This window comes from Lontra canadensis, unplaced genomic scaffold (genome assembly GCF_010015895.1).
Source record: "Lontra canadensis isolate GAN:19392208 unplaced genomic scaffold, GSC_riverotter_1.0 scaffold21, whole genome shotgun sequence".
Classification (NCBI taxonomy): Eukaryota; Metazoa; Chordata; class Mammalia; order Carnivora; family Mustelidae; genus Lontra; species Lontra canadensis.
The window spans coordinates 10,582,944-10,727,122 of NW_022631015.1; the positions used below are offsets into that span (position 1 = coordinate 10,582,944).

The following is a 144,179-nucleotide window of genomic DNA, read 5'->3' on the forward strand; positions in this document are numbered from 1 at the left end:
GGACCTACGAATCGATCACTTTTACTTTCTCCCATGTCTGAAAAGTCAAGGGATATTTTAGGAGACTGTAGTCTCATGAGAGTGCTTATTTCTTTGTGTGCCTTGGACTAGAACTCTTCCTTAAATATGTGAATGTAACTGATTTTGAAAAAAGCCCCCTGTAATAACAACACACTTATATAAAGAAACTAGGAAATGTATTTGGGTGAATGCTTACCATGTGCAAGCAGTTCTTTCACTTTGCAACAAATTATTTGGCCTTGCTCTAGAGACAGAAGGATTTTTTTTTTAATTTTTTTTTTTAAGATTTTATTTATTTGACAGAGATTACAAGTAGGCAGGTGGGGCGGCGGCGGAGGAAGCAGACTCCCCACTGAGCAGAGAGCCTGATGCGGGGCTAGATCCCAAGACCCTGAAATCATGACCTGGGCCTAAGGCAGAGGCTAACCCACTGAGCCCCCCAGGCGCCCCTCTTTTTAAGCATGAATTGATTCCACCGTTTAAAATGAAATCCCAGTGGGTTAGGAGGAGACTGTTCAGAATGTGCGCTCATCCCCACGCCTGAAAGCTCTGGGCCCCATTCAGAGAGCTAAATTGAAATTCTCCCTTCTGTGCCACCTCCCCTTCCCTTTCCCCCTCCTGCCCCATCCCTGTTACTATCCAGGAATGTAAGCAATTTCCTAAGTGGACTTTGAGCACATCTTTTGGACTTGGCTTGTTCTAATGTCACCGTTCAGAACCGCCCCAATCCGCGATCCTGCTGGACGACCTTGACCTCCGTCTCTGTGGGGCTTCGTTGTGGTCAAGTCTCAGCTCAGCTGCCAGTCCTGAGCTGCAGCAGCCTCCCCTCCGCCTGTCCGGGTGCTCCTGGCGGGGAGGCTGCGGCCCCAGAGCTTCCGATGTGGTTTCTGCCTTACGCGATCTGCTCAGCCAGGCCAGGGCTCCTCCTCGGGTTATTCTGTAGAGCAAATCTGTTCCTTATGACCATTATATCCTCTGCTCATCTAACTGGTCTAAAATTTTTCTCGTAATAACCGTTTACTGAAATCGTTTAACTTGGTAGATGAATACTATGTAAAGGTCATAATGTTACATAAAAGGCCATGCATTGCTTATTGAAATGAAGAACTAAACATTTAAAATTGCTAAAATATCCCTTTATTAAAAAAAAAAATTCCTGAGTAATAAGTCATTTGGAGTACCACGCAGGCACACATTTTAATGTCTTTGAACCAAAAGAACAATCTCAACATGCTTTGCTTTAGTGTAAAAATTTATTATACAATCATACAGAATGCTTATCTATCTACAAAGAAAAATGGCTTCTCCTGCCTCCCTATCCACCCCAATCATGATATTATGTTCTCAAGTATTTTCAAAGGAAAACGAAAAAGTGACATCCCCATTTTCTAAATAAGGAAGTTCCCAGAAACAGAATCAGAATGGTCTCTTACCTACAAAATGCTGTTCTGCCCATCACAGTGAGTATAATTTTTGTTTCACAAATAAAAAGGAATACTTCTCTAATGGGGTTAGGGAGGACGTTCTCTCTCAATATGCCTAAATGCTTCAATATATCATGGTGATGGGCTGAAAATGTCACTTCATTTCCATTTAACATTCTGCTTAAAAAAAATTTAGAATTTTTAACATGTGCTTATAGTATTATATATTTTCATTCTTATTAAGAGTAAAAAGAAATTCGGGAACAAAGTTTTCATTTTTCTAACAGTATATATAGGCTGTTGTTTTTTTTTAAACTACTTTAAGAAAGTCACATTAAGTGTAGACATTTTGCTTTTTAAAGTTTCAACACTTAATGACCGGTTACAATAGTCACCTGATCCAGTTTTTGTGGCTAAGATCTCAGAGCTCTGTGTATTTGTATCAGCCCTTGAATGGTTTAAGGCTAGAAGTGTTTGATTAGAACTAAAGACCTAATGGGAAGCAGGGTCCTGAAGCCTCTAGGTTGAGCTGGGAAGTGCAAACTACCCAAGTTTTTCCCTTTGAGAGGTTTCCCCCTGCCTTCTACTTAGGGCTGGTGGGCTCGGTCACTCTGCTGAAGGATGGCTTCTCTCCTTTCTCGGCCAGGACCAAGTCCAGGGAAGCCGCAAAGCGGCAGGTAAACTCAGAGCGGGGAGCCGGAAGCGCCTCCCTGACACTGGAGAACCAGCTGCAAACAACGCACGCCCGGTGAGGTCCGGCTTCTCCCTGGGTCCCACTTTCCCCCCGGATGTACTTTGAGAACAGATTTTTAGCCCTCACTTGGGACCTAAAACTGAACTAGAGTCCAGCTCCTCCGAGGGGCTTGTCCAACCCGCGTTTTGTTGCAGAGGAGGGGCCAGAGGCTGGCCCTTCTTTTGGAACGAGTTTCTGGGAGAGAACGGAACTCAGAGCAATACTGTTAGGACCGGGTGGAAGGAAGTGGGGATGAAGCGCCCTCGAAAAATCAGTTTTCAACAACTTTTTAGAAGAGTAAATACAGAGTAAGTGGGCGTCAGAAATGCGTGTTGGGTAAAAACGGACCAGGGGCCGTAGCGCACCTGCCCCGCCACCAGCCACCGCCGTCAAAGCCCGCCAGGTCCGGAGAGGGGAGCGGACAGGAGCGGGAGGGGAGAAAGCACCATCGGGGTCTGTGTCGTACCAGTGTCCGCACTCTTTTTTTAAACAGGGAAAAGAATTTTAACACCGGAAATCGAGGGCCCAAGAAGGACAGAAAGGCGCCTCCGGACAGACCGGACGGGCCCAGGCAGCGGTAAGCGCGCCTTTCTGGCGCTTGCACATCTGACCTCAACATCATGAACTACAAGTTGTTTTAAAGAGAAGGAAGGAAAAAGAAAATGTCGAACGTGGCAAGTCTTACGGGTATAAATCTTCCTCGCATCTTCAAAAACTACTGTTTCCGTTCTTGGTGCAAGTGAACAGTAAAGGTTTAATACTTAGAAAAAAAAATATTACTGCGGCTCTCCTCTGCTTTTGTGCTTGTTCTCAGGAGAAAGCATGTTACCTGGGCAGGGGAGGGATGTGCGGAGTTCGCCGAACTGGCATTTTTCACTGAGGTTCATTACCAGTCCCTGGCTCAGCGCTGGAATCTTTGCATCATCCTCCTCTTCCCGTTTTCAAAAAGTTAACCTACAAAGAGTGACAGCAGTGTTTGGGGGTATTACCCACAAGCAGGCTCACAAGAAGTAGCGGGCCAACTCAACATCTGTTTTGCCCCAACGGCTCTGATTTATAAATATTCCAGTGCCTTCTCCTTCTAGGGAAAAGGGAAGATTCCTTGATAAGAAAGGAAACAGGCAGCCAGATTTAGATCCTGCTTTCAGAGTGAGCAGGGTGTCTGTTCACAACATAACCTGGGGAAATTTAACATAGGAGGTAGACAGGAATATATGAATAGTCACGAAAACCAAAATAAAACAGAGGATTGACGCCTATCCAAAGCCCCTGAGCTAGGAGGATTTGGCAGGTTTTTTTCCTCCTCAGAAAATGGAATTGTCAAAATAAAATACAGATTTCATTACCATATCACTAAGCTGAGACGTAGAGTCTGTCAAATTCCTACACTACCTTCAAAGTTTTGCTAGGTTTTCCTGTTTTCTGTGTATAATCCATTTTAATATTTTCTAGGGTTGGGACAAATGGACTGATGACTTATTAATAAGGACTAAGCAATTATTGCTTAATATAGATGAAGACCCTGTAGTTAGAAGGTAATTGACATTTTGTTTTCAACATTTTAATCGAAAGAAAACATTTTATTTGAAGACTGGCTTCAGAAAACAAGGCTCCATGTTTCCTGGCTTTGCATGTGTGTAAGGCGTTACAGAGACAGTTTCTGGTGAGGGGTTCAGGTTGGGGGGGGACAGAGAAGCTGCACCAGGTCTGAGGTGACACGGTGTGCTGACGGAAGCATTCAGTTAACAGATTAACCTAATAGCAATATATTAATACATTCCAGGTACAAATGATTTATAAACTCAAAAGAAATTAGTTTATGCTAAAACATATATAACTTTCAATTCAGTCTTTGCTTTAAAACAAGCGAATCTGTTAGGCTATTATATATGCTTTGTCTGTCACTTGACGTTTACTGTGCTTTCTTGTTGATGACCCCATTAGTGGCGGTGAAGTAGGCTTTGGAAAAACCATTCTTCACTTCTTTCCCAGCAGGTGACTCTTCCATAATTTTCTTCACTGGCTTTTTCCGGTATGTCTGTTGGATGTGTAGATTTCAAAGAAGGAAAAGGAAAAAGGATTCTTGAATAAGACTTTGTCTCTGACATGGTGTATAATCTAAAACAGCTCATGATATTATTGTATGATAACATCATGGACAAATAATTTTTGTAATAGGACAATTTTTAAGCTAACGGTTAAAAATAAAAGGGTAAAAACCAAGACAAATCTGAATTTCCATGAAAGGTTATTTCTTTCACCTTATCCATCCATGTTGGTTAGGATTCACGTGTTATGGGATGAGTGCCCAAATTATTCTGCATTAGTTGCTTCCTTGTAGTTCCTAAAAGTGAGATACTTTCCAATTCAAGCTGAAAAAATGTTATTTTGAAAGTACTAGTACCTTGGATTCTGGCTTGATTTGAGTTTTGGCATATCCTTCCTAATTCTGACAAAATACCTGATTTCATCTTATTTTTAATTTTTTTTTTAAAGCAATGGTATCAACAAGGGTCAAGACTGAAATTATAAACTCTAAAGGAGTAAGATTCCATTTGAACAACAAGTAGGGATGATGTCGTGGGTGCCCATCACCCACCCTGCTGGGCCACAGGCGGCTCCTCGACACCAAGCACCACGTGCATTCCGTGAGCTTTCCTGGAACGGTCTGTGTCTGTTTTTGTTTGGGTGGCTTTGTTTGGTTCTGTCAGTGGTTATTTCTTTAGACATTCTCAAAGGAGACTTGTATCTCTTATAAAAGACAAAGCCTACCCTGTCCAATTTTAGAAACACAGGGGCTTAAAAACCTGTCAGAGGCTCAGGCTCCTACCGCTGGGCTCTGTTCGAAGCCTCTGTGGGTTAACTTCCATCAAACACAAACTATAAAGGAAAGAACCTGTTGTCTGAAGAAATATCCTTGATTATAATTTCGAAAGTGCTGTTTTGAGTATAAATGTATATTCTCATCTCTTTTTCATGGAGCTTACTTTCCCTGCCCTCCCCCCCCAAAACACACACAGGAGAGTAATTTAAAATCCACAGCGACCTGAGGCCGGTGCCCTGCTGCGGCTTTCATCAGTTTTTTGTCTTCACGGAGTTTCTTTGAAATTGTGTTTTGAAGCTCTGTTCATTTAAGTTGTTGATTAAAAAGAAAATGACCATGAAGAAAAAGCCAATGTGACCTTTCCATGATGGCTGGCCTCAAAAGAATTCCAAATAGTGAGTTTATAATATCACAGTGCTGATATGGAAACAAATCTCATTTAGCTTCTGTTTTTCTCCATTCAAACAGATTTCCCGCATTCACTTAGAAGACTTTGGTAGCTTGGTGCAAATACATCACCCAAACGTGTGACCTGACTGAATTCTAATAAAATGCCCACTAGGCTGGAATAGGGGTTATCCTTCAAGGGGAGGTTGCGGGGCATGGAATTAGGAATGCAGGTTTCTCTGGTTCCTTTGGGTGCCTCTGTTCCACACAAGTCTGTGCGCTGTTATTTCATTGCTCTTATGTAAGACAAAAGCCCAGTCTACTATGTTTTGCCGCTAAAGACTTACAGGTCACTTACCTGCACGTAAAAATTTAAGAAGAGGATGACTAACGTCAGCATGTAGGAAGACTGGAAGATGAGACAGCCCAGAGGGAAGCCGCAGGGCTTCACCACTGCGCTCATGGTGTGCGTGATGGTGAGCACGAACTGCACCTGGTGGGGGCAGGGGGGCGGGGTGGGGGGGGGAGAGGCGGCAGGTGAGGCGACCGGGTAAGCCATAGAAAATCCATTTTGCAATGTTACACGTTGAGAACTCGACTTCTAGTACTAAGATTTGCAAAAATAAGATGCTGAAGCAACCCCCCATCCTATCCAGACATTTCACCTGAACAACACTACTAGGCAGATACAATTGCCCCCTCGTTTTCTCATGGGAGAGGAGCGGTTGAATTCTTTAGATAAAAAGGAATCGGTTAAAATTAATGTCTGGGTTAAGGCATCTACATTTCAAAGCAAGGAATGAGCTAATTGTATCCACAGAGGACATTTTAAAACACCAGGTTTAATGCCTAAAAGGTTAATTTTAGAGAAAAATGGGCAGCCTCCTCGCCCAGAAGAGCCTCTGTCGAGGATGACCGATTCCTTTCCTCCGTCCCTGAGAATACTTAGATGCGTCCCATGGAGAAGAGCAGAAAGGAGGGGTGACATACCAGCTGAGCCTGTGTGAGGTATTTCTTCCACCAGAGATACCTGTGCATGGACGGGAACACGGAAAGGCCGTAGTAGGAGTACATGAGGATGTGGATGAAACTGTTCAGGGTGGGTCCGAAGAAGCCTGTAACAGTACAGTGGAAAAGTTACCGCTCATCTTCATCGAACGAGACTGGTTCTTCCTGTGTGTCATCAGGGAAGATGAGCAACAACTCCCGTACCATCATCTACCAGAATTTCACACTGATAAGTTCACCTTCGTTTCTGTGTTATTCGTCCAGCAGGATTTGGTAAAAGTCGCCGAGATAGGACAAAACTGGGATGGTTTTTCAGCCAGAACGTCAACCAAACAGGTAATTCCTGATCTGCAAAGGTTTTACTGTCTCTTACACCATCATTACTGTCCACAAATTGCGAAGAAAAGGAAACGTTTGCTTAAACCTGGTGGCAGAGTTCCTTTGAAAGAGAAATTCCTCCACTTTCGCTAAACCTGTGATGAACCATTCTGGTTGAGGGAAGAGGCTGCGGGTATGAGGCTGAACAAAGCGTCCAGGAGGGTATGTTGCTGTTTATGACTCAACCTGAAAGGGACCTAGGAAGCAGGCGATGCTAGGGGAAAGCGAGGGGGAAGGTCCTGCAGGAGAGAAGGATGGGACAGAAGAGGGATCAGTAAGTGAGATTTCCCAGTGTCTGGGCCATCTCATGGACTTCTAGGACAAGGAATATCTAAAATCCAGTTTTAGGATCTATGCTATGCCCTCCCTGCCCCTTCCTTCATGAAGTCCCTATAGCTGTCATCAATGGGGGGTGACTGGTGTTTCAGGAAACCAAAGGAAAAAACTAAGTTCCATGTTGGCTCAACTAGGAAGCAAAAGAATTTAGCTGCAAGAGGTCAGATGTCAGAGACGGGTTCTTTGCTGGAGAGCGGGATACTCACGTTCCTGAGGATTAAATCCATACATCCATGCACAGTGCTTACAACGTGCCCGGCCAAGTGACTACTACTTATATGCCACCTCTGGATCCAGATGGAGCTGAGTCCTGCACTTGGAGGGGCTGTGGAGCTAGAGGACGCCTAGAAGCCGGGTTCCCTTGGATGTATCTGTTTTACCTTATAAATTTTGTCATCTGGAAAAGGGGGAGGATGTGATTGACTGAATAATACTGTATAAACTGAAAAGTTCTGCACCTCTGCTGGTTAACCGGTTTAAATTCTCCAGCCTGGTTTTCCAATTCTAGATCAGAGGTCTGGTTAGATAAGCGCAAATCAATGAATAAGAAATGAAAACACTCATATCCAGTAAGTCCTTCACAAACTCTGGCTGGAATAACTTTGTACAGGGCTCAGATTTACATGAAAACAGAGTTTCAGAGAACCAGCTAACATGTCAGTGGGATTTCTTTACTCACCTGAGTTTTCATTACCATGAATGCATGGAAATGGACTACTTGTTGCTTACAATTTTATAATATTTTAGGTTCATGAGAAATGGTCACACACAGCATCTTAACAGGAATCTGATGTCTTTAAACAGATTATGTGTGACTGTCTTTCAGATGCTTAGTGAATGTAATGAGATAGCTGATAAATACAAAAAATACTTAACCTTAATAATTCTTTGACACTGATTACAGCATAAATCTAACAAAACTGAAGACATTAGATTCGGTCTAGGGGAGGTATAAAAAACTCACCTCTGATTCCCACACCACCAGCAATTTCCTTTACACTCTGGTTTCAATGTACGTCTTCATGGTCACTGATACTTTTTAAAATGTCAAGAATGTTTGTAATACATCTTTAAGACCCCAAAATCATTTTGACTTAAGTTTTTACCTGTACTGAGTTTTCATAGGACAGTTTTAGATTTGGGGATATAAGACAATCAGAAAGTATGCTATGCTGTCTCTTTTGCAGGTCACAATGGACCCATTCGTGAACCATGACCTTGCTGTGGTGAGAGTCATAAGCTTATTAAAAAGTGCAACAGAATTAACCACAACAACAGAACCCAAAAGTGCATCCCCCAGAACTAAGTGAAATAGTTTCTGAAATTCTTCTTTCATACAAAGTTTATACATGTAAAGAGGCTGGGATATAATGTGTATTGTAGTTCTCAGTTTTAAAAAAAAAAAAAATACTGAAAGCCCCAGAGAGATGTGACCTTAACTCTTCAGAGTGGGAAGAAAGCCCTGGGAGTTGAAGTGACCCCAATCTGTAGCACCGTCAGGTGGGGACTGTGGAAGGTGCCAGATTTATTTCTGCAGGTGTCCTTGAGCCCCCAGGGTTGGAATACAATTGCTCCAGCTGGGGTACATGCTCCTGGCCCTCAGACCTTTGGGCATGGGAAAAAGATGTTTTTAAAATTTAAGGTAATACTCAGATTTTGCCAGAATCAAAGACCAGATAGCTAAACGGCCACTGGCAAACAGGTGCTTCTCTGTGTAACAGTGCAGTACCCCCCACCCCCGTGGCCTCCCTTTTCTCTCTCCTGATCCATGTGCGATATTCAAGACACTTACAGAGGTCTTAGAAGACCAACTACAGAGACCTGAATAATCAGTGAAAGCACTTACTTTGCCCACAAGGTATCCAGTGAAAGCACTTACTTTGCCCACAAGGTATCCAGTTCAAAACACACCACCAGATGTTAAACATGGAGGCATGATGGTATACGTGAAGAAAAGTAATCTGGCTGGTTTTTTTCCGCAAAACAAAGAAAATTGTGTCCAGGAACTCTACTGATTTGGAGAAGTAGTACCACCATAACACCTTGGCTACCTGTAAGGATGTGGAAACAGGAAAGAGAAAAGGTGAGCAACGAAAATGCTCATCCTGCTGCCCTACCTACCTCTCGGCAACCTGGGGGACACTGGGTTTCACTAGTGTGCATTTCTCTCTCCATCACACAAGCACCTTCCCGGCCTCTCTACCTCCAGCTTCTCCTTATTCCCAGCAATCCCCCCCCACTCTAGTGAAAATGAGTCAGGCCTCCAACATGCAGATCTGATCAAGGGAGTCCTGGGCACCTGCAGAGCACAGGTTCCTTCCCTGGTTTGCCCTGGCTGCTATTTCCAGCACCCCTCTCTGGCCACACTCCCCCATTCTCGGGGCATACCCCTACTCTCTGAGCACACCACCCTATGCTGTCCAGGTGCTCTGCTTCCTCTAACTGGGTTTCCTAGCACCCTCCTCCCCCCAACCATGCTCCTTTCCTCTGGAACTCTACCTAACCCTCTGCTTGCTTTTCTCAGGCCTCATCAGCTGCACCTTCATTTGCATTCCCCACTTACATTCTGCCTCTGCCCTCAGTAAGGAGGACAGTGAGGCGAGGATTAGGCACAGCCAGCCCACCACACAGGGCAGGAACCTGCCCATCTCTGCTCCATGCCTGGCACTCAACAGATCACTACTGTTCCTCAACACTGGGCTTACATTTTCCCCCCCTCTTCCTCTAACCTATGTATGTTTTTATCTCTTAGCTGTTACAGGGGCCTGGAGCCGTCTGTACACACAAACTACATCTTTCACGTCTTCTCCTCAGATTTAAAATCAAGATGGCGTATGAAGTGTTGACCCACTGCACTGTGCACCTGAAACTAATATTACCCTGTATGTTAACTAACTGGAATTCAAATAAAAACCTAAAATCAAAACGCTCTTCCTCCTCACTGAAGTGGTGGGTCCGGATTCCCCCTTCCCTTCCCTCCTAAGCCCCTTACAAAGTCTCAGGTACAGGGCGAATACTTGAAAGGCGCTGGGGTTTTAGCGCTAACAATGAAACATATGAGGGAGTGTGTAGAACAGGGACTTTGAAGCAAGACTGCTTCCCGAGAACATAATAAGGTGTGGTGGCTTCCACCCTAATGTTTGAGGGTCTAGTTAAACTTCACAGACATCAAGCCAAATAGAAATGTAAAACAACAACCCTTAGAGAATTGTATGATAACCCAAAAGTGTAATGGTCAGTGATAGAAATAAATTAGAAATAAGATGGGTGCCAAAAAAAAAAAAAAATGGGTGCAGAGAAATCTATATACCCTATTTTGTATTCTAGCTTTGAAGATTTTTTTAAAAAAGAGTTTAAAAATGTACATCTTAAAGACTTTAAAAGACTTCTATCTAATAAGCATGGTTTTTTGTTATGGAAATTTATCAAACACCCACAAATTCAAGGACAGTTAAGTATAAAGAACCTGTGTACCTATCACTAAGCTTCAGAGTTTTCAATATGATTCCAATTTGTTGAATCGGTTCTATTAATAAACATTTTTACGGGGGTGTAGCATTACTATAAGCAAAGGCAGAGGGACAAGCAGGCTCCCCGGTGAACTGGACACGGTGCTCTATCCCAGGACCCCGAGATCAAGAACTCAGCCGAAGGCAGACGCTTAACCCAGGTGCCCCATTAAGAAGTTTCTCCATTCACTTTTCACTCAACAGTTTTATCACTTATGGACGACTGCTGAACACATCCACTGTTTCACTAAGACTTGCAAAAGGACGATTATTTTCCCTCTTCTATAGAGAAGAGTTCTTCCTCTATTTGGAAATTCACAAATGAAAAGCAAAGATAAATGTTTCTGTCCCTTTAACTTTTTTCCCCTCAAACGAGCTGGTGTTCTAGCAACCTTCAGACAGCAACAATGTGTTTTTTAGTATCATTTTAAACTCATGGTTTTTAAGTAAATGTATCTCAATCCATTCCAGTCAGTAATCTTTTTGAATTGTCCCATGGTGAGCACTGGGAGTCCCCTTCAAGGTGGCTCCTAGATCTTTTTGTAACTACCCGAGTAGTCCTGGACAGCTTGCTTGCTTTCTGTCACAAGATGTCCTGGATTCTGCTTATACACTTTTCCCACCCCAAACCGGGAATTGGCCAATTCTCTAAGAACCCTAATCCCTTCTGGTGGAAAATTATATTTAGAAAGCACAATCTGGGTATTCATGCTCATTGCACTGGGTTGTCAGAGACTAACTAGGCCTTTTCTGGAGATAAGAGCTAAAAAACACATTTGTTTTTAGAATAAAATTAATTCTGACATTTCCAATTTGAATCTGATTAATGTTAGAAAAGAGATACTAATAAAAAAGTTAAACTATGTTTCAAATAGTAATTGTAATGATATTAACATTATGTACTTATTCTACAGTGTACCTATAACAGTCTCCAAAAAGCAATACCAATATTTTCATTAATAGAAACAAACAAACAAACAAAAAAAATACGGTGTACTGTTAAGATATATCCCCCTCAGGAATTTCAGTCAAAACACTATGTTTCTAAGTCACTTGAAATAATTCTGTAGGTGGTTATGTTACCGGCTTCATATATGGTTCTATTCATTTAGTTTCCAAGTTCTGGAAGGAAGGCTGTCTTGCTTTCTTTTCAAACTTAATTTTGTTTCATATTATGTAGAACATGTAATGGTTCCCAAATCAAATATGACACAAGGTACATTCAGGGAAGTCTAGCTTCCATTCCTATCCCCCTCTGCCTAGTTCCTTCTCCCAAAAGAGCACTTTGTTGGGTTTTGGTTTCTTCTGTTTCTTTTCATAAACACACACATGCATTTGTATCACTTCTTGTACTATACTATAAACACAGTCTGCAAGTTGTCTTTGTTTTGTTGTTTAGAGAATGTCTCGGAAATTAACAGCATAGAGATCTTCCTCCTCCTGTTTTGCAAAGGGTCCATTTCTGGATGTGCCCTGGTTGATTCAGTCAGTCCCCCATAGTTAACTGGGACATTTGGAAAATATTTTTGTTATCAAGTGTTTCTATTAGGAGGACTGCTTTTCTTATGTAATCCCAGCCCCATCCTCATATCTGGAAGGAGAAAACGTCCTCTCCTTATCAAGGAGAGATGCCTGCAAATGGACAGTTAGCTTCTCAGGACTCACCCGGACATCAGCTTCCCCGGCACTGGCAAGATCTTGACACTGTAAGTTGTAGCCTCCTTCCCAACTGGAGAGAATAAGCTGCCAAAGAAACAGAGGAGGAAAAATTAATGCTAAGATTTGGAAGGGAACTGAATTTTCTATTCATGTTCCTGACTGGTGTCTATGCAAGGTCAGAGTAGGAACTCCCCAGCACTTGAGTTTCTTAATCCTGTCCTCAAACACATGTGATCAAAGGATTTCCTTCTTGCTGTTGAACAGATACCAATGGTTGTATTTCTGATTTGGTATAATTTACTTCTAACCTTTACAGTGACCCAAAGGAACAGAATTTGGCTACCATTTGAGTAACAATATCTACTCCCATATTTCTACAGGTGAAATGTAGAATTACATGTAAACCTCTGAGGAAACACTAAAAATTTTTTCAAAGATTTATTTACTTGTTTGAGAGTAAGAGAGAGAGTGGGGGAAGGGGCAGAGAAAATCTGAAGCAGGCTCTCTGCTGAGCAGAGTCTGACATGGGACTTGATCTCATGGCTGAAATTATGACCTGAGCCAAAATCAAGAATCTGACACCCAACCAATGGAGCCACCGAGTATTTTTTAATAATTATTTAATATTATTTAATACTTTGTATTGGCTTATCTTAATTGATCATCTCCATAATTTTATGAAGTACATACTTATTACCATTTTACAGATGTGAAAACCAGGGCTCAAAGATTTTTAAGTCATTTTCTTTATTGTATTTATTGTATTTATTATTATGTAATCAGTCATTTGTGTGATTATAACTGATTAATATCTATATCCCTCATCATGTTGAAAAAAACAAAAGGCTCTACGAAGGTCTGTGCCTTTTTTGCCCATCTTTGAATCCACTGTTCCTTGCCCAATGCCTACTCCATAGAAGGCACTCAGTACATATATATGAAAAAAGAACTTTTCAAATTCTTTGTGGAAAATTCTGCCAAAGAAATTGTCTTTTCTTTCCTGCTATTACTGCAAAAACTCAAAATCCTAGAATATAAAGCATGTATATAAGTTACTTTCCCCTGCATCAAATTTTATTTAGGGGAAAACTTTTTCTTAATTTATGAGAGAATGTTTAACCTTTCCAACTTCAGTAATATGGAGCAGGTAATTATCTGCAATTGCTGAATGAAAAATATCTCTGGATATGAAAAGAAACCTATACATCTGACGAGTCTGACAGGGCCTTTGAATATTCAGTAATTGTGTATACTGTGAAATGATCACAGGAAGTCCAGTTAACATGTCACATAAGGTACCCAAAGGCCTATTATTTGTGGCTTCTTATCAGAGATGTGTCAAGGTACAGCTCTGTTGAAATACATACGGAGTACGGAGGAAGGGGATGTTAAAACTGAACATTAGGAACAGCTGAACTACTAAAAAAAAAAAAATTAGATTGTCTAAAACTACCTGACAATTTAAAATTTAAATAGAATTAAGCAGTTGGGGCTCCTGGGTGGCTCAGTCAGTTAAGTGACCGACCCTTGATTTCAGCTCAGGTCATGATCTCATCAGGGTGGTGGGATGGAGGCCAGCTGTCAGGTTCCACACTGAACAGAAAATCTGCTTGAGATTCTCTCTCTCCCTCTTCCCCTCTCTGCTGGAGGCTCTATTTTAAAAAAGGAGAGAGAGAGAAAAAAATCCTCCAGTGGCTTGCCATTATATTCAGAATAAAAGGCAAACTCGGTTTCCAAGACCCTCTATGAATCTGCCATCTCTCCACATTGTGGATCGTTCCCTCCTCTGTCCAGGGTGTTCTAGCTGCATCTTTATGGTCTGTGAACACCCCGAGTTTGTTCCTGCCTCAAGGCCTTTATGTTTGCTGCTCCTTCTGCATAAACACACTCTCCCCAAATCTTCATATGCTTGATTTTCATCATTCAATGTCAAGTACCACTTGTTCAGAGACAGGTCTTCCTGCCCCGCCAGCAGCCCAGCACTCACTGCTGCACAAGGGAAAGGCCATGCTGTAGAATCTAAAATAGACTCTGACACAGTGTGGGAACTCCACACGTATTTCTTTAAAGAATATTAATAATTTTAGCAGTACAGTCCTGCCTATGCAAACCTCTGAACTGGGCCTAACAAGTTAGCAAGGTTAAATCAACCTATTACTCAACTAGTGGCTATTAAATATAACCCAAAAGTGTCCAAGACCTTACGCTTGCCCAGGAAGAGTCTACAATCAGAGGAGACTAGGGGGCAATCAACAGTAGCAATTTTGAATCACGAGGTACAGAAGTGTGCACAGAGCAACAGCGGATAAGCGATAGATAAAATTCATAGCAGGGAATGGGCTCTGGGCAGATGTCCCCGCCTAAAAAGGAACAGAAACCATTTATTTGCTTGAACACTACCGTATTGTCCTGTTCCTTTAATGGTGAATCCTATGCACTTTAATATTTATACAGCATTTTCATATTTACTAACTCCTACTGCGTACTATTCTTTGAGGTTTTCAAGTCCAGAAATAGCATGTAACCCATCTTCCTATCTCTTTGGCTTATTAGTACAAGTCACAGGAGGGAACGGGGGATCATCGAACGCTGGCCAAGCAGAACTGGTAAATCCTTAAAGCCCCGTCTTGAGTTCTGGAGGATAAGCACGGGATCTCCATCTTAAGGGTAAGTTGCCTAAGGGTCAAAGCCTAAGTAACTGCTCTCGAATTACAGGGAGTGAGTGACCCACACGTCCAGCAAGTGTTAGACTCCTGGTGTCGTCAGACTTTCAGGCTGTTCTTCTGCCACAGGGGCTGCTTCTGAAAACAATCCAGGAAAGACTATCTTTCCCTTTGGTTCTTCCCAGAGAAACACATCTTGCGAGTTCATCCCATGAAGGGAAACTTACCTACTTGAAAAGCTCGCTAAGAACTCCCCTTTCAGAGCGAGGTAAATCAGGAGAAGCGATGAGACAGGACTGGAGAGTGGCTCTCCTGACCCTGGACTCCATCGCCGGTCTCTGATCACGGGGCGCTGGCGTGGAAAGTGATGGCTACGAACCGTTCTCAGAATGGCGCAAACCCAGACAAGGCACAGATTAAACTCTGTGGAGGCTCCCGATGTCAGGCAGGGGTTTATGTTCTTTTAGAATTCGAGGACCAGGAAGGCAACTACACTCGTGCCATAATCAGGCATTTACACCTAGACACGAATGACTTTAACCTGGCTGCTCCCCCAGGTTTGCTGGTGTCCCCTGAGGCTGCTTGCTGGAGCCCGTCTATTTAGCAGTTTTTGATTCTCCTTCGCAGGGATCTGAAACAGCCTTTGGTTTACAGGCAGGACAATTGTTACTTGTTTTCTTGTAGAATTACTCGGGTTTGGCATGATGCAAAGGAACAGGCGATGCGTGATGTAATGGGGGCAGCCGGAGCCGGGCTGGAATGGCAGCCAGCCTCCACCATCAGTCCCGAGAAACAGCCCGCCACTGTTGCTGACACAGGGACCCGAAGAGGTGGGCAGTGGTCTTGGAGGGACTATGCATTTGTATTTCAAACCAACTGCATTTGATATGTAAGTTGACTTAGAAACTACTTTGTCAGTCATTCAATAGCGATCTGGTCTCAGGCAAATCATGTACCTTTTCCAAGCCTCAGTATAGATCTGTAAAAGGAGAAAATCTGAACATCTGAGCTTTAAAGACCCGTTCAGATCTAAATTGTGATTTTAAATTACAATGGAAGACTAAGGACTAAAGACAGGGGCCTAAGTTGGGATGAGAAAAATTCAAGTTAGAAACAAAGATTTCCAAAACTTCCAGAAGGAATATAAGCAACCGCTGAAACCGTTCTGGAGACCTTAAATAACGGTACTGAGAGGGAGTGTGGACAGCTTGCCGGGGCGCTGCCTCAGTGGCTGCGGCTCCACTGGGATCACTTACCTCTGCCAGCATGTATACGGAGAGAAGTGTGATTCCCAGATTGTACAAGGTGAGGATACCCTTGAGGGAAAGAGCAGGTCTGGTCTTCATGTATTTGTTACCCAGCCATATGGAAAGCAGATACAGGACAGTAAGAAAAAAGGTGGGAAGGTAAGAGTCCAACATGAACCATCCTCGGACTCGGGAATCTGAAAAGAAACAGTGAGAATTCTGAAGAGCAGTACTTCTGTTTAGTTATAAAATTTTATCACATATATTGAAGACATTTTGGGGGGGGGGGTTGGTCTTTTTTTTTTTTTTCTTTTTTTACGGGGGTATGCCTGATACACAACTTAAGAGTTTCAGAAGTACAACAGGATTCAACATCTGCAAATACACTGCAAAACGATGACCACAACAAAGTCTAGTTAACATCCATCACCTTAGTTACAAAAATGTTTTTCTTTGATGAGAACTTTAAAGATCTACCGTCACGTTTATTTGTACACACTCAATCCAACAAGGAACAGTACGACGTGGCACTAAGCTGGATTTAGGTTACAGTTCAGAAGAACCACCCCATGGGGGCGAGAGAAGTTAAGGAAGGTTTCATGGAGCAAAGAGAACACGGAGTGATAGGGACAAGTAACTAAGGTGGGAGGTAGTAGTTCTAGCAACTTCTTTGGAAGAGTTACAATGTTTATTCACTCTAACTCAATAAATAGGAAGTACTACTATGCCATATGTGGGCAAAAACCAGCTCAGAAAGCCACAGTAACTTGCCAAGACCATACAGTAGTGGGCAGCAGAGCTGGGATCTGAATTCCTGTTTGATGCCTAGCCCACGAGACCTGCTGCTGTCTCCTCTGGGGAAGTCTGGAGTAGGCAGGAGAGAAGGGATATCAATAGTATATAACACTGCATAAAACCTACGTTCCTCAGAGCTTGCCAAGGACCTCGTGAGGTAAGCCAGGCAGAGCTCAGAGTTCAGCCGAGCCAGAGCGGTGGGACTGCACAGCAAGCAGGGGAAACTCAAGAAGGCAAAGGCAAAGACTCGGAGCTGATGATGCAGATGAGTGGGCAGAGAATACAACCAAGGACCTAAACCTGACCATGGACTAGAAGTATAAACAGCCAGGAGATAAGGACAAAGACACACCAAATGTTCCTTACTCTGGAGAGTGAAAACGTAAAAATCTAAATAAAATACACAGAATAGTTCTATAATATAATTAGTAACATTTGAAAAGAACTATAGACACAAAGTGATTTTAGTTCTCTATTCTGCTTTTTTGTTGTTTACATAAAGAAAATAAACTGGCCCACAATTATAAAAAATAGCATGCTGTGGGACATCTGGGTGGCTCAGTCAGCTAAGCAGCAGCCTTTGGCTCAGGTCATGATCCCATGGTCCTGGGATCAAGTCCCACTCTGGGCTCCTTGGTCAGTGGGGAGCCTGTTTCTCCCTCTGCTTGCGCTCTCGGTCTCTCTCCCTGACAAATAAATAAATTTAAAAAAAAATAGTGTGTTATTTTTAATCTCTGCAAATGGAGGTGGAAGGAGCGGATTTTTCTAGCTGATCATGCCCTTTCTTCCTGTCTCTGCTTTTCCCCCATCTCTGCCCCTCTTTCTGCTCCATTCTACCTACCCCGCACACCCCAGCTTCCCTTACTCCACCCTACCCGACAGACAGTATTGAGGAAAATGCCTTCTCAAGCCATCACTGTCCTATCACCTGTTCTTTAAACTGCTCCAATTGTGGCAGAGATAATAAGGAAGAAAAGGGGCTCATTTCAGTGCCCATGTGACTAATAGAGATTACCTGTCATACAACTAGCTGGGGAGCACTGGTCGTAAAGGTTTGTGCTATGTGCCTGCCACTTCCTAATGCCCGCCTCCGTATCTAAATCCTACGCAGCCTCTCAAGACCAGATAAAGGTCCTGCCTTTTGAAGGGAACTGTTTCCTAGCGCTCTCTCATCACTGCAGTTCCTCATCTGCGTAACAATTCTCATTTTAGAATTAAGATATTATGGCTGTAACTGTTATTACAACTAACATTTATGAGCACTAAGCCTTTCTATATGCATTCGTGTATTTAAATCTCAAAACAATCTAATGATACAGGTGACATTTCTAACAGTCTTACTGAGGTATAGTTGATATACCTGCACATATTTAACATTTACAATTTGATGTGTTTGGATTTAAGCAAACACTCATGATGCCATCACCACAGTCAAAGTCACAGACATATCCACCATGTAGCAGATAATATTATCCCCAGTTAAAGTCTGAGAAAAATTAAAGCACAGAGAGTAAAAAGGTTAAATATTTGCCCTAAACTGCTACCCCACCTCCTGTTAACAGTATTGTGGATTGAACTATATCTCCCAATAGATAGGTTCTAGTCCTAACTCCTGAGACCTGCGTGAGTGTGACCTTATTTGGAAATAGGGTCTTTGCAGGTATGACCAAGTTAAGATGATGTCATACTAGATCAGGGGGGCTCTAGCCCAGTGACTGGTGTCCTATATAATGAGGGGAGATTAGGACACAGGGACACAGGGAGGAGAAGCCGTGTGAAGATGAAGGCAGAGACTGAGGAGATGCATCTCCAAGCCAAGCAATGCCAAAGATTACTGACACCAGAAGCTGGCAGAAAGGCAGGGAACAGACTGTTCTCTAGAGCCTCAGAGGGAGCACAGCCCTGCCAACACCTTGATTTCACACTTGTAGCCTCCAGAACTGTGACAGAATAATTACTGTTGCTTTAAGCCATGCAGCTTGTGGGGCTTTGTTACTGAGGCCCTAGAAAACCGGAATACATGGTTTATTTCCTTGTTTTCCACTTGTTTCGGATGGGGTAGTTTGACCTTCCCCCCATGGTATATGCTCTGTGAGACAGGACCCAGGCCTTCTACTCTGTCTCACCTACGCATCTACTTAGTTCCGAGTTATTAAATATAGATCAACTGGCACCATGAGTCAAGCACATATTACAAAACGAATAAAGGCACCTGAAGTTTTCTTTTGTCATTGTCTTGTAAATGTTTGTCACATTTGTCAAGGAAGACAGTAATTGTCCCAACCAAAAGACAGGAACAAATACTTATAAGATTGATTATCTTTTGGACATGAGGGTTAGCTCTGCATCTGGGTTAGGTATTTGCCCCGAACAATAGAGCCCTTGATGGGAATATGGAATAAGTAAGTACGGTAAAGATGAGGGGACACCCAGAAGTCTACAAGGTGGCCTGCCAGTCACCTTAAGCTTGTGCCATTTTTAGGAAAAGGAAAATGGATTCTTGATGGCCCAGATGCTAGCCTCCCTGTCTTCGTGGAGGTCACCTGATCCAGTTGTCAGCTGTCCATCTTACAATCCCCTCACCACAAAAGGACCTCCCATAAAAATGCTCAGAACTGAGTATACGACTGCAACCCTATCCTTCCGGGACCCTCATCCACATAACTCCCGATCACCGTGATCTTCGTAAACACAAAGCTCAGTGTGAACCCGGGTCAGAGAGACTGCTCCACTCTCTAGTGGCAGTGCCAAATATAGAAAGCCACAGTCTCCAAGAAACCCCACATGCCCAAGTGAGAGCACTGTGCCCTCTGCCTGAACCGTTCCCCTTCCCACCCACGAGAACTGCGAGGCAGAGAACACAGTCAAGCTTCTGAGATACAGATATCCTGCCCTGCCTACCCACACAGGGTTGTCACAAAGATAAAATGGGGGGAGGGGGCGTGGGAATAGTGTGAGAAGTTTTTCAACGCTCCATACAAAGGCGCCTGGGCTGCCTTGGTTAGTGGAGCAGGTGACTCTTGATCTCAGGCCCCACGCTGGATGTAGGGATTACTTAAAATCTTTTTTTTTTTTTTTAAGCTCTGAACAAATGCACAGTATCATTATAATAAAACTATACAAACAGTCATTCATTTAGGAAAGCTTCTAAAGCCTACACAGAGACTGAAGTGGCCTAAGTAATCTCTACATGGTTCTGTTTAGATTTTTGAGAGACAGGAAAACGCCATTTCCCTCCACCTCTACCCAGCAGGGCTGGGGAAATAACTTAGAGAACCAGAGAACTACAGATTTCCCACAGTGTGAACCAGCCGGGCTCATTCATCTGCAAGCTGTGTAGTGTGACTAAGATGTCCGTGGCACTGGAGAAGACGGTGCTCCGCGGTGAGGTGGAGGTGACCGGGACCTGCAAGAGCACAGGTGCGCAGGCGCGACAGCCACAGCCAGGGCGGAGTGAGCGCAAAGAGGAGACGCAAGCGCACAGACTACTGCTGACTGCGCATGTGCAGGAGGTGCGCGCGGTGAGTAGGTGACAAAGAAAAGATGGAAGTCGTGGAGGGCACAAGGACAGCCGCAACCGCACTGCAGTGTGCCCTTGCTTGCGGCTCCCAGGACTTTCACCCCAGGAAGACTGAGGAGAACTGAGGCTTTCTTGATGTCCTGGGAGAAGGATATCAAAGGTGAGGGAACTTAAATCTCTAAAAGTTGAGCACTATCCTGTTTAAGACACCAGAAGTGACGAAACGCTCCTCCACGTGAAGTTCTCGAGTAGCTTACTCACCTCGAGGTCCAAACATATTGTCCAAAAAAGCATTGATTTCATCATCAAAGGCCTTTAGATGCTCCTGAAAAGGAAAAAAAAAAAAGATTAAAGTGGGGTTTTTTTTGGGGTGGGGACTCTCAAAACAGACCACTACCAACAGAACAGCTACCAGAATCTCCCAGTCCTAGCTTCAGGGACTCTCGGATGCAAAAACTTAAGGAAAATGGACAAGTTAAACGCAGGCTCACCATTCATGAGCTTGTGTGGATTTGGAGGGAAATAATTCCTTTTTCCTTTCCTTAGGCAACAGGAGTCCTGGAAAACAGGCTTGGCACATTTAAACTCTGAAGGGTTATTGACCTTAATTTCATTTCCCTCTAAAATGCTTAGAGGCATAAGCTTTCCCATAAGCAACTTCTATTGTTACTATTAACAGAGGTTGTGTGCAAACAACATGGAGGGTCTGTACCTACAGGATATAATGTAATTGTTAAATGAAAATTCAGCTGAGTTGTATTTTACAAAGTTGAATCAAAAGCTTTAAAGGGGACTAATTTTTCAAGTAAGGAAATTAAGCAGTACAGCTATTTTTTTCATAACCTTCATATTTTGTTTTCAAAACCTTTTCTATTACATGAATATTTATTTAATACCATAGTAAACAGTGTCACTAGGGTACATCAGATTATTACTGTCACTTTAACTGGATTTAGGTTGAGACAGGAGAATTTCTGTTAAGAATCCTATGGTTGCTAAATTGGCCACAGTCTCTTGGTTTAGCTCCTGTTCATGCTGGTGTGCTATTACACTGCTCAAAATACCTGCTAAGGTGTTCCCTACCCCTGCTCAACAATCTAGAGCACCACCTCAAGCAAACGGAAGAAAAGGCAAAGCACTCCCCAGTGTTCCTAGCAAAGGGATGTTTGAAGAGAATTCTGGGGTCAGTAGATGGGTGAGTTGAGTGTGACAGCCCTCAGGACGTTCATCTAGAACACTCTGTATAATCAACAGCAGGAATGCAGTCAAAGCATCTCATTCTCAAAGAAAGTCTAAGTGCCAAAGAGGAGAATTAACTTATTGGCATCTGAGAAGATCTGTACTTTTGGTGATTGGCACCTATCATTTAGACCTATTTTTTATTTGTGACTTTGATCCTGAGAAAATTTCCAGAAAACTTAGATCTTTGGGGACTTTAGGAAGCTTGGGAGAGTGGATGAGGATTAGTGCTGACATCTGTTAGCACCTATACCTGCTGGCCATGTATTAGGACCTTTATTATTTCATTGTAGCTCTATAAAAAGTATCTGGGCTCAATCAAGCTTGTAAGTTTCTAGTGTTTTGATTTCCATGAAGGACATCTTGGGAAACCTCTAGATTTGAGAATGGTCACCAACCTCACATGTCAGTGTGACAGAGTAAAAGTTGTGTTGCCATTAGAAAAGAGCAGATCTGTCCTGAGGCCTCTCACTCTTGAGCAAAGAATGTTAACCTCACTGATGAACCCACCCTCCTAACAAACACCAATGAAATCTTCCTTTCATTGCCACATCCACCTACACATTTAAGCTTTTTCAGTCTGTTTGCTATTGTCCAAAATCCATTTTCTTACACCTGTAGGTCTAAGGAAACTCTTAACTAAAGGTTACAGAGCTTATATTAGTTCTATGAGGTTGCAGAAATTTAGTCACAGTGGAAGACCAGAAATAAAAGAGAGGGGAAGATATGGAGAGAGAGCAGAGTGGAAAAAAATGAGTAACAAAGGGCATTCCACACCATTACCCTGATAACAAAACCAGAGGACACTACAAAAACAAAACAACACAACAGCAAAACCCTTGAGGCCAGTATCTCTGATGAACATAGACCCAAAAATCCTCAGCAAAATATTAGTAACCAATTCCAGCAACACATTAAAAGGATAATTCACTATAATCAAGTGGGGTTTATTCCAGAGATACAAGGGTGGTTCAATATTTGCAAATCAACTGGTATATCACATTAACAAGAGGAAAAATTTTTAAAAATATGATAATCTCAATAGGCACCATAAAAGCATTAGACAAAATATAACACTCATTCATGAAGAAAACTCTCAACAAAGTGGGTTCAGAGGGCCATACCTTAAAATAATAAAGGCTGTATTTGAAAAACCCACAAGGAGCTAACATCATCCTTGACAGTGAAAAGCTAAAAGCTTTTCCTCTAAGATCAGGAACAAGACAAAGATGTGTACTCTCACGACATTTATTTAGCAGAGTACTATGAAGTTGTATCTGTAGGAATCAGGTGAGAAAAAGAAGCAAAAGGCATCCAGATTGGTAAAAAAGAAGTAAAACTGTCACTATTTGCAGGTGGAAAATCCTAATGACTCCACCAAAATCCATTAAAATGGATAAATTAGTAAAGTTGCAAGATACAAAATTAACAGAAAACTGTTCCATTTCTATATACTAATAATGAAGTAGCAGAAAGAAATCTAAAAAAAACATCCCATTTACAGTTGCACCAAAAAGAATAAAATATCTAGAAATAAATTTAAACAAGGAGGTGAAAGGACCTATACTCTGAAAACTAAAAGTCAACTGATGAAAGTTGGTAAGACACTGATGACACAAACAAATGGAAAGATACACCATGCTTATGGATTAGGAGAATTAATATAATTAAAATGTCTATACTACCCAGAGCAATCTATAGATTCAATGCAATCACTATCAAAACACCTATAGTATTTTTCACAGAAATAGAAAAATACTGAAATTTGTATGGAACCACAAAAGACCTCAAACAGCTGAAGAAATTTTAAGAACAAAGCTAGTGGTATCAAAATTCCAAATTTCAAGCTATACTACAAAGTAACTTTAATCAAAAACAATATGGTACTAGTATGAAAACAGACACAGAGATCAATGGAACAGAATAGAGCCCAGAAATAAACCCAAACCTATATGGCCAATTATTCTACGACAAAAGAGGCAAGAATGTACAATGGGAAAAGACAGTCTTTTCAATAAATGCTACTGGGAAATATGGACAGCTATATGCAAAAGGGTAAAAGTGGACCACATTCTTACACCATACACAAAACTAAACTCAAATGGATTAAAGACCTAAATGTGAGACCTGAAATCATAAAACGCCTAGAAGAAAACATAGGCAGTAATCTTCTGGGCACTGCTCTTAGCAATATATTTATGGATCTGTCTCCTTAGGCAAGAGAAACAAAGCAAAAATAAACTGGGACTATATAAAATAAGATTTTGCAGAGCAAAAGAAACCATCAACAAAACAAAAAGACAATTTACTGAATGGGAGAGGATATTTTCAAATGATATATCTAGTAAGAAGTTAGTATCCAAAATATATAAAGACCTAACTCCCCACCCAAAAACAAATACTCCAATTTAAAAATGGGCAGAAGATGTGAACAGACATTATTCCAAAGATATACAGATGGCCAAAAGACACATGAAAAGGTGCTTGACCTCACTAACTCAGAGGTAACCAACTGAAAACATAAGGGGATATCACCTCACACTTGTCAGACGGCTGGTATTAAAAAGACAAGAAATAACAAGTGTTGGTAAGGATGTGGAGAAAAAGGAACCCTCACACACTGCGGGAAATTAAATTGGTGCAACAACTGTGAAAAACAGTATGGAGGTTCCCCCCAAAGTTAAAACTGAAATACCATATGATCCAGTAATCCCGTTACTGGACATTTACCCAAAGAAAACCAAAACACTAATTTGAAAAGAGACATGCACCCCTATGTTTATTGCACCATTATTTACAACAGCCAAGTTATGGAAGCAGCCCAGCTGTTCATCAACACATGAGTGGATCAAGAAGATGTGGTGTATATATACAATGGATTACCATGTAGCCATAAAGAGAGATCTTGCGATCTGCGACAACATGGATGGACCTAGAGGGTATAATGCTAAGTGAAAGCAGTCTGACAGAGAAAGACAAATACCATATGATTTCACTAACATGTGGAGTCTAAAACACAAACTAAAAAAAAAAAAAAAAAAGGGGACTCTAAAATACAGAGAAAAAATTGGTGGTTGCCAGCAGGGAAACAAGTAGGGGATGGGCAAAATACACAGGATTAAGAGGTACAAACTCCCAGTTATAAAAGAAATAAGTCACAGAGATGAAAAGTACAGCATAGAGAATAGTCAATAATATTGTAATAATGTTGTATGGTGACAGATGGTGTCTACATTGATCATGATTAGCACTGAGTAATTATCAAATTGAATCAATATATTATACATTAACATAACACTGTATCTAAATTGTACTTTAAATAAATAAAATAGAAGGAATACTCCAATCTTTCAGTCATTCATGTGTGATTCATTAACCAATTACCTGACCATTACTATGTGCTAGCACAATCTTAGGAGCTGAAATACAAAGTCAAATAAGACCCGGTACTCATCTTGACACAGGATACTGATAAGCAAATCAATAATTACGATATTAATGTCTTCAGTATGAGAGAAACGTCAGGGATGTGCTGTAAGAACAGAAAGGAAAAACATATTTGGCCGTAAAAAGGAAGGAAATCTTGCCATTTGTGACAACATGGATAGACTTCGAGGACATTATGCTAAATGAAATAGGAGAGAAAGACAGGTATCTTCTGACCTCACTTAAATGTGGAATCTAAAAGTACAAAAACCAAAACCCCAAATTCATAGGTACAAAGAGTTTGGTGGTTACCAAAGGCAGTGATATGAGGGTGGGCAAGATGGGTGCAAACTTCTATGTAAAATGAATAAAAAAGTATAAGTATATATGTTAATCAGACTTATTGTGGTGATCATTTCATATATATATATACATATATATATATATACTGAATTATTATGTATATACTGAATTATTATGTTGTGCCCCTGAAATGAAGAACATAGAGGTAGCAAATTTAATATAGTTCTTTTAAAAACAGAAGCCTCCCAGGAAGGGATGTTATTGCTGCTGAGTTCTGAAAGACTCTAGGACACCTTCTAGATGGAGAAGGAAGATCATTTCAGGAAGAAGAATCAGCATGTACACGTAGATTGAGACAGGACTCACTTGGGGAATGTTTACAACCAGGGTCTCTACGGACCCACATGACAGGTGGAAATAAAGCCAATATTGGGAAAATCAGAAACTTGAATAAAAATAAACTCTTCTATTGCTGGGTTATTTAATACAGCTTAGTAAGGATACAATCTAAAAAGATGATGAAATAATGAGAGATCAGAAGATCAAATGAAAATTTATCCTGGATTAGTAAAACATTAAGTGTTAAGTAGAAATTGGGTAGTGTTGGCCAACGAAGGATGAACACTTGGCACAGCATGGGAGAGAGCAGCTCGGGTAACGAATTCATAGCCGCACCAGGTGCTCTGGTAAAAGCATGTTGGGTGATTTCCTAGGAGGAACATCATAACCCAGGAGCTAAGAAAAATCAACAAACTATACTACATGCAGCACACTTCGCTCACTCAGCCAACATTTGGAACAACCCTTATGTACTAACACTTTGCCAGACAAAGGAGGACAAAAAGGACTCAAAAGCTTACAGACAAAATGTGAAAGTGACACATACAGAGAAAGGCAAACAGCAAACACCTGAGGAGGAGGAGATACACAGAACTGCCACAATGACAGAGGATCCTGCAGGAGTCAGGATTTAAGGTGCGTTTTTTGGACAGATTAGAAGAGGGCAACAGTACTGCCCTTCCTTACACCTCAGCAAGAAGAATGCCATCTTGAACACCATACTTCAGAGGGCCCCATGCTAGCTGTCCCAGGGTCATGCCCCTCTACGCAGGAAACCCCATGAGCCAACAAAGACACCCATCCAATGGCATCGGCTTCCCCTCCAGACTATGTTCCAAGTTCCCCAGGCCAAGTAATTCTCTGCCAAACAATTCTCTAACCCCACTTCTAAAACAACTTCAGGGATTTCCTCTTGCCCACATAGTAAAGTCCACGTGCTGGGACTTTATTTTTATGGAAGTACAGGTGACACGCAATGCTATGTTGGTTTGAGGCATACAACACAGTGATCTGACAACTCTAGAGGCTATGCTATGCTCACCACAGTGTAGTTACCATCTGTGCCCGCACAGTGCGATTACAGTATCACTGACTATATTCCCTGTGTGCTATCTTTTGGGCCCATGACTTCTTCATTCCATAACTGGAAGCCTGTATTTCCTAATCCCCTTCATCTGTTTTGCCCATCCCCTCACCCACCTTCCCTCTGGCAACCATCAGTTTGTTCTCTGTGGGTCTGTTCCTGGTTTTGTACTGTTTTTTTAGATTCCACATCTAAGTGAAGCCATGTGGTATTTGTCTTTGTCCATCAGACTTCTTTCACGTAGCATAATACCCTCTAGGTCCATCCACGTTGTCACAAATGGCAAGATCTCATTTTTTATGGCTGCATAGTATTCCACTATAGGTATATTTATATTCATATATGGATGGACACTTGGGTTGCTTCCGTATCTTGGCCATTGTTAATAGTGTTGCAAGAAGCAGTGGGGTGCATATATCTTTTTGAGTAGGTGTTTTGTTTTCTTTGGGTAACTACCCAGTGGAATGTTCCATGACTTTAATTTATGGGAATGTTCCATGACTTTAAATTTAATTTATGGCTGTGTATAACAAAGGATGAAGGATGGAAAGGTTGGAAGTAAGCTTTATTTTTGTGTATCCCTACGTGCTTACCACAGCTGCTAAGAATATAAAATGGTACAACCATGTTGAAAAACAGTTCAGTAGTTTGGTAAAAACATCAACATTCACCTACCATATGATCCAGCATACTACTACTAGGTATATTTACCCAAGAAAAAATAAAGCATGTATGCTTGCAAAGACTTGTACACAAATATTCATGGCAGCTTTATTTTTAATAGCTAAAAAAATAGAAACCTCCCAAATGTCCATCAATAGGTGAATGGATAAATTGTGTGTATCTATACAACGAAAGACTACTCAACAGAGTAAAAGAACGACTGATGCACACACAACACGGATGGCTCTCAAAATTATGAAGAAGCTAGACACAGAAAGAGAGAGAACATACCATGTGTTTGCATTTACATGAAATTCTAGGAAACACAAACTTAGATATGTGACAGAAAGCAAATCAGTGGTTGCTTAGGGACTGCAAGGTATAACAGTATATCCTTCAAAAATGAAGGTGAAATAAGGACATTGTCGTATGATGCCTAAGTAAGAGAATCTGTAGCCAGCAGAACTGCACTACAATGTATGCTGAAGATGTTCTTTGTGCCAAAGGGATATGATTCCATATGGAAAGGATTTACAGGAAAGAATCAAGAGCACCAGAAACAGATCTTTCTAATGGATGAGCCAGAACCCATAGCAAGGTGGCCTCCACCCACCTCATGACAGGCGCCATACCTGCCATCCTCACCCCTCACACCTTGCTCCTCCCTACAGAGGCATAGGGCTCTAACCCTCAGGTGATGTCCTGCCCCTGCTCCTTGTTCTATGGTCACCTGGAGGCAGTGGTGACCCACTGGAGGCAAACCCACAGCCTTTATGTAAGGCTGACTCCCTACACAAAGCGGAGATGGTCTCCCGGCTCTATGCCATGTACCTCGCCATGCTGGGGACAAGCTGGCCAGGCACTCCTGCCTCAGCTACCTTTTTCTGAGAGTACCTGGAAACAGGAGAGCCATGAAAAGCATACCTACTTCTTTGCCAGCACAATGTTGAGTGGGACTCCCACCTCGTCCGAGCTGTGTCAGCTGGAGCTCAGTTTCTTCCTCCCTGTCCTTCCTCTTCCTCCTCTCTTCCCTCCCCCCTGCCTTCACTACTCCTCCTTCTTCACATCCCTTCATTTATGTTTTAGGCATTTTGTGGGCTTTAGCATTTACCAATCATGGGCATTATATTGTATACTGTGGTGATTCAAGATCTTGGTGTTTGTCCTCTTGTTGACACGGTTTTGTAGAACATTTTGAAGACACTTGTTTGATCAGAATAATTATTTCCCACCACCAAGTCCTTCCTCACTTCTTTGTAAATGAGCAAAGGTTATTAAGGTCTTGAGACAGACTGCTGAGTTTGTAAGAAGACACAGTACCTAAATCCTTGCCTGAAAAAAAAAAAAAAAAGCATTTCAGAGAAAATGAAGTTTGAAGCATTCCATAATGGCAGATTGGGAAATGGGATCCAACCAGCTCAGGAATGGATCCTTCTCAGACTAACCAGACACAATTCTGAAACCTTCCTGGAACCCTCAGGGTCAAGGCGGAGCTGTACAGAACTGAGAGACAGGGACATGACATCTCCTTCCAGAGACAAGGGACACAAGCCAGAGTACTGTTACACAGCGAGGCCTCTGTGCTGTTCCCAGGGCTCGGAATGGCTGTCTAATGTTGACACTTCATTTGGCGGCCCCTGAGGGATGGCTCCCCGCCAGTCTGTCGTGTGTCTGAAGAACAGGAACGTGTTTACATTTGTGAATGAAACTAGAAAGTTTAGAGAATGGCAAGAAGTGGACAAATGAAATTCCCTGACTTCCATGCAGCTGACTTCCCAGAATGTATATTTATCTGTATTTCACACTGATACGTGAACCCGCTCACCATCTATCTCCCAGCACGGTGCTCTGGAGGGAGCGGCCAAGGACACGAAATGGGTGAGAACTCCCTAGAATTCTTACTCACTTAGAGGAACTGAATTGTTACTGTTTCTCTTACAGAGTAATTTTCATGAGACTTAAACCATCTAAGTGAGGTACGGAAGCATATTTGAACAGTGAAATTGAACACATTTGGTTACCACATCTGAAGAGAACTATAAATGAACCATAGTGATGAGGAACGATAAGCAGGGAGGGAGACAAACCATAAGAGACTCTTAATCTCAGGAAACAAACTGAGTGTTGCTGGGGGGGTCTGGGGGAGGGACAGGGTGGCTGGCTCATGGACATTGGGGAGGGTATGTGCTATGGTGAGCACTGTGAATTGTATAAGACTGATGATTCGCAGACCTGTATCCCTGAAACAAATAATACACTATATTAATTTAAAAAACAAAACAAAACACAGCATCTGTTTACTAAACACTCATGTGCCATGCATGGGACATATATTATCTAGGATTTTCACAATAGTCCTGCAAGTTGGGTGTTTTCCCCAGTTTACAGATGTGGAAATTGAGACTGTGAGCTCAAGATTGGCACTGCTGTGTGAAATGCAAACCAAGTTCAGTAACAATCAGTGTCTTCTACACCTTCCGGGTGAGAGGTTTCAGAGCTGGGTGGCAGAGGAAGGGTTCTTCGTAGAGCTCCCACTTAGGTTTCCTGCACTGCAGGACATCTCAGAACAAGAAGCGGACCGAGAAAGGAGGGGTTGATTCTCTCTGCATCCTGGGGATCCCTGAGGCTGCAGGACAGTTTCCCTCAAGTAAGGAGATGAAAGGACCCAAAGCTCACCTCACCCTATGGATACAAGTAGATAAACACCCACCTCCATGTAAATAACCCAGAAAATGACCCAAAGACTGGCACAACAGACTCTCCACAGCTAAATGTAGAGAAGAGGCCACATCAAAAAGGGTAGGAAGGGCAGGAACGCAGTTGGGAGCAAAAGTGACCCATGAGATTGTCCTTGGGAGGGAGGGACACCGCAGGTTTGGGGAGGGGAGAGGAGTAGAACCCATACCAGTCACCCCAGTCACAGGAGACCCACACTGGGTAGACAAAACTCCCTAACATTTGGCTTTGAAAACCAGAGAGACTTAACTTCATGAGTTCTTACAATCAAAGAGGCTTAACACCTGGAAATTCTAAGTCAGCAGGCTGGCTCTGGGAGAACCAGAGGGTGAGAGGAAACTAAGTTTGCCTTTAAAAAGACAGCACAACAAACAGGCCACAGAAATACAGTGTAGAAACCGCAGTTTGAAAACCCCTGGGATATATGGGAGGGAGATTTCTATACTCGTCTCAGAGCGTGTGCTGGACAGGCAGGGATATTTAGGAGACTTCTCCAAGGAAATCTTACATTTTCACAGTTTGTTTTTCTTTTTTTTGCACCAATTTAAATGCTTGAGTAATAATGAGATAATTTCTGGGATGAATAAATAACAAGATGTTTTAAAATACAGAAAATATAAAAGCACTAAGATCGCGCAATGTACCTTAAATTTACAAAAGAGTCCACTGGACTCATGTTAAATGCAAAATAGAATGAGTTTTATTTTACTTTAAAAATACACAATTTTTTTTGTTTTTTGGAAGAAAGAATCATCTGAAAAAGAAACTTACATTCCCTACAAAGAGTCCAAGACAATATGACTTCATAGGTGAATTCTGCCAGATATTTAAATAGTTAGTACCTATTCTTTCCAAGTTATTCCAAAAACAGAAGAGGAAGGAAAGCCTCCAAGTTCATTCTATGAAGCCAGCATTACCCTTACGCTAAAACCAGATAAAAACGCTAGCAAAAAAAGAGAATTACAGGCCAATATCTCTGGTGAACACAGATGGGAAAATCTTCAACAAAACATTATCAAACCGATTCCAATAATACATTAAAAAAAAAAAATTTACCACAATCAAGTGGGATTTGTTCTTGGGTTGCCAGGGTGGTTCAATATTCATATATCAAATAGGATATATTGCATCAACAAAAGAAAGGATAAATACCATTAACAAAATAGGTTTAGAGGGAACATACCTCAACATAATAAAGGCCATATGTGAAAAACCCTCATCTAGCATCATACTCAATGGTGACAAACTGAAAACTTTTCTCCTAGATCAAGAGCAAGGCAAGGGTGTCCACTCTCACCACTTTTATTCAACATAGTACTGGAAATCCTAGCCACAGCAATCAGAGAAGAAAAGAAATAAAAGGTATTCAAATCAGTAAAGAAGTAAAACATTCACTATTTGCAGATGTCATATACTCAATATAGAAAATCCTAAAAACCCCACCAAATAACTCTTAGAACTGATAAATGAATTCAGTATAGTTGTAAGATACAAAATCAACATATGGAAGAAATCTGTTGCATTTCTACATACTAATAATAAATTAGAGAAATTTAAGAAAATAATCTCATTTACAATTTCACTAAAAATAATAAAAATATCTAGAAATAAACTTAACCAAGGAGATAAAAGACCTGTACTCTGAAAACTAGAGAACAATGATAGGAGAAACTGAAAATGATACAAATAAATGGAAAGATATTCCATGCTCATGGACTGGAAGAACAAATACTGTTAAAATATGCATACTATCCAGAGTAATCTATAGTTATAAAGAATCTCTATTAAAATACCAAAAGTACTTTTCACAGAACTAGAACAAATAATCCTAAATTTTGCATGGAACCACAGAAGACTCCAAAGAGCCAAAGCAATCTTGAAGAAGCATGGTCCTAACACAGTGAGAGGCATATAGATCAATGGGACAGAATAGAGAGTCCAGAAATAAACCTACGATTATATGGTCAGTTAATTATGAGAAAAGAGGCAAGAATATGCAATGGGAAAAAAAAGTCTCTTCAACAAATCGTGGTGGGGAAACTGGACAGCTACATGCAATAGAATGAAAGTAGGCCAGTTTCTTATACCATGGACAGCAGTAAACTCAAAATGGATTAAAAACCTAAATACGGGGGCACCGGGTGGCTCAGTGGGTTAAAGCCTCTGCCTTCGGCTCAGGTCATGATCCCAGGATCCTGGGATCAAGCCCCACATCGGGCTCTCTGCTCAGCAGGGAGCCTGCTTCCCTTCTTCTCCCTCTGCCTGCCTCTCTGCCTACTTGTGATCTCTGTCAAATAAATAAATAAAATCTAAAAAACAAAACAAAACAAAACAAAAAACCTAAATATGGGGGTGGCTCAGTGGGTTAAGCTTCTGCCTTCGGCTCAGGTCATGATCTCAGGGTCCTGGGAATGAGCCCCGCTTTGGGCTCTCTGCTCAGCGGGGAGCCTGCTTCCCCCCCTCTCGCTGCCTGCCTCTCTGCTTATTTGTGATCTGTCACATAAATAAAATCTTAAAAAACAACCTGAAACCATACAAATCATAGAAGAGAGCACTGGCAGCAATTTCTCTGATATAAGCCATAGCAACATTTTTCTAGATAGGTCTCTTAAGGCAAGGAAAACAAAGGTAAATATAAACTACTGGGAATACACAAATATAAAAAGCTTTTGCATAGTAAAGGACAATAAACAAAACAAAAAGACAATCTATTGAATGGCAGAAGATATTTGCAAATGATACATTTAACTAGAGGTTAGTATCCAAAATACATGAAGAACTTATACAACTCTACACACACACACACACACACACACACACACACACACAGAAATCTGATTGAAAAATGGGCAGAAGACATGAACACTTTCCAAAGAGGACATATAGATTACTAACAAACCCATGAAAAAATTTTCAAAATCAGTCATCGCTAGGAAAATACAAATTAAAACCACAATGAGGATCACCTGTCAGAATAGCTAAAATCAAAAGCAGTAGAAATAATAAGCATTAGTGAGGATGTCAAGAAAAAGGAACTGTTGGGCACTGCTGGTGGGAATGCAAACTGGTGCAGCCACTGTGGAGAGCAGTATGGATGTTCCTCAAAATATTAAAAATAGAATTATCATATGATCTAGTAATTCTGGTACTGGATATTTACCCAAGGAAAACAAAACACTAACTCAAAAAGATACATGCACTCCTGATGTCCATAAATAGATGAATAGATAAAGATGTAATACACACACACACACACACACACACACACACACACTCTGGAATATTATTCAGCCATAAAAAGAAATGAAATCTTGCAATTTGCAAGAACGTGGATGGATCCAGAGGGTATAATGCTAAGTGAAATAAGGCAGTCAGGGAAAGACAAATATTACATTTCACTTAAATGTGGAATTTAAGAAAGGAAACAAAGAAGAAAAGAGAAACCAAAAAATAGGCTCTTAACTATAGAGAACAAACTGATTACCAGAGTGGGGGGGTGGGCGGGTGGAATAGGTGATGGGAATGAAAGAGTACACTTAATCATGATGAGCATTGGGTGATGTATGCAATTGTTGACTCATATTGTACACTTGAAAATAATATAACACTTTACATTAATTATATTGGAATTTCAAAAAACAGTTTTCCAAATTCCTAAATACATGTATTTTTTCTTTTTAGGTTTAGTGTATCTTAAAGTTTTGGCACCTTTATTCAAAATACTAATAAAACAAAGTTGCACAAGTCTGAGTGTTATGGATCAAATGTTTACATTCCCCCCAAATTCATATATGGATCATATTTGGAGAGGAGGATTTAGGGAAGTTTATGTCCCCCCCCCCCCGCCAAAATTCATATGACCAGTGTGATCATATTTGGAAGAGGGTTTTGGGAAATAGATTTAGATGAGATCTTGAGGATGGAGCCCTTATGAGGGATTTGTGCCCTTATTTGAAGAGGCACCAGTTTGCCTTCTCTCCCAGCCATGTTAAGGCACAATGAGAATGCAGCTGTCTCCAAGCCAGGAAGAGCACCTTCACCAGAAGCTGACCATGCTGGCACCAGAACTCTGACTTTAGGCTCCAGAACTGTGAGAAAATAAATTTCTATTGTTTAGCTACCCAGTCTATGCTATTTTGTCTGGAATATTTGAACTGGCTAAAAGGGGGGAAAAAAAACAAAAAACAAAAAACAGGCTTTGAAGACTGCCTTATAGAATAACTGTAAGAAAAGAAATCATGGCTTGAACTCATCTAATGTAAAGGAAAACACAAACTTTACCTTATTGGATTTGGTTTAAATAAACAGTTTAACAAACCTCAATTTATTTGTCTATGCATGTATATGTACATACACACACGTGTGTGCACACACACATACACAGACATATATATAAGGAAAATTTTGGAAGGACCCATATTAAATTTTTAATGACAATTATCTCTGGGGGGAAAGAGATTGACATGGGGCAGGGAGTGGGTAAAGGGAAAGGGAGACACCCTTTACTCTGTATATGCCTATTAGTTTTTAATAAATCATTAACAATATATTAATTGTGTAATTAAAAATATTACAACTAAAAGGAAGTATTGTTAATGGAATGACTATCAAAGAAAGTTGTAGAATTTCCTTAAAAAACCTAATCATATTTTTGAATAGATTTGTCTCTTCCTATTCATATGAAATAAAAAATGAGATGAAATAGAGGACATCATGATGTAAAACAATTAAAAAATATAACCCTATGTAAAATTCTTGACCAAGTACATGAGAGTTTACCTAAATTTTCAAATATATATTTTATTATTTTGTATTGGTACAAAAAGACTAGTGATTACAGTAATCATCCCAAAGTTTTTTTTGTTTTGTTTTGTTTTTTTCAAAAAGATGGACAAAATTGACAAACCTTTGGCTAGACTAACTCAGGAAAAAAGGGAGAACTTAAAATCATAACTGAAAGAGAAGACATCACAACTGATACCACAGACAAACAACCATGACAGACTACTATGAACAATTACACACCAACAAACTGGTTAACCTAGAAAAAATGGATGAATTCCTAGAAATACAACCTATGAAGACTAAGCCATGAAGAAATAGATATCTGAACAAACTAACAGGAGTAAGGACACTGAATCAGTAATCAAAACCCCTCAGACACAGGAAAGCCTAGGACCAGATAGTATCACTGATGAATTCTACCAGAAATTTAGAATAATTAATGCCAATTTCTCAAACTTTTCCAAAAAATGAAGACAGGGCATTCCCAAATTCATTTTACAAGACCAGCATTATACTGATATCAAAGCCAGATAAAAAATTACAAGAAAAGATTATAGACCAATATCCCTGATAATAATATAGATGCAAATTTCTCAAAAAAAAAAAAATGTACTAGCAAACTGAATTCAACAGCACATTACAAGAATCATACACGATCAAGTGGGATTTATCCCTAGGTTGCAGGGATGGTTCGATACAGACAAATCAGTAAATGTGATACATCACATCAACAGAATGAGATAAAAATCACATCTCAATAGATGCAGAGAAAGCCTCTGACAAAAATACAACATCCATTTACAATAAAAGTGCTCAATAAATTGGATATAGAAGAAACACATCTCAACACAATAAAGGCCATTATGACAAGCCCACAGCCAACATTATATTCAATGGTGAAAGGCTGAAAGGTTTTCCTCTAAAATCAGAAACAAGACAAGGGCGCCCAATCTAACCACTCTTCCTGCACATAGTATTGGATCCTAGCCAAAGCAATCAGGCAAGAAAAAGAAAAAGCATATAAACAGAAAGGAAGAAATCTTTGTCTGTAGAGGATATAATTTTATATATAGAAAATCCTAAAGATCCTGTAAAAAAATATATAAATATTTAAAGCTAATCAATAAATTCAGTGAAGTTGCAGATTACAAAAATCAACAGAATTGCATTTCTATACACTACCAAAAAAGCATCTGAAAAAGAAATAAAGAAAATAATCCCATTCACAATGGCATCAAAAATAATACTTGGGAAAAATTTTAATCAAGAAAGTGAAATATCTGTACACTGAAAACTATAAGATTTTGATGAAAGAAACTGAAGAAGATGCAAATAGATACCCCACAGTCATGGATCAGAAGAATTAATATTGTTAAAACGTCCATACTCTCCAAAGTCATCTACAGATTCAATGTAATCCCTATCAAAATTGCTATGATATTTTTCACAGAAATAGGAAGAAAATCCTAAAATTTTTATGGAACCTCAAACACCCCAAATAGCCAAATCAATCCTGAGAAAAAGACCAAAGCTGGAGGCATCAAACATCTTGAACCATACTAGGAACTTTACTACATAACCATAGTAATCAAAGCAGTATGGTACCAGAATAGAAACAGACACATAGTCCAATGGAACAGAAACAAGAGCCTAAAAATAACCCTCACATATAGTCAATGAACATTTGACAAGGGAACAAGAATACTCAAAAGAGAAAGGATGATCTCTTCAATAAATGGTGTTCTAAAAACTGAGTCACTACATGAAGAGGAATGAAATCAGACCTCTCTAATAGTCACAAAAATTAACTCAAAATGGGCTAAAGATTTAAACCTAAGACCTGAAACCATAAAAACTCCTAAAAGAAAACACAAGCAAAAAGCTCCTTGACATTGCTCTTGGTAACATTTTTTGGATGACACCAAAGCACAAGCAAGAAAAGCAAAAATAAGTAAGTGCGACTATATCAAACTGAAAAACTTCTGCAAAATAGAAGAAACAGTAACAAAATGAAAAGCCAAAGTACAGAAAGGGGGAAAACATTTGCAAATTGCAGCTCTGGTAAAGAGTTAATACCCAAAAATATATAAATAACTCAAACAACTCAGCACAAAAGCTACCTGACTAAAAAAATGGAGAGAGGAAGTGAATATTTTTTCACAGAAGACCTACAGATGGCCAAAATGCACATGAGAATGTGCTCAGCAGGGCTAGTCATCAGAAAACTGCAGAACTCTACGGAGACCGAACCACATACCCGTTAGAATGGCTCTCCTCAAAGAGAGCTCCCAAATGTTAGCCGGGATGTGGAGAAAGGAAACCCTTGTGTGCTGTTGGTGGAAATGGAAATTGAGGCAGCCATTATGAAAAACAGCACAGAGGTCCCTCAAAAAATTAAAAATCGAACTACCAGGATCCAGCAATCTCACTTTGGGATATATACCCAATGAAATGAAAACAAGATGTCGGAAATATCTGTGCCCGATGTTCACTGCAGCACTGTTCATAATAGTCATACATGGAAACAATCTAAGTGTCAGCAGATGAATGGATAAAAACAGTGTGGTATGAATATCCAAAGGAATAATATTCAGCTATAAGAAAGACAAAAATCCTCCCCCTTACAACTCAGATGAACCTCGAGGGCATTATGCTAAGGGAAGTAAGTCAGAGAAAGACATGGAATCTATGTGGAATCTTAAAAAAGCTAAATCATAGAAACAGAGCAGTAGTCACCAGGAGCTGGGAGGTACAGAAAATGGTCAGATACTGGCCAAAGGGTACAAACTAACAAATTCTTGGCTCTAATACACAGCGCTGGGAATATAGTTAATAATACTGTATCCAATACCTGGAAGTTGTTGAGAGTAGATCTGAAATGTCACAGTAAAGATTCTGAGACAGGATAATGGTGTTAGCGAATGCTATGGTGGTAACCATTTTGCAATAGAGGAGCATCAAATCATCATATTGTACACCTTAAACTTACATAACGTCATACATCAATTACATCTCAAAGCTGGGGGAAAAAAAGTCATCAGCCCGACTCTCTACAGTAATTGGCCATGTTTGGTTAAATCTTGAATCTTGTATAAAACACGTTAAGCTGGGGCGCCTGGGTGGCTTCGGCTCAGGTCATGATCCTGGGGTCCTGGGATCGAGCCCCACATTGGGCTCCCTGCTCGGCAGGAAGCCTGCTTCTCCCTCTGCCTGCAGCTCCCCCTGCTTGTGCTTGCATGTGCCCTCTCTCTCTCTGTCTCTGACAAAGAAACAAAAATATAATCTTTAAAACAAAACAAAACAAAACACGTTAAGCTACCAAAACTCAACTATCTTCAAAAGATCAGTAACATCAGCAGCGTCACCACTAATATTTTCTCTATAGGGCTTTAGAGATGCCTAGAGAAGGGTCCAAGAGGACCCTCCAACTCTTAAGTTACTCCGCTCTGTTTTGTCCACAAACACACCATAGGAAAAGAGGTCTGGCTGAAGAATGACCTACTTCCTACTAAAAGGATTTTCCTTCAATCAAAACAAATAAGCTCACCTAGGACTTCCGTCAATGGGTTTGCAGCAGTACTCTCCTCAGAGTACTGGTCCAATTACAATTTTGTTAACAGTAAAATAGTATTTTTTTTCCCTAGTAGGTTAAAATTACATAAAAAGCAAAGCCCCAAAGCAAGCCTAGTCTAGTGACAACCTCATTATTTTTATCATTACAAGTGTTTACTGTTATTATTGATATTTTAATACAGTACACACACAGTAGAAAGCTCAGAGGAAGTTAAGTCCACCTTATCAGCAGACCACACTAAAGTAGTCGAGACATGTATACTAGGCATTTTAATCTCCATTTCTTGGCATCCAGCTAAATGTTGCATCCTTTTTGACATAAAATCTGAGAAGTTTTTATCTAAAAAATTTTTTAAAGCTACATAAGATATTGGGGTTCCAGGAAAGAAGTGCTTTGCCATCTCTCCCGCACAGAACAGAAAACAAGAGACCCGCATTCTCAACTTTTCCGCAGAATACGGCATGCAATCTGGTACCTGCAGGGCTCCTTTGCATCAGTGGTGACACCCAGCAGAGTCTGGGATACCTGCCGTAAGCACCACTGATCTCTGCCAGCCAGCACCACTGGCTGTCAGCATTCTCTCAATGTAGTGGCAGATGTCTGGTGGGTATGGTGGCACTGGCCTTCCCCCCAAAAAAGGGGATCTGAGCAAGACAAGAGAGGTATCCCCACAGATGTCCTGAAATAACGGACCAGAATTATTCATGGACATGAATTATACAGAAGTCCTGAAAAAACTGTCTGGGTATGGGTGTATGTCAAAGATAGAAGATACTACAGGAAATCTGTCAGGTGCTGGTGAAAAGACTGGTGAGACGTGAAAAGCATATATATAAATTACTCCGAGCTAGTGCTTAGATGTGTATCTCTGGCACACAGAACATTCCCTGGCTAACAAAGACAGGAGATAAATATACCTGATTTGTTAACTCTCAAAAATAGATTTGAAACACCTTAAAATGTATTCACAATGCTTAGATGATTTGTGAATTAATTCACCAGTCCCGTAAATACTTACCAAGTTTAAGGAGACTGAAATTCTACTAGACAAATATATTTTCTTAATAGTGATACAATAGTATTAGTTTATTTCCAGTTACTTTGCAAATTATGGCCTTCTCTCCAAGAGAATGGAAATAAAATCAGAGACCATACTTCTTTAATGACATTCTGGGCCCATTAAAAGATATTAAATAACTGCCAGTGTAGAGGGAATAAAAAAGAAATCTGCTGTACAGGAAACAGAGTGTGTCAATTTCACAACTACAGAATAAAGTCATTCACAGATTCAATACTGAATACGTAAGGAACGAAAAAAAGCTAATAATGATGCTAAGGTTACACTTCAAGATCCTCATAATGATTATTACAACTTCTACTTCCACAGGAAGTAGTGAGTGAATACAAAACTCCTTGGAAATTTAATCCAATGCCAGATAGTTGTATTCAGGACACCTTGGAACTGTACCAGTTTCTGAATTTGGGGACAGGGGAAGAATAAAGCTCTTTCACGATTAACAACAGCAATGAAAGGAGATTCTGTTTGTATGTGCCTTGGTTATCAAGTACTGACCAGAGGGGAAGCAGGTTGGCTATTCTGCTTGTGTAAGTGGTTTCCTTTTGAATGAAAACAAGGAAAGTTTTAAATGATTTCTTGAGAAAAAATGAGCCAGGTTATATTTCTAATTTTTTCTTTTCCTTTTTATTTATTCGAGAGAGAGATCACAAGTAGGCAGAGAGGCAGGCAGAGAGAGAGGGGGAAGCAGGCTCCCCACTGTGCAGAAAGCCCAATGTGGGGCTTGATCCCAGGACCCTGAGACCATGACCCAAGCCGAAGGGAGAGGCCCAACCTACTGAGCCACCCAGGTGCCCCTATATTTCTAACTTTTTAAGCAATAATCATACCTATCTATTTCTGTGCATTCTATTTATTTCTATATATTCTCAAAATATCTATAGTTTACAGTAGATTTATGGTAAAGTCAAAAGATGTCTTCTTTCATTGCTAATACTGAGCAAGAGACAGAATGTGAGTCATATGGACAATTCTATATCTTTCTTTCAAAGTATATAAACCCATCCAATAAGGGGACTTATTGAGCAATCTAGATTCTTTCCCTGTTGAATGAAATCCTTCATCACACACTTTGAGGTTTGGCAATATATTATCATAAAGTGACAGTCGGAGCCACACTTCATTAAGTGAAGTCTTTTCTAAGAGGGGAAGGAAAAGCACACCCTTCCCTTAGCATTTTAATCCAGATAATGGAAGATCAAATTGAGCACAGTTGGCAGGCTCTAAGAAGAAAATAAATCACTGAAAGGCAAAATGCAGCCTGAGCTGTGTGGGAGGGGGAAAAAAAAAGGCCTTTGTTGATGGCCACTTAACCTTTATTGATGGTCAGAAAATTGTACAAACTAATTTTATATATGTAAATCTCGTGTTATTTTGAGCGTCTTCTGGGATACTGCCTTCGTTCACCTTAAGTAATTCATCAACATTCAATCATCAACCCAGCTTGGTCTCCCAAAACACAGAGCTAATGGATGAAGACAGATAATTCTATGGGGAGGCGGATGGGGGGGGATGAAGAGGTGATAAGTGTTATCTATTTTATAGATAAGAGGCAGAAGACAAAATGATCATAATTATATACCACATGTGGCTCAGCCCACTGCCTTTGCCAAGGTATTGTGTCAAAATAAAATTAAGGAAATGTAAGTGTCTGGCTCCCATTTTTTTCTGTTAGCATTGCAGGACAAAATCTTCTCTCTGGGTTCTTCTTGAGCTATTGTTTGGACCCTGTTAAATGAGCACTTTTATTAAACATTACTACCCTTTTTCTTACTGATAAATCACTTGTATTCAATGGAGAAAAGAAAGCATTCTGTCATGCTTTCTCATCTTTTTTAAAGAGCAAATTAGAAGCTTCAAGTTTCCCCGCCAAGTCCCTATCCTCCATACAACCAGATGGCCATCCCATTCTGGGCCCATATAAAAACTCTGAAGAAGTCACTACTGGAAATATAAAACACATAAGGAAATAAATGATAAAGTATTTTAGCTTCATATATGTCTGAAGTATGTAGAATGGATGCATAGTTTTGGAAGTAAACTGCACAGGTGGACTGAAATCAGGTAAGACCCAATGCCACCTTCTAAATTACTAGGATCATTTCTGCCCCGTAAACTGGCTTACTTCAGTCAGCTCATTCATTACACATTTTTTTTTAGTTCAACTGCCTGTAAGCAAGCAAGGTCTTCTTTTGAATGTTTATCTTCAATGTATCTTTTACTAGGGTAGAAAAAAACATTTTAAAGTGAATAAATGCCTATTTGAAATGATTATAGATGCATCATAAAAATTAGAATTGAGTTAGAGAAGCACAACCATTTTAAGTCATATAAATAATTTAAGAGACTATTACCAGGTTTTCTTTAAAAAGTGAGCATGTCAATTTGACTTCCATAAAATAAACACACACAAAATACAGTTAACTTCATGACCTTAGAGTTTAAAAATATTTTCTTGGCAGAAGTCTTCACCTAGTTTTAGCCTTTCAGCACTCAAAGCTTGTTTTCTTGTTAAATACAGCTTTTTAGAGATATTGACTACTACAGCAATAGTGTTTTCCCTCCCAAACCTTGAAAGGATAAAGTCAGTGACACAACTGAACAGTGACCCTGGGCAGCAGAAGGGGTGAGAAACAGTCCTGAGTTTCCCTTGAGAAGACCCTGGATGCAGGCATGTTTTCAGGAAGATACAGTGGAAGTAGCAACTGAACGGTAGTTATGAGAGCCTGGCTTCCACTTCCCCTAGTGATTTGGCTGATTATTCCTTCCAGTGTTTTCTCAAATAACAGCCAGAATTAGTCACCGGAGAAGTAAAGACTTCAGGAAAGTTTTCTAGCCTGACTGTGTGAAAACAAGTATGTTGCCTTTAGACATATTAGAAAAGTTAAAGATGTTAAATTATGAAGTTTTTGTTATTTAAAAGGAGAGAGTCAAACTGACTCATTTGCATAGCTTTTTCCCCCCCCCCAAAGATTTTATTTATCTACTTGACAGATGAAGATCACAAGTAGGCAGAGAAGCAGGCAGAGAGAGAGGAGGAAGCCGGCTCTCTGCAGAGCGGAGAGCCCGATGCGGGGCTCCATCCCAGGACCCTGGGATCATGACCTGAGCCTAAGGCAGAGGCTTTAACCCACTGAGCCACCCAGGCGCCCCTTTGCATAGCTTTAAAACAGCCCTAGGACTGAAAATGCAGCCAAAGCAAAAGCAGCCAAAGGCAAGCTAGGCATAAAGGGCAGGTAATGCTGCGCTGGGCTACCCACATAGTGGGGTGGCATGTGGTAGGAAATCCTTGGTGATCCTTCCTGGCTGTAACAGGAGGAACAGCCAACTCCTATACTAATCCTTAACTTGGGAATGAAGAGTTATGATGCAGATATCTGGGACAGCCACCAAGGACCTGATTCTTAAACAGAGAGCCTCCTTTGTTTCACCAGACAAACTAGGAACTGTGGGAAATGGAAGTTGTTTATCAGTACTTTCTTCAAGTCCATTGTCTCAGTAATAGAGCAGTCTCAAGTCCAAGAGACTTAGGAAGACGCAGCCGGGAACAATCAGAGGGAAACAAAACAAAACCCATCTTACAGTGTTTCCTTCCAGCTTCAAGGAAAACCTTACAACAAGGACTTGCCATTTCCTCTAGCTCCTCCTTCTGAAGGGCTGAGTGAGCAGTCTGATCGTCACCTAACTGTTCGTTCTACCTTACTATTCCTTCGGTCTCTAGAATTCTCTAACACAGGAGTCACTTGAATGTATTCCCAGAGAAAGCTATTTAATGCCATGACAGCAATGGTTACTTTAGCTTAAATCTTTTAGAATAAAACCTATTCCTGCCAAACCTGTAAGGAGAGATTGCATGTACTTGGCAGTGTCCAGAATGCAGGATAAAAAAAAATCAGTGTTATATAGGTTAACTAAAAATCCTATTGAACAAACATGAGCTTTCCCAATTCCATAGGATCTCTTACAGGGAACTGCCCACACATTTAGCCACTTAGTAAACAAAACTGCTTCACTACAAAGCCAGTAATTGTTATGAGACAGAAAGCACTGGAATATGAATTAAGAGACCCAGGTTCTCATCTTGACTCTGGCACCAATAAATTCTGTCATCTGGGGCCTCATTTACATAATACAGGGGGGGGAACCACCCTCCCTTCTTCTGATGGCTGAATCAGCTGCTGTTGAGTGCATTTACCTTGAAACAGGGAATTTATGACAAGTATTCATGGAACACTGATATGTTTCAAGGTGTCCTACCTCATTTTAGAATCAGTCCAATAAGTATACCTCTGTCCTGTTATCCATGTGTAATTCCAACACAATCCGTAGTTAACAATATGAAATTTGACCTGTGGCCACACTCTCAACTCCTACACAAGAGCCTCTAGCTTTGTATGTATCCCCCATACAAAAATTGAAGAAATACCAGGATTTCCTGCCAGTTTATAAACTGTAGCCTGGTTTCTTCATAGGAACTTTAACAAAGCTGGATGGAGCCCTCATATTATATCCAGCAGGGTAACTATCCTTCTGACGAGTAACTGTCCTTCCTTACATGGAGATCTAACATCGTTAGGTAAAATAACTTTTTAAAATATCTGAAAATTTTATGTGATTACTTCTCCATTTCTTAAACTTACACTTGCTTTGTGAAAAATAACTTTTAAAATACTCCAGTAGTATCAGTTCCTTTCCCATCACAGAGCACTATAAAGCCATAGAATCAGCCCTACATAATCCAGACTTTTTCTGATGAATAGAAACATAGAAAGGAAAAATACAGAATGATATTTTAAACCTCAGATGAATCAACGAGCAGCTTGCTGGTTCTCACAATATCAGAGAATCACAGACATCTAACTCAACTTTGCACCCAAAGCCAGAAATAATCACTTTCTGCAATAATTCTGATAGAAATTCACCCGCCTTACTGCAAAATACTCCAGAAAGTCTTCTGTTTTTAAAATGTTATGTTTTTTGGAAAACCCTTATTTTGAGCTAAAACTCTTTTTCTATTATCCATCAATCCTACTCTCCTCTGAAATCAGACACAGCTGGTGTTTTCTCTTTCACCTGAGAGCCCTTCAGACATCGACAATAGGCTCACCATGCCTCACCTTTCCTAAGTGAGGTTACAGTCTCAGTGCGCCCAACGTCTCCCATCCTCCTTTCCTTCCCTCCGTCTCTTCCCTACTGTGTCCTCCGATCTTTCCCTCCTTCCTCCTTCCACAAACATTAGCTGAATATATTGGGTATTAGACACATGTCCATATACAGGACATGAGCTCTAGACCCTCACACTTTGGCATTCTCCTTTGGATTTATTCTCGTTTGTCAGCATCGCAGAGAAGTGAACATTTTCAGAATGTGGCAGAACTATTACCTCTCACACTCTGAAAGCCATATTTCTATCAATATAACCACTTCCTTTTGCTTGTGCCTAGAAAAAAAACTTTCCCTCTCATACCATTTCCCCTAATTTGGACTTCTTTGGAGGGATGGGGAAAATCTACAGACACATGGATTTCTTTTCTCTTCCATCCACCAAATGAGGACCATAAAGTTTCTTTATAACAATGTATAAATTGCTTTAGTTATAGAATGTCTTTTCCCTCTTTGAGGATTTGGTTTTGCTTTAGATTGAATGTAGTATTTTAACTCCATGATAGATTCAAATAGGTCCTGTCATGGCTGCCCTGATAAGCTACTGATTGAACTATTTATTGACTCTTCAGTCTGGCCACTTTTTAAATTAACATATAATGTATTATTTGCTTCGGGGTACAGGTCTGTGAATCCACAGTCTTACACAATTCACGGCTCTCACCACAGCACATACCCTCCCCCAATGTCCGTCACCCAGCTACCCCATCCCTACACCCCCATCCCCCTAGCAGCCCTCAATTTGTTTCCTGAGATAGAGAGTCTCTTATGGTTTGTCTCCCTCCCCTGTCCCATCTTGTTTCATTTTCCACCCTTCCTTCCCCTCATGACCCCAACCCGCCCTCCTCTCAAATTCCTCCTATCAGTGAGATCATATGATAATTGTCTTTCTCTGATGGACTTATTTTGCTTAACATAATACCCTCTAGTTCCATCCACACTGTTGCAAATGGCAAGATTTTTGGGTTTTGATGGCTGCATACTATTCCACATATATATATATATGTATATATATATATATACATATATATATATACATATATATATAATATATATCTCACATCATCTTCATCCATTCATCTGTTGATGGATATCTAGGTTTTTTCCTAGATATTATCATCAGCTAGAAGCAGGTGTAGACAAATGGGCTGACTGGTGACTGGATAACTTCCGTCCAAAGTATCTCCCTCAGAAGAGTAGGTTGCCCCCAATAGTAATAAGGATCATGTGGTTTTTCTTTTCCTTTCTTTTCTACTTATTAATTGGAATATGAAGAAAAGAATTAATTGACACTGCCACCTCACAGGGCTGCTGTGGGGATGAGTGACGACAGGAAATGTTCTTAGAACCTGGGACACGGTAAGAAATCAACTTAGTTGCTACTGTTGTCAGTATTCGGCTTGTCACTCTCTTTTTGCACATGGGAAAATATCCTTATTCCTTTAATGGGCACTGACAATGACACACATGCCCTTATACAGGAAGTCCTTTCATTCTCTAAAACTGCATAGATGCTAGAGTCTGACTTTGTAAGGCCTGAGGTGGATTCAGTCAGCCAAGAAGAAAGGACTAGGGTTTAAGAAAACCGAAGAAGGCCCTCCTGCCTTGTGACTCATCTGTCCCACTGTGCTGTACTCAACAGATCTCTGACCTGAGAATATGGTGCAGGTGTCAAATCCAAGCTGACTTTTAACGGGAAGAAATGTAGAGAGTAAAGAAATAAATATATCACAGGTGTTGAAATTGTGTCATATTTGTTTCACATCTTTTCAAGTTAATTCAATAAATATTTATCAAATGTACCTACTATGTACTGGGAACTAACCGATGCAGTCATCGTTCCCTTTGCAAATCTCCATCATCTTCTGGCCCTCATTCCCTCCTCAGATAGAACTATTGTAATCAATTTGATTTCAGTCCTTGTATTTCTATACATTTATGTACAGATATTCACAAACAAAAACAGTACCGTTTTACACATTTTAAAGCTATATATGTTATATCACACTTCTCTTTCTGCAGCTCAATCTCTTTGTGAGGACACATGCAGATCTAGTTCATTCATTGTAGCTGCTGTGTAATATTCCATCATGGGAATATTCTGTATTGTTATTTATCCATTTCCTTATGATGGAATCAGAGGTTGTTTCCAGTTTTTCTATTACAAACAATGCTGCTTTATACAAATCTCCTTGTTTTCACAACTGAGACTTTCTCTGAAAATAGGTGTAGTTGTGGAATTGCTATGTTGTTTGACGAATACAGGTTTTAGTAAAAACTACCATATTGCTCTTATGAACTTTCAGGACTTGCTACTGTCCATCTTTTAAATTTTTGCCAGGTTCAGGGTTGTGGCATGGTTTTAATTGGCATTTCCTTATTACTACTGCAATGGGATGTGTCTTTAAAAGTTCCCTGGCTGTGCAGGTTTCCTCTCCAGTGAGCTACCATTTAATAACTCTAATGTATGCTTCTAAGAATTGCTTGTCTTCTGTTTATTTATAAAAGTCATTTGTATATATAACAATCTATATTGTTAATATAGACTGCAAATGCCTTCTCCTAGAAGACTAGGCAAATGCCTGGTCTGCTACTTGGTTTTTTAAAAAGATTTTAATTATTTATTTATTTATTTATTTACTGCAAGCATGAGTAGGGGGAGGGGAAGGGCAGAGGAAGAGAGAATTGCAAGCAGACTCCGTGCTCAGCACAGAGCCCCACGCGCAGTTCGATCTCACCGCCCTGAGATCATGACCTGAGCTGAAATCAAGAGTCACTCAACCAAATAAGCCACCAAGATGCCCCCTATTGCTTGTTTTTTTTAAATCTCTGACTGTGGTGTCTTTTATAGTCTCAATTTTTAATTTGGATAAGGTCAAACCTGTCACTTTTTGTGGTCTGTGTTTTTGCAAGTCATACTGAAAACAGAATGAGTATCAGGAAAGGCAACTGGTATAATGAAATAAGCAACAGGGTAGAAAGCAAAAGACACAGGTATAAAAAGGGCTTGAATCCCCAATCCACCATTACTAGCTGTAGGACTCCAGATAAAACAGTTTGAGTCTCAGTTTCCTCAGACAAGGGACAGCTACTCTCCACGCTGTCCAGTGATCCGACAAGCATTCTTTGAGTGTCTGTTACCAGCAGGCACAAGCCTAGCCCTGAAAGTACAGGGGTAAACAAGACAAAGTTTGTGCCCTTACAGAGCTTATGTTGCAGTACGTGGGGTGAGGGGGGCAAATAATAAGATTATACAAAAGCAACTTACTCAGTGACATCAACTGAGAGGATGCTGTGAAATGTTCTGCAAATTGGAAAGTGTACAGGCATAGGACTTTCCGATTATCACCACTGGGGATGCTGCCCCAAGTTCCTCCGAAGGGGCTCACAAAATGAAGCTTCAATTGTTCTACTTCATTTGAAAATGAACTGATAGGGAATCAAGCCATACAAGACACAATAAGTCTACCACATAGGAACGACCTTTTATGCTGGAGGGCATCATGGACTTTGAACCAGAAACCCAAAGACTTCATTCCATTTGGTCCAAAGCAGTCCTCCAGCCTTGCTGGGACCAGTCCTCGATGCAACAGCTACATACCAGCCAGGCTGGTCTCTCGCTGCCCTCAACACATCTGATGGGTCTTCTACTTTTCCCACCTAATCTTAGTCTTTTCTAACATTGTCTCTTCCTAGGTCATGCAAAGTAAGCCCGATATTGTCCACTTATTTCATTTTTACCCATACACTTATACGTTTGTAATCAATTTTCACTACTTCCAAACCGACAGGAAGAAAGTAGGAAAACAAACTATGTACACACATGCGTTCTCTTTCCTCATTGTTTCAAATACAATATATGAATCCGTAATCTGCTCTATTTAAGGTTTTAATAATGAAATAATGATGACCCAGTGGGAAAGTCATAGAGTGGAAGATGTGTTTTTTTGTAGGGTAAATTTTTAAGGGTTAAGGCATTAGATTAAGCACTATTAAGAAGCTCAAGACACAGGCAATTTGATGTAGACAGTTGGGCAAATAGCTAAGGTTTAATCTGATTATGGGGAGCTCTAAGGATTTTCTAAAATTGTGATTCAAATCCTTGAAACAATTTTCAAAATACATTCAGTTTCCTAACATGCATGCATCTAAAGGTGAGAACTATTCAGCAGGAAAACCAGTTTTGAAACTAGCACGTAGCTTGGCTTTTCATTTTTTGCTAATTAACAGAACTTGTGCAACCTGAAGAAAGAGAACTAAATAGCAGAGAATGAAATCTTTATTACTTTTTCAGTCTTTCCAGAAAAAGTCCTGAATGTTAAACTAAAAACCACAGTCACGGGAACATGGAGATTTTAAAAATGTAAGTAAATGTACATTAATCAAGTTAAACAAACAAAAAAATCTCTCTTCCAGACATAGAAAAACTATTAGGGTTATAAAGATGAATAGAATTAAGTTTCTCTGGGTGACAGCAACCAGTTTTGAGTGTTCAAATAGACCAAATAGATGGTCTATTATGAGGAACTTATATACAGGTTATCTTATGTGACCCAATCTTCACCATGGGTTACTATCTTAAAGCAAGAAGTTACCCATCTTCGAGGGGAGATAAATGGAGCAGAGAATTGAACCCAGGAGTGTGTAGTTCAAGAAATCACTTTTTCAAATGTTGACAACGTGACGATGAGGGAGTACTGACTCTTTAGTTCAACCCCTTTATAACCTTCTCACCCAAGTTCTCTCAATCTAGGTATTATGGAAACCAGGTTAATCTTCCTAAATGACCCTTTCATCATTTGACTTTCCATTTCAAAAACCTGGTTTACAAAATCCAGAAGGAACTTCTTGGCCTCAAATTCAAGACTCTTCAAAAATCTGCCCTGACCCATCCATTCCATACTCCTGTTGCTGCACAACATTCACAGTTCAAAAAACCCTTCCTGAGCACCTAACTGTAAGCTGGGCTCTGCAAGGACATGTGGCCTTGTCCGTAAGTTGCTCACAGTATAGTGTTTCTCAAATACGTGTTATTGCTTTCTGGGTCCTTCCTTACCCAGTTATTTCCCCTGAATGGAATCTTCTGTTTGATTCTACATTCCTCCTTTTTCCTATATATCAAAATCCAACCTAGTCAAGATCTAGTGTCAATCCCAACCCCTTCAAGATGCATATACTAAATATTTTTGTTAGTTCTTTCCTCTTAACCCCTAGAATGCTGGATTTCAGAGTTCTGTGGACTTGATTCCTGGCACGTGAGCTCTAAAGCCCCTCACACAGAGGTTCTGATTCGGAGGGTCCGGCTTCATCTAGTCTGGGAATGTGCATTTAAACATGTCTGGCCAATTTCCAAGTTCTTACTCCTCCTACTCACACTACCTCTCAGACAACGGGTTTGATTTTTTTTCTCTCCTCTCATTGAATTAACTGGTCTTCTGAGTACTACGGTGTCACAGACACAACCTTGATCTCAGCCTTATCAATCCTGAGGATTCTGGTTCTTCAATTACCAACCACCTCCTGGTCCTGACCACATTTTTGGCTCAATAAAGAAGTAAAAGTTACCCATGCTGTAGGTCTGGACTTTTTTTTTTTTTTTTTTTTTTTAACTGGTATGGTTGCTTTGTACTAGTGAGTTTGAAACAGACTTCAGGCAGTTAAATCTCAAAGTTGTGATACATGCCATTTCTTTTTAGGAGTCTGAGTATAGAAAAGACCAAGGGAAAGGGCGTAATGCTTACCCTGAAGAATACCAAGGAGTAACAATTCTCTAACCTATGGAGAAAGGGATGTGAAATAGCATCTAAGGGCAATCAGGTTATCAGAACTGAGTATCGTTCTGATAAGCCAGAGCACCCTGCTTAAGCATAACGGCATCACTGACATTAACACACTCCCACAGATGCAATTTCCAAAAACCAAGGAAGCTGCTGGCCCAAGAGGATGAATCTTCCCCGTAACAATTTAAGGAAAGCCTCTGCAATGAGAGCAGAAAATGTAAAGTGTAAGCTCCCTCTTTCTTCCTACCGTGTCCGAGAACACTGCACAGACCTCTCAGAGGCAAAGAAAATAAGGTAATCAGAACTAATTTTTCTGGAAAATTGAAAATGTCCTAATTTTATTCTTGAAAATGTCCTAATTTTATTTTTGCATTATGGACACCTTCTGTTTTCTTCTTAAAGGCTTGAGTTAATTTTTAATCTGACTCTAACTAATTAACTCTAACTAATCTAACCTTAGTGTAACAGTTGATAAACTTTTGACCCTGCCAAAACAAGGGTCCCCAAATAGTCATAATGTCTGTTAAACTCAAAGATTCTATTAACCAAATTCTGTTTAGCAATATGAAAAAATCAGTAACTTAAATCTTTAAGTATTACAAGTAAACACAAATGACAAACTGTCAATATGAAACTAAAGTTTATGTGCAAATCTACCACTGGTCTCTCTCATCAATGTGTTTTTTTAAAAGATTTATTTATTCATTCATGTATTTGAGTGGGGGAGGGCAGAAGGAAAGGGAGAGAATCTCAGACTACTCATAAGCACAGAGCCCCAAGCAAGGCTCAGTCTCACAACCCTGAGGTCATGACCTGAGCCAAAACTAATAATCAGATGCTTAACTAAGGTGCTCCTCTGATCAATGTCTTAATACTACAATTGAAAAACAGCGACTGCTTTACTTAATTGCATATTTGCATATTTATTATTTAATTGTCTAGGGGCCTGTTTTAGATTCTCCCTCTCAAAAAAAACCAAAAACCCACACATTAAAAAAAAAAAACCATATTTTTCCTTGCTTGCTCCATTTTCCATATATTTGAAATGCATCTTTAGATTCTATGTATTGGTTTATATATGTGAATACATACATACAATCTATAGAGTATGTAAATACAGATATTATGTATATAAATATATATTTACCTATCTATTCAACTACCTATTCTTATAATTTGCAGGGAAGAAACTACATGGGGAAGTCATTCTGATTGTCCATTCTCATGCAGGATAATGGAGAAGAGTACTATGGCTTTCATCACATTTATATGAGAAGAGTGCATTTACACTGATTCATGGATAAACTCACATGTTTTTGGATCAGAAGATTTATACCTGGTTTTGCTACCTCTAGTATGTGACCTTAGATAAATCATTTATTCTTTGAAACTCTATTTTCTCACCTGTACAGTAGGTACACTGGTGTAGGACTTGCCTCTCTCAAGTTTTTGTAAGGCTTCAAAAAAGGTAAGTGTTTTCCAGTGCACTTTTACACACATTAACAGATTAATAAATATAAAATAACATGACTACACTTGTAGTGTATTTAAGTGATAACAAAAAGGCAAAAAAGACAATGCATATGTAAGAATCAAAGTAATCACTCAGTAAATTCACAAATGATAGCTTTGTTTATATTACTATTAAGATATTCATTTTTGGGACGCCTGGGTAGCTCAGTTGGTTAAGCGGCTGCCTTTGGCTCAGGTCAGGATCCCAGCATCCTGGGATCAAGTCCCACATCCGGCTCCTTGCTCAGCGGGGAGCCTGCTTCTCCCTCTGCCTGCCACTCTGTCTGCCTGTGCTCACTCTCTCTGACAAATAAATAAAATCTTTAAAAAAATTTTTTTTTAAATAAAAAAAGATATTAGTTTTTAATCTCAGTGAGAATTTAATATTATTAGTTATAGATTTCACTATGTAAAAATAAGAACATAATCTGGTCCCATCTACAAATTATATTATGAAAAGCAAATATAATTATGGAAATGTATATGCACTCACTAATTTCAATAACATAATAAAATTATAGGTTTCACTACCTAGAAATGAAATAACCTGACCCCTTCCACAAATATGACTGTGAAATATAAACATAATTTTTAAGAATACATATACATCATCATTTACTGAAAGGTTATACAAGCACATGTGCATGGATGAAACAGCTACGTTACTGAAACATGCCAAAGTCAATTGTGATAAATAATTATAAATGTCTTAAGAGATACTGGTCTTTAAAAGAATGGTGCTGTGGATATGTTTGCAAAGCAGATGTGCATTTCCAAATTAATCCTTTATGGTTGGTAAATGGGATTGATGAGAAAAGAACACTGCACTGGGAAACAGCAAAACTGGCCTTTGTATTATCAACAAATAACTGCTTAGAATTTGCTATAGGTTAGGCATTAGCCTAGATGCTTGAGATCCTTTCCTGAGCAAGGCAAACAAAAATCTGTCCTTGTGAAGCTTGCAAACAAAAGGGGACATGAAAGGACATGTCATGAAAGGACAAACAAAAATCAAATAATTAAAAGGTACCAAGTTCTACATAAATGAGTAAATCCAAGTGCTATGAAAAATATAGCAGTTTAAGGGGACCAGGCATATGTGAATATGGCAGGGCAGGTCTCAGTTTTAAATAGAGTTGTTAAGCTAGGTGTAGTTAAGAAAGTACAAAGCAATAACTGAAAGGAAAAATACACTAGCAGGAATCAACAATAGATTAGAAGATGCAGAAGAACAGATCAGCAGTCTGGAAGAGGGCATAACGGAAAGCACCCAAGCTGAACAGCAAAAAGCAAAAAGAATAAGAGAAAGAAGGACAGGTTAAGGGATCTCTTGGACAACAACAAGGGAAGGAACATTGTATTATATGGGCCCCAGAGGGAGAAGAAAGGGGCAGAAGTTATATTTGAAGAAATAATAGCTGAACACTTCCCTAACCTAAAGAAGGAAACAGACTCCTAGGTTAAGAAGCACAGAAAGCTCCAAACAAGATGAACCAAGGAAGTCTACATCGTGATACATAATAACTAAAATGTTAAAGATCACAGATAAGCAAAGAATCTTAAAAGCAGCAAGAGAGGAGCAACTAATTACAAAGGAAGAAGGGAAAAGGCCTTGTACTAATTCTTTAGCAGAAGCTTTGCAGGCCAGAAGGGAGTGGCATAATATATTCAAAGTCCTGAAAGGGAAAAACAACAACAACAACAACATATCTACCCAGCAGCAAGATTACCATTCAGAATAGAAGGAGAGAGTTCCCCCCAAACAAAAGTTAAAGGAGTTCATCACGCTAAACTGGCCCTATAGGAAATGTTAAAGGGAATTCATTAAGTGAAAAAGAGAAAGTCATAATTGGAAGGAAAATTATGAAATTTTCAAAATTAGAAAATTATGAGAGAACAAAACTTCATGAGTAAAAGCAAACACACAGTAAAGACAGCAGAACAATCACAGAGCTACTACGCATGTTACAGAATGGAAGCAGCAAAACCAATTATATCGTAAAGATTAGTTAAAGGGAACTCAGAATAAAAACACATAAATTATAGTAACAAATATACAAAATGGGATGGGGGAGTAAAAATAGTTTTTTTAAGAATGTGTGTGAACGTAAGTGACCATCAACTTAATACAGACTGTTATATATTTAAGATGTTTTATGTGAACCTCATGGAAACCACAAGCAAAAAACCTATAATAATAAGTACGTTAAGAAAGCCAAACATAAAAGAAAGTCATCAACCACAAGGAAAGGGAACAAGAAAAAAAAAGGAACAGAGAAGAACTACAAAGGGGGAAAAAAAAAAAAAAGAAACCAAACCTAGAAAACAATTAACAAAATGGCAGTGAGTACATACCTATCAATAATTAATTTAAATGTAAATTGTCTAAATGCTCAATCACACTGGGAAGGTTATGTGTTATGGTGAAAGCTGTCAATTGTGTAAGAGTGATGAATCACAGACCTGTACCCCCGAAACAAATAATGCATTATATGTTAAATAAATAAATAAATACTAAATGATCAAAATATACAGGATGACTGAATTAAAAATAAAAGTCACATAGCACATACGCCGCCTACAAGAGACCCACTTCAGATCTAAAGACACATAGAGATTGAAAGTGAAGGGACAGAAAAAAATATTTCATGCAAAGGGAGACAAAAATAAAATAAAAGCCAAACTAGCAATACGTGTATCAGACAAAACAGACTTTAAAACAAAGGCTGTGGGGCTCCTGGGTGGCTCGGTTAGTTAAGCCTCTGCCTTTAGCTCAGGTCATGATCTCAGGGTCCTGGGATTGAGCCCTGCGTCGGGGCTCCCTGTTCAGTGTGGAGTCCACTTCTCCCTCTTCCCCTCCCTGTGTGTGTGCATGTGTGTGCTCTCTCATATCAATAAATTCTTTAAAAAAATAAAATAAAACAAAGACTGTAACCAAAAAATGGCATTACATAATGATAAAGGGATCAATATAACAAGAGGATATAATGATTATGAATATCTACACACCCAACAATGGAGCTCTTAAATACATAAATACTGAAAAATATGAGGGAGAAATTGACAGTAATATAATAACAGCAGGCAACTTTAACACCCATTTACAACAATGGGTAGGTCATCCAAGCAGAAAAATCAACAGAAAGAAGGAAATAATAAAGATTGGAGCAGAAATCTATGAAATAGAGATTTAAAAAAAAAATGAAACCAAGAACGTTTCTTCAAAAAGATAACAAAATTGATAAAGCTTTAGCCAAACTCATTAAGAAAAAAAAAAAGAGGATCCAAATAAGTAACATCAGAAACGAAAGAAGTGACAACAACACCACAGAAATACAAAAGAATATAAAAATTACTAAGAAAAATTATATGTCAACAAACTGGACAACCTAGAAATGGATAAATTCTTAGGAATATACCATCTTCCAAAAGCAGTCAAGAAGAAATAGAAAATCTAACCAGACGAAACTAACAAAATGCAATCAGTAATCAAAAAACGTTCCAACAAACAAAAGCCCAGGACCAGGTGGATTCACAGGTGAATTCCATGACACATTTCAAGAATTAACATCAATTCTCAAACTATTTCAAAAAACATCAGAGGAAGGAAATGTCCAGATACATTCTATGAGGTCAACAATACCCTGACACCAAAACTACACATTACAAAAAAAAAGGAAACTATAGGCCAATATACCTGATGAACACAGATGCAAAAATCCTCAATAAAATATTAGCAAACAATTCCAAAAACACATTAAAAGAGTCACCACGATCAAGTGGGATTTATTCTGGGGAGCAAGAATGGTCACTATGTACAAATCAGTCAATGTGATACACCACATTAACAAAACAAAGGATAACAATCATATGATCACACCAATAGATGGAAAAAAGCATCTGACAAAATTTAATATCCACTTGTGACAAAAAATGCTCAACAAAGTATGCTTAGAGGGACCATACCTCAACATAATAAAGGCCATACATGACAAACCAGAACGAACATCATGGTGAAAAACTGAAAGCTTTTCCTCTGAGATTGGAAGAAGATAAGGATGTCCACCTCACCACTTTAATTTAACACGGTACTGTAAGTCCTAGCCATAGCAATCACACTATAAAGAAATAAACAGTATCCAAATGGGGAGGGAAAAAAGAAAACTCACTATTTGCAGATGACAGGATACTATAGATAACCCTAAAGACTTCACCAAAACACTGTTCAAATAAAAGCATTCAGTATGGTTGCAAGATATAAAATTAATACACAGAAATCTGGGGCATTTCTATATACTAATAACAAAGCAGAAACAGAAATTAAGAAAACAATGCCAGTTGTAACTACACCAAAAAGAATAAGATACCTAGGAATAAACTTTACCAAGGAGGTGAAAGACCTAGACTCTGAAAACTATACAACACGGATAAAAGAAATTAAAGACACCATAAACAAATGAAAAGATGCATCATACTCATGGATTGGAGGAATAATATTGTTAAAAATGTCCATACTACCCAAAGCAATATACAGATTCAGTACAATCATGATCAACATACAATAGCACTTTTCACACATCTCAGAATAAACAATCCTAACATTGGTCTGGAACCACAGAAGACCCTGCACAGCCAAAGCAATCTTGAGAAAGAAGAACAAAGTTGGAGGCATCACAGTCTGATTTCAAAATATACTACAAAGCTACAGAAATCGAAACAGCATGGTACTGGCATAAAAACAGACACATAGATCAAAGGAACAGGATAGAGAGCCCAGAAATGAACTGATGCTTATGTGGGTTATTCAATCTATGACAAAGGAGGCAATAATATACAATGAAGAAAAGACAGTCTTTCCAGTTAATGGTGCTGGGAAAATGGGACAGCTACATGCAGAAGAAGGACGGTGCCCAACTTTTCTCACACCATCACAAAAAAAGAAACTCGAGATGGATTAAAGGCCTAAATGTGAGACCCCAAACCATAAAAATCCTAGAAGAAAACACAAGCAGAAATTTCTTGGACATCAGTCTTACTAATAGTTTCCTAGATCTGTCTCGTCAGGCAAGGGAAACAAAGGCAAAAATACACTACAGGGACTACATCAAAATAAAAAGCTTCTGGACAGTGAAGGAAACAACAAAACAAAAAGGCAATCTGCTGAGTGGAAGAATGTATCTGCACATGATATCGCTGATGAAGGGATTAATTTCTGAAATATGTAAGTAACTTACACAATTCAACACCAAAACCCCCAAATAATATCCAATTACAAAATGGATAAAGGACCTGAAAAGAAATGTTTCCGACTAAGACATCCAGATGGCCAACAGACACACGAAAATCTGCTCAACTTTGCTCGGCATCAGGGAAATACAAACCAAAGCCCCACTGAGATTCCACCTCACACCTGCCAGAATGGCTAGTCTCCAAAAGAAGAAAAATAACAGGTGTCGGCGAGGATGTGGAGAAGAGGGAACCCTCGTGCACCATTGGTGGGAACGTAAAATGGTGCAGCCACTGTAGAAAACAGTAAGGAGGTGCCTCAAAAAATTAAAAATAGAGCCACCATATGATCCACCAACTCCACTACCGGGTATTTACTCAAAAGAAAGGAAAACACGAATTCCAAAAAATATAAGCACCCCTATGTTTATTGCAGCATTATTTCCAATAGCCAAGATATGAAAGTAAACCAGGTGTCCATCGATAGATGGATAAATAAGATGTGTGATATATTTGTATATATATCTCACAATAGAATATTAGTCAAAAAAAAAACACAAAAAAACCCAAAACAGAAAAGGGACACCAGGGTGGCTCAGCCGGTTAAGCGGCTGCCTTCGGCTCAGGTCATGATCCCAGCATCTGGGGATCGAGTCCCGCATCGGGCTCCTTGCTCAGGGGGGAGACTGCTTCTCTCTCTGCCTCTACCTGCCACTTTGTCTGCTTGTCCTCTCTCTCCGTGACAAATAAATAAAATATTTAAAAAAAAAAAGAATGTCATTTATGACAACATGGAAAGACCTAGAGAGTATGATGCTAAATGAAGTAAGTCTGACAGAGAAAGACAAACACTATAGGATTTTATGTATACGTGGAACCTAAAAAAAAGAAAGGAAAAAAAAAGCAGATGAAGAAAGAAAAGCAGCAACAGATTCATAAATACAGAGAACAGGTGACTGCCAGGGGGAGGAGGGATTGGAGGACAAACAAAATGAGTGAAGAGGAGTAGGAGATTTGGGACTCCAGTTCAGGAATGAAGAAGTCACAGGGATGAAAGGTACAGCCTGGGGAATACAGTCCGTTTTGTATTGTATTGTAATAGCACTGTCTGGGGACCGATGATAGCTACACTTCTAGTGAGCATTGCATAAGGTATAGATTTTGTTGGATCACTGTGTTGTACTCCTGAAACATTAAAAAAAAGAAAGAAAGAAAGAAAGAGAAAAGAAAAAAAGAAACCTGTCTTGACTACTGCTTCCCCCAATTTTTTTGATCCTAAGATCGTTTTCTCTCAACACTCACGAAAGAAGAAAAAAAAAAAAAAAAAGTATTAAGAAGACAGCCATACAGCTTTCTGGCAGAAAGATCCAGCCAGGCAGCCAGAGAGAAGAGCCAGTGTAAAGGCTCCACTGATTCTGCCAAAATAACCCTGTGAAAGGAGAATACCCCATTTTGCAGATGAGTAAATAGTGTCTCAGTGTGATGGGATTAAGGCAATAGAGCTAGTCAGTAAAAAAAAAGCTAGGACTAGAAAGAAACTAGGTTTCTTGACTCTTGTTTCAACACCTTGCTGTTGTTTCCTGCCTCTATTTACCAAGCTAGAGGAAAGCTGTTCTGTTTCCTATAAAGCCCTGAGTAAGGTGTTACCACAGTTGTGGTGGTTGTTGCTATCATTATTAATCAGGTCCATTGATACTTCTTGAAAGATAGTTAAAGCTCAAAGAATAATTTCATTTTTCCTTCTCATGGTTTATTTTTCCCCTTCCTTTATCTGCGCTTCTTTCCTTGGGTGGGTCATTGCAATATCAAATTTTCAGTTAAAGGAATTCTATTTCTTTGGATATTTGATAAAGGTGTGAAACACAAGAATAAGGTATAAAATAGAAAGCATACGTAAATTAACATACGAAAGAGCTATGAGAGAACGGTGAGAATGCGGATCCCAAAGACAGGGAGGTTAGAGAGACCTCTCTTCAGAGGCAGGAAGGGAAGTGCAACACAGGGAGGAGGCAAGAAGGAGACCTTGGAAACATGTGAGGACCAGAGCGCCCTTAGCTTTAAGCTACTATAGGACAATGAGGACTCTGGCCTTGAAAAAATAATGAGCTTCAAGTACAAAGGTTAAAAACTAAGACGCCACAAAGGAGGAAATCTGTAAGAAAGACAATAATGGAGAGGGGGCTGGAGAAGAGAGAAAATATAAAGAGAGTCTCAAAATGTGAGAAGATATACAATGAACACTATAAAAGAAAAAGGCAAGTAAGAATCCGATTTCAGACACAGTAGACTTGAGAGCTGGTGGAATTACTAGCAGCCAAAGGGAACAGAGAGGACAGTCTGAAAGCTGAGTAGCTAGCTGACTTTTGGTAACACTAAGTTTAAGGCGGCAGTGAGGTTCTCACAAGGAGAGGGAATTGCCCAGCACACAGGAGGTAAATTTGGAAGATGTGTGTCATCTGGGCCTGTTTTGTCCCACAGGTGGTTACTCCTAAAATTGTGGCTCACCTGAACCGAATGTGCTGTCAGTATAAAACACATAACAAGATGTTGATTTCATATGGGGGAAAAATGTGTACTAATTTTTTTTTTTTTACAATGCTTACATGTTGGAATAATACTTGCATGAATTGGGTTAACTAAAATCTGTTATTGAAATTAATTTCACTTGTCTTTTTACTTCTTAATGCCACGATTAGAAAATGTTAAATTACGTATACAGTTTGCATATTCCTACTGGATGGTGTTGATACAGAGCAATACTAGATACATTTCAGGATCACATAAGGGGATGAGATCCATGAGTAAATCACAGACATTATTCTGAGATTTTTTTCAACTGAAAACAGCCAGATATGGGAGAAAGAACACACGTCATTATAAAAGATAATATTCACTGAATGCTCGAAGAACTATACTGGCCAGAGTTAGTGCATTATCTTCTTTGTTCCTTCCAACAGCTTTATGAAATGGTATCATTGTCTTCTTTTATAGAAAAAAAAAAAACAAAAAACAAAACTAAGTCCTAAACAAGTTAACCTGCCCAAGGTCACAAAGTTATATCTTGGTGTTGGGATTCAAATCCATGACTCACTCCAGATCTCAAGGTCTAAACTGCCACATCATCAATTCCAGAACAATTTATACTCTGCAACTCTTCAACTGTTAGATTTTAAATGGCTATATTTAAGCTAACAATTTATTAGAATGGTTCACGGTCAAGAGCCAGAGACATACCAGAGATGTCCTAATTCGATTACGATACAAATGTATAAATTTGTAACTTCAGAATTTTGCTGAGCTACTCATGTTGGCATATTTTTACCACGTTGAGCTTAAATAAGAGCTTACTGGTGTAACCTCTTGTCCCTTAACAACATCTACTCCTAAATATCCAAAACGGTCAGGTTAGACAGCAGACTGTCCAAGGGAGAGGATTCTGGGCACAACCCTCAATAATAGGACCCTGTTTTCTGTATATAACAAATTTACGATATGGAGCTACTTAAATTTTAAAAACCCTCTTTCAGACTATGAAAGTGCCTGAATCTCCCAAACTGTGATTAAAATGTTTTGAAGGGATCAATTATACGCCAATTTTTTTAAAAAAGTGTTTTTAAGGGAGCTGGATGAAATTGTAACTTTTTGTTGAAAGAACAAGAATTAAGCTTACCCAACTGGATAGCTTTGAAAGAGGATTTATATTCCTTAAAAAATATATTCCTTGAGGAATAGACAGGGGGGAAATGGCTTGATATTTTGACTGGAATAACATAAAATCTCCTACAAATATAAATTGGGACCAAAAGAATGAAGTGTTTTTCATTTATGTTTGGTGGTTGGATTTAATTTTAAAGACAAATGTATCATTCCTTCCTTTCCATCTTTCATCTTTACTACCTATCTGGCCATGACAGCAGTTATCACAGAACTGCTAAACATGAAGAGAAACAGCTAAATTACCTCATTTTCAGGAACTTGCCCATGTAAATTTTACTAGGCAGTTCGGCTCAGATTATAAAAACACATGTCCCCAGGCGTAAAACAAAGGATTGCTAAACATTTACACTATAGAAAGGGGAAAGCAAAAGGGAATTTGAAGGAAAAAATATAAGCTTTGGAATAAGACTAATTGGCAGACATCGAGAAAAACTACATTCACGTTGGACATGGATTCAAAGCAGTATCTCTCTGTACGGACCCAGTAGCTTATTTTGGAATTTAACCCTTAGAAACCTTCCCACTGCCAGCATCACTTTTTAAAGCAACAGGACTTTTATGTGGACATAGGCACAAAAATACCTCCTCGGAAAACCCAAAGTTTCTGAAAAATGCTTTTCTGAAAAGGCAGTATCACAACAGTACAGGGTAGGGTTAACAAGAGCAAGCCCTTTATTTTGGCTGAGATTAATTCCCATGACTCTTCCAATTACGGTGAAATCCTAGGACTTTTCTTACTCATTACAATTCATAATAATCTGTAATAAAGGTTCAGGCCCCCGAGGAGCCAGTTAGCTCTAAAACTGCTTTATCCATCCAAGTGCAAAGGTGTCAAGGACATGAAGTGATAGACCCAGGCATTAAGAGATGGCTAGCTCTATTCTTCTCATTGAGAGTCACCACACTGAGTCCCTCATTTCCAGGAGCATCCCTTTTCTCAAACTTCCCTTGAGCTTCTCATCCTTATGGACTGTCAACTGGATAGGTAATCCTTGTAGTTGCCCTGCTGCTTCCCATTTGTACATCAGCATTAGTAGGCTGGGTTTGGGGGTTAATTTTCTATCAAGCACATATTATATGCCAAGCACTGTTATAGGTACTAGAAATACTAGCAGTGAACAAAATGAAAAAAATCTCAGCGCTGATATTTACATTCTAGTGGGGAACACTTTCAGTAAACAAGATAAACAAAAGAACCTGTTAAATAATGCTATAAAGGAAAAAAAATGAAGCAAGAAGGGTGATAGGAACTGCGGTGGGTGGGGTAGGAAAGGCTGAAATTTTAGACAGGGTGGCCAGAGAAGGCGGAGAAGGCTTCACCTCACGTATAATCAGGTAGATGGTGTGAGCCTGAGAGGGTGGAGAGAGAGAGAGAGAGAGCAAAATCCGGGCCTGATCAGTGTCAGCTGGAGTGGGAAAAAGAAAGGAGATTAGCATGCTTTAACAAGCCCCATAGTGGAGAAGGAACCATATGGAAACCACATCACTTTGTCTTTTTGTAGTCACAGAACCAGGTTCTTCTGCCAAAACTCTCAGGCAGTTCATGGGATACCCACGGACACACAGAGCACCCCTCTCTCTCCAGGACAGAGCCCCGTGGGCAGCAAAAAGCGGTGTGAATTCAGAGTCGAGTACTGGCCCGGGAAACTGGGAGAGTCGTCGTCGCAAAGAACACACCAGACCGCCCACCGCCCCAATCTCCGTAAACAAATGGGAACCTCCCCGATTCCACGATGCAAAGCCAGGGAGGCCGGGGCAAGCACGCAGACACACCCCCGGGATTGCAGGCACGGCGCGGGGACGAGAGGAGGCATGGATTCAACCGTTAGAGACAAAACCCCCAGAATTTCCGGAGGCAGGGTCGGGACCACGCGAGGGAAACGCCGGCCCCCCGCCGGGGTCGGGCCGGGAGGAGAGCACGGTGCGGGAGGCGAGCGGGAATGGCCGCCGCGGGAACGGGGGGCGGTTTCGTCGGGCATCCCGGGCGCCCGGCCGGCTGCGCGCTTGCAACAGGAGGCTGGACGCGAGCGGCGCCTCGAGGTGCCGGGGCGGGACCGCGACCCCCAGACAAAGATCCCGAGCCCACGGCCCCGGCCCGCGCGCCCGCCCCCCGCCCAAACGTTCACCGCCCCCTCCCCAGGCCCACCGAGCGCCACGGGTTCCAGCAGTCGAACCCGCGGCTCCCGCGCTGCCGCCGTCCGCCCGGCCCCTTCCCGCCCAGTGCGTTGGTCGAGGAGAGAAAGGAGAAAGGCGGCGGCGGCGCGCGGCGCCCACTCACCATGATCCGCTGAGGCGCGGCGACCCGGCGGGCGAAGATGCGCTGTCCAGGGTAGCCCGCGTCCCTCTGCCCCGCGCTCCCGCCGCGCCGCTCTACTTACCCACGCCCACACCCACGCCCGGCGCGCGCACGCCCGCCCGCCTCCCCGCCCCCTCGGGCTCGCGCCGCTCCCGCGCGGCGCTCCGAGCTCCAGGGCCGTTTCGGGCGCCCGCCGCTCCCCACCCCCTCCGCTCGCCGGGGGCTCGCCGGCCGCGGCGCGAGGAGGGCGGCGAGGGAGGGGCGGGGTCGGCGAAGCGGGGGCACCCGGCGGCCTAGCGCGCCCCCTCCCGGACGCCCGGCTCCGTCCGAGGCGCCCCCTGCCGGCCGGGTGGCGATTTGCAGGCGCCGCCGATGCCCGTCGCGTGCCGGGGCCCAACGTTCGCAGAGCCTCGGCGCGGACCGCCCCGCCGGCAGCTGCCCGCTGCCCGCCCCCGTCGAGGCGGCGGTGGCTGCGGGAGCTGCGAGGACCCGCAGCTGTAGAGGCCAGGGCTCTGCTCCTCCCCTTAGCTGGGCTGCGCGATTTTCAAGCACACGTCAAAGGGAATGGCTTATGCTCCTGCGGGTTTGCGGGGTGTGGGTGTCTTAAATTCGGGGAGCATCGGGCTCTCTTTGGCTTCAAGTCGGGAGCGGATCAGTCTGAGCAGGCAACTGCTTGTTTCACAAGACGGTGCCTGCAGAGGTCTCATTCCAGGGACTTTTTAGTTAATACCACCAATGGTTAGTTGAACACTTAAGCGTGAACAGGAATTATGGGATCTTAGATGCTGGGCTTTTAATTTTTTGAAGTTTTTGTCACCCAGGTGGAAGATGTTAGGAAAGATAGACTTGTGCGTGCTGCATGACCTTTCCCGCTCTTTAGCGTTGGGAATGCTTGCTTTTTTATGTGGCCGATGTAGTACACTGAAATGCAAGCAAAGGTAAACGTGTTTGTTGAGAGTCAGTACACCACATCTGCATGTACACGGAGATCCCTTCCGCATACACTTAGCATTCCACACCTGAAGGACTACGGGTGTATTTGCAGTTTTGTGAAGTAGCAGAGCGACTAGCCGTCGGTGTCAGGGCTAACTGTTGTCGCATAATCTCCTAGTATTTAGAGTTCCCTGTCTTTGGAGTGTAAAACGTCAGTTACATATTTGCTTATAAGGAGTGCGTAGCTTTAGACCATGAACAGGTAGGAATTTGTTAACCAAGTGTCTTAAAATCTTACCATCAGGGGCACCTGGGTGGCTCAGTGGGTTGAAGCCTCTGCCTTCCGCTCCAGTGGTGGTCCCGGGGCCTGGCGTCAAGCCTCGCATCAGGGCTCTCTGCTCCGCAGGGAGCCTGATTCCCCCTCTCTCTCTGCCTGTCTCTCTGCCTGCTTGTGATCTCTCTCTGTCAAATAAATAAATAAAATCTTTAAAAGAAATAACTTACCATCGATGGGCTCAGGAGTCAGCCCTGCCACGTAGTGGCTCTGTGCTACTGGCTTAGTTACCTAATTCTCGGTGCTTCAAAGTTTCTTGGTCTATAAAATGGGGATAAAAATGATGCATTACACATGGCTATTAGGATTAAATTAATATAAATAAAGCACTAGAAAAATGCCTGCCGCAAAAGTACTAATTATTGATATTGTTTTTGATCTAATGCCTGTAGAAATCAGAAAGTGATATTCTACTTACTGTTGGCAGGCTGAAACCAAATAGACAATTTGTTGCCAGTTCCATTCATTCATTCACTTTGTTCATTCAACACAATCCCATTTATAACTGCACCAATAAGAATAAGATACCTAGGATAAACTTAATGAAGGAGGTGAAAGCCTGTACCCTGAAATAGTTAACATTTTATTTCATCTGTATATTAATGAATGGGCCTTCTAGAAAGAATAGAGTAAAAGAACCTAAATGAGGTTCAGATGCTTGAAGAGCTTTCTTGACCCAGACTTCAACCAATGCAACCTGGGCAACTTCTTCAACATCTGGGAAGCAGACCAAAGGGATCCTAAGATTAACCCAGAAGTTATAGAAGGCAGCCTCAATTTATAAGCTCATCATTCTTTTAGCTCAAATGTGGTATTTGTAGGTAACTACTGGGTATCTAATATAAACCTAACATAAACATAATATAACGTAAATGCTGTGTGGCTTACAACAGTACAGATGAGGAACCTCAGGCCCAAAGAAGGGAAATGGTATACCCAGGGTCACATGGTCAGACAGTTGGAAAATGGGGAAGCCAGAGCGCCATCTGAAACCTGTTGGATTCTTTCTATGACACCATGCTGTTTTGAATAATCCTATCTTTAAGAATCCTTATAAACTTGGCAGAGAAACTTGCTTTCTGTGGTTTGGAAGAGCAGATGAAATATAAACTTCACAGCAATTTGCATTTTTTTAATTATGGAAAATTCCAAACATCTAAAAAAGGTATACATATTAATGAACTCCAAAGTATCCATCACCTTTTTTAGAGATTATCTACCCATGACTAATCTTGTTTCATCTATACCACTACCTACTTTTCCCTGTTCTATTATTTTGGTCTTTTTTTTTTTTTCCATTCTGTTACTGTGAAGCAAATCCCAGATGTAATAATTTGTCATTGAATATGTCAGTATGTATCACTAAAGAAGAAATCTTTTAAAAAATACACATAAGTGTCCCTGGGGTGGCTCAGTCCATTAAGCATCTTACTTTCGATCTCAGCTCAGGTCTTGATCTCAGGGTCAAGAATTGGGCATGGAGCCTACTTAAACAAACAAATAAGAAAACACACAAAGTGACAAAACCATTGTAATTTCTTAAACATTAGCCATAACTTATTAACGGCATTAACTATGGACATCAAGTATATAAATCTACAAAATTTGTCTTTTTTTAACATAGCCATGGGTTGCTACATCTCTTGTGTCTCTTTTGTCTCCACTTTTCCCCTCCATCTCTTTTGATTTTCTTGCAACTTGTACTGTAGATTTCCTGCAGTCTGGATTTTGTGGACTACACCCCCAGGGAACAGTTTCTCATGTGCTTCTGACCTCTGTGCTTTTGTAAACTGATAACTGTAACTAGCTCTAGGGGCTTGATCAGACTCAGGTTAGAAACCTGGGGCAGGAATACTTCAGAGGTGATTGTGTGTTTCCATCAGGAGGCACCTGCCATCCAATTGTCACTCTTTCTGTGATGCTTAGGCATCAGGTGATGCTCAGAGCCTACATCCACTGATTCATTAGGGATTGCAAAATTATGACATTCTGGCTCTGTCATTCCTTCTTCGTTTACTCGCTAAAATACTTCCAAAAAATTGCCCATATGTGTTCTTTGGCTACCTATGGTGCCGTTCATACGAGAAAGACAAATTAGAACTTTAAAATGAAGAGCTGGTTCCTTATGGATGTAAAAACTCAGTTCAAAATTTAAACATGAAGATAAGTTAAAAAATAAATTGCATTTGGAAATACCCAGGCTAGCTGCCAGTGTCAACAAAGACACCTTAACTGTTGTTGCCCAACTTGCTTATCTAAAATATGCTGAGTTCTATCTTAACTAGAGTGACTTTCACAGATTTCTTTATTTATCCAAGCTCTGAAAAGGAAAAAAATTAACAGAAGGCTTTAATGTGATTGATCCTTTCCAAGGGAAGAGGTCAGAACTCAGGAGAATGAGTTATGAAGAATATTTGTGGAATCGTATTTGGTTCTATCATTAAACTAGTTAGATAGAAAAGTACATATGACAATAACCTTTTTTTAGAGGGGGGAGGGTTACAGGGAGAGAGAGAATCTGAAGCAGGCTCCATACCCAGCGTGGAGACTGATGTGGGGCTCAGTCTCACAAGCTTGAAATCATGACCTGAGCCAAAATGAAAAATCTGATGCTCAACAACCAAACCACCTAGGCTTCCCTTAACAATAGTCTTGAGTGTACTTGGTCAGCATTGTAACTACTTCTGTTAAAGGTAATTTATAATTACCTTAGTTCTACAAATACTTGAGCTTAGATCAGAATTTGCCTGAAAAATGTTCATTTCAACTGTCTTTTTAGCTTCGGTCACACAGTAAGCATTCAAGTAATATTTAATACAGACCTATCTCTCCCCCCCTTTTTTTTAAAAAGGTTTTATTTGTTTGACAGACAGATATCACAAGTAGGCAGAGAGGCAGGCAAAGAGAGAGGAAGGGAAGCAGGCTCCCCACTGAGCAGAGAGCCCGATGTGGGCCTTGATCCCAGGACCCTGACATCATGACCTGAGCCGAAGGCAGAGGCTTCAACCCACTGAGCCACCCAGGCACCCTCCCCCCTTTTTTTTTTACTGCAAGCCACCTATGGTTTCTGTGACATTCTAATGAGAATCTCATTGGATCCAAAGGCCTTTGAAAAATATATTATTATTACTGGCTAATGGAATTGCAGCTCCTTAGCAATGATATCACTGATATTAGCAATATCCTGAAAAAAATGTGGTCTTTACTTTGTCATGGCCTGCACCATGACAACACCACAGTGTTTACAAAAAAAAAAAAAAAAATGGAAGGGGCACCTGGGTGGCTCAGTCAGTTAAGTGTCTACCTTCAGCTCAGGTTATGATCCCAGAGTCCTGGGATGGAGCTCCATGTTGGGGCTCACTGCTTAGTGGGGAGTCTGCTTGTCCCTCTGTCCTTCCCCTTGCTCATGCTCTCTTTCTCTCTCTCTCTCAAATAAATAAAATCTTTGGGGTGCCTGGGTGGCTCGGTGGGTTAAACCTCTGCCTTCTGCACAGGTCATGATGTCAGGGTCCTGGGATCGAGCCCCTCATCAGGCTCTCTGCTCAGCGGGGAGCCAGTTCCCCCCCTTCCTCTTTCTGCATGTCTCTCTGCCTACTTATGATCTCTCTCAATTAAATAAATAAAACCTTTAAAAATAAATAAATAAAATCTTTTAAAAAAATGGGAGATGTAGTTCTAGCTATCACATACTAAGAATGACAGCTGCCATTAAGAGTTGGAGTTTCATAGGTTGTAGCATTATTTCCGCGTATCTGATGGGAAGCCCGAACATTATACAAGTGGTGAAGAAACCCTACCTGAACTCGTGCCCACCGGGCCTGTTGAGTTCTCATAAAAGCTGCAATTCAGTGAACTAGGAATTCACCTCCAGGAAACTTACATATGTTAGAGCATGAGATAAGGCTGGCTAGCAAATGTGTAGCCCTTTGCATTTCTCTCTATTTTTGGTCCTTAAAAAGATACATACTTCAGTTCATGTGTACCTGTGCTGGTCATCCTCCCCATAGGGAAAATGAATGAAGCACAGCAATGGGTCCAATTGAATTTGTACTCATCTGCCCTTTTGCATTAAGCTCTACAGCTTTAAAAGACAATATGCCCATAGCTAGAATTCCTGGTGCATCAATTTCCCTCATTTCTAGGGAACCAAAGTCTCTATATTCTTTTATTTTTTAAAGATTTTATTTATTTATTTGACACAGAGAGAGAGATCACAAGTAGGCTGAGGCAGGCAGAGAGAGGGGGGAAGCAGGCTTCCTGCTGAGCAGAGAACCTGATGCGGGGCTCGATCCCAGGACCCTGAGATCATGACCTGAGCCAAAGGAAGAGGCTTAAGCCACTGAGCTACCCAGGGCTCCCCAAAGTCTCTATATTCTTAACTTTGATACAAAGTAGTCATTAAGGACCCTGTACGTGGAAGATGGCCTCTTTTACCATGCAGAGGACTCGCCCTGCTCCCCTAATCCGCACCCTCACCTCCAAACTCTAGCAAGTCCTGCATGGCTTTGGACCTTGTTAAATGAACTTTTGCCACTGAGTATACATAATTTTACCATCTAGACTAAGCTGTATTCAGGAACCAGACTATCTCTTGGGATATTAGCATGCTCTCTCATATCTATCATACCTATCATATGCTCTCAGATGCTCTCATACCTATCAGAGCATAGGAATAAACAGAAAGGCCCGACCACCTTTTGAATTCCTTAAACAAATAGTTTAAAACAAACTGATATCCTTTGGAACTGGCTGAGTTAATAGGTCAATAGTCTTTACTTGAGGAAAATGAAAAAACAAATAGAAAAAAAAACCCACATGTTTTAATGGGACTAAGTTAAGATCCTTTATTCTTCTAGAAGATAGAGTTCAAGTCAAAATGTAAAATGTGAAATACTAGAGACCAAGGGAGAAATACATATTCTCAGAGACCTCTGAAGGACATCTAATGAAGTCTTCATGGAGAGAAGGTAATAACAACTTTTAATTCTTGTCTACTTTCTGCAAATGAGGAGTGCTGAAGAAACAAACTATTAGCTTTGAAATAAAGCAGAAATTCCTATTACAGCCAAGCTGCGGTGGTGGGGTGGTCTTCTGGGACACAGCTACACTTTTTATTTCTCTAGTAGTGTCATCTTGACTCGCTGATCCTGAGTATCCATCAAAAGTTTAATTGAGAGAGGAGTTTTTTTTTAAGATTTTATTTTATTTAACAGACAGAGATCACAAGTAGGCAGAGAGGCAGGCAGAGAGAGGAGGAAGCAGGCTCCCCACTGAGCAGAGAGCCCGATGCGGGGCTCGATCTCAGGACCCTGGGATCATGACCTGAGCTGAAGGCAGAGGCTTTAACCCACTGAGCCACCCAGGCACCCGAGAGAGGAATTTTCTAATGGAAATGTATCATTTTTTGTAGTCTTATTGGAATAGTCTACATCCACTCGTGCATTAAGCCAGATCTTTAGAAAGTTGAAGACATGGCCCAAATTACCTTAATGTAGCTAACTTTTAAAAAATTACTTTTCCTACTAGAAGGGTCCAGAGATAAGGATACTTACAACTTATTTTTATCTGGCTTTAGTATGTGTGTTTGTACTAGAATAATCTTCACTTGTTCTGATTACTAGAATAATCATCAAAATGAATTCTAGGGGAGCCTGGGTGGCTCAGTGGGTTAAGCCTCTGCCTTCGGTCCAGGTTATGATCTCAGGATTCTGGGATCGAGCCCTGCATCAGGCTCTCTGCTCAGCCGGGAGTCTGCTTGCCCCTCCCGACCACCCCCCTGCTGCCCTCTGCCTACCTCTCTGCCTACTTGTGATCTCTTTCTGTCAAATAAATGAATAAAATCTTGAAAAAAAAAAAAGAATTCTAAGCAGTTAATCAAGGGATGCCTGGGTGGCTCAGTCAGTTGGGCGATCGACCCGCAGTTTCGGCTCAGGTCATGATCTCAGGGTCGTGGGATTGAGCCCCATGTCCCAGCTCCTTGCTCAGCACAGAGTCTGCTTGGGATTCTTTTTCTCTTCCTCTCCCTCTGCCCCTCCCCCAACTCGCTCTCATTTTCTAAAATAAATAAATGAAATAAAATCTTAAAAAAAAAATGAAGAGTTAATCAAGCAGCAAATGCATTCAGGAAAGCCAGGCCTCATTTGCCCATTCCTTCATCCACCCATTCAATAGGTTCTTCTGAGTACTTTTTGTCTATTTGCTACCCTCATGCCTCCTTTGGTAAAGAATCTCTTCAAATCTCTTGTCCAATTTTTATTGCGTTGTTTCTTTTGTTATTAATGAGTTTTGAGAGTTCTTTATATATTCTGGATATAAATCCTTTATCATATATGCATAGTACAATATCTTTTTCTAGCTTATGGCTTCTTTTTTCTTTTTTCAACAATGCTTTTCAAAGTGAAAAAATTCTTAATTTAGATGAAGTCCACGTGTTTATTCTTTTATGAACTGTGCTTTTGGTGTTGTATATAAGAAATATTTGCCTTCCGAGGCCACAAACATCTTCCCCCTTATTTTCTTCTAGGAATTTTCTAGTGTTATGTTTTACATTTAGATTTATGTGGTTTATTTTTAGTAAGTTTTTATATTTGGTGCAAGAGATAAGTCAAAGTTCATTTCTTGATCTCCCTCCCTCCCTCAGTCCTCCCTCCCTTCCTTCTCCTTCCTTCCCTCCTTTTTGGTATATGGACACCCAATTATTCCAGCACCATTTGTTGAAAGGATCATCCTTTATTCTTTTGAGTTGCCTTTGCTCTTTTGTCAGAAATCAATTGACCATACAGGTGTGGGTAAATTTCTGGACTTCCTGTCCTGTTATGTTGATCTATGTGCCTACATTTTCACCAATACCAGACTGTCTTGATTACCATTTCTTTAGGGTAAATGTTGAAATCAAGTTTTGAAAGTTTTCTACTCTCTTTCTCAAAATACTTTTGGCTATTTCAGCTCCTTTGCTTTCCTATATAAAATTTCAGAATCAGCTTATTAATTTTACACCAAAATTCTTATGGAAAGTTCGAATGAGATTGTGTTAAATTTGTAGATCAATTTGAGAACTGACACCTTAATAATAAGTTTTTCAATCATGAATTAGTATTTCTTTTCATTTGTTTAGATCTTCTTTGACTTCTTTCATCACTGTCTTCTAGTTTTAAGCATATCTGGCATATATTTCATTAGATTTATACTAAGTGTTTAATGTTTAGTGGTGCTATTGTAAATGATTTCTTAAAATTTCAATTTATGATTGTTGCTAGTATAGGGAATTACTACTGATTTTTGTAGATTGACATTGTATCTTGTAACCTGGCTTAACATATTAGTTCTAGAAGCTATTTTTAGATTCTTTGATCACATATGTGATCATGTCATCTGTGAATACAGACAGTTGTATTTCTTTCCCATCTATATTCCTTTTATTTCCTTTTCTCAGTTCATTATTCAGACTAGGACCTCCAATACAATGTTGAATAAGAGTATGACAGCAGACATTCGTTACTTGTTCCTGGTATGAGGCATAAAGCTTACAGGCTTTCAGTACGAATTATGATGATGGTTTTGGGGTTTTTTTGTAGATGTTCTTTATCAGGTTGAGAATTTTACCAAATTCAACATCCATTTGTAATAATATCACAATTTGTAACATTACATTTGCAATATTATTACAAATGGATATTGAATTTGGTAAAATTTTTTGCCATGTTTATTGAGATCATCATACTTTTTTTTTCTTCTTTAAATCTGCTAATATGGTAAATTTTATTGACTAATTTTTTAATGTTGAATTAACCTTTCATTTCCTGGATAATGCTCAGTTAGTCTTTTTGTAAAATATATATATTTTTTATTCATGTGATACAGAGAGATACAGAGAGAGAGGCTGAGCAGAGAGAGAGGGAGAGGGAAAGGGAGAAGCAGACACCCCATTGAGGGGGGAGCTTGACGCGGGGCTTGATCTGAGGATCCCGGGATCACGACCTGAGTGGAAGGCAGACACTCAACCATCTGAGCAACCCAGGTGCCCCATGGTCTCTCTCTCTCTCTCTCTCTCTCTCTTTTTAAAGATTTTATTTATTTGTCAGAGAGAGAGAGAGACAGCGGGAGAGGGAACACAAGCAGGGGAAGTGGGAGAGAGAAAAGCAGGCTTCCCTCTGAGCAGGGAACCTGATGCAGGGCTGATCCCAGGACTCCAGGATCATGACCTGAGCCACCCAGGTCTTATATATTGCTGGATTCCATTTTCTAATATTTTGTTGAGGATTTTTTTTTTCATCTGTGCTCTTAAGATTTATTATTTTGTTGTTTTCTTCTAATGTCTTTATCTGGTTTTGGTATCAGAACGAAAGTGGCTTGGGTGCCTAGGTGGCTCAGTTGCTTAAGCATCTGCCTTTGGCTCAGGTCATGATCCCAGTGTCCTAGGATTGAGACCCCCATCCGGCTCCCTGCTTGGCAGGGAGCCTGCTTCTTCCTCTCCTGCTCCCCCTGCTTATGCATTCTCTCTCTCTCTCTCTGACAAATAAATAAGTAAAATCTTAAAAAAAAAAAAAGAATGAAGATGGCTTGATTAAATAAGTTGGAGGTGCTCCCTCCTTTTCTATTTCCTAGATGATTTTGTGTAGAGCTGGCACTATTTCTTCTTGAAAATGTTTTGTAGTATAGCGGTGCCTGGGTGGCTCAGTGAGTTAAGCCTCTGCCTTCAGCTCAGGTCATGACCTCAGGGTCCTGGGATCAAGCCCCGCATCCAGCTCTCTGCTCTGCTGCTTCCTCCTCTCTCTCTCTCTGCCTGCCTCTCTGCCTACTTGTGATCTCTGTTAGGTAAATGAATAAAATCTTTAAAAAAAAATTGTTTTGTAGTATATAGCATTGAACCCATCTGAGCCCCAAGTTTTCTTTCTTAGAAAAATTTCAGGGGCACTTGGGTGGTTCAGATGGTTAAGTGTCTGCCTTTGGCTCAGGTCATGATATTTGGGTCATGAAATGGAGCCCCATATCAGGCTCCCAGCTCAGCAAGGATTCCGCTTCTCCTTCTCCTGCTGCCTCTCCCCCTGCTTGTGTGCTCTCTCTCGCTCATGAATAAATTTAAAAAAATCTTTAAAAAAAAAAGAAAGAAAAATTACAAATATGAATTCAATTTCCTTAAGATCTAGGACCATTCAGTCATTTGTTTCTTCTTGAGGGAGCTCTGGTAATTTGTGTCTCTCAAAGAATTCATCCATTTTATCTAAATTGTCAAGTCTATCAGCATAATGTTGTACATGATCATACTCCCTTCTTGTCTCTTAGGTGTTGGCAGGATCAGCAACGATATTCCCTCTTTCATTCCTAATATTGGTAATTTGAATTCTTATATTCATGGTCATTCTGGCTAGAGGTTTACCAGCTTTATTGATCTCTTCAAAGAACCATCTTTTGAAAACTAAAAAGTCAGGAAACAGCAAATGTTGGTAAGGATGTGAAGAAAGGGGAGTCCTCTAAACGCTGTTGGTGGGAATGCAAGCTGGTGCAGCTACCCTGGAAAACAGTATGCAGGTTCCTCAAAAAGTTAAAAATAAAGCTACCCTACAACCCAACAATTGTACTACTGGATATTTACTCCAAAGATACAAATGTAGTGATCTGAAGGGGCATGTGCACCTGAATGTTTATAGCAGCAATGTTCACAATAGCCAAACTATAGAAAGAGCCCACATATCCATCGACAGATGAATGGATAAAGAAGATGTGAGATATATATATATATATATATATATGTATATGTCTCAGCCATCAAAAAAAAAAAAGGAAAAAAAAAAGAAATCTTGCCATTTACAACAATGTGGTTGGAACTAGAGGGTACTATGATAAGTGAAATAAGTCAATCAGAGAAAGACAATTATCATACGATCTCACTCCTATGTGGAATTTAAGAAACAAGGCAGAAGATCGTAGGGGAAGAGAAGAAAAAAAAATGATGAGATCAGAGAGGGAGACAAACCATAAGAGACTCTTAATCATAGGAAACAAACAGAGTTGCTGGAGGGGCAGGAGTGGGGGATGGACTAACTGGGGTTTGGGTATGAAGGAGGGCACGTGATGTAATGAGCACTGGGTGTTATATGCAACTGATGCATCACTGAACTCTACCTCTGAAACTAATAATATACTCTATGTTAATTAATTGAGTTTAAATAAAAAATAATATCAACAAATAAATAAATGAGAAATGAAAAAAGAAAAAAAAACAAGGGGCAAAGAATCAGCTTTTGGCTTCACTATTTTGTTTATTGTTTTTCCTGTTTTCCATTTCATTGATTTCTGCTCTTTCCTTATTATTTCCCTCCTTCTCTTGCTTTGAGTTAATTTACTTTTTACTTTTTTACTAATTTACTTTTTTTTTACTTTTTACTTTTCTTTCCCACTTTCTTAAGGTAGAAACTTAGATTATTGACGTACAGTTTTCTTCTTTTCTGATACTAGCATATATAGTATAACTTCCTCTAAACATTGCTTTAGCTATATCCCCCATACATTTTGATATGTTGTGACTTCATTTTTACCCAATTCAAAATATTTTCTGCTTCCCCGGTGATTTCCTCTTTTACCCATATACCATTTAGTAATCTTTCTTTTCCAAAGATTTGGGGATTTTCCAGATTATCTCATTGTTATAGATTTATAGTTCAGTTCTGCTGTGGCTAGAAAATATACTTCATGTGGTTTTTCAAAATTCTTTTAAATTTGTGGAAGCATTTCAGAATGTGAATCTAGGTTCACCTGGGTGCCTCAGTGGGTTAAGCATCTGCCTTCAGCTCAGGTCATGATCCCAGAGTCCTGGGATCAAGTCCCGCATCAGGCTTCTTGCTCAGAAGGGAGCGTGCTTCTCCCTCTGCCTGTAGCTCTCCCTGCTTGTGTGCTCCATCTTTCTTTCTGACAAATAAATAAAATTAAAAAAAAAAAGAAAACTTTCATTTTTTTCCTCCATTCAAACTTTAAAGTATACTGTAGCAGAAGAAAGGAAGGACTAGCTTTCTCCTTCATTGAAACAGAGTCCCTGGGCACCTGTGGTGGCTCAGTCGTTTAAGCATCTGCCTTTGGTTCAGGTCATGATCCCAGAGTTCTGGGACCAAACCCACATCGGGCTCCCTGCTCTACAAGAAGTCTGCTTCTTGCTCTCCCTCTCTGCCTCCCCCCAGCTTGTGCTCTCTCTCTCCCTCTCTCATGTGCTTTCTCTCTCTTAAATAAAATATTCTTTTAAAAAAGAAAGAAAGAAAGAAAGAAAGAAAGTCCCTGCTCTCTGGCCTTTAGCTGGTTATGCACACAGAAGGCTTCGGTGAGAGGAGACTCCCTTGTGAGATGAAATCAGAAGCCTGCCATTCAGCCTTAGTCAAAAACAAAACTGGTTGTGAAAATGTGTTAATTAATGTGACTACCTAGGAGTTTTCAGTGCTTTTTTTGACTTCCTCTGGCTCCCTTGCCAGGAAGATTTCAGGAGAAAGCTACTCATCAACCCAAAGAAGAAGCACAGAAATGCACATGCCTCTCTTCCTTGCATTTGTTCTATGGAATGACAGAAATGTCTTCGTCCAGATGTAACTGGTAGACACAATGATGAAGAGAACAGTGGCTTCCAGAAAGGCATACAAGACACTGCTATGAAGCCATCTTTGTTAAGGATATGAAAGATGCAGTCACTCTATCACTCTACTTCAAATGGAATTAAAAAATGGAATAAAAATGGAATAAAAATGCAGGCATTGTACTTCAAATGGAATAAAAACTGACCAATATTTATCCGTGGTCAAGTGAATCCTCCCCCCACTGCCTGGTGCTCCTTCCTTCACAACCACACAGACTCAGAGAATTTTCTCCCCAGACACTGCTTCCCAGAGGAAAACTGTCCCATGGGAAGGAGTAGCTGAATATTTGTGGAAAACTCCAAAATTTCAAATGAATGGGCATCAAGTAGTTGTTCCCACTTTCAATAATTATCAGTTCATACTTTTGATAATTATCAACCAATAACCAATTAAATTTTATCTGAACCCTCACTGACTTCCCCTAATCCCATCCTAGCCTTTTTTTTGAAAGAGAGAGAGAGAGAGCGTGCGCCAAGGTGAGGGTCAGAGAGGAGGGAGAGAGAATCTGAAGCAGACTCCACACCCATGGTAATATTTGTCTCAGGTGTTCAGGTCTGTGATTCATCAGTCTTATACAACACCTAGTGCTCACCACAACACATACCCTCCCAATGTCCATCACCCAATCTACTCCATTCTCCCACCTCCTTCCCCTCCAGCAACCCTCATTTTGTTTCCTATGCTTAAAAGTCTCTTATGGTTCATCTCCCTCTCTGGGTTCCTCTTGTTTCATTTTTTTCTTCCTTCCCCTATGATCCTCTGCCTTGCTTCTCAAATTCCTCATATCAGAGAGATCATATGATAATTGTCTTTCTCTGATTGACTTATTTCACTTAGTATAATACCCTCTAGTTCCCTCCATGTCATTGCAAATGGCAAGATTTCATTTTTGTTGGCTGCATAGTATTCCTCTGTATATTCATACCACATCTTGTTTACCCATTCTTCTGCCGATGGACATCTAGACTTTTTCCATAGTTTGGCTATTGTGGACATCGCTGCTATAAACATTCAGGTGCATGTGCCCCTTCGGATCACTACATTTGTATTTTCGGGGTAAATACCCATTAGTGCAATTGCTGGGTCATAGGGTAGCTCTATTTCCAACTTTTTGAGGACCCTCCATACTGTTTCTCAGAGTGGCTGCACCAGCTTGCATTCCCCCCAACAGTATACTTTTTTACTTTCATGGCTTCTGTGCTTGGGGCCATGAGCGCTTGTGGTACTGCATATGATCCTAATGCTGCCTTTTGAGGCCTTGTTATGAGGCAGGCATGTGGCAAGGGCTTTGCATATATTATTTCATTTAATCCTTACACTAAGCCAACAAGTTAGGTACCAACATCTCTGTGTTGTAAACAGAACCCTGAGGGATCAAGCAATGAAATAATTTGCCTGGGAATGCGTAATTAATAAGAAACAGCTGAGGTCCAATAACATATCATTCTGATTCTGATCGTGGCACTTTCATGGATGTTCAAAATATTTTTTAGGTTAAAGACAGAAAAGGAATGCCATCGTAAAAGGTCCATGTGGTCTATCTAAACCAACAGGCCTGTATTGAGTAACTTCTGCATCCACGGAACTGGGTAGGAGCTGGGCAGAATCAGGGGGTAAACCCAGTTTGATCACTGCCTTGCAGATGCTCAGAATCCAGAGGCAGGTGCAAAGGAGGTGGACACAAGCAGATACGATGAAAAGTGGGCCACGGTGCGGGCTACCCTGGAGCTACTGGTGAGAAGTGATGCAGAACAGAGAGGGAAAATGAATTCTGATTTGGGAGACTTGAGAAAGCTTTTGGAGAACATAGGAGCTTCAGTGCCCCTGAATGAGTAGTAGGATATTAGCCAACAAAGTTTAGGTGGCTGGAGAGTAAAGATGATGAGTATTAAAGTATAATACTGCATTCTAATGACGTTTTCTTGGGGCCTTTGTTTACCCCTGTTGATTTTGGGTAAATGTATAAAACAGCTTGCAGCTTTCCTGGCAACTCAGCACCTTGTACCATAGGTGGGTGGGAGCTAACCCCTCACCTGCTTCCACCCCCTTTCCATCATCCATGTCAACTGCTGATCAACTCTGGCTCATCCCCCACCCTCCTTTTTAAAAGATTTTGTTTATTAGCTGGAGAGAGTGTGTGCATGTGAGAGAGAAAGCGAGCATGCGCAGGAGCAGGGGGCGGGGCAAAGGGAGAGGGAGAAGCTGACTCCCAGCTCAGCAGGGAGCGTGACTGTAGGGCTCCATTCCAGGACCCCAGGACCCAGGAACTGAGCAGAAGTGAACAAAGTCAAGCAGAGAGAGTCAATTATCATATGATTTTGCTTATTTGTGGATCATAAGGAATAACACTGACGACATGGGGAGATGGAGAGAAGAAGGGAGTTGGGGGAAATTGGAGGGGGAGATGAACCATGAGAGACTGTGGACTCTGAGAAATAATCTGAGGGTTTTGGAGGGGCGGAGTGGGTGGGTGGTTGGGTGAGCCTGATGGTGGGTATTAAGGAGGACACGTATGGCATGGAGCTCCGGGTGTAGTACATAAACAATGAATTCTGGAGCACTGAAAAGAAATGTGAAAAACAAATTAAAAAAAAAAAAAAAAGAAGAAGAAGAAGGCAGACTCTTAACCAACTGAGTCACCCAGGGGACCATCCTGGTCCGTTTTAAAAAGCCCAGGATTGTGTTAGGATTACGAGTGGCTGTGATCCTCGTGGCCTGGGCTGCCGTTTATCTTATCAGCTTGCTTCTGACCTAAAGCATCCTTCAGCTTTTGCTGAGGTCAGGCAACTTGCCAGCTCCACCTTGGCAGGAGAGCCTGGGTTCCCTGGATAACTAGCTTTGTGCCTCTCTGATTACAACCTGATTATAACCCTGGATTGTTCCTGGTGAGCAGTGACGGCTGTCACTGCGGGAGGCAGTCAAACCCTCTGCTTCCTGGCAGATCTGGCAGAGATTCCTCTAGGTCTGTTACATTAGGAAACAGAACTCCTTTTTCCAGCTCTTGAAAGGACTACTTCATTTTACATCTTTATTAGAGAAACCTGTTCCTCTGGCTTTAGAAGGTTAAATGAGAAGGGATAGCTGAGCAGCAAGTTTTCCGTTCTATTTTGTCACCATCAACTGCAAAAGGTTAGCCTCTAACTGCTGGACCCTTTTTCCCCAGCCTGGTTGCTCCCCTTTCCCATCTCCTCCCAGCTACAGTGGCGATTGTATTCTCAGAAAAGACAGATTTTTTTTTTTAAGATTTTATTTATTTATTTGTCAGAGAGCGGGAGAGCACAAGCAGGCAGAGCGGCAGGGAGAGGCAGAGAGAGAAGCAGGCTCCCCACTGAGCAAGGAGCCCTATGCGGGACTTGATCCCAGGACCCTGGGATCATGACCTGAGCCGAAGGCAGCGGCTTAACCAACTGAGCCACCCAGGCGCCCCAGACAGATGGGTTTTAATACTAATCAAAGCAAACCCTAAGTAGAGAAGTAAATCTACTACTATCCACTCCTGCCCTCCAAAGCATATGGGGCAATGAATTTAAAAGCCAAAAGCAAAGTAGTTTAATTATCCGTGCTAGCAGTTCCTACAATTAATGAGGAAAGTTAACAACACTGCCTACCATCCTGTACTTGGAAGATCAAAGAACTTCAAAGTCATTGTTGCTAAATTATTTCCAGTGACTTTTATTATTACAACATTTGTAGCATGTAGTAGTGACTAAGGCTATCTCTCCAATATTTCTGGTTTTCCTCCCCTATGCATGTATCCAACTTCCAAAACTCTACATTAGATGACATAGCATGTGATTTGCTTTAGTTAAGAAAATGTGAGCAAATGGGGCACCTGGGTGGTTCAGCTCAGGTCATGATCCCAGGATCCTGGAAACCAGCACTTGGGGGGGGGGCTCCCTGCTAATTGGGGAGCTGCTTCTCCCTCTCCCTCTGCTTGCCACTTCCCTGGTTGTGTGTGTGCTCCCTCTTGGTCACATAAATAAAATCTTTCAAAAAGAAAATGGGAGCAAAGATAACGGATGCCACCTCCAGACAAGCTTTGAGAGCCAATGCATGACCGCCCAAGGTTTTCTTTCCCTCTGCTACGATGGCTGGTGACTTTCAAGGTCGTGGCTACTCTGTCAACCAGATTCCCCTTATAATGGCAACACTGTGCAGAGCCCCAGGACACCACCACAATGGAAACAAACATGAGCTAACAATAAACCTGTGCTAAGTCTCTGACCCCGGGATCGTTATGGCAGCATTACCCAGCCTTGCTTGACTGATACATAGGGTTTCTTAAAGGCTTCTGAGGATTAAAGAAATGAGCCTCCAGATAACCTGCAGGATAGCCTTCAAAAAGTTTTTGGCTTGATGAGTGTGATAAAACACCCTCTACAAATTTGAGGGACGGAAGAGAATTTTGCCAAGCTTTCCAAAAAGGCTCACTGTCCAGTCTTCTGGTAACTTGCCTAAGGTATGACACACATATAACATATATCGTGTTATATGTTATATAACATATATAATATGGCACTCTATAATAAGTTCTTTTTCCCTAGAACATTAAAAATGTTATGAAGCGACAAGACAACACGGAAGAAATTAACCTTGTATTTGATATTGAGAAAACTTTTAGACTTCGGTTCTTAAGACCTCTCATGCCCATATTCTACAAGACTAGCGCTTTTCAGATATATTTGCTATCCTTGAGAGTTAGAACAGGCAAGTGTATTACTCAACTAAACAAACTTTTGCTAAGCAAGCTTCCCTGCGCCCAAGCTACATTTTAGCACACTCTGCTGAAGAAATTATGTGTGCCTCTGATCGGTATTGTGATTCCTGCCTCTGTGATCTTTCTGACTTGTGCTTTTCAAATATAAGCTCTGGAGAATATATTATTTACACTCTACTAAAAGAAATTTCTCCTTTAAACAATTGCCCTTCTGACAAACTATCCACCTAGCAATGGTGTCTTCTGCAAATCGTGGAGCAAAGGAAATGCAGACCCACATGCAGTCATCAACATGAGTATAATTTACACATTCACAATGTAAAAGTACACCTGGTGAAAATTGGACATTTGTAATACCATACTCTCTCCCCGGCAACACCCTTTGCCTCCCATGCTCATATAGGGCTTAAGAGCTTCCAATCCCTCCATAATGTCTTCTGAGTTATTTGCCAAATCCCACTACAAATTATGCCATTCACAATTAGTCATTCAACAGACCATGGGAGAGGCACAGCGCTAAGGGCAGAAGTTCTATTTTCAGCGAAAGGGATGTTAAATCTGTCCTCTGAGAGTTTACAATCTTACTGCAGAGCTGACTTTCCAACAAATGAAGAGATCGATGAGTGTTTAATTATGGACTGTAACACGTGATTTCAAAGGATACAGTTCCCTGGGACTGTGCAGCCGGGAGAGCCAATGGACATGCGTTAAGTCACAGAGCCGTGACTGAGCTGAGATGAACAGAAGCCAACGGGCAGGTACCAACCAGCACAAGAGCAAGGTGGGCAGGAGGTGGGAGGGCATCCAGGAACGGCAAGCAACAGGTGTAACACTCCATGTTCAGAGGGAGCCTGACTGGTTGTAGGAGTGAAAGACAACAAGGTTCCAGTAAAGAGATCAAGGGAGAGAGGGGAGGGATGGGAGGCAGGGTCAGACCAAGGGCTTGTGGGTCATAGGAGGGAGTTTTGCTCTTGGGCTTAAGAATGCTGGGGGCTGGTGAATGGGGGTTGGGGGTGGGTAGGGTAGATGCTATCATCAGGACACCATCAGCTCTGTGTCGCAAAATGAAATGATTCCTGTTGGGTAATAACACTGGATATAATGAGAGTCATCTCCCTTAGACTCTAGAATTGAACCTGGTGCCTGACATGAGAGTTCTCCATGCTAGGCACTGTCTGTTTTTCCAATCATACCTTTCAATGGGTTCTATGGTTACTTATTGTTCCCCGAGAAGACCCCCTATGTTCATTTGAAATGTACATTCTTCTTTCCCCCTCTCCTTTCTCCACCTATAAACGTGCCAATAATTTTTAAAAGTTTATTTAAGTAATCTCTACACCCAACTTCGGGCTCCAACTCATGATCAAGAGCCACCTGCTCTACTGACTGAGCCAGCCAGGCGCCCCGAAATACCAATCATTCTTAAAAGACCAGGGAAAAACCACCTCTTTGGGGGAACTTTTCTCTGAGTTTCTCAAAAGGAATTCTCCTTCTACTTCCATAACATAGGATCTGCATTTCTACACAACACATTTCACACTTCTCTCTCCATGAAACTGTAAAAAAATGATAGGAATGATATCCTCCTCATCTTTGGATTTCTTCCCCATATTTATTGGATCATTCAGCTAAACTTGATAAATGCCTTTAAAAAAAATATTTTGTCTATTTATTTGACAGAGAGAGAGAGAGAGAGAGAGAGATCACAAGTAGGCAGAGAGGCAGGCAGAGAGAAAGGGGGAAGTAGGCTCCCTGCTGAGCAGAGAGCCCAATGTGGGGCTCGATCCCAGGACCCTGAGATCATGACCTGAGCCAAAGGCAGAGGCTTAACCCACTGAGCCACCCAGGTGCCCTGATAAATGCCTTTTAAAGTGAAACTTCATTATCCATTTCATTAGACCCCTTAATAAATTTTTATTAAATGTACTGTAGATGCACACCAAGAAGGATATACGTATACACAAAAATACATTTAGACCCACAATCCTAAGAGCAGAAAGGGCAAAATTAATGTTTTGCTCAGGTTGAGAGAGGTCGAAAGTAGAGAAAGGAAGAGGAGGTGGGAATGCACAGGGAGATGAATTAGAGCAGGGAGCCCGATGCGGGACTTGATCCCAGAACCCTGGGATCATCACCTGAGCCAAAGCCAGATGCTTAACCCACTGAGCCACCCAGACTCCCACAATATAATCTTTTAATCTGGTAATCTATAAAGTCAAATATTGTATTTGTCATGATTAGACCAAGGAAGGAAATGAGCATCAGCCATAGGCACGTTCTTGCTTGTGACAGTTGCTGCTATCTGCATAGATAAAAATCTGTTCCTATAGTTAGCTGTGTTAGTTGCCATAGAGAAGCTGGGGTGTGTTCAGTGCCTAACTATAACTTCACCCACTTCTAAAAATTCAACCATACTTATGTGGATTTCTGGGAGATCAGGATAAGAGTAGGGGACAGTGTATCTGAAATGAAGATATTTTTCCAAGTAATGTCTAGAGGGAAAGTTTGAACTCTTTTCCTTTCCCGGGTTCCTCACTCCTTTTACCCACACAGTTCACCCTTCTTAGTGATATCTCTTGAACCCATCCTCTCCTTTCCTTCCCCATGCCCTCCCCATGCCCTGGCCTTGGACTTCATTAGCCCACAGTGATATCTCTGCAGCTTTCTTGAGGTCACCTTGAGGCTTGAGGCGAGGTGAAATTTCTTCTCTGCTCTCTTAGGGTCTCCAGATAGGCCTAAGGACTAAACTGACATGAAACAGTTTAACAGGAGGAAAGCATACAAATTTTGTTTAGTAATTTTACATGTACATGGGAGCCTATGTGAGAAAAAGGAAGACCCCAAGAAGCAGTTAGCATCCAAGCTTCCAGTGTGGACAAAGAGCAGTCAGTTGTAGAAACATGACAAGACAAAGAGTTTGGGGCCAGACAGTTGATGATGGAGAAGTGTCTAGGAGATCAGGCTTCGTTGAACCACGTTTATTTGTTCAGATTTCTCTTGACCTCAACTCTCTTCTCTGGTGATAGGGATGGCTTCCTTCCCCCTGGTACAGGGAGGACATCTTTTTGCATGGGAATTTTCTCTTCTGCTTTCATAAAGAAAAAGGAAGATATGAGTGCCTCCCCTGTACATGCTTTTTTTCATGAGTCTTTAATTCTAAATATCAATATGCCAAAGTGGCCTATTTGGGGATAACGTGCTTGGAAGCCCTATAGGACCTAAGGTCTTTCCACCATATCCTTAACTCTACTGCTGGGCCTAATCTCCCCCCCCCCCCAAACTTTTATTTTTTTCTCAAGATTTCTTCCCCTGCCCCCTTTTCTTCTCTTCTCAGACTTTCATGCCTCCTTTAGGTTTCACATTTCCAACAAGGCCCAACTACTCTCATGAACAACCTCCAGACACCCCTGGAGATCTTCTGGATGAACATCTTTATCCAGAGGTCCCACCATCATGCTCCAAAGCCAGCATGGCAAATGTTCCCTTGTTCCCCAAGTCAAAGATTTCTGTTCAGGATGCTGACTTCCATTCAGTCACTTGGGCTAACAATCTGGAAGTTACCAGTGGCTCTTTCTGTGTCCTCAGGAGCATGGACAACGTATGGATCCTGTCTCCCTAGTGTTGGGCCCCTTCTGCCAATCCTTTGCTATGCCCTACATTCAGTTCTTGTGGCTTTTTTGCTCAGATGAGTAGGATGGGAAAAAATATGCTGAAAACATAACAAGAAAATACAAGAAGGTACATATTTTTATCTTAAAAAGAGAGTAAGCATGGTGCCTGGGTGGCACAGTTGGTTGGGTGCCCAATTCTTGGTTTCAGCTCAGGTCATGATCTCACAGTTATAAGACTGAGCCCCACATAAGTCTCCACAGTGAGCAAGGAGTCTGCTTGAGTTTCTCTCTCTTTCTCCCTTTGTCCCTCCCTTCTTCACTCTCTCTCTTTGTCTCTCTCAAATAAATAAATATTTTCAAAAAAAGAGATAATATTTACTATAAGGATTGACCCCAATGGCCTCACTTGTCCTTATGCTATATACATAATAGAGTAACAACTAATACTAATACTAACTAATACAAATAGAGTAACAGCCAGTATCCTGAGGGCATATCAGGGGATCCACTCTCAGTGTATCTTTATGCACTGCTGTTTCCTTGCTAGGAGTGGTTTTCTACAGGCTTAATTTTTGTAAAAAGCAAGACTTTAAAATAATATGTCATCACCAAAATGGCCAGCAAATCTTTTGTACCACACAGGAGTTTTCTGTTTTTTTCCTTCATGAAGTATTATGCAATTTCCCCCCCCTTTTAAATGATGGTGTCCAGGTTGGGTTCCTGGGAAGGAAACCTTGAGACACAGCCTGTAGGATGATTATTATGAAGGCTGTGCCCTTGGTTTTGACCAGAGTAGAAGGTAGGAAAAGAAAGTGGCAGGAGCCATCAGAGGGAGAAGTCACTGCAGGCCAGTGACTCTGGGGCTGACCTCATGGGAGCTCTGGAGCTGTCTTGACTTGTGCTCAGATGGCCAGATCTTTGTGTTCCTGTGTGGATCAGTCCTTGGATGTGGCCACACCAGCCCTACAGCTGGAGCCATAGTGTAAGACACTGAGAGGTGGGTGAATAGGGGTGGTAGATTGGTGTCCATCCCAGAAGCCAACTATACCGAGTTTGCTGGTCTTTTCTGCAATGAAATGATAAACTAGCTTTCTATAACCTAGTACGCGTAACTGACAGTTTGGAAAAATAACCACATTTAATCTATTATCTCAAGATAAAGAGGATATCTTAATAAAGGAGAAAGTAGTTATTTTTAAAAGAAATGCACGCTACGGAGACGACATCTTGAAAACACGTCCACCATTATATGACTTAATTGTCAAAAACTACACAGTTGTATCACACACAGAATTGAAACCAGAATTTTTTCACTTGTCCAAAATTTTCCAAACAAAGAGTCCTCATGGGTTTTTTACTTACTTGTAAAAATGATAAAAATGCAGCATCTTCCAATGAAGGTTCAAGAACAACGAACATAGGAAAGATGGAAATTTGCTAACTGAATATTTATGAAAATCTTTGTATGCCAAGTGGATGGGACTGACAAATGTGGATCACAATTCAGAAAGTGAGGCCGAGATGCTCTGCTTTCATTTGGATCTTTTTGGAGCCATCTTTTACAATTATGACAAACTTGAAATTAATTATAAGATACAGTGAACTTAGATCACGGAGCTGCTGAGTCTCAAAGCATTAACCGTTTTCAAAAGATTTTTTGTAGCAATGAGGACTGTTTGGTGATCATTAATGGGGGTGAATTGTGTCCCACAAATAGATCATTTGAAATCCTCACCTCTAGTACCTCATAGTGATTTTATTTGGAGAAAAGGTTGTTGAAGATAAACATTCGTTAAATTAATGACAAGTCCTTACAAGAGAAGGCAGACGCACAGAGGGAAGACAGCCACGTGATGAGTTGGCGGAGATTTCATCTACGCTGCCTCAAGCTAATGTGTGCCCAGGGCTGGAAGAGGCAAGGAAGGATTCTTCTCTAGAGGCTTCTGAGGGGGCATGGCCCAGCCAATGCATTGATTTGGCACTTGTGACTTCCAGAACTGTGAGCAAATGCAGTTCTGACATCTTAAGCTACCCAGTTTGTGGTACTGTGTTATGGTGGCCCTAGAAAACGAAACAGTGATGCTAAAATGTTTTCTAGCCATTAGACATAAAATGTTTAACACATATTTTATTTTGTCTCTCTTTGGAAGCACACACACATGCATTAAAGGAGAGCTAATTTTTTTTTTTTTTTTAAACTAAGAATGGTGGGGTGCCTGAGTGGCTCAGTTAAGCATCTGCCTTCGGCTCAGGTCATGATCCCAGCGTCCTGGGATTGAACTCCACGTCGGGCTCCCTGCTCGGTGGGAAGCCTGCTTCTCCCTCTTCCTCTCCCCCTGCTTGTATTCCCTCTCTTGCTGTGTCTCTGTGTCAAATAAATAAAATCTTAAAAAAGAAAAAAAAAAAAAAAAGGTAAGCCATAAAAGGGGGAAAATAGCTTGAGTATGCCCTGGAAGTTGTATTTGAAAAGTTATTTGTAAAAATAATTTGAGTCCAAGAATGTTGAGTTTCTTAATTTGTTTCTGCCAGGCCTTGGGGATTTCTCTAATCCCATTTCAGGATTTGAACTTTTCTGGGTCAGCCAGATCAGGCAAAGCTGACCCAGGCTGGCTGCCTGTTTATTTTTGGTTCCCCCCTTCCTCCTATGGTGTGACTTTCTGGTGTCTCAGCTCCACAGGCCTGATAGTCTTCCAGCGCCGTGAGCCGGGGACTCCAGCGTCGCCCACCCAGAGTGGTGGTCCCAGCCACTCAGCATTCTCTTCAGGACCTCTGGAGGCATCTCTGGGTAAAGGAGCCCTTAAATGCTAGTGCTCGATTCTGGATTTCCAAGTCTGTCTCTTCTCTGATATTGGACTGGTCATTCTTCATTATCTTACCAGTTTTTTTTTTTTTTTTAGAGATTTTCTCAATGCAGATTATTAAGTTGTATTCTGCCAGAATGTTGGCCCTATTTTGCTCATATACCATTACCAAAAGCACGATCAAAAACTGTTTAGGGACTCCTAGGTTATGCCCATGATCTCTTAACATCTTCAATCTCCTTCACCCCCAATCGCTCCTCCACTCTGCTGCCAGATCAAGGTTTTTTGTTTGTTTGTTTTTAAGATTTATTTGTTTGAGAGAGAGAGAGAGCAAGAGAACAAGTAGGGGGAGGGGCAGAGGGAGAGAATCTTCAAACCCAGTCCTTACCGAGTGCAGAGCTGACAAGAGATCATGACCTGACCCGAAACCAAGAGTCAAACACTTAACTGACTAAACCACCCAGGCATCCCCAGACCAGTTTTTTTTTTTTTTTAAGATTTTATTTCTTTATTTGTCAGAGAGAGAGATTTTGCACAAGCAGGGGGAGCAGCAGGCTCCCCACTGAGTAGGTAGCCTGATTCCAGAACTTGATCCCAAGACACTGGGATCATGACTTGAGCCAAAGGCAGACACTAAACTGACTGAGCCACCCGGGTGTCCCAGATAAATGTATTTAAAACATTTCCATTATTTCCGTGTTCCAAAAAAAAAAAAAAGTCCTCAATGACTTACTGAGCTGTGACTTTGTACTATGTCAATTTAGCTAAGCTGGGATTCCCCAGAATTTCCTTTCCAGTGTGTTTCTGGATCACTGTTGGCCAACAGAGACATTTTGGATGCTACTTGGGAGGCAGAAATGAAGCAGCTGCCAATTTTTAAAAAATGTTTTATTGGCTGGCAGGAGGTGCCAGGCACACTGGGTCTGACCTGCCGTTACCCCACCTGCTGTCATGGAGAAACATCCAACCCCAGTTCCTGGGCTGCTGAGCTGAATGGTGTCATCCCCTCCCCCTCCTCAAATTCAACTCCGCCTGGAATCTCAGAATGTGACCTTATTGGGAAATAGGGTCTTTGCAAATGTAATCATATTGTATATTCAGATGATAATAATATTGTATATTCAAATGTATATCCAGATGAAGCCCTTCTAGATGATGCCCTATATTCAATAACTAGTGCCCTTATAAGAAAGCCACCTGAAGACACAGGAGAGACAGACACGTAGGAAGAAATCCTCACTGAAAGACAGGCAGAGATTCCGTGATGTAGCTACAAGCTGGGGAAAGCCCAGGCTGGCCAGCCACCCCTGGAAGTGAGGAAGGATTCTTGCCTAGAGCCTTTGGAGGGACTGTGGCCCTGCCAGCACCTTGGCTTCAGACTTCCAGCCTCCAGAACTGTGAGAGAATACATTTCCCAGGGTTTGAGCCCCCCAGTTTGTGGTACTTTGTCATGGCAGCCCCTGGACACCCAGACACTCCGGCTCCTAGCAATGTTCTCTTCTGTCCTGGACTGAGAGCGTGTGCGGATCCATAATGAGGGGCGCCAGCTTCTCCTACCATCACTTGTGGTGTCGAGGATGGTGACAGGGAGAGGCAGACAGGGGTTCTAGTTAGTCTTTCTGGGTACCACTTGTGCTCATGGTCCTAGTTTGCCCTTTGCTCTCTTTCATATCCAACTTTCCTTCTCATCTGCCAGTCTAGCAACTGTAGGATCAACACTAGACATGGAGGCGACTGCCTGCATAGATGGTCCATCACTCACTCAACTGCCCTTAATTCTTAGAGTAATTCCCTTATTCCATACCGGACATACTTGTGGTACTACTTCTCTGGTGAAACACTAACAGACTGTTTTCCAAAGTAAGTAAAAATGAACTAAATGAAACCAATTCTGTAATCCAGTTCCTTCCATTATATTAGAATACACTGGGTTATTGAAATTAATACCTAACTTTTGTTGAAGACCTCCTAAGGGCAGAGTACTATGCTAAGCAAACTCTTTATAGCATCTCGTTAAATTCTCAAAACAACCCTCCAAAGAAGGGACTATTAGTATGCCTATTTTATAAATATTTACAAATGTGGTAGTGGTTTAAACTTTTAGAGAGATGAACTAATTCAACCAAGTCAGGTTTTATATCCAGAGTCTAATTACAGAATAGGAGTTCTCAACCACCATATTATACCTCCACTCCAAGTTCATTAGAACTGAAAGGAATTGTATATTGTTCATGGAATCTTAAGGACCCTGACCCACCCTTATGTATACTCACAAAATATATTATAATGACTTCAAGACTTTGCTCATGTTTCTTCCCATATCTCCCCCTTTTCCTAAGAACTAGCCTGTCACCTTCAGTCTTGTGGTCCAATGGAAATAAAATTTTCTTTTAAATCAGACTGATCTGGGTTTGAATGTCAGCTCTACCCATTACCTCCTCCCAAATTTTTAGATTCCCTGAGACTTGATCTCATCTGTAAAATGCCTGTTGCCACTACAATAATATTCAATATATTCACTTATATGCATGTCTGGCTTCCTCTGCCAGACAGTAGGTCTTCACTTTGTAAAATTAAAACCTATAGGGAATATATTTTGCATTGTAATTCAATTCACACACACACACACATATATAGATAACTAAAACAAATTTCATGAGTAGCGCTTGCCCCTAGTACTTATAATACACAGTGATATCTTTTTTTCTATTCTACTTTTTAAAGTACTTATCATGACTTATTCAACTGATTTTATGGAGCTCAGAAGGGTCAAAGTTGAAAAAGGCTAAGCCAGTTTGAGTTCTTTTTTGTAAGAGAGCATATCTGATCTATTTTGTATTGCTACTGGCAAACACAGTGCCTGGTACAAAGTAGTATTTGCTAAAAACTTACCTTAGGATTGGGTTTTCCTTGAAGGCAGGAATCTCATCTCTTAGTTCCTTTGTAACCAGTAATGCATGTAGCATAATTCTTCTCATAATACTTAGAGATCAAATGACTAAAATTCAGGGCTATTTCCAGGCTTTTGAGATCAAATATTTCGACCACTAAATATCCGACTAGCACCTACTATGTGGTACTACATAAATGCTGAATGCAAGGCTTCTTCCCTTAATTATCTTAATTATGTGGAATTGCTAAAAGGGAACCATGAATAATGTTGCCCAGTTGAGAAATTAAAAACAAAACAAAACAAAAAAAACAGTAAGACACATGGAGGCCAAATGTCGCCTTTATTAATAATAAAGACTAGGTCAGAGAACATATAATAATGTGAGAGCCAGTCAGGCCTGCTAATTAAACCCTAAGTTGAGGCAATGCTGAACTAGTGGGGCCCTACCTACGCTGAAAGCCTACACAGACAAGAGGCTTAGGGCAGCTCACACCCAAGAGGAATGTGGGAGGAGACAAGTTCAGCAAACCCAATTTATTTTTCCTAAACGCACTAATTAGGTAAGTTACTCCTCCCCAGACCAAGGACACAGGAAATAAAAGAGCACAGAGAGTCTAGACTTTACCAATTGAATTTCCTCCCTTATGGAAGGAAAGAGCAGGGGAGGAGGAAATGCTGTCCTCTAAGAATCAGAACGTGTGTGTGTATGTGTGTGTACATATATAATGTGTGTATATATGTGTGTATGTGTATATATATATTAAATGATATATATGTATGCGTGAAATATAAATAACATAAAATAATCCAAGGAATATCATAAGATAGGTACCTAATTAATTTCTAAATATAGTTTGCACTAGTGCTTCTAAAAACCTAGAGGGTATTAAACAGTTAGAAATTCTCTATATCCTCCTGCCCACCTTTCACATGCCTGGCATGAAACCTGAGAATCTGCCTTTAAAGCTTCCCATGTACAGGTAAGGCCGGGAGCCACTGGCTTAGAGGAGCTGGACAGACAAATGAATAGGAAGCTGGCAGATCTTACTGAGGAGGAAGCTGGACAGACGTTGAAGGATTAGTAGGCTTGAGGTCAGAAAGAAGGGAGGTGGGGCATTTTATACAGGGATGAGAACAGTAAGTAGACTCAAGAAATAATCATAGCTTGAGAGTAATTTCAAGACCTTACCCTTGAAAATCCTTACAGAATTTATCCTTGGAAATATGATTTGTGCTCATATAGCAAATGATGAGACATATGGCAGCAGGGTTTAGTGGAAAAGCCCTTGGACTTCTGCAAATTAAAAGACTTTCGTTCTTGGTTATGGGACTTCACCACAGTCACCACATTCTTTACATGGACAGCGAAGGATCGTTTGTAAAGAGAGAAGTTCATAAAGCATTCTAGGGAGATGACTGCATTGTCTTTCCCACTTCAAGATAGGGCATTCCCCTAGAAGCTCAGACTACAAACCTGGGAGTCATTTTTTATTTCTTTTCCTCACCTGTTTTCACACCTAGTCTATCAGCTAATCCTGATAGGATTCTCCTTCCAGAACATACCCCAAATCTTTCCACTTGACACTATTCCATTGATTACTACCCTAATCCAACATATCTTTTCTTTTCTTTCCTTTCCTTTTCTTTTTTCTTTCCTTTCCTTTTCTTTCTTTCTTTTCTTCCTTCCTTCCCTGAGATTACCCCAGAGTTTTGGATTCAATAGGTCTGGGTAAGTCCTGAGAACTCGCATTTCCAGCAGGTTCCCAGGGGATCCTAATGCTGCTGGTCCAGAGACGACTCAATGACTTAGAGCAGTGGTTAACCACGGGTGCACATTAGAACCACTTGGGAGCTTTTTAAAAAAAGTGTGTGCTTGGGACTGACCTCTAGAGAATCTGAGTCATTTGCTCTGACCATTTGTAATCTTTAAATCTCCCTAGGTGCTCTGAAATGTTGAGAAACACTACCAAGGCCTAGAGGAATGGCTGTTTGTTTGCTCCTTGTGCCTTTTGCTCTAGCTGCTGCTGTTACTTGGTACACTCTTTCTCTAGGTATTTCCATGGCTGGACCCTTTAGGTCTCAGATTAAATGTCAAATAGGCCTTCTCTGATCCCCCCAGTATAAAATAACACCCCCCCCTTTTTTTTTATCATGCTTTCCTGCTTGTTTTCTCTTCTTTTTTTTTAAGGTTTTATTTATTTATTTGACAGAGAGAGAGATCACAAGTAGGCAGGCAGAGAAAGAGGGGGAAGCAGGCCGCCTGCCAAGCAGACACTCTGATGTGGGGCTCAATTCCAGGACCCTGAGATCATGACCTGAGCGGAAGGCAGAGGCTCAACCTTCTGAGCCACCCAGGGGCCCCTCCCGTTTGTTTTCATTACAGGAATGAGCGGTAGGAGATTTCGCTACTTATGCTTATTCAATCTTCCAATATAAGCATCTTGAATATAAACACCTTTGTCTCATTCACTGCTGTATCCTTAGCATTTAGAATTCGGGCCTCTATTACATATTCAATACATGGGAATGGAAGGGAAGATAAAAAGCTTTAAAATAAATTATTCCTGCTGTTGTGTTGTTTTCAACTATTCAATTGGGCTTTAATAAAATGTGTTTCATTTATGCAACAGAATTGACTTTTTTGATCAATATATCATAACTGCACTGGATTCATTCTCTTCATAGGAACCCTGTATTAAATCTTCTGCAGTCATTATCCCTTAATGTATTTTCATACGCAGTATTTATTCATAATACTGCTGCTTAGGGAATACAATTTACAGTGGGGCAGCTGGGTTACGGCCAAGATATATTTGTGAAATCAAGAGATTCCTGCTCAGATTTTGTTGGCTTGTTTTTGGAGACAGAGAACAAATGAAAGGAATTTGCAGAAGAACAGAAAGGTACTTCAGGGAGCAACGGAGACATAGGAGAACGGGAAAGCTATTACGGTACCTTGCTACACATTTATCCTCTCTTCTTGGGGCACATCTTTAACGAAGGAATATAATCTGGCGGAATTGAAGAGTTTTGATTGCAGGTAGAGATAGAGTACTTGAGTGTATTTAAATCGTCTTGTTTCACAGTGATTTGTTCAAGCCAGTGCGGCAGAATCCTCAGCTCTGGGTCATGGGCAGCTTGGTTTCAATTAAGTCCCTGAATTGAATTTACAACTCAGGTGAATTAAGGGGTAAGCAGATGTACTTAAGTCCCTCGCGGATCATTTCTGAAATATATTACTCATGAAAACACAGACCAACATCTGTTACGGGAGGAAAAGGGAGACTCCGCGCCTCTGGCTCGCCTTTTTGGCACGGAGGTGAGTATTTCCTCAAAAGCCAAAGTATCCAACACGCACCCCCAGCAATAGGCTAGGTTCACATGCAACCAGTTTTCCAGGCAGCTGCCTCCCCTTTTCTTCCCTCCTGGCGCTCAGTCGATCGTGGAACAAAACGACTTCATCTGTGGGTTAATGGTTGCAATCACTAGGGCGCTTTCGCACAGCGCAGCACAGTCAGCCAATTAACGCGGGTTCCGAGAAGACCAAACCGCAGTCGGTAGACAGAGGTTGTGGCTCCAGAAAAACCAAAGGCACAGGGAGGGAGAAGCAAAGCGTCCGACTTGGCGGTGCATTGTGGGAGTTGTAGTCCCCGCGGGGCGGGCTCCAGTAGTCTTCACTGGGCTCTGCACTTCATCTCCCAGCCGGCCCCGCGCCGCGGAGGAGGAGAGCGGTGGGCGTGCTCGGTGCTGAGCTACTGCTGGGGGAGGGGACTGGGGTCGAGAAACTGCGGCGGCCGCCGCGGGAGACGTTACCTGCTGTCTCAGGGAGCTGAGGGGCCTCCCACCTCCCATCCTCATCAGCCCCGGGCGGACGACGACGAGGGCCGTGTGGCCGCCGCGCGTCCCTGTGCTCGCCCTCTCTCCCGTCCACGGGCGCACGGCGTCCGCCATGGAAGCACATCCGGCTGTCGCCGGGGTCTCCGGGCTACGCGTCCCCGGCTCCCCGGAGCGATGAGGGGGTAGGGGCGCCCTACGTCGCGCCTTGCCGCGCGCTCCGCGGGCCGGGCAGCGAAGGAGGGCCCCCTCCATCCCCGCACAGCCCCCGTCCCGCCCCCTGGGGGCGCTGCCGAGGGGGCGCCCGCCGCCCTTGCCGCCCAGCAGCCCCCGGCGCCCGCCGCTGAAGCCCAGCACGCGCCACCGGCCCGCCCGTGCCCGCCGCTCGGCAAGCCAGGCGCCGACCGCCGTCCTCCCCGCAAGATGTGGCACAACATCGGGCTGACCCTGGTGGTGTTCGTGGCCACGCTGGTGATCGTGCTGCTGCTGATGGTGTGCGGTGAGTGGGGCATCCGCCGCGGGGCACGGCCACACGCCAGTACACACGCCAGCGCGACTCGGGTGCTCTCTTGTTCTGTTTTTTTGTTTTTGTTTTTGTTTTTAATGGCGTGGACGGACAAGTGTCTTAAAATCGTCTGCTGTCCACCTGGCTCTAAGGCTGAGCCGGGGGAGACGTGTCCCTTCCCCAGGAGAGGCCCGCCGGCATCCTGGAGAGGGAAGGAGCGGGATCCATGGCTGGGCATCCTGACTCGGGGTTCAGCCAGAGACTGCTTCACGGGCAGCGTCTGCCCCTGATTGCCATTCTTAACACTGGCCGCCCAGATTTTAACCTTGGCCTGTATTCGAAGGTGAACTGATTGGTTACTCCTTTTCCTTTTTCAGAGGTTCTGACCCTGATGATAATGAGAGGTTTTCCTTCCTTCACTTAATCAGGGGTAGGGACAGAGATGGGTTGAAAGCGCCCGGGAAATTGTTTACTTCGAGTTCAGGCAGAAATGTCGAGGCAAGGCAGAATTTAAAAAACACCGGCTATATTAAACTTCCAGGGTCAAGTAACCTAACTCTGTTTGGTAATAATGGTGCTATTTTGTTTGTCGTGATTTTTTAATTTTTTTCTTTCTCGGGATGGGAGGATGTAAAACTTTTTCAGGGTAATATTAGCACAATTTTAGATCTTCTTGATTTCTTTATATACAGTAACTGATAACCACAAGTCCCATAGTAGAGAGACTGGGGGATTGTGAAAATTTGAGAAGTATTGAGAACCCGGTGTCAGTGAGTTTCATTTTTCATAATTCCAGTATGTATTGAAGGCTAGTTCAGCCTTCGATGCAATAATTTGTCAGAAATAAAAGTAAATACTGTAGGGCTTATTCATTTCACGGTTAATGTACTAACTGCTCAGTATCAGCTGTGTTTGGAAAAGATGTGTGCACTTACGCAAAAGCATTTTACATATATTTGTATTTACTGTTGCATTTTATTATATATATTTGTGTTTACATACTTGTATGTGTATTTTAAATTTTCTTGCCATAGGAAGGAACAAGAGTTAACAGCCTTTCTTTTCTGATGATAAAACAATTGAACGTTTTTCTCCGTTTCCTGCTTGTGAGGGCAGGATTTGGGGCTAATTGTAGATATGTAAGATGCTGAAAGTAAGGAAAACCAGATCTGTGTGATTTGTTTGCCTGTGAGGAAGGAGGATGCGAGCTGCTTGGAGGTGGGGATCTGTGTGGCATGTAGACCATACAGAACCTTGTGTAGAATATTTGCCGAATCTGTCTTTGGGGGCACCCAAATTCCCTGTTGCTACTTAACATCTTATTTGTTCTCTCAGCTCCCAATAGCTAGTTAACTTTGATTTTACTCATTTTTCTAAAAATGCCTTGCCTTTGGTTTCAGAAAATATTGTGGAATGAGAGGTGAGGTGTGGTAAGTAAAACACATTTTATTTTGATTGGAGTGGTCCAGACCTAATGAAGAAAGTAATTCAAGCACTGTTTTGTTGGGAGAGCTAATGATGGAGTAGTTTCATGTTTTGACTGGGTTGGACCTGGGGTATGGGGAGTGGAGGGAAGGCTCCAACTAGACTTGAGACTGGAGAATCTCGGGCATTGTGTTAGTTTGTGAGGATGCCGTAACAAAATACAAACAACAGAAATGTATGTCCCCACAGTTCTGGAGGCAAGAAGTCCAAGATCGAGCAAGGTGTCAGCAGGGTTGATTTCTTCTGAGGCTTCTCCTTGGCTTGAAGATGGCTGTCTTGTCCTTGTGTCCTCATGTAGTCTTTCTTCTGTGTGCCTGTGCCCTAAATCTTTTCTAAAAAGAGTGCGAGTCGTATTGGATTAGGGCCTCACCCTTATGAATTCTTTTAACCTTAGTTAACTCTCTAAAAGCCCTGTTCAAATACAGTCAGGTTGGAGATTAGAAACCTGTGACACAGGCCTGCCCCGAGAAACTCATTACCTACTTTATTGTGGAACTGACTGGCTCTTTGACACAGTCAGTGCTGACTTCAAAATTTTCAGGTTTCTCAGGAGGTTTTCTTTCTCTTTTGTATATTGGTTGTGTGTACTTTCTTGCCTCTTGTCCATGCTAAAATGCTTTCCACTCTGACCATTCACTGAAGTGGCTCTTGTCAAGGTCAGTAACAGCTGGCCTCGGTATTACTAAGTCTGTGGTCACTTAGTCCTAATTGTATTTAACCTCTCATACTCATTCTGTACAGGTGAACATTCCTTCTATGAAGTATTTCTCTTGGCTTTTGTACACTGTGTTTTCATAGTACCTTCCTGATGTAGGAAAGACATTAGGGTTCGAAGCCAAGAGCCAAGAAAGAATTCTTGAGATGTCTTTGGTGCAAAAAGGTGATTCTATTAAAGCACGGGGACAGGACCCGAGGGCAGAAAGAGCTGCACTGGGGTCAGGAAGAGTGCTCCATCATATACTTTGAAGTTGGGAGGGGTTAGGGATAGGTAAGTCTCTAAGGAATTTTGGAGGCAAGATTTCCAGGACCTTGAGGGGGCTACATTTGGTTGGGAAAAGGTCATTTATTACTGTCTAATAAAACCTTAGTCCCATAGTGCTTAATTCTTTATCTTTTCCTGGCTTCTCATCCCTTAGAATTTATTTATTTAAAAAAAAATTTATTTGAGAGGGGCTCCTGGGTGGCTCAGTGGGTTAAGCCTCTGCCTTCGGCTCAGGTCATGATCCCAGGATCCTGGGATGGAGCCCCACATAGGGCTCTCTGCTCAGCGGGGAGCCTTCTTTCTCCTCTCTCTCTGCCTGCTTTTCTGCCTACTTGTAATCTCTGTCTGTCGAATAAATAAATAAATAAAATAAAAAAAAAATTATTTGAGAGAGAAAGGGAGAGGGGAGGGAGAGAAGCAGACAGCACCTAGCATGGAGCCCAACATGGGGCTTGATCCCGTGACCCTGAGATCAAGACCTAAGCCAAAACCAAGGGTCGGACACTTAAACGAATGAGCCACTCAGGTGCCCCTCACTAGAATGTTTTGTTAAATGTTTTTGGACCACAGTCTTTGATAGGAAATACATTTTTCCCAGTACATTCTTAGGTATATAAATTACATATATCTGTTTATTTATACATCTATCAATCTAGCTATCATCTTTCTGTCTCTGAAATAAAAATTTTATGGACTAGTACTTGCCCTTATTCCATGAGATATAATTTTCCATTATATTTCTGTAACATTATAATACAAATACATATTTCTATTCCCTTTCCTTCTCTTCTCTCCCCATGGTATCTTATCCAGCCCTGGAGATTTAAATATTAACTGTAACTAATGACTCAATCTGACATCTCCAGCTCTCACTTTTCTCCTGTACCCCAGGCTCATGCATGTATCAACCGTTTTTTTCTTGATAGCCCCACTTGGAGATATAAAAAGCATCTCAAACTTTATACCCCTAAAACAGAACTCTTGATTTCTGTCCCCTGTTTTCTCCTTTGCCCCCTTCCTGTCTCAGATGTTACCAGCACCCAAGGATGTGGGTGTCTTTGGTTTTGCCCTTTCCTTTGGTCCCATCCCTTTTCCCTTACAAATACCAGCTCTGTCTGGAAGTGTCTTCAGTTTTGTGTCTATAAGAAACGTCAAATATGTTCTCTTCTCCATGTCTGTGATCACCACTACCATCCTCATCTCCGGCTTGCATTGGTTTCTTAACTAGTGTCCTTTGACACCCCCTCCTTTCTTTATGATGAGGGAGCAGAAGGCTAGCTGGAGACAAAGCGGAAGCTGACACTCTGCAACCCGTCCCCCGCCATAGGGTGTGCGTGACATTCTTCCAGGAAGCTCCCAGCTATCTTAATGTTAATACCTTGCTAGAGGGAAAAACAAGCTTAACTTGAAAATGGCAAGGCCTCAGGTATCTCGCAGGTCTTTTTTAGCATATGAAAGTTCTTTTGAAAACCTGTCTTTTTTCCTTACCTCCCCCAACCCAGAGTATATCATCAATTGCTCCTCACAACCCCAGTGCAACTCCCTCGGCCCTCAGGTCCTGTTTATGTTTTAATAAAACCGTCTTTTTGCATCAGAGACGTCCAAGAGTTCTTTCTTGGCCCTTAGCTCAGAACCTCACCCTACCCAACCTCACCTATATTCCATATTAGTTGGACTCTTGTATTAAGACCGGGTTTTCTCAAATGTTTTTAACGAAAGAAAATTTCAAAACTTAACAGTAGAAAAGGCATAAAGTACTTCCCTTCAGTCCTCCCCTCCACTGTTTCTTCTACCTATTTACTTCCATATTCGTAAATAATTTATTCACAGCTAGTTCTTGATTTTGCAATTTTAGACATTATTTATTAACCATGGTGGAGTCCCCGCTTCTTTACCTGCATGCCATAAGTAATGACAGCTTGTGATTCACTGGAGAGTCAAGATTTAAATTTTACCTTTTTTTTTTTTTTTTTTCAAGAGGTGGGGAGGGGCAGAGGGAAAGAGAATCTTAAGCAGGCTCCATGCTCATTTGGAGCTCATTTGTGAGACTGTCTCACAACCCTAAGATCATGAACTTGAGAGTCGGACACTTAACCAACTGTACCACCCAGGCGCCCCAAGATTTATATTTCAATTGTGTAAATAGTCCTGCCGGTTAAGTAGTGTAACATGACTACACTTACTTATGTGGTTCTTCATTTCTCTTGAAGTTAACAGTTTCCTTTTTAATTTACCTAGTATTACTTTTTTGTATGTGCCCCTTGTTGATTCCCTGGTCCCATTCCACTTCCCAATCCTAGAGCTCTCCTTCCTTCTCGGCCTGCCCTTCACTTTCTCTGCTGCAGACCCTGTTTTCTGTATCTCATTTCATCATCTTGCTCAGTTTATAATCTTGTTTTGCAGGAGCACATTTTCTGTTAGCTTTCTGAGGGAGAAAGCATGAAAGATTTTTTGAGCTAATGTTTACCTGAAAATGTCTTTCATTGATGTCAGATGTCTTTTACTGATGTCAAAGTTTCTAGAAAAATCTACCTCTGTACTTGATTGATAATTTGAATAAGTTTCAAGTGGTAGATAATTTTCATTCAGAACTTAGAAATGATAACTTCACTGATATCTCACTTCCTGGACCTGATTTTAAGAAATCTAATGCCTTCTCTTTCTTTGTCTTTATAAGTAACTTGATTCTCTTTCTAGATGCTTTCTGGTAGTTTTTTCTGTCATTTTTATTCTGAAATATCATACTGATATGTCTTCGTATATTTCTCTTCCTTCTGTTTTCCTGCGCCCATAAAAAAACTTACATTAGTTGGTGGTTGGACCTTATGGGCTGATTTCTCTAGTATTACCAGTTTATCTCCTATTTTCTATCATATGTCTCCTCTCCCTTTAATGTGTTCTTGCAATAAAGTGGAAAAGAAAATGTTATTAAGAAAGTCATAAGGAAGAGAAAATACATTTATAGTACTGTACTATATTTATTGAAGAAATTCTGTCTGTAAATGGACCCACACAATTCAGACCTGTGTTGTTTAAGGGTCCATTGTAGTTTTTAATAAGGTGTTTTTCTTCTCCCTGCGCAACTGGCTTTGTTTCTTCCATTTATTTTCTTATGGTTTGTTTGCTTTGGACTCTTTGTGGTTGAAGATTCTTTTTTTTTTTTTTTTTAAAGATTTTATTTATTTATTTGACAGATCACAAGTAGACAGAGAGGCAGGCAGAGAGAGAGAGAGAGAGAGAGAGAGAGGAGGAAGCAGGCTCCCTGCTGAGCAGAGAGCCCGATATGGGGCTCGAGGATCAGGACCTGAGCCGAAGGCAGAGGGTTTAACCCACTGAGCCACCCAGGCCAAGATTCTTACAAATGGCCAGTGCTCTGTTCTGTATTCATATTTATGGTTAAGGGAGTAAAAGAGGGTAATATATTCCTGTGTCAATTCTGGCGGCAGGTTGGCCTCTGTCTGGAAATGTCCGTGTTATTCCATCTTATCAGAGGGGAATCCTCTCATTTTCAGGTGTTATAAGCTTGGCTGCCCGCATGACAGTTTTGTAAATAGACTTTGAGCCAATCCTTTTTTCTTCTTTCTCAATCCTTCTTCCTGCCTGAAATCCTGATCTTTCCTTAGTTCTCGATTGGATTTTGGCTCCAGTTGCTATCCTTTTTTCCTGCCATCCAGACTTTTGTCTCCTTTGGTCTGCTAGATCATTTACCACTCTTTTAAACCTGCTTAACACCTATCCTCTAGTGGCTCCATTTCCCTTGAAATACAATCTAGATCCTTACTGTGGCTACAAGGATCTGAGTGATAGAGTCCCTTCTGCTTCTCCATGCCCCTACCCCCCCCACGAACTACTCTCATAGTTCCACTGACAGGCCAGCCTTGTACTCTCCCCAGGGCCTTTGCCCTCAGTCTTCCTCTGACTGTTCATGTGACTGGTTCTTCTTCAGTCGGGTTTCACATCAACCGCCTTGTCCACCTAGGGCGACTCATCCAGTTACTCTTTATCTTACTGACCCTTGGTTTTCTGAGCACTCAGCCCTTTCTGAAATGAGCTGTTGACGTGTTTTTGCCCCCATCAGAGTATGGGCTCCATGAACACAGGGACCCTGTTTGGCTAATTCACTGCTCTGTCCTTGGATTTTAAAGTAGTGCCTGGCATGTAGTAGGTCCTCATATTTGAAGGAAGAACGAAGAAAGATTCCTCAGTACAAATTATTCAATACCCATTACAAATTACAAATAAGTCTTAAGTGTGGTACAAACCAAGTTTGTCTCAAGATGGGTGACTTTTATATTACTCAGTGCACTCATGATCAGATGCTGTGGCGGTGCTCATGGGTACCCAGAAATTAACAAGTGTAATTCATGTTCTTGAGGACCTTATACTCCAGTAAGGAAGGTACATACATGGGAACTTCAGTACAGCCTAGGCTTCTGAGCTCCAGTTTCACATACACGACTCTACTCCTTTTTCTTGTTTCACAGAGAAGCTCAGAATCTTTACCTAAAACAACTCCTTGTTTTTAGGTTATGCGTGAAATCTTGGGTATTGTTTTACCTTCTTATTCATTCCCAGTTATTGGGCCGTATATCATATACCCATTCATCCCCCCAAATATTTGAGCATCTCTTACAAGCTTGGTTCTGAGATACAAAGATAAGGAAAATCTGGTTCTACCACTTAATCACAAATCCTGGAAGAGGATACAATTTAGTAGTTACTTCCAACAACAAATTTATAAGAATCTAAGAAAAGCCTACTAATGTAGGTATACTGTATTTTATGAGAAATTCATCAAGTTAGGTGTGTGTATTCATTCCCTGGTAATTATATTCCTTTTTCTAAATGAATTTCCATCATTTTTTTAATTTAAATTCAGTTAATTAACCTATAGGGTATTATTAGTTTTAGAGGTAGAGTTCAGTGATTCATCACTCTCGTGTAATACCCAGTGTCATTACATCATGTGCCCTCCCTGATGTCCATCACCCAGTTACCCTATCCCCCCAACCCCCTCCAGCAACCGTCAGTTTGTTTTCTGTGATTAAGAGTTTCTTATGGTTTGTCTGCCTCTCTGATTTTGTCTTACTTTATTTTTTCCTCCCTTCCTCTATGATCCTGTTTCTTTCCTTAAATTCCGTCTATGAGTGAGATCATATGACAGTTGTCTTTCTCTGATGGACTTATTTCACTTAGCATAATACCCTCTAGTTCCATCCACGTTGTTGCAAATGGTAAGATTTCACTTTTTTGATTGCTGAGTAGTATTCCATTGTGTACATACATGTGTGTATATATGTATATGTATGTATATATCTATCACATCTTCTTTACCCATTTATCTGTCCATGGGCCTCTGGACTCTTTCTGTAGTTTGGCTGTTGTGGACATTGCTGCTATGTATCTTTGGGGTAAATACCCCATAGTGCAATTGCTGGGTCGTAGGGTAGCTCTATTTTCAGCTTTCTGAGGAACCTCCATAGCTTGCATTCCCGCCAACAGCCTAGGAGGGCTCTCCTTTCTTTGCATCTTTGCCAGCGTCTTTTGTTTCCTGTCTTGTTAATTATAGCCATTCTGACTGGTGTGAGGTAGTATCTCATTGTGGTTTTATGAGTGATGTTGAGCACTTTTTCATGTGCGTGTTGGCCATTTGGGCGTATTTGGAGAAATGTCTGTTCCTGTCTTCTGCCAATTTCTTAATTGGATTATTTGTTCTTTGGGTGTTTGATAAATTCTTTATAGATTTTGGATACTAGCCCTTTATCTGATAAGACATTTGCCCATATTTTCTCCCATTCTGTTGATTGTCTTTGGTTTTGTTGATTGTTCCCTTTGCTGTGCAAAAGTTTTTTATATTGATTAAGTCCTATAGTTCATTTTTGCCTTTGTTTCCCTTGGCTTTGGAGACCTGTCTAGCAAGAAGTTGGTGTCCAAAGTCACACAGGTTGCTGCGTGTGTTCTCCTCTAGGATTTTGATGGATTCCTATCTCTCACATTTGTGTCTTTCAACCATTTTGAGTCTCTTTTTCTGTATGGTGTAAGGAAATGGTCCAGTTTCGCTCTTCTGCATGTGGCTGTCCAATTGTACCAACATCATTTGTTGAAGAGACTGTTTCTTTCCCATTGGATACTCTTTCCTGCTTTGTCGAAGGTGAGTTGACCGTAGAGTTGAGGGTCCATTTCTGGGTTCTCTATTCTGTTCCATTGATCTGTGTGTCTATTTTTGTGCCATTTACCTTGCTATCTTGATGATGACAACTTTGTAATAGAGCTTGAAGTCTAGAATTGTGATTCCACTGGTTTTTTCTTTTTCAACATTCCTTTGGCTATTTGGGGTCCTTTCTGGTTCCATATAAATTTAAGGATTATTTGTTCCACCTCTGTGAAAAAAGTTGATAGGATTTTGATATGGATTGCATTAATGTGTAGATTGTTCTAAGTAGCATAGATATTTTAACAATGTTCTTCGAATCCATGAGCATGAAATGTTTTTCCATTTCTTTGTTTTCCTCAGTTTCTTTCATGAGTGCTCTATAGTTTTCTGAGTACAGATCCTTTGCCTCTTTGGTTAGGTTTATTCATTGGTATCTTATGGTTTTGTGTGCAATTGTAAATGGGATCAACTCTTAAATTTTTCTTCTTTCTCCTTTGTGTATATAAATGCAACTAATTTCTATGCATTGATTATGTATCCTGACACTTTGCTGAATTCCTGTATGAGTTCTAACAATTTTGGGGTGGAGTCTTTTGGATTTTCCAGGTAGAGTATCTTGTCATCTGTTTGACTTCTTTGCCTATTCAGATCGTTTTCTTTCTTTTTGTTGTCTAATTGCTGAGGCTAGGATTTCCAGTACTATGTTGAACAACAGTGGTGAAAGCAGGCCTCCCTGTTGTGTTTCTGACCTTAAAAGAAAGCTCTCAGTGTTTCCCCATTGAGAATGATATTCGCTGTGAACTTTTTGTATATGGCTTTTATGATACAATTACCTTTATTTTACACAGAAACAAACTTTCTTTGCCCATGGCTTCAGGAGCAATCATCAAGTACTGATTTCATCTCAGTGGGATAATGCTGTATTTGGTCTTTGTCCCTGGTCTCTGGCAAAAAGTTCCCCAAACCCTTAGAATTTACTGAGTGAGGGGCACCTGGGTGGTTCAGTGGGTTAATAAGCCTCTGCCGTCAGCTTGGGTCATGATCCCAGGGTCCTGGGATCCAGCCCCACATGGGACTCTCTGCTCAGCAGGGAGCCTGCTTCCCTCTCTCTCTCTGTCTGTCTCTCTGCCTACTTGTGATCTCTGTCAAATAAATAAAATCTTAAAAAAAAAAAAATTTACTGAGTGATAGTAGCATCTTCTGTTACTCATAGCAAGCCTCTTCCGACCATGCCTGGATTTCTGCTCAGGCTGTGGCTCAGGGTGGGGCCCCTAGGTGGTTTGAGGATTGGGGCTAGTCACTAAAAAGACTAAATGTGATTAAAGAATGAGAAGTTTCAGCTCCATCCCCTGACCTCCAGGGAGGGAGAGGGTCTGGAGATGGGGTTATAAACACTCTTGAGGAATAAGTATAATAAATGTATCTAAAGCCACATTCTTGATCTAGGAGCCTTCTCCATCTCCGTAAATGGCACCTTTGTCACGGCCATTCCAGTTGTCTTTGAGGCTTCCCTGACCTCTCTGTAAGACACAAGCCTCCCATATATCTGCCCCCTTTCCCCTTACAATGCTTTATTTTTGCCTAGAATTCTAACTTAAGCGGCAAATACGTTTCAGTGAGATTGGTATTTGGAACATAGTAGGTGCTGCTTGAGTATTCAGATGAATGAATTTTTGGTCCTTGAAGAATTGGCTAAGATGAGGTTATAGATGGAGGCAGGAAGCACACAGATTGTAGCATTTTATATACATCTCCTGTAGAATTTATGCTTTCTGATAGGCAGTGGGGAGCTAAGAGTTTTTATCAGGAACTTAGAGTTTTGTACGCTCACCTTCATTCACTGTGAGGAGCTGGAGGCTAGAAGCAAGGAAACCAGGTAGGTTGGTCTTAAGGTTGATCAGAGTTTGAAACAAGGAGGTAACTGTGTTGGGGCTGGGAGTGGTGTTGGTCAGACTGTAGCCTGACCCAGCAACGCCTGCCATTTCTGTCTGCTCTGCCTGCCCCTGTGTCTACAGAGCATAGGATATTGAAGTCTTCAAATCACAGGAGAGCATCCATGTGGGCCTACATGAGAGAGAAGTAGTTGTCTTGGTGTGCAGAATCCCCCTCCTCCAGGGGGAGGCTGTGCTCCCTAGTTCAACGTGGCTTAACAGACTGTGGACAGACTGAGATTTGCAGGCCTTGTTGAGTGCCCGGTTTAGGGTTCCTGCTGTGCCAAACAGGGTCAGGGAGTTAGTGACCAGAGCTGCACTCTGGCTGATCGAGATTTACAGACTGCCGGCGCTGCCACTTACACTAGCTGTGTGACTTGAGCAGCACGCGCAACCTCTTAATTTCAGCCTGCAGACAAATGCAAGTAATAGAACCTGGGAATACTGAAGATTGATCTATTTCTGCTTACGTAGCTCACATTCAGGTACAAGTGAAGAAATAGGATTAACTGATGTGTGGAAAATAGTTTTTCAAAGATTAAATCTGGTCTTAGAAATAGAAGCTGTCCTTAATTTAATATGGATGATTTACATTTCAAAGATAATGAGAGAATAAGGTAAAACGTGTTCATCACAGAAAAGTGTGGAGAGAAAGTACAAATTTGATAAGTTTAAGCAAGTATATGCAGTGGTGTGACCAGCACCACAGTCGAGATAACAGAACATTTTGAGCACTCCGGAAGATTCCTTCATGTCCTTTTGCAGTCCGTCCTCAAGCTCCTTGCAACAGTTGCCCTGCTTTCCATAACCATAATTTTGCCTCTTCTAGAATTTAATGTGAATGGAATCATGCAGCAAGTCTTTTGTGTTTGAGTTCTTTCACTTAGCATAATGCTCTTGAAATCCATCTGTATTGTTGTATATATCAGTGATTCATTTTTTTTTTTAATTGATGGTTAATATCCCATTGGATGGGTATACACAGTTTGTTAATCCAGTTGCTTACTGGTGGATGTTAGGGTTTTCAGTTTGGGGCTGTTACAAGTATTACTGCTATTGTTAGCATTCCTTTACAAGTCTTGGTGGGGATATATGTTCTCATTTCTCTTGGGTAAATTTATAAGAAATTGCCAACTATTTTCCATTGCCAACAGCCATGTTGTCAAGTGTCTGTTTAAATTCTTTGCCCGCTTAAGAAATTGCATTGTCTTTTTATTATCAAGTTGTAAGTTATTATTTATTTTGGGTACAATCTTCTATCAGATATATGTTTTGTAGATACTTTTTTTGAGGTAATTTTTTGTGTTTGGTATAGGTTAAGGATCAGGGTTCTTTTTACATAAGGGTGTTTTAGCATCGTTTATTGAAAAGGCAATTGTTGGAAATCACTTGATCATCTCTATATGGGTTTATTTCTGGACTATTCTTTTCCACTGACAAATATGTATCTTTATGCCAATTGTGTAGGTTATGCAGTGTTAACTGTTTTCAAAATGTTTACTGTTTTAGATCCTTTGCATTTCCTTATGAGCTTTAGAATCGGCTTGTTAAAATAGATCTATTGAAGTTGGAGAGAATAGACATGTTAATCTTAATCCATGGCCATATTGTATCTCTTTATTTTTATTTTGTTTTTTTTTTTTAGGACTTTAATTTTTCTCAGCAACATTTTATGTATTTCAGTATATAATACAGTTCTTGCGCTAATTTTGTCAAATTTAACTGCAAAGGTTTCATAGTTTTGATGCTGTTGTACATGGCACTCATTTAATGTTTGCTGTAAATATGTAGAAATACAGATGACTTTTGTGTATTGGCAGTATATTCTACAAAACTGCAAAATTCACTTATGACCTTTATTTTTTTGTAAATTCCATAGAATTTTCTACCCAGAGGTTTATACCAACTGCAAATGAAGATTGTTTTACCTATTCCTTTCAGTGTCTGTCTTTTAGTTTTTGCCTCATTGAAAGAAATGGGTGAGAGCAGATCTTTCTCCTTGATCTTTTGTAGAGAAACAGTCTCTCACTGTTCAGTTTAATGTTAGCTGTAGTTTGTAGATATTCTTTATCAGGTCAGAAAAGGAAACTTTCCTTCTTACTTTGAAATTTTTTTTTAAATTAGCAGTGGATGTTGGATTTCTTTTCACACATTTTTTTTTTTTTTTTGACAGATCACAAGTAGGCAGAGAGGCAGGAGGAGGAGGCAGGTTCCCTGCTGAGCAGAGAGCCCGATGCGGGACTCGATCCCAGGACCCTGAGATCATGACCTGAGCCGAAGGCAGAGGCTTTAACCACTGAGCCACCCAGGCGCCCTTCACACATTTTTTCTGCATTGAAATGATCATGGTGTTTTTCTCTAAGTCTGTTTGTATGGTGTATTACATTGAATTTTGAATGTTACAACATTCCTCAGATAACACTTTTTATATATTGATGGGTTATGCTTTACATATATTGCAGTATTTGATTTACTAAAAATGTAAGGTTTTCCCATTTACATTCCTGAGGAATATTAGTAGCTTTCTTAAATGCCTTTATCTGGTTTTGTCATAAAGGTCATGGAAGACCTAATCATTGAGTTGGGAAGTGTTCCTGTTTTATTTCTTGGAAGAGTTTGCTCAGAATTAGGATGTTAGTTTTCTGTTGCTGCATAACAAATTATCACAAACTTAGCAGTTTATGACAACATATAATTAATAAATTTCTTTGTGGATATTGCTTTTGTTACTTTATGTTTTTTAACCCAAAACATTTTTATTTTAGTCTTCAAAGAACAAACTGTTCTTCTTTTTCCAAGATAATAGTGGTTAATTTACAAAAATGGGCATTTACAAATGCATCTTCAAAATATTTCCCTTTAACGTGAAACTTAGCTTTATAGAATCCAAACAGTAAAAGGTTAAAAATTTTTTTCTATTTTGTTATTATAGGACAAAACAGAGTAAGTCCAGGAAATCCATTCATACTTCAGGACCTTCTCTAGGAACCAGCATTGTTGTATTATTTCCATTTAGCAGAATTTGATCTAATTTAGTGATCCTTCTTCCTTCTGGTGTGATTTCACTCAGTGACATCCTCCAGTACCATATTGACAAAGTCCTCAAATCCCAAGAGTGCCAACCATTTCTTTGTCACTTTACATCACAGTGAACTCTTTATCCTATACTTTTGTCCACAAGCTTTAGAGGCAGCAGTTGCAATGGGTTAGTGGTAGTGTTAGCTGCCATGGCTATGCCGGAAGTCACGGGTATTGCTTTTGATCTAAAAAAAAAAAATTTCTGGGGGGGGGGGGGAGAGGAGTCCTGGATGGGGGGATGGGCTATGTAGGTGATGGGCATTAAGGAGGACATTTGTTTTGATGAGCACGAGGTGTTGTATGTAAGTGATGAATCGCTAAATTCTGTTCCTGAAATCAATACTACTACACTATATTTTGACTAACCTGAATTTAAATTAAAAAAAAAAAAAGATTCCATTCAAACTATTTTTTAGTTTCACTTGTGATTTCTCTTTGGAATGGATTATTTAGGAGTATGTTGTTTAAACTTTGAATATTTGAATTTTTTCCCCAATACTATTTTGTCATCAATTTCTAGTTTAATTTTGTTATGGTCAGAAAATATATTTTGTATAAAAAAATAAGGTTTACCCTTAAAGTTAATGAGACTGATTAATGGTATATTTTGGTAAATGTTCTATGTACACTTGAAAAGAATGATTCTTCTATAGTTATTGAATAGAATGTATGTGTCAGGTCAACTTGGTTGATAAGGCTGCTTGGTGTCTTAAAGCAGTTCTCTCCATTTATAACTATATTATATAGCAGGCATCTTCAGGCTCTGAAATGGGTTAATTGGTGAAAGTCATTATACCCTTAAGTTCATGGGTAGTTTTGTCTGCGTGTTGGGGGGCTGAGACCATGGAGGCTGGTTGATTTGAGTGTCTCCTCTGCGCCAGGTACTGTTGAAGACATAGGGAACAAAGTGGAAGACGTTGATAAATCATACATTTCCTTGTCTTCAGAAACTTGTGTCTTGGGGGGAATGGGAGACAGTTATTAATGCAGTGAAGGGTGGAAGTGAGTGTGAAGTGCTAAAGCAGTCGCCCAAGACAACATTATACTGAAGAGAGTGCAGTAGAAAGGTATAGAAGTTACGTACAAATGACGTTCAAAATTCTTAGTAACGGTGGTAGTAGCCTTGTGTCTGTAGTGAGCCGGGGAGAGGAAGGGACTGGAACCTAGGAGACCGTGACAGTGGGTAACATTTGATATGTGTTTCTTAACGTGCCCTGCATTCTCTTCAGTGTCACCCTTGGAGAGTGGGTACTATTGTCTCCATTTAATGCAGGAGGAAACTGAGGCACATGGAGGTTAACTGGCTCAAGGTGCAGGTAAGTTGCTGAGTTGGGATTCATGGCTCCAGCTTGCTGGAGCTGTCAGCCGTCCTGCTGATAACCCAGTCGACAGATAGTAAGGATTCGGTGTAAGCTAGAGAATGGCATTGGGAATGTAGAGAAGGGAACAGATGGGAGAGGGCTTATTGAGGTAGAATCTTTAGCAGTAAGGGAGAGGAGGGGGCAGTGTGCTGAAAAGGAACGGTTTCTCACCAGAGAGATGGGGAGAGGATGTAATACCCATAACAGAAATTTGAAAATCAAAGGAGCTGTGGGATATATATACTTAGTAAAGGTGTCTTCAAGCCAACCAAGCCGATTCCTATCTGGGATTCAAGAAAGGTGGGAGGTATGGAGGGAAAATGTGGTTATCATTTGTCATAGAGGTAACATTTTGATCTGTGGGTGCGTCGTGGTCACCAAAGAGAGAAGAAAATAGAGAAGAGGTTTTAAAAGGCAACTTAAAAAATGTCCTGTTTGTGGATCAGAGAGTTTTGGATGTGGAGGTGTTACAGTTCAGCGTGTTGATTCGGTAATGGTATCTTCAGGGGCTCATCATCCAGTGTTGCCCAGTGTGTCATGACAAAAGGGGCGTGCAGTAGAGGGGATATCGTAGCAAGAGGAGCATGGCTCTGTTTTTACTTCGCCTTGTCTGTGGCCTTGGATAAATTATCTTGGAAGTGAGCCTTAGCTGCCTTCAGAGAAAAATAAAAATCAGAGGATTGAAAATGGAAAAGAGCTTTGTACAACTTGAGATTGGTATGGAGGCAGTTAGTTAACCACTTAGGTGCCGTTGTGAAGGTGGGATTATGTAACTCCATCGGAATGAGGCCCCAAAGACAGATATTTGTGCTTATACTGTAGCTGGGCTTTTGACCCAAGAAGATCTTGGGGAGTGAAGTCAAATTCTCAGTCTACTTAGAGTTTTAGGTTTTAGCCATACTTCCACCATGAAGATCTGAGAAATTAGATACATTTTTAAAATTTGTTGCTCTCTTACCTAGCTGGCCTTCTTCAATGGCTGAGTCACTTTGAGCCTTTATTTTCTTATCTAGAAATTGGTGATAATGATTCCCGTCTCATTAATTCAGAGGGCAGTTGGGAGGATTACAGGAGCTGTTGAATAGAGAAGCACTTTGTAAACTGAGAGCTCTATAATTAGAGCTGTCCCTTGGGTTTGGGTTGTGTTGATGGTGTTGGTTCATCTTGCTATCACTACCCTTCCACTGCCAGCACCTTTATCTTGCAGAGAAAAACAATGTACAATGTGTTTCATGAAACTCATCCTTTGAACTAATGCTTCGTTATTGGCACACACAACTGAATGCTCCTTCGCCTATCCCAGAATATACACCCTCTGTTGCCAGCCAGTGTTTCTCACATACGGCGCTTACCACTGTGAGACTGGAGCAAGGCACTCACTTGCCTTTTAAACTGTGGAAAACTGCAGGGCTGCTTTCATCAGTCAGTGTAAATTTCTGATTCTGTATACATATAATTGTGGACAGTTCTCCTCTCCCCACTTCTCCCACTTCCTCCTTCCCATTTCTTTCTTACTAAATCCCAGGACGAGGTAGGAGACACACATCCCGTAGAGGAACGTCAGGTAAGCCCTTTCTCTTGTTTTTGTATCTGGTCTCAGTGGGAGGGACTGTATGAGCTCTACTTCCCAACAGTTCTTGTTGGCTGTAGGCATGCAGGGTACAGGGGTAAGACCTTTTAAGTAAAAGGTAGCTTTTTTAGTGATTATTATTCTTTTCATCCCACTGACCCACAAAGATACATACACATACCTGGTAGAAGTTGCTCACTTGGGGCCAGAGTCCAAATTGAGCTGGTCTAGTTATATGGGAAGTCAGAGTTGTACTCCTCAAAGCTTTCTAGCAGACTATGTTGAGTAGCCAGTTGGAGTGATTTTGTTGTAAATGGCTGTAAAGTGGTAATCACATATCTTTAGGGTCATTCCATTGGATAATAAATACTTTTGAACTGGCCTTACATTTACTTGTGTTCTTTTCCCTAAAAGGGAGACTGTGACTTCCAGCCTCCTCTGATCTCGCCTCCCCCCCCCCGCCGAAGTAGTTCTTAGTTCAGGAGGTTGAGGACCTCTTGCAGTGTGGACATTCATTAAAGGTTACACTGTGTTGTGGTTTGAAAGAATTAAGGCAAGAAGATTGAAGAGTTTATCCAACAGAGGAATTGCCTGCCTAGCTCAGAGATGTTTTGTTTCTGAGTGACTCATTCGTGGGGACCATTCTCCAGGACTGTTGCCAGGAAAGCGGTCTCCTCTTTGAAAAAGGTAGAGGAGACCGCTTTCCTGGATTCTTTCTGTAGGCTCTCCTGTCCACTCCCCTGTAGTCTCTAAGATCGCATTCCAGCTCTCCGGCATAAGCCCTGCAGCCATGCTCACCATCCCTAACACAGGTGATGCACGCTGATGCTGGGCCTGGGTCTGACACTAGACCCAAGTTGGGATGGAAGTCCAGGTTGTGGGGGTTTTTTTTTTTTTTTTTTTTTGAGGTTATGAACTGAAAAGTCTTTCATAGAACAGGGAAGAAGCTGCTATGTGCAGGGGAAGCAGGAGAAGAAAGTGAAGCAAGTGTGTAGAGAGAAACAGATACTGCTGTGAGAATGACATCGGTTCACAACAGCCTTCTCCCTAGTTGTAGCAACCTGTAGTTGTACCCCATGTAGTCTGTAAAGCTTACTCTCCTGTAAGCAAACAATAAATTCCCTCTCTTTGGTGAAGATAAGTCAGGGTTTCTGTTACGAACCATGTATATGACTTTCTACTTTGTTTTTATCATAAGACCAGTATAACTTAAATACTGTAGATGAATAGAGCAGCTACCAGAAGTATGTGAATGGACAGTTTTGTTAAACTGAATGACAATTTGACCATTAAATGATAACTTAAATATAGCAAAGCATTTCCTTTCAGTACTTGTCCCAGAGTTAAAAAATGTATAATCATCGTAGTAACTGTCTTACTAGCAGCTTTATTTGGCGCTATCGTGGTTTCCTTGGGTATATACCCATTGGGTTTTTAATAATGGTTCTTTTTCTAAAATAAGCATATGTGTAGTTTTTTTTTTTAATCAAACTCCCTGGAGTGTTTAGAATCATCCTTTGTTCAGACTAATAATACTCTTTGTAGAAGCAGGAGATCTTACTGATGTAGGTACTGTGATATGGGAACTCCCTTTTCCCACTTCCTTCTGCCATCTGTCTCGGAAAAATTATAGCTCGGTTAGAACTTAAGTCATTCTACTTGGAGAACAACTTGTTGAACTTCCCTCAGTTTAGTAAATACCACTGCAGTTCTTATCAACACTACAATTTATCTTTTAGCTTTGCATTCCCACCCTGTCATTACACTAAGTCCATAAAAAACAAGCACAGTGAATATTTGTTCTTTTTGGCTGCCCAGCAGATGAACTCTGTATCTCAGTCAGGGGAATTCTCTGCTCCACGACGTTTGCGTTGTGACAGCCCACATGCTCCCCTTCCACTCCCAACCCTTGCATATCCTAATATCTGATAGATCAGAATGGCGGGGGGATTAGCATGCTTTTAAAGTTTTCTTATCCCAGGTTGGGGGATACAAATGAGAGGTGCGAAAAGGAGTGGAAAAGGAGTGGTTTAACGCTGAGTGGGGGGTGGGGGGAGGCAGTGTGAGTGTGGAGGTAGTAGCCTGACTTAACTGCTCTGAACTCAGGCATCTCATTGGCAACCACATTCCGAATTTTGATTTGAGATTGAATCCCTTGCATAGGTTGTTGGCAGTGATTTAAAAAAAAATTTTTTTTTTCTTTTTTGTTTGTTTCATTAACATTGAGAAAGAGAGAGTTTGTGATCTAGCTGAATGCTTTTGTACCGTCCCAAATGGACTGCAACAGGTGTCCTTATGAGTTCCTTATTGTGTAGATTTCAGTGCTAGGAGACTTTGCTTTCTCTTAACCATTAGCACAGGGGCACACTAGTAATTTTATGATGGGACTCCAGTCATCCCAGCCCTTCACCATAGTCTCTTTAGTCAAAAGAGTACTTCCCTACTTTTTTTTTTAAAGATTTTATTTATTTATTTGACAGACAGAGATCACAAGCAGGCAGAGAGGCAGGCAGAGAGAGAGGAAGGGAGGCAGGCTCCCCGCCGAGCAGAGAGCCCTATGCGATGCAGGGCTCAATCCCAGGACCGTGGGATCACGACCTGAGCCAAAGGCAGAGGCTTTAACCCACTGAGCCACCCAGGTGCCCCTCCCTACTTTTCTTTATGATCATTTCACACCTTGTAGCCACAGTTGGAGTGTTTGTTCTTTATGAGGTCAAGACTGTCGTCTTTGAGAGTCAAAACTCACCTGAGTTAAGGGTTTTCATTCCTGTTTGTTTGTTGAAATCAGCTGGCTTTAATAATTTAGGCCAATTAATGGCATAGCCATATTCAAAACAATGTAAGTTTATAGAGTATTCATGACTTACTTATTACTTTCTGACTTCTTTTTCCTGATTCTTTTATTTATCCAAGTCATGTTTGTCTATTGTGGGAAAATCTTGTAAGTACAGGGAAGTATTTAAAAACAAACAAAAAAAACCCATGCAGGGTCCCCACATTAATCTGCAGATTCAGTTGTAATCCCTATCAATTCTCACTGCCTTTTTTGCAGAGATCCACAGTATAATTCTAAAATTTATATGACAATGCAAGGGACTCAGAACAGCCAAAACAGTCTTGAAAAAAAACAAAGATGGTAGACTTTAACTCTCAATTTTAAAACTTTTTAAAAGATTTTATTTATTTATTTGAGAGCACAAGTAGGGTACAGGACAGAGGGAGAAGCAGACTCCCCTCTGAACAGGGAGACCATGTGGGACTCCATCCCATGACTTTAGGATCATGACCTGAGCCAAAGGTAGATGCTTAACTGACTGAGCCACCCAGGTGCCCAGGTCATTTGATTTTTGACAAAGGTGTCAAGACAGTTTATTGGAGAGAAGAGCAGTCTTTCAACAAAAGGTTTTGGAACAACTTGATATCCACATGCAGAAGAATGAATTTGAATCTTCTCATGCTAAAATTCGCTAAAATAGATCAGACCTAAATATAAGAGCTAAAAGTAAAACCGTTAGAATACATAGGTGTAAATCTTCGTGACCTTAGATTAGTCAGTGGGTCCCTAGATATGACACGAAAAGTAGAAACAGCCAAAGAAAAAATTGATTAGATGGGTTTTATGAAAGAAAAAAAAAAAAGATAAATTAGGCTTCATCATAATTAAAAACATTTATACTTCAAATAATATTGTCAAGACAGTGAAAAAACAACCCAGAGTGGAAGGAAATATTTGGAAATCATATATCTAATAAAGGTCTAGTGTCAAAAATATATAAAGAGCTCGGGGCACCTGGGTGGCTTGGTGGGTTGAGCCTCTGCCTTCGGCTCAGGTCGTGGTCTCAGGGTCCTGGAATTGAGCCCCGCATCAGGCTCTTGGCCTGCTTCCCCCCTCACCTCCCCCTGCCCTTGCCTGCTTCTCTGCCTACTTGCGGTCTCTGTCAAATAAATAGATAAAATCTTAAAAAATAATATATATATAAATAATATATATTATATATTATATATATAAACATATATAAATATTATATATATAATATATATAATAATATATATATATAAATATAAATATATATATAATATATAATAATATATATATAAATATTTTATATTTATATATATAAAAATATATATATATTTTTAAGGTCACGAATATATATATATATATATATATATATAAAGAGCTCTTACAACTCAATAATAAAAAGACAACCTGCTATAAAAAATGGGCAAAGCAATGGAATAGGTATTTTTTTTTAAAGATTTTATTTATTTATTTGACAGTGAGAGATCACAAGTAGGCAGAGAGGCAGGCAGAAGGAGAGGGGGAAGCAGGCTCCCCGCTGAGCAGAGAGCCTGATTCGGGGCTCATCCCAGGAACCTGAGATCATGACCTGAGCCAAGGCAGAGGCTCAATCCACTGAGCCACCCAGGTGCCCCTGGGATAGATAATTCTCCAAAGGGGATACATAAGTAGACAATCAACATGTGGAAAGATGCTCACCATCTTTAGTCACGAGGGAAATGCAAATAAAAGCCACAGTGCTACACCCATTCAGATGACTGTCACCGGAAAGGTGGACAATGGAGAGAGTTGGTGAGGATGAGGGAAACTGGAGCCTCGTGCAGCTCCAGATGCCAGCTCCAGATGTCAGGATGTGGAATGGTGCAGCTGCTTTGGAAAACAGTTTAGCAATTTCTCAAGTGGTTAAGCATCAAGTTACCACGTGATCCAGCAGTTGTCCTCCTAGGGATATACCCAAAAGAAATGAAAATCTGTCTCTTCAAAAACTTGTACACAAATGGTCATTGCAGCCAAACAGCAGAAACTGTTTTCTTTTATACCAGTCCCAAAGGAGAAGCTACCCCAGTGGCCCTTCACTGCTGAATGGTTAAACCACATGTGATGTGTCCGTGCAATGGGATATTTTTCCATGATAAAAAGGAATGAAGTGATGCCTGTGACATGGATGATGAACCTTGAAAGTATAGGTCAAGTGGATGGAGCCAGACCCAGAAGATGACATGCTGTGATGGGAAATGCTTGGAATAGACAAATCCATAGAGACAGTTCCATTACTGGTTGCCAGGGCTGGGGGAGGAGGAAATAGAGGGAGGGAGGAGGAAATAGAGGGAGTGATTGCTGATGGACGTGGGGTTTCTTTTAGGGTTGATGAAATATTCTGGGCTTTGATCGTGATGATGCTTGTACAGCCTTGTGAATATACTCAAAACCACTGAATTGTAACCTTTAAAAGCAAATTTTCTGCTATGTGACTTGGATCTCAATTAAAAGAAAAGATAATTAAAAAAATAGAAGCCATGTCAGATCCCACTGCCCAGGGACCCACACAGCTTACTAATGCTTACTCAGTGCCAGGGGCCGTAGCTTTGTAGGTCCCCTCTCATTTGGTTCCCAGTGTAGCTTTGTGATCTTCTCTTAGAACCGGGGCTCCTGACGCCTCCAGAGTTCTTTCTGCTAATTCGCTGTGCCCACTTTTACAAAGAGTTGTGGGTGAAAAAGAGAGCGTGCTGACTTGGAATTTTATGAAAATACTACTTGATGAAGTGAAGAAAGTTGACGAAAGTTCACTTATGGTGTGGTTGACGAAAGTTCACTTATGGTGTGGTTCAGTTAGCATTCAGCGCTCAAGCTTCAGGGAAAGCAAACCCTTGAGAAATTGCATTAAGCCCCTGAAGTTTTAGTCTTTTAATACCAAGGAGCTTGTGTTGATCTTTTTTCTTTTTTCTCTTCAGAGACTGCAAGAAAGAAACAAGTAGAATTAGAATGTCCTTAAGTGGTCATTCAGGGTGACCTGGTGTAATACAGGGGTAGAAAAGCTGCTTGGATTTTGTCTTTGGAAAATGCTGCTCCTCAGAACATGATATGGTCCATTGCTTTTCTATTAAACTAGAGAGTTGAAAGTAGAAGGCAACACCAGTGTGGAAAACTTTGTCACAGTGGTTACTTTTGTTTGCTTTAATAGGCGCTTAACATTTCAGAGCAACTAGTCATGGGTTCAGAGGTTTTATCCTGTCTACTCATTTTATTGATTGATCCTTATTCGTGTGCGTCTGAAATGTAGTGAACTTCAGACTCCTTGCAAAAACAAACAAAACATGGTCAGTAATTTTTATTTTTAAGGAGAGTTCAGACTTTTTAATGACTCTGACTTGAAAATACACTGTATTTTTAAAAATCTTGAACTTCAGGTAGTGGTGCTCTGGCTTTATTCTTTCATCATGTAATTAAAGAAAATGTACTAATTTCCTTGAAAAATGTATTATTTCTAGAAATTTACGAATAGCTTGATTCTGACAGAATCTCTTGGAGAAGTGCACTTGAAGCCTGCCGCATAACGGTTTCACATTGCGGTCAGATCAGACTTTCTTTTAGTAAGTATTAGCACTGAGACATAACTTTCCCAGGGAAATGCAAAGTATCTTCTTTTTTCCCGCAATAAAGTGCTCTCAGAGATTTGATTTTAATATAATAAACACTTGGACCTAGATATCATAATGTCATCATAATTTTAATGTAGATGGACCACGCTTGGGTTCTAAATTCCTCAAAGGCAGAAACTTTTTGCCATTCTTGTGTAATGTCAGAGTTTACTCTTGTGCCTTGTCCATGGTTAAAAAAAAAAAAAGGTAAAAAATACATTTACAATCACATATTTGTTGATACTATCTATACTGTTTTATAATATATCCCTGACACATACCCAATTAACTGGCATGTCCTCCATTGATAATAGTGTGTGTAATAATTTTTCTTAATGTTTCTGTCTCTTTCTAGGTTGGTATTTCGTATGGCATCTATTTTTATCAAAATTCAAGTTTCTGCGGGAACTGGTGGGAGATACAGGATCTCAGGAGGGAGATCACGAGCCGTCGGGCTCTGAGACGGAAGAAGACACTTCATCATCTTCTCACAGGATCAGATCTGCTCGGCAAAGAAGGGCACCTGCTGATGAAGGCCACTGACCCTCGCTCTAGTCCTGTACCAGTGAAGGATGAAAGGCAGTGGAGAGCCTCTGTCTTTAATGACTGGGCTATGCAGTTTGGTAAAAGATGGAAGAACATTTTTACTTGGATTTTAAGTCCAATTAAAAGAAAAAAAGATTTCTATGTAAGCCATATGAAAATAAAGGGAATTAAAACCAAATCAGACCATTGCAGACTTCATCTTAAAGGTAATCTTTGCTTTACTAGCTTTCTACCTGCATACTTACTCTCTGGCTCCCAGCTTATTATCTTGCACTGGTGTGTATCTGGTAAACATTACATGCTTGAAAAACCGTATTTTATTGATTCTGTAATGTATGTTGTGTTTTTGTTTTTGTTTTCACATTTTACTTTGTCTGAAATTGGGATGTATCTCATAATTACTGTGAACCAGGAGAGGGTCATGATGTGATTGATTAGCCCAGCCTGTGTGTGTGTGTGTGAACTTACTAACAGCTTGTCCCAGCATCGTCACGGTATTGTTGGTACCAAATGTGTCAGGTTTAATTGGCATTTAAAGAGGTCTTCAAAAAGATTGCACTATGATTCAGCATTGAAACGAAAAGTGATTGTGTACGCAGAAAAGCATGGAAACAGAGCCACGGGGCGTACGTTTGGGATTAGTGAAGCAAACGTCCGGCGCTGGAGGAATGACCGCCATTCCATATTTTCTTGTAAAGCGACAACAAAATGCTTTACGGGACCCAAGAAAGGAAGATACCCACAAGTGGATGAAGCCGTACTCTGTTTTGTCAGTGAGATGCGTGCAAAAGGATTGCTTGTCACGCGCCAAGCAATGCAATTGAAGGCAGGAGAAATTGCCAGAACCCTGGGGGTAGACAAAACAAAGTTCAAAGCGACAAGAGGCTGGTGCGATCGGTTCATGCGCCGAGCAGGGTTATCTTTAAGGCATCAAACATCGTTTTGCTCCAGATTTTCTGCTGACATGAAACAGAAGACGGGGGTGGGGCACTCTTTCAAGAAACGCGGTGTCCCCAGTGCGCTCGGTGACACCAAGAGTGCTGTTCTGTGGAAGAATGCGGACGTTGATGGCTGTGGTCTGAGAAGTGATTCAGAAGAGTTGGACTCTGAATATGAGGTTATAGTTACAACCTAACTACTTACTTCACACTTTCTTTCAGTATGCACAAGATTGATGTGTTGAAAATCTGCTTAACTCTAAAAAACCATTTCAATAAATATAAACATTCTACACAATATGAAAGCATCGTGTCAGTTTCATTGCCTGTGTTTTTTTCTTAGTGATGCATATGGTGCATCTTACAGTTGATGGGATCTTAGATAAAAAAGAGTTTGTAAATTTATTTTTCCTTGTGAGGTAGCAATTATTTATTGGGGCACTTAATCCTGTCTCTTACAATGCTGTTAAAATAGTTATCCTCTATGAGATAGTTTTTTTTTTTTTTTTTTTTTTGGCAACATATTCAAGATTTTAGAGTAGTGACTTAGCCTAAGAATGGTCTTCTACTTCAGGAGAGCAGGATTCGATTCTCCCTTTGTATGGGAGGGCTTCATGCTCAAGGCATATGTTGTGGAGAAGGTACTTCTTCACAGACAATTCAGTGACGAGACCTCAGAGGTCCTGGGTACCGAGGAAACAGAATGGGTACAAATGCCCACTTCACTGGAAAAGAACTTGCCAGGTACCTGTGTTTGTCTTCACTAAACTTTGGACTAAATGTTCACCAGGGAAGAGAGAGATGAATTCAACAACCCTTCCTGTTCAGTGTTCCCACTCTGCTCAAGAGTGGATTGCAAAGCCAATTTCTTTTATGAATCCAAGTTCCTTTTTGTGTGTGTTTACCCTTTTTTTCCTTAAGAACTAGCCATCACAGGGTATTACCTCTATGTTATGACGGTGTATGATACCTCCTACTCCATGCTGATGGTTTTGTCAACAGACCACTTGCACTCCTGAGTATGCCTCTGCCGTCACTAGTCCTTTGGTCTTACACTGAAAGGGAATTTATAGAGCATGCACTTAGTTTTAAACAATTGCTGGGGAAAGATCCCCAGCAGCCCAGAGTGAGGCATAATCTTTCCGTCATTTCCTTACTGGATGCATTTTTCTCTTATTCTGTGACTATAGGGATTAATAGAACAGTGACCCAAGTTTCAAGCATGCATTTTAGTGCTTCATACCACCTCGATATCAAATTTAAAATGGTCCCCAGAAAAATTAATGCCTAAAATCTTCTTGGTATAGGAGGCTGTTTAATTAGATCTTTCATAGTCTAAAACTTGGAGCTCTGGATTCTGCTTTATAGGGGATACCTTGGATTTAGGTGATAATAGTGGTTGAAAAACCTTAAATAACAAGTGAGCTTCTGTACTATTTCAGTATTAAGGAATGATGGTTTCTCTAACCCCACACAACCTGCAAGGGTCATCACAATACTACAGACGAATCCGCGGGCATGGGGGGGGGGTGTATGTGTTGGTATTATTTATTAACATTTATGTTTCAAGGATATCTTTTTTAGTAGAATTTAAGGAAATGTCCTGTTTAACTTGTTTGGGAAATACATCCAAAAGCATGTTAATCTCTAACACCCCACCATGTTTTAACTTCTCGGAGAGTCAAAACACTGGTGCCAGTATGAAAATTCTATAAACGAACTTCTTCGTTTAAAACGTGTGGTGTTCTCTTGGACTCCCTGCCTCCCCCCCAGTAACTCTCAACATAGTACATATTCCTACGGCCACTGAGAAAGCCAAGAGGAATAGTAACACAATTATCTGTGTGGTACAGTGTTTTGTTCCTTTTCCTAGTTTAGTGTTTTTGTAACTGCTCTCAGCCAGGACTTTCCAAGTACCTTTGCAGTTTCTCAGTGAGAGACAGACTAGCCTAGGGTTAATTTTGCAGTTTGGAAAGACGCTGAGCGTTAAGAGCACATACAAGTATCTGTCTTGTCGGAATGCTCACAAACGGTGATGGCCATCATCTGTGCCATCTTTTGAGGATAAATTCTAAAATCCAGGACTCTCAGCAGTGTTGTTTCATGTTCTTAACCAATTTCCCGCATCTCTGCCTCTGAAACTTTTGTAAAAATTGCCTGTATCAAACGTACTGGTTTGCGTCGCTCTGATTTAAACGCCAAAAAACCCCGCTAAATATTAATGCGGCACTGTTCAGTGAGGTTTTTAATATATAGGTTAAGCTAAAAATAGAATTCATCCCATGGATTTTGTAGTGTTGTTTTCATGGTGGAAACATTAAATACATTGTTTTGGTGAGTAACTAATTCACATATGTGCTGACCCATTTCTTTAGATGATACTAGGTTTAAAAACCACTTCCGACTGTTACTTTGCGGAAAGGTGGGAATATATTTGCAGAGAGGTGGGTGAACGATATTAATGGTTTCACAAAATGTTATTTTAAACCAAAATGTGTCGAAAGATTTGAAAGTAGTACATTTTTATTGTTAGGAGCAACCTATTTTGACATTATTTTAAGGCAACAGTGCAGTATTTTTTAAAGTCTGTCTTTCTTACGAGGTATGTTTTAATGTAACATGTAGCCTGTGTAACTTTAGGTTTTTGACCGGTAAACTTCAAGTGCTTTTTTATATTTGAAGTTGACTTCAAAAAGGCAAGGTTATAGACTTTTCAAGCAACTAATGGAATAGTATTTTGTTATGGAGTCTAGAATTAAAGCAACTTGTATGGTTGGCTTTTTAAAGTATCCGCTATAGCTTTTAAAGCATAAAGAATGACATTTTATCTTACTAAAAGTTACATTTTCCATTTGTTAATGTGTGCTGCCTATCTTATGACTGGTGTTTGACGTTACACTCCAAGTTATTATGACCGGTGTTTGATATTACACTCCCAAGTTAATTCTGCACTTAACCATTCACCAAATACTGCTGCTGTGGTTTCTTACTGGAAACATTCTGTGCTGTGGTATGATGCATCGTCATCCTGCTGCTTGACAAATAGGTTTATAAGGAATTAGAATTGTGTGCGTTAATAGTAGCTTTATATTAAAAAATGTAAATTCAGATTTAAGCAATGTGTGTAAATGATCATTCACTGTTTTTGTTTCGGAACTGGTCAGAACTATACCTAAGCTTCTGTGGTTTGTTTGATGTTTTTAACATTCACTTTAAACTGCACAGAATAAATTAAAATGAAAACAGAAGTTTGGTATGTGTCATTGATGACCTATTGTAAGTATGTAAAGGTACCTGGGGCATGAGGGGAGTTGAAGAGCAGTCATTTTTACCAGTGGTGCATCCTTCACCACTTTTCAAACTCTAAGGATCTATAAGAATTAAGACAGCAGTAGTATTCCTGGTGCCGTGAAAATAATTGACTTAGAACCCAAAGGACATACAGCATTGGAGCGAAATTGGTTTGACTATGTGTGGCCTTTGGTTTTCTTCTCATACTTTAGCCAACACCCTTGAGATTGTTTTGATATTCTGTTGACCTTAGTCCTGTCTCACATTTTTGTTAGTATTAACCATCTGGAAGACTAAGTGACCACAATGACCAAAGGCAAGTGAAAAGATAGAGGAATGCTTAGAAAACCAGTTTGAGGTGGGAAATCATTAATTGCAGTGGCTTGGAGCCAAGTTTTCCATTTTTGTCTAGCAGTGCTTAGCTGCCAAGAATGTAGAGTAGGGAAGTATGGATCTTGCCGGGGTCAGGCACTGGAAGGTAGAGACCTAGGCTGTTAAAGATTGCTGGAGAGCAATCTAAAGGCAAGGCCAGTAGAGATTGATGGAGATTGGCTGTGGAAGCTGGACTGTAAGAGAAGTCTGATCAGTAAGACACTGATAGATCGGGTGAATAGTAAGAGGTAGAGATTGGAGATAAAATGAGTGTGACATTTGTGTGTAATGGATAAAAGGAAGTTTGGGGTAGAGGTTAGACTTTCAGAGGTGAAACAGTTTTCTGAGCAGAGTCATTAAAAATATATAGTCCTAGAAAAGGAATCTGAACTGGGGACTCATTCTAGGGTGTATGTGGACTATCGGTATGATCACTGATGCATGATGGCTAGAGTTGGGGTGGAGAAGAGGACCAGGCACTGGGGATCAGTTCAGACACTTGGAAGACTGATCTTGAGGTCTGGGATGTTAGATGGTCCTTAAAAGGAGGAAAGGAGTTCCTGAAAAGGAAAGAAGAATGATTTTGGATGGCCATGAGAACGCTTTCTCTTCATTCTGGCCCTCCTGGCATCCCTACAGGCCAGTATGTGATTGTTATGTGCAAGTGAGTACTTCAGTTACAAAAATGATGCTGCTAGTGGAGAATGTTGGGACGGGGAGGAGCGTGGAGGGAAGGAAAGCAGAAACTTTCCTAGAAGTCTTGGAGGAGTCGGAGTTTTCCAGGTAGAGGATGAGAAGAGGATTCCAGGCAGAAGTAAAGCATGTGTGAAGTCAGAGTTATGGGAAGATGCTTTGTTTGGAGAACGGTAGATGGTTGGTTGTTTCTGGAATAGAGAGTAGTTCTAGGGCACAGTGGTTTGAAACTGGAGAAGTAGGAAAGATCTAAGTCACAAGAGACCTTGTATGCAGTGGCAAGGACTTTGAAGCGCGTGCATTGTGTTGGAAAACATTGAAATATGTTGAGTTGAGCAAGAGCGTGAATTCACTTGTTTAACGTGTATTGAGGGACGGCTCTTGCAGGCGCCCAGACTGAGTACACATGACCCTGAAAGCTCATGCTCACTGGATCAGGGAGGGTTGCTTTGGAGGCACAGTGGAGACGGATATACCTTAACTTTAGTCTAAGAAAATAGAAAGTTAGTGGGAAAGAGTGACAACCATGGGAAATGGGACAATATGAAGAATCAGCAGGACCTGAGATTGGGTTGTGAGGCCAAGTGAAGGACAAGGGATAAGTAAAGGATGATTTCAACCTTTGGGTTTAGTTTGAGATTTGGTAACACTAGGGGATGCATGTGGAAGAAGCAGGTCTGTGGTCGGCACAGGGAGGGAGATGGGGGACAAGAGTCCAGTTACGGGCATATGCATTTGAGTTGGATATGCTTAGGGGCCATTGGGTGGACAGAAATACTAACCAGTTGTAAAAATGGTCAGATGGGGCAGGGTTGAACATAGAGTCCGATCACCAGTATGTGAATGCATTGAGGCTGAAGGCAAAAACAGGATCTACAGGGGGAGGAGGATAGAGTGAGAAGAGACCCAAGAGGGGGCCCCTAACAAGTAGAGTACTAATACTGAAGGGGCTGGTGAAAGAAAGACCATTAGGATGGTGAGAAGGACTGGGGAGAAAATCAGGAACCTACCTGGAGGAAAGTAATGTGCTGGAAGCAAACTGAAGAGTGAATGTTCCACTGCTACATAGACGTAGAATGATCCTGCTCACGTCTGCCCACCAAGGAGCTGTAGCAACAGGAGACTATTGCAATAGTCCAGGCAGAAGACGATGTGAGTCTGTGCAGGGCTGGTGGTAGCGGGGACACATGGAAGAAATATCACAGGAATTGAGGTGACAGGGCTTGGTGGGTGAATAGACAATGGGAGGTCAAGGATAAGGATGAACCCATGGTGGGTGGTTGGTGGAGGATGTGGGTGGAACATAGTTTGGGGACGAGTCCAGGTACGGGTAAGACCAGTGGAAATGGCCCATCTGAAACATAGGATGAAGTCAGGAGAACTGAATTCCTACCCACATGCTGTTATCTTCATAGGGTGGTTACTTAACCTGTTTCCCGAGCTACCAAATAGGAATGATAACACCTAGGATTATTTTAAAGTAATTTTTTTTAACTTTTTAAAAATTTTTAAATTTTTTTAATTAAAAAAAAAAAAACAAAAAACAATCTAGTTAAGCATATTCCTTAGAGTAGGCAACCCATAACTTAGCTTTCTCTTCTCTTCCTTCTTATTCACCTTTGTAAGCATAGAAGCCTTCTTAAAGCCAGCTTGGTCTAGGAGTTGGTCAGTCCAGTCCATTGAAAAAGTCCGTTGAAATGGGGAGTCAAGAAAACATACATTCATCCTACACCATCTGAGTTAAGACCAAGGCTGTTTTCTCACTGAACAGAGATCCATTAGAGTTTCAATCTCGGTTTCTTTGTAAACGTTTAGTCTTACAATCCTGCAATTTCTGGTTTCGTTCTCTTCAAATTGCAACAAGAACAGAACCTTGCAAAGATTTTTACTATGTTTTCCCATTTTTTTACATTTGCCTCACTTGTTCCTAGATGGATAAGATTTTGGCATCTTGCCTTTATCAACTTTTCACAAAACATTCAACTAAGTTTACATAGAACTAGCACCTTTTTTACGCTCATATTTCATTGTAGTTAATTACAGAATTATAATATTGGAGACTACTGAAATAAGCAGGTTTGGGAACCATTTTGATCAAACAAGTCGTTTGGTGCGAACAGAAGTCCAGGAGCCTGGCACCCTTCTAGAATTTTCATACCTGTATCTATTCCCACCCTTTCCTTCCCGCCTGGTCCCTTAGAGGACAAACCCTACCTGGAATAATCCCTCTTGTGCTTTGGACCCTATTCTCCTGCCTTTGCAGCAAATTGACATTGTAAGTTAGTTGGCCCTTGAACAATGTGTCAGGAAGTCAAAGATCTGCTTAGACCTTTGGACTCCCCCAAAACTTAACTAATAGCCTACTGTTGACAGAAAGCCTGATCAGTAGCATGAACCACTGATTAACATATTTCGTTAATATATTTCATGATATATACTGTGTTCTTATAATAAGCTAGAGAAAAGAAAAGCTAATAAAATAAAGAAGAGAAAATACATTTACAGTACGGTGCTGTTTGTATTGACAAAAATCCTTGTGGAAGGGAACAGCCCATGTAGTACAAACCCGAGATGTACAAAGGACAAACTGTATTTCTCCTCCGTATCCAGGCTCTTCCACCTCTAAAAGTGGGCATTAAGCATATTGTATCTTGGAAAAAGGAAAGGCCCATTCTCCTCCCCCCGGCGGCCAGCCTTCTCTGAGTAGGTGCCTCTGGGACGCCCAACATGCAAGATCTGAAGGGCATTTTCCAGCCCTCAACTTGGTCTGACCTTCCAATAGCACCTGCTGTCCTTGCTCATCCCTTGAAACATTCTTTGGGCTTTCAGGATGCTAAATTCTCCTGGTTTGACAGGTTTCAGTACTGCCTGTCTGGCCCTGCCCCCTTCATCTCATTTGCAAGCTTATCCTGCAGTTTAATGGCCTCAGACCACCCCCTCCCCCAAGTAGTAGCCCCCTTCTCCTAACCCTGTGCTGTCCCCTCAGGCAGTCCTACTTGTCATTTCAGTTACCAGCTCTTCCTCCCAGTGAGACCACGTTCTTAACTCTTGAGCCAGCTGCCTTTTCAGTATCTCCTCTGCGTGTCTTAAAACTGGTCCAGCTCAGCACCTGCAAAGTCAAATCCGCAGCTGCTTCCGAGCCTGCTCATCTTCCAGCGTCCCTGTACAGTCTCTGAAGTCGACCCAAGGTACCCTTGACGCCCCATATTTTAGCACTTTAGTTTTGGTTTTACTTCTGAAATAGTCCTGAAACCACCTGTTTTTCTCATTTTCTTATTACCACCAGTAGACATTGTATTGTGTATTGGTCACAAGGAGGGGTGTTTCTGCAATTAGACTTCTCTGTGCCTCATTTTGCATCTGTAAAATGGGTGTAGTAATAGTACTCCGCTCATAGGGTTTTTGTAAGGATTAAATGAGCGAATACACTCAGTGTTTAGGAACAGTACCCAGTGGGGGGCGCTGTCCTGTAAGTGTCCTACTCTCCATCTTGGCTTGGGTCTTGATCTCATGGTTGGGAGTTCAAGCCCCGTGTCGCGCTCCATGCTGAGGCGTGGAGCCTACTTTAAAAAAAAGAAAAAGAAACAGGGCCCAGTGCATGCTGAGTAATCCCTACCGTTGTAGTACATGGATCACTGCCGTAGTGGTCGTCTTAAATCCATGACAACCCTCTCAATTCTTTCCTCCCCGTGTTCACCAGAATGATCTTTCTGGAACTCAAATGTGACCCTGTAGTCTCCTCACTTGTGACATGTGAATGGCTTCCCATTGCTCCTAGAAAGGGGGGGGGGGAAGTCCTTCACACACCCAGTGACCTGCTTCAAGGTCTCGTTGACCCACCTCATCTCACGCCATGGGCCCTCACTCTCCACAGCGCTGTGGGCTGCCCCTCAGGGACACAGCACCCCCGCCCCGTCCTGCTGTCCCTGGACCCTTGCTCTGGCTCTTTGTCCTGACTTGAGCACCCACCTCGCTTCCTCTTGTCCCCTGGTCATTCACCAGGCTTCTCCTCTCAGGAGGCTTTCTCAGGAAACCTCTGAACACCAGCCTCCTCCCCTTTCCAGGCTGCTCATGTGTGACCTGGCCGTCTTCCTCCCCTTCAGTGGCCCCACCAAGAATGAAACATTCGCGAGTGGATGTGTTTGATTAAACACCATCATCCGCACTGGGTTGAGTCAGTATTCCAATATAAGGCAGAACCTCTATGGAAATTCCATTTTAACCGGCACGCTGCATATAGTCAATCATTTAGTTGGAATCTCAGTCTAAAATCAGAGGCCTATTTCCTGCCTTGGGCACATCTTCTGAAAACAGTTACTGGTATCTTTAAAAAACAAGCAAAAAAAAAAAAAAAAGAAAAGAAAGAAAGATGAATGAATGAATGAATGAATGAATGAATGTTCATGAGATACTTATTTTGCAAGCCCCTAATTCTGTGTATTCTGGGTGGGTTACTCCTCTGTCCTTAATGAAAAGGTCCAAAGATCCTGCTGGAAGAGCAGCTTTTGGCCACAAGATGGCGACAGATTTCCAGCATTAGGGGAATGTTCTTTTGTACTCCTGTCAAGGGTGTGTGTGCATTTAGACCGGGCCTTGCTGGGTCTGGTAGTTACAAGGCATCCTGCTTTGGATCACATGTATTTTACTTAATCCTCATTTCTTAAAGCAGCGAGGGTGAGCATATAAGTCGATCAAACTGAAACACTTTTGAGAGCGAAGAGGAGGGGGTAAGTTATTCATCACAGGGCCAAGACAACAGATATAAACCAGGGCCCTCTGGCCACACAGAGACATCGCTCTCCATCTAAAGCCGAGGAGACAGTATTTAGAGTCCCGCTGATTCCTACTGACTAGGGCTGGAAGTCCGAGAAAAAGGAGCGCTCACACATCAAATTTGAACTTCTCTTCCCAGTGTCTGGTCCCAGAAATGAGACCGTTTCAGAAAATGAGTGATGGATGGATGAGATGTTGTTGGACATAGTGAGGCTCTGTTATTAGCGGCATCTTTGATGTCCATCCTACTTTTTTTTAATATATTGCCTTCCGCGAACTGCACAGCTTTGCGAGGTGTGAGGAAGTCAGGGAAAATATTAGCAGTACCTCGCAGGTAAGAGCAATTGAGGGTCAGAGAGGTAAGATAGCTTGGCCATGGATGTGGGAGTGCCAACCCCGGGGCTTCTGCCTTGTTGCTCAGAGAAAGGAAGCACAACCGCGTTTTCACAAAATAAAACGAAAACCAAGCAAGCAAAACCAAATCACCTGAGGTCGTTTAGCACAAAGAGAAATGAATCCATGCTTGAATGCAGACACAAGGTGAAGCCCTAATTTATGCGAGCAGAGATGGTGGGATAGATTGAGAAAGTCCTGGTGTCTCCTGTCTTCCGTTTCCTCCCCACTCCTCCATTAGGACCATGGCCCGTTGTGTCTGTCCTCTAGTGCTGGCTTTCCCTCACGGCAGGTGTGGGCTCTCGAGGGTTCTAAATCTGGCTTGTCCACCAGGGAGCAGAACTTGCAAAGCGTTGGTAGGGAAAAGACATTTAGGGAAGGTGACCCAGGTACCTGTGGGGGAATGCAGTTGGATTCCCAAGGATTGGATGCAGGAACTTGCTCCCCGTTCTCACAGATCCCTGGAAGGTGGCAGGTGTCTGATGGGGGATCTGAGCTCTAAGCTCCGGCTTTGAAAACTACAGCCAGGTTTTCCGTGGCCCAGATAGTGATTCTGTGTGTGGCTCTCACAGGGGCCCCATGTTGAGCGTCCTCAAAGGCAGCCCTGTTGGACTGAAGGATAAAGGCTTTTGCTAACTTTTCTGGATTGAGAAGGGACCTTTGGGCTCTTGGGGAGGGAGATGTGTTTGCCAATAATGACTAATACTGAATGTCTCACCAGCCCTGGCGAGCAGACTCAGACTCAAGTTCATTTGATTTAGACACAAAACAATACAAAACAAAACACATAACAAGTCTCGCCCCGAGTGTTGTCATGTTAGTTCATCTCATTAACGATGACATGTAACAACGGGCTCTTAGCAGTCCTCCTCAGACCCAAAAAAGGAAACACGGAAAGAACGCCAAGGCACTGTCCTCTCTTACCTTTGTTTCTAGCCCAACCATTGGCTCTTAGCCCTGTGCCCTGGGCTGTTGCCAAAGCCCATCATCGCCTGGGAGACCTTCTTGGTCCTTTAATTCCCCCTATCAAAACCACCTGTTCCATGAAGGCTTCCCTGGACCCTGTGTTCCTGGGGCCGGTCTGGTTTCCTCTAGTAGAGCCCTTCCCCTCTGTGTGTCCTGCACCACCAGTGTTTTCCACAAGGAGAATCACAGGGATACTTGCCAAATGCAGAGTCTTGGCCCTTTCTCATTTCAGTCCACTGAATCAGAATCTCGAGGAGGTTGGCACTAAGAGTCTGAATTTTTAACAGGTTTCCCCCTGGGTGATTACTATCCTTTTTTTTTTTTTTTTTTTTTTTTTTTTAAGAGCCCACCTCCCCGACCCCCGCCACGCGTCTAATCTCCCTGCTCTGTACTGGGTCAAATAGTGTCCCTCCAAAACTCATGTTCGCGTGGGGCCTGCAAATGAGACCTTTTTTGGAAGTGAGATCTTTGCAGATGTAATCGTGCCAAGATGAGGTCATAGGAGATGGGCCCTAGTTCAAGGACTGGTGTCCTTGTAAGAGGAGGGCTGGGAGGGGGAGGGGATGCACACACACAAAGGCACAGAGGCAACACTGCGGGAAGGTGGAGGCAGAGGCTGGGTGATGCATCTAGGAGCCTCGGAACGCCAGGGACTGCCCGCCACCTCCACAAGCCTCCTAGGAGAGAGGCATGGAATGCCGTATCCCTCAGAGCCCCCGAGAGAAGAATCAGGCCTGCCAGCATCTTGCTCTCTGGACTTCTAGCCTCCAGAACCTCGAGAGAATGCATTCCTGTTTGTTAAATAAAGCCCTTTGGGTGTGTGGTACTTTGTGACTGCAGCCCTAGGAAATGAGTAACACCCTCCCCTTTCCTACCTCCCATTGTCTGGATTAAACTGGCTTCGTTTCCCGTTTCCCGCTACAGGAAGTTATGCTTCCTATTCAGATGATTTTCCTGTTAGAGTGCATTCTGTGAAGTCGGGCAGTGGCCCTGTGGATCATCTGGGGCATATCCCTTACTGCCTGTGTTTTTGGGAGGCTGAGCTCACCCTGTAAAAGTGCCCCATCCCCTCGCCTCGGGCAGCTTTGCTGTGCTAGTGTTGTCATTAAGGTGGGAACTCAGGGCTCCACCTCAGGTGCCCCCCTTCCCTGCCCCAAGGAGCCCTCGCTCTGGGTCAGCCCAGAGGGTAGCTGCGGGGCCCCCTTGAGATCCCCTGAGGTACCTCCGAGACATTCTTTTAATCCATCTCTTTCCTACTTCACTCAGCCTCTGGTGGTTTACGCTGCCAGCAGCTAAAAGACCTGATTGTCGTGGGTGGACAGTTTCTTTTTTTAAAAAACAAGGATGTGTGTTCCACAAAATCTAAAGATGGACAGTAATGTTCCCTCCTCCGCAGCAGGACCTTGGGGGCTGGTAAGTGTTCCCTCCCCCCCCATCTTTCATGCCCTTGTGGTTGAGAGCATTTGTTCTGCCCTAATTTTAACTAAGGAATTGTTACTAGTCACTCATTCATCATCATTATTATTATAGTTTTTTGAAGAGTTTATGTTTCTTTCCTTATGCCAACATATTTACCGATTTCTTTACTCGTGGTTTCTTGCAATCCATTCTTCTTTCTGGCTTTAATTTATTTTCACCCAAGACTTTACCTCCTTCAGAAGTTCCCTTGGCAGGTACCTGGGTGGCTCAGTTGGTTAAGCAGCTATCTTTTGGTTTCAGCTCAGATCATGATCTCAGGGTCATGAGATCGAGTCCTGCATTGGGCTCCTCACTCCGAGGGGAGTCTGCTTGGGATTCTCTATCTCCCTCTCCCTCTGACCGCCCCCCCCCAAATGCATGCTTGCACATGCTCTCTCACCTCTCAAATAAAGAAAATCTTTAAAAAGAAAAAAAAAAAAAGAAAGAAAGAAAAGGAATTGCCTTGGTGAAGATCTTCTTGTGGTACACATTCTGTCTTGGGCTGGATATATCTTTATCCTGCCTTCCCTCATGACATGAGCTGAGTATAGAATTTTAGATTGGAAGTATTTTTCTCAGCATTTTGAGGTTATGATTTCATTGTCTTCTGGCCTGTATTTTTATAGAAATTAAGAAAGCTATAAATGATCGTCCCTTTGTAAGCTATCTGCCCTCTTCCCCAACATACACCAGTTTCTTTGCTGTCTTACAGTTTTACCACCAAGTTTCTAGGGGTAGATGTGTTTGAGTCGTGTTGCTTGGAGTTGTGGTGCTTCTTAGGTCCTTCTTATTTCTGGAAAATTCTCATTCATAGCCTTGAAATTATTTCTTCCCCATTCTCTCTGGTCTCCCCTGGGCCTCTGAGTAGACGAATGCTGGATCCTTCGTATTTTTTAAGTCTTTATCTGTGTGCTCCATTTTGTTGAATTTCCTTATACTTCCCTTTCAGTTTGTTAATTCTCTCTTCACCCGCATCTAATTGGTTTAACCTTTCAATTGAGTTCCATTTAAATTTTCATTTCATAGTCTGTTTATAAGCATACACAAAATTTTATTTTACATAAATACATCAATGTGAACTTGTCAAACGTGTGTGTGTGTGTGCAAAATCTTTTTCTCTCTCTTTTATGTGGCTCTTTCCCTTAGTCCTCCACTTCCTTCACCCCTACTCTATGTAAATCATGTGAATAATGCAGTGTATAGTCTCCCGTATATTTGCCTTGGTCATATCATCTTAAACTAAGCCTTTATATACAAATACATATAACATATATTTATGGTTATTGCTTGTTTTAAAAAATAAAATTATACACTTGCTTCTTGATATATTACTCAAAGATACCTCATGGAAATCCTTCCAAATCTACCTGTAGAATGTTAATTCATTGGTTTTAAGACTTGCTTACTATTCCAAGGTGTGGACATACTATAATTTATTGAAACACATTCCAACAATAGACTTTCATTTTGCTTGTTCTCATAAGCAGTGTTTCAGTACGCACTGTTGTACAAATAGCACTATAGACTTATGCTTTTATTTCCATGGGATGGATCAAGGGTTGGCAAACTTTCCCTGAAAAGGCCATAGAGTAAATAGTTTAGGCTTGGTGGGTCATGCAGTCTTCTCTTACCCCTGCCTTTGCCCCGAAACAGACACAGACAATATGTAGACAAATGAATGGCTGTGTTCTAATAAAACTTAATTTGTAAAACCTGGTAGTGGGTTAGATTTGTCCCCCAGCCATAGTTTGCGTCCTAGGGATGGATGATCAGAAGTGAGATACAATGTATATTTTTAAAAAATTTATTATAGTAATTACCGGATTACTTTCCAAAAAAGCTATAATAATTCACATGTCCCTAACCAATACCTGAAATTACCATTTTCCCTGAATCCCAAAAACAAATAGATATTATGAGTAATTTACAAATGTTGCCAGTCTGATGGCTGTAGAGTAAATAACTCACTATAAATTTAATTTGCATTTTCTTTAGTATTACTAAGTTTGCCCAGTTTTTTATATGTTTGTTGGCCATTTGAATTTTTGTCATCTGTGACAAAAATTTTTCTAAGTTTCTTTTTATTAGTTTTGTTTATTGTATCTTTTGCCATAAAACATTTTAAAAGATTACAGAGCTAAACATATCAATCTTTATTAAGTAACTTGTAGGTTTCCAGTCCTGGTTAAGAAGGTCTCTGTTATCCTTACTCTGAATGCATAGTTGCCTTATTCTCTTGCAGGATTTTTATTTGATTTTTATATTTAAGTCTTCAATCGATTTTGAACTTATTTTCATATGGTATAAGATAGTGCTGTGGGCTTATATTCTTTCATACTCGTATATGGCAGATCCCTGAGGTTTCGATTCCCCAAGGGTAATATTTTCCCCCTACCCAAGATGCACAAATGACCAAATTTCTTGTCTCCTTCCTGGGGCAGTGCACAAAAACTTATAGTCCCCCTTTCATAAATGAGGCTTAGTGATTCATGCCTGAGCTTGGGTCCAGTTCCTCCACCCCCTGCAGTTTGGAGGCCAAGTCTATTGCCCATGTTGGACCTTCACCCTCCAGGCCCCAAGGCCTTTGTCAGGACCCTGTCCTTGGTGGCCCTCCATACTCCCATGCTGTCTCAGCTCCCTTTCACTGCTCTAGTTTTGATTTCTCTCTTTGTTCCTGGTCCCTGGTCATCTCTCATTCTGTCTTTGTAGCTGGTTTATGAAATACCGCAATTAAAAACAACTACTCTTACATCCAACTATTCTGTGTGTTTGCAGTAGAAGGGAAGGCCTTTCTGTGTCACCTTAGTCTCTCCATTTCCCAGAAGGAAAGGAATATATATTTTGGATATATATTTTGAATCGTGGATATATATTTTGAACATTAGAAGCCAAATATATAGCACCTCTGGGCCTTGCATAAAATGGGTCTAACTCTCCATCTCTCCTGAGGTTCCCTACCATGGCTGCCTTCAAGTGCTGTTTCAGCATTGCTAATTCTCATCAGATGTCAGATCCTATTCCAGATATATTAGCCAGCTTGCCCAAGAGGCTCATAATCTTTTGCATAGTTGCTTTTCAAACTGTTACAAAAGTATTTGGTTCAAATTCTTAAGTACTGTTGTTAAACCAATGAGTTATTCTTCTGAGTGACTAAAAGAAATGAGCTTGAGGAAACTGGGGATAGAGGCCCACCGAAGTATGTGGTCCGGTCAAGAATCTCATGTCACATTGTGTTTGGTGGAGCAGTAAAGGAGCCAGGAGCTGCAAGTGGCTTATGCTTTTTGTTGTTGTTGTTTCTTTTTGTTCGCTTATTTTTTTGCTTATGTATGTGAGGAGAGTGATTTCCCTGGAAAAATTTGCTTAGGCAACAGATAAGAATCAAGAAATAGCTCAGCATTTTTCTGAGCACAGATGTTTCATAACATCTCATGTGCCTTAGGGTGAGCTTAGCAGAGCTTAGATAATATGTAAATTGGATAAAATGTAAGGTATGACTATGAAGTCATGCTACTTTGGGGGGGCATATTTGTGGAAATAAATTGTATTGTTTTATTACTTTTTAGTCATAAGAAGTTCTTGCTGTTATCTGTTTCTGGAGAAGTACTTGTTTCTAAATGATTGTTCAGACACACGTAGAAATCATCCACACACTGAAAAATGTAATTTTCAAAGTTTGCTTTCTTTCATTTTTCTCTTTAATTGATCTTAAAATTGATTTTTTTAAAGATTTTATTTATTTATTTATTTGTTTGTTTGTTTGACAGACAGAGACCACAAGTAGGCAGAGAAGCAGGCAGAGAGAGAGAGGAGGAAACAGGCTCCCTGCTGAGCAGAGAGCCTGATGTGGGGCTTGATCCCAGGACCCTGGGATCATGACCTGAGCCGAAGGCAGAGGCTTTAACCTACTGAGCCACCCAGGTGCCCCTTAAAATTGATTTTTAATTTGTTTTCATCAACTAGGAGTGCTACTTTTGGTCACAGAGGATGAGATGATTCAGACAAACCCTCTTGCTAAAGATAAAATTAAAGTAAAGCTAGATAAAATATAAATTCAGTTTTAAAATCATCAAAGAATGAAGGTAGTGAGAAATTACTGGTCAGGATCCAGGAGAAGACAGAAATCAAGAGTGTGAGTAGTATTGGAGCTACTCTTGTCTGGGGAACATTTGCAGATCTTGAAGGGGGAACTCAAATACTGAGCTACACTTTTAAAACCTTCTTGAGGCTACAGAGAAAGAGCTCTGGGTCCAGGGCTTGACAAGGCTTGGTGGCCCTGGGACATGCCCTGTACTTTGGAATCAGAACCATGAAGAGCCGCCCCCTAAAAGTAAGGGTGGACTAGAACTAAATGGGCCCCCATATGGAGCACAGCTTCTTTTCAAGTCATTTGAAAGACTTAAAATTAGAATATAATTAGTCTAGATTGTTAATAGTGCCCCCAAGTTATGGCATAAGCAACAAAATTTATCTAGAGCAACAAAATCTCTCTATATCATCCTAGACCTCATTCCTACAAATAATTTTTCAAATACAAATGTCTAGCATGTAATGAAAAAAATAACACAGAAAAACTTTTTAGCCTAGTAAAATTGTGTGCGTGTGTGTGTGTGTGTGTGTGTGTGTAAAAGCCAGCTTCTCATATGATTGTCCAAAGTCAGACAGTTCAGGGAGGCATTTCCTTCAAGTCAGGAAGAAGACAAGGACACCCACTACCTCTACAATTATTTAACATTGCATTTGAATGTTAGTTACTTCCATTAAACAGGCAGAAACATTCTCAGACTCCTAGGAATTGGAAAGGAAGAGGCAAACCCTGTGTTAGTAATATAATTGTATATCTGGAAAAATCAAAGGAATCAATGGAAAAGTACAAGCATGCGACAATAAAATAGCATGCATGATGTAATATGAGCACATTGGAATCATTAGCCTTCATATATAAATGATCAGCAATTTGAAGATATAATGAAAGAGAAGACCCTGTATACAATAACAAACATCTAAACACCTAGACATCAAGCTAATAAGAAATAGGCAAAAATAATAAAACTGTAAAACATTCTGGAAAGATAGAAAAATAGCTTTGAACAAATTGAAAAAAAAATAACTATCCTTCAATAGGAAAACTTCACATCATAAAGATGTTATTTCTCCCTAAGTTGTTACAAATTTAATGTACCCTCAATAAAAATTTCCTCAGACTTTTTCCTCCAGAACTAGACAAGTCGATTATGAAGTTTATATGGAAGAATAAACAACCCAGAATAGCCAAGAAATAGTTGGAAAGAATATCTAATGCATGGCTAATCCTCTTAGAATATAGCAAAACATTTAAAAATCCTCTAAATTAAAGCATTGAGCTGTTGGCTCAGGAAAAGACTTATAAACTGAAGGATCATAATAGATTGCCCAGAAATATAATGAGGAAAAATGTAGTGTATGACAAAAGAGGCGCTGAGTCAGAGGGGAAATTTTACTTTAAATAGTGGTGGAGCAAATAGATAACTGCAAGAAACAAACAAACAAACAAACAAAAAGAAAGGATCTTTTTCTCATAAGATAGTCCAGGATAAATTACAAATATGTTAGAGATCTAAATGAAAACAAAACAAAGGCAGGAAAAAAAAAAACACACACACAAATACTAGAAGAGAACTATGGGTGCATTTTATTTTATAAACTGAAAATTTCTAACTGAATTTAAAAAAAGATTCAATAAAAAAAGTTATTTGACAACTTTGCAAACAAAACAAAATAAGTCAAGGCACAAGGTAATTACAAGTTGAGGAAAATTTTGTGACATATCACAAAGTACTGATATGCTTAATGCAATAAGAATTTCCTAAAAATTGAGAAGAAAAAGATATGAAACCTGACTTAAAAAATAAGCAAAGATATGAATAGACTTCACAGAAAAGGTACACTAATGGCCCTCATTTGCAATAAGAGAACTGCATCCGAAAACTACACTGTCGTCTATCAAATTGAAACAAAATCTACAAAGTTTAACAATGTAAGTTTTGGCAAGGCTATGTGAAAACAGGCTCTTTCACACAGTGTAGGTGGGGGCCACAAAATGGTACAGCATCTATGAAGTGAAATTGGAAATGTCTAACAAAATTTCATACGCATTTCTCAAATATTTAACTGTAAATATATGAAGATAGATACAGAAGGCTATTCACTATGACCTTATGTGTTAACAGCAAAAAGTCTGGAACAACCCAAATGTTTCTCAGCAGAGAACTGGTCAAAGAAGCTATAGCATATCTACGAAGTGAAGTACTACCCAGTTGTCAAAGGAAACCAAGAAGCAACTCCCATTTCCAGATATGATGGAGTAAGTTGTGGAAAACTGCTGATTTCCACTGAGATACAACTGAAATTGATCTCTTTGAAGCTTTCAGAGAGCCACCGGCACAGCCTAGATGTGAAGGGTTGAGATATCAGAGTGAGGGAACCTCACTGAAGTAAGCCCAATGTCCCGAAACCTGCTTTCCTCTTCAGGGCATCCATGATCCTTGGCACTGAGAAAGAAGCTAAGTGCTTTGGTAGAGGGAGGCCACTAAGAGGCAGAGAAGCAGCAGAGCTCCGGACAATCTTATAGGTCTGAGGAGCTAACATTTGGAGTGGATTTCCAAATCAGCCAAGACTCAAGAAACCAAAGTTCCAGAAAGAAAAAAGGGACTTGCAGAGAAGTGAGCCTGACATTTGATGGTGTTCTCTTTGAAGTACTTGGTGACTCTTAGTCCATAAAGTGAAAGGCTAAGAAGCCAAGAAGAGCAGCTGGAACGCAGAATGGAATTCTTAGCAGTCTTAGGTTGTGCAGATAAAAACTGGAAATCAGGAACTGACTAGGAGGCGGCATCTAGTAAATGTTGTAGATTTTCAGTTGAGACCCTTTACGAGGTTGCACATTAGGGTAGATCAAGCCTTGTTACAACTCAACCTTGACTCCTCTTAGTACCTGATTGGGTTGAGATGAACTGTCTTGCCACACTATAGGTATTCCTCCCTGTAAGAAAATCACTTTATCTGGAGCCTCTACACTTTTTCAGGCACAGTGATTAGCATTCAGTTCAAAATTACTAAGACCCAAGAAATTGGGCCAAGAGAAAAACATAGTTGAAATATATCCACGGTTGTTCCAGATGATTACAGCAATCAGACACAGATTGAAAAATAGTTGTAATTACTGTGATCAAGAAAATGAATGGAAAAAGGCAGACTCTTGTTAAAGAATAAGAATCTATATTTTTAATAAGCATAAAGGAATTTTAACCTACTGAGCCACCCAGGCACCTCTATGGGAATTTTAGAGCTGAAAAATATAGTAATCAAAATTAGAACTCAATAAATGGGGTTTGCCAGCATATGGGACACAGCTGAAGAGAGAATGGCTGAGCTGGAGATAGGGAGGTAGAAAAATTTTGAGTGAAATACTAAAAAGGATGGAAAATACAGAAAAGAGAATAAGAGACATGATCTATCATATGAAATAGTCTAACATATGTAATTGGAATTCCAGAAGGGAGGAAGAGAATGTGACAGAAACAATATTTGAAAAGATAATAACCAAGAGTCCTAGAATCAAAATTACTAAAAACCCTAAGCAGAATAAAGACAAAGAAACTATGCATGACACATGGTAATCAAATTGCTAAAAATCAAAGACAAGGAGAAATGATAAAAGCAAATAGAAGAAAAGAGAAGATGCTTTTCTTTCAAAGAACCACCAAGACTGATAGGTAACATCTCAATAGAAATTATGGGAACCAAATGATCAAATGATGTCTTTAAAAGCCTAAAAGGAAGGAACAGCCAGTCTAGTATTCTATACCTCATGAAAATAACCTAAAGTGAAGGCAAAATAAAGGTATTTCTAGGAAAACAAAAGCTGAGGGTATATATTACATAGGTCATCAGTAGACTTATATTAGAAGTATTAAATGGAGTTTTCATGTTCTGCGTCACAATTGTGGTGGTGCATACAAATCTACATATGGATTAAGATTCATAGAACTGTACATCAAAAGGTCAATAATAATTATTATTTTTTAAAGATTTATTTATTTATTTATTTGACAGAGAGAGAGAGAGAGAGAGAGTACAAACAGAGGAAAGGGCAGGCAGAGGGAGAGGAAGAAACAGGCTCCTGCTGAGCAGAGAACCTAATGTGGGACTCGACCCCAGGACCCTGAGATCATGACCCGAGCCGAAGGCAGAGGCTTAAGCCCCTGAGCCACCCAGGTGCCCTCAATAATTATTCTAAAAAAGGAGGGCATTCAGCACAAAGAAAACAGTCCCAGATGGAAATCCAGAAGTGCAGGAAGGAATGAGGAGCAATAGAAAAAATAGACATATAGGAAAATCTAAGTGATTATAGACTGTATGGCAATAATAAGATCACTTTTGAAATTTATGTCAAATCAGAATATATTATAATAACACATAAGGCAGGATGGGGTAAATAGAGAAAAGTGTTCTAAGAAATGAAGATTTGGGGAAATGTAGGTACCTTGACTCACAAGTCAAGGATTCATGTTGCAAACTAGAAGATAAACACAGTATAAGAGTAATCCAAGAAACACTTCATATAAGAATAGTAGAAGAAACAGTTAGTTTAAGGATAGTAAAAGAATGCTCAACTGAAAGGCTAGTGGAGAGGTAGAAATAGTAAGTACTACTTAACTTAAAAGAAGGGAAGAAGGGAATGAAAAAGAAACGTAAAACAGATGAGCTAGACAACAAATAACTAATCAGTAATTATAGTAAATATGAATGTGCTAAACACTCCAATTAAAAGATAAAGATTGTTATAATAGGTTTAAGAACAAAACATAACTCTATGCTGTTTTGTTTGGATTTATTCCAAGAATAATGCTTTGTTGTTATTTTAAAATAATTAGTTTAATTCACTACATAAAAGGAATGGACAAAGAAGAAACACTCGTGAACTCTTTTTATGAAGCCAACATAGTTTGACAAGAATATTACCAGAAAGGAAAATTACAAGTTACTCTATCTTATGGATATGGGTACAAAAATTCTAAACACAATAATCTAAATACATTTACCATTCAAAGGAGAACATTTTGGAAAATTGGATGATTCTAGAACCAGAGCAGGGAAATACTAGTTGGATCTGGGATCTTATCATATCAGAAAGGGAGAAAGCAATCAAATACTAATGCAACCATATTAAAAGTTCATAGAAATTAAATTGGATATGCTCCCACTGACCAAAGATGGGAACATTATAGCTCAAAAAGGGAATGGTGGCTGCAATTGATAGAAACACATCAAATATATAAAAATGTAAAAGTTCAGAATAAGACAAGCATGTCCCTTCTCGCCACTTCAGTATTGTACTAGCCAGGGCAACTGGTGAGAAAAAAAAAGGAAAGAAAGAAGGAAGGGAGGAGGGGAGAGAAGGAGGGAGGAGGGGAGAGAAGGAGGGAGAAAGGAAGAAAAAAAGCATCCCTATTGGCGAGAAAGAAGTAAAACTCTCCATTCACTACTAAAAAAACTGTTAGAACTAATAAGCAAGTTTAAGATCATTATAAAAAATGCATTTTTATACATATTAGTAAACAGTATGAAAATGAATTTAAGAAAATAATTTCCTTTACATTGATAGCAAAAAGAATAAAATACTTAGGAATAAATGTAACAAACTTATGGAAGAATTGTGCACTGAAAACTATAAAACAATGTTAAAAGAAATTAAAGAAGATTTAAATAAATGGCAAGACATCCTATGTTAACAGATTGGAAGACTTAATATTGTTGAGATACCGATATAACTATTTTATCCACAGATTAGACACAATCTCTATCAAAATTCCAGGTGGCTTTTGTTGCAACAATTGATAAGCTGATCCTAAAATTTATATGGATATACAAGAGAACCAGAATAGCCTAAACAATCTTGAAAAAAGATCAAGCTAGTGGGGGTACCTAGGTGGCTCAGTTGGTTAAGCATCTGCCTTCGGCACAGGTCATGATGATCCCAGAGTTCTGGGATCAAGCTCCACATCAGGCTCCCTGCTCAGTAGGGAGCCTGCTTCTCTTTCTCCCACTCCCCCTGCTTGTGTACCCTCTCTCTCTTTGTCAAATAAATCTTTAAAAAAAAAAAAATCTAGTGGACCTATGTTCTCAAATATTCTCAAATCATGTATCTGGTAAGGGACTTGTATTCAGGATATGTAAAGAATTCCTACTGCTCAATAATAGATAAATACCCCAATTTAAAAACGGACAAATAATTTGAATAGATATTTCTCTGTAAAAGAAAATGAATGGCTAATGACATGTAAAAACATGTTCAATATCATTTAGATATTATCAATTAGAAAAATACAAATACAAATCACAATGATATATCACTTCACAACCACTAGAATGGCTATAACAAAAAGGACAATGATAAATGTTGGTGAAACTGGAGAATCTGGAAACTCATATGCTGGTCGTATAAGTGTACAAAGTGCAGTCACTTTGAAAAAGATTTTGACAGTTCTTCAAAATATTAAACACTATATAACCTAGCAATTCCCTTGGGCAGATAGCTTCCCAAAAGAAATGAAAATATATGTCCACACGTAATCTCGTATGTAAATGCTCATAGCAGCATTATTCATAATAACACAAAGTGGATACAACCCAATGTCCATCAACTGATAAATGGATAAGCAAAATGTGGTATATCCATACAATAGAATATTATTCAGCAAATAAAGGACTGAAATACCGATCCATGCTACAACATGAATAAAAGTAAAAAACGTGATACTAAGGGGAAGAAGCCAGTCACAAAAGATCACATATGATTCTGTTATAGGAATCATACAGTGTAGGCAAATCCACAAAGAAAGAAAGTATGTTAGTGGTTGCCTAGGACTTGCCTAGGACCCAGCAGAATGTGAATGATTACTAATAGGTACAAGGTTTCCTTTGGTAATGATGAAAGTGTTCTAAAATTAGATTATGGTGATGGTTGCATGACTCTGTAAATATAGTAAACACTCTTGAATATTATACTTTAAATTGTGAACATTATGGCATGTAAATTATGTCTCAATAAAGCTGTTTTAAAATTTCATGAGTGAGTAGGGGCATCTGGGTGGTTCAGTGGGTTAAGCCTCTGCCTTTGGCTCAGGTCATGATCTCAGGGTCCTAGGATCGAGCCCCGCATCCAGCTCTCTGCTCAGCAGTGAGCCTGCTTCCTTCCTCTCTCTCTGCCTGCCTCTCTGCCTACTTGTGATCTCTGTCTGTCAAATAAATAAATAAAATCTTTAAAAAAAAGAATAAAATTTCATGAGTGTATATAATGCCATACATTTAAAAATAATGTTGATTACTAGTGGAGATTGGTAGTGTATCAACTCTTACTCTGGAAAGAATCAAGCATTTTTCCCTTTCAAACTGCAGTTTTAGGTAGCAAATAGTTATAGTTGAAGGGAAAGTATTTATTATGGGAGAATTACAACTAATAAAAGCAGAAAGATAGAAATAGGAAATTACCATATTGAAACCCTCATGAATAATTTCAAGAAGGAACTAAAAAAAAGCATTTTAGATTCATAAGGAAAACTAACTTGAAATTACAGAGCTGAAATATAAAGTAATGAAAATTAAGAACTCACAATAGCAGTTTAGATACAGCTGAAGTGAGGATTAGCAAACTGAACCGAAGAATGATGCAGAGGGAGACAAAAAAAATGAGAAGAACCTACTAGAGGGTCCGAGACATATATGATCAAATGAAAAAGCCTAACAGACATTTAAATGGTGTCCCAGTAGGAAGGGAGAGAGAGAATGGGGCATGGTAATCTTTGAAAAGATAAGGTTGAAAGGGAATATAGCCTTAGATGCTCAGGCCACAATTTTAGACAACCATCCTGGGTCATATAGAAGTAGATAAGGTAGTAGATTTTCTGACAAGGAAGAAAGAATAAAACCTGGGATCATGCTGTTTTTAAAGAGATCGAGGCAGAGACTTAAAGATAGTAGTCCTGTATCCAGGAATTTTTTAAGGTCTCACTCTGGTCCTTAGTGATGTCCACCTGTATTTCCTATTCTTTGGTTTCTTTAATCTTTATAATAAGTTCCCCTTCGCTTAAGCTTTTTTGTTTAAAGTGATGTTTTAAAAGACAAAGGCAGTATCTTTTTATTGCTTTATTTCCCTGGTTAGACATCCTTCTTTTTTTTTTTTTTTAAGATTATGTATTTATTTGATAGAGAAAGAGAGAGAGCAAGCATGAGTGGGGGAGGGGCAGAGGGAGAAGGAGACTCCCCACTGAGCAGGGAACCTGACATGGGACTCGATCCCAGGACTGGGAGATCATGACCTGAGCTGAAGGCAGACACTCAACCAACTGAGCCACTCAGGCACCCCCCTTCTCTTGTTTTAGACCTTTGTGGAAATGACGCCATTGTTTCATTAACATGTGTGCTCTTTGCTTTTGGTTTCAGATTATGGAAGCATCTTTCTATTCCAGTATATAAAGAGCTTTTGTGTGTTATGAATGGATGTGGAATTTTATTGGATATCTTTTTGCCATTTATAGAGATGGTCATATGGATTTTTTTTTATATCAACTTATTTTTGTGATGGTTTACATGAACAGTTTCACTACTGTTGTATTAGCCTTGTCTAACTGGACTAAATCTTACTCATTTATGACACAATTATTCTTTAATTTTTAATTTTTTATTGTATTTTATCATTTTTTAAAATTTAAATTCAAGTTAGCTGATATATAGTGTAGGATTGGTTTCAGGAGTAGAATTTAGTGATTCATCACTTATGTATAACACCCAGTGCTCATCCCAACAATTCAGTTTATGAATATCCTTATAGAATCTGTGCCTGTCTCATTCATTTGGATAGTAGTTCTTATTTCTCTTTTTTTTCTGTTTTAGAATAAAAATTATGTAATGCTTGTATGATGAATTAGAAACTCTTCATCTTTTTCTCTGTTCTGCACAGTTTTCACTCACATCAGGATTATTTGTATCTTCCTTAGGACTTTGATAGGAGTCTCTTCAAAATCCATCTGAATACAGTGTCTTATTTT

The 144,179-nt window shown here is 40.7% G+C and overlaps 2 protein-coding genes and 1 pseudogene across 2 annotated transcripts; 1 reads left to right on the forward strand and 2 right to left on the reverse strand.

The window, feature by feature from the left end:
* Positions 1-3,928: 3,928 nt before the first annotated feature.
* ELOVL2 (ELOVL fatty acid elongase 2) lies at positions 3,929-63,496 on the reverse strand. Its single transcript, XM_032861562.1, has 8 exons — positions 63,405-63,496; positions 20,766-20,829; positions 16,199-16,386; positions 12,286-12,363; positions 8,991-9,162; positions 6,380-6,504; positions 5,748-5,882; positions 3,929-4,216 (listed from the first exon to the last, which is right to left on the reverse strand). The coding sequence occupies exons 1-8, from the start codon at positions 63,405-63,407 to the stop codon at positions 4,091-4,093; spliced, it is 891 nt and encodes a 296-aa protein (XP_032717453.1). The 5' UTR covers positions 63,408-63,496; the 3' UTR covers positions 3,929-4,090.
* A 30,981-nt stretch (positions 63,497-94,477) lies between these two features.
* On the forward strand, positions 94,478-118,391 carry SMIM13 (small integral membrane protein 13). Its single transcript, XM_032861563.1, has 2 exons — positions 94,478-94,659; positions 118,023-118,391. The coding sequence occupies exons 1-2, from the start codon at positions 94,584-94,586 to the stop codon at positions 118,208-118,210; spliced, it is 264 nt and encodes an 87-aa protein (XP_032717454.1). The 5' UTR covers positions 94,478-94,583; the 3' UTR covers positions 118,211-118,391.
* LOC116869934 lies at positions 108,180-108,446 on the reverse strand (annotated as a pseudogene).
* Positions 118,392-144,179: the final 25,788 nt, after the last annotated feature.

What these genes read in the sequence shown, in the direction of transcription:
- ELOVL2 (XM_032861562.1), bottom strand. An exon ending in CAATATGTTTGGACCTCGAG is followed by an intron (nt 16,387 to 20,765) that starts GTGAGTAAGCTA and finishes GTTTCTTTTCAG; the next exon opens with ATTCCCGAGTCCGAGGATGG. An exon ending in TCTTAAATTTTTACGTGCAG is followed by an intron (nt 4,217 to 5,747) that starts GTAAGTGACCTG and finishes CACATCCAACAG; the next exon opens with ACATACCGGAAAAAGCCAGT.
- SMIM13 (XM_032861563.1), top strand. Translation starts at nt 94,584, where the DNA reads ATGTGGCACAACATCGGGCTGACCCTGGTGGTGTTCGTGGCCACGCTG. An exon ending in GCTGCTGCTGATGGTGTGCG is followed by an intron (nt 94,660 to 118,022) that starts GTGAGTGGGGCA and finishes GTCTCTTTCTAG; the next exon opens with GTTGGTATTTCGTATGGCAT.